This window comes from Sceloporus occidentalis, unplaced genomic scaffold, assembly GCF_023333645.1.
Source record: "Sceloporus occidentalis isolate IW3139 unplaced genomic scaffold, rSceOcc1.0.p SCAF_5, whole genome shotgun sequence".
NCBI lineage: Eukaryota > Metazoa > Chordata > Lepidosauria > Squamata > Phrynosomatidae > Sceloporus > Sceloporus occidentalis.
Window position 1 is genome coordinate 124,760,516 of NW_028316985.1, and position 144,179 is coordinate 124,904,694.

General features: G+C 41.3%; 2 protein-coding genes and 1 pseudogene across 5 annotated transcripts; all 3 read right to left on the reverse strand.

Moving 5' to 3' along the window:
* Positions 1-1,413: 1,413 nt before the first annotated feature.
* Positions 1,414-1,475, reverse strand: LOC149312779 (U6 spliceosomal RNA; annotated as a pseudogene).
* Positions 1,476-34,310: 32,835 nt separating this feature from the next.
* FAM149A (family with sequence similarity 149 member A) lies at positions 34,311-93,008 on the reverse strand. 4 transcript variants are annotated; one of them, XM_089525345.1, is made up of 14 exons: positions 92,752-93,008; positions 63,244-63,354; positions 61,812-61,944; positions 59,382-59,524; positions 58,177-58,299; positions 56,011-56,187; positions 54,710-54,900; positions 53,974-54,128; positions 49,340-49,443; positions 48,094-48,318; positions 46,076-46,196; positions 44,756-44,884; positions 42,031-42,109; positions 34,311-39,423 (listed from the first exon to the last, which is right to left on the reverse strand). In XM_089525345.1, exons 1-14 carry the CDS (start codon positions 92,994-92,996, stop codon positions 39,350-39,352), a joined length of 2,010 nt encoding a protein of 669 aa, XP_089381471.1. In that variant the 5' UTR covers positions 92,997-93,008; the 3' UTR covers positions 34,311-39,349. The 4 variants fall into 4 exon arrangements, 3 of the variants coding, with proteins under 3 accessions (XP_089381471.1, XP_089381470.1, XP_089381469.1); XM_089525344.1 differs by lacking the exon at positions 92,752-93,008 and adding an exon at positions 74,901-75,144; XM_089525343.1 differs by lacking the exon at positions 92,752-93,008 and adding an exon at positions 74,901-75,144 and having other exon boundaries at positions 49,325-49,443.
* A 6,728-nt stretch (positions 93,009-99,736) lies between these two features.
* TLR3 (toll like receptor 3) lies at positions 99,737-115,172 on the reverse strand. The gene is made up of 5 exons (XM_089526987.1): positions 115,101-115,172; positions 108,607-109,051; positions 107,145-107,336; positions 100,860-102,673; positions 99,737-100,332 (listed from the first exon to the last, which is right to left on the reverse strand). Exons 2-5 carry the CDS (start codon positions 109,039-109,041, stop codon positions 100,104-100,106), a joined length of 2,670 nt encoding a protein of 889 aa, XP_089383113.1. The 5' UTR covers positions 109,042-109,051; positions 115,101-115,172; the 3' UTR covers positions 99,737-100,103.
* Positions 115,173-144,179: the final 29,007 nt, after the last annotated feature.

Below are 144,179 nucleotides of genomic sequence, written 5' to 3' on the forward strand. Positions count from 1 at the left end.
AAATAACTTGAAGGTACACAACAACTTGTGCTGGAAGATCCCTAAGAGTACAGGGGATTCTACAGGAAGACCTGTAATAATTGATTATGTAAGCAAGTCAAGTTAGGCTGGTACTTTTGACCTAACAATTAAATTTGCATAGAGCTGGCTAAATGCTAGGTGAGTAGGTCTTTGAGCTTTATTCTTAAGCACTTGCTGAATGTATGGTTTCTGTTCCCATTCCATGCCATGTGAGTTTGTCAGTGCAATAATTATATAACGCTCCATCTATTTACGTCTTTAAAAGAATACTCATTCCTGTAAAGTCATCTGTGGCGGAATCATTATTGTTATACAAATAAATATAACATGTGCTTTATGTGAAAAAAAAGACCTTGCGTTTACTAGAATCGTTCCTGCAAAGTAAAAAAAATGTTTGACTCCTCACTGTTATACATATAGATCAGGCATGCTTTTCATTTGGAGGGGGAAAAAACTTCTTGTCTTTCTTAGGAGTGTAAATAATATGTACACATTTTCTTTTACTCAGCAATCAGAAAGGGTGGGTTGAGATCCCATTAAGAGAATTGTCAACTGCTGCAAGGTTATTCTTGAACAGCAAAAATAACAACGCTTTTTTTCCATTTTATGTGGGTTTTACATAAATCCATATTTGTACAAAAGTGTATTTATGCTAAATACAATGTTTTTACCCAAAACATCCATTGTTTACACATGAAAAACATGTCTATGAATAAATGTCCATGAATAAATTACTCACAAAAAAGTGAAAATGTAAAATAAGGAAAATTGGTTTACTTGTTGCTGCATCTGTGGGACTTCTGGAGACATCTGGAGATAACTAAGCTAATTCAGCATGCTTTTGGCAGCATGAGCCTTCGTAGACTTAAGTCTACTTCCTCAGAAGTCTATGGAAACTCATGCTGCCAACTTATTTCCTTCAGTTAGGAGCTGTAGAGACCAGCCAAAGGGGCTGACATTGGGGTGGAGTGGGGTCGTGGCACCCCAATCCTCCCTGATGGAGGTCCATCAGGCCACTCACCTGACCAGACAGTGGGCAGCATCATGCCCCTTCTTCAGCTCAGCATTTAGATGCACTGTGCTGAAGAATCAGCAAAAAACCACTGGTGCTGTGGCAAGGGCAGCTTTTTGCCGCTTTAAGAAAGAGCAGCATTTTGCCGGCCCATTTTCAGCCAGCAAAGTGCCAGATTGGGCCCACGCTCCCAGGGGTGGCATGGAGCCACTCTGTCAGGGCAGTCTATTTTACCTCCTAGTCTCAGAGGTGCTACAAGATCTCTTTATATATTGATTTTACAAACATGGCTATATCTTTGAATTCAGCATGTTTTTATAATGGATCCTTTTCATTCTGGTTTTTGCCCTTTGCACTCTACACTGAGAGCACTTTTAAAAAATAAAATGGAACACTTCACGAATTTGCATGTCATCCTTGCACAGGGGCCATGCTAATCTTAATCCCCTGGTTTCCATTCAATATTCTGCTGCTGAGATTATCTTTTTGGCCCATTGTTTTGATCATGTTAAACAACTTTTGATATTTCTTCATTAGTTACCCATTTCTTCTAGGGTTCAGTAGAAGCTTCTTATTTTAATATTTAAAGCCTTACACAACCTAGCTCTTCCCCTATCTTTCAGCCCTTATTTCTGTTTACTAGTCTTCTTGAGATTTGTGTTCTAGAAATTCTAGGTGTCTTATCCAACCAAGAGTTTCTTTCCTTGGTTCGGTTTCATCGTTTCACACTCTCAGTTCCCTATTTTTGGAATGGCCCTGTACATTTGCAGACTACTCCTTTGCTCAATATTTTAAAATCTGAATTAAAAACATTCTTGCTTTTTAAAGCATTTCAAACTTTAGTTTAATGTTGTTTTAGAATCTTGTATATTTGATTACATGTATTGGTTAGTTTCAAATATACAAGATTATATTGGTTAGTTTAGCCAGCATGTGTAGTGGTTTGAGCTATGACTCTGGAAAACAGGGTTCAAATTCTCACTCAGCCATGAAACTTACTGAGTGACTGTGGGCAAAGTACATGCTCTCAACCTCAGAGGATGGTAATAGCAACCCCCCTCTGAAAAAAACCTACAATAATAATAATAATAATAATAATAATAATAATACCCTGCTCTTCAGTCAAAAGGCTATCAGAGTGGCTTACAAACTGTTAATTAGACATTAGACATACAATGAAAACCCTGTGTTTTTCTTAGGGTCATAGAGTCTTTGCAAGTTAGAAATGACAACAACAATAACAATTGCTTAGTTTGTTTTATGTTATATTGTATTTTTTCATTTTTATTGTTGTTAGTGTAAGTAAACAACTATATACAAAACATGACATAACAATAAAGCAAAATAAAACAATTCATCTCTCAATTTTGAATTATGTTGCAGGTTTCCTTCTTGTGTAAGCAGTCATTTTTGTTGGCATATAATTTCATAGGAAAATGTTCATTGTGGGTAAAAGGTGACTGGGGTTGCTATAGGTCACTGGCAACCTTAATAACAGTACAATGCTGAGTCACAGGAAGTGTGATCACTATGTCACTATGTGCTGAAAAGTGCTGGAAAGTGCTGAAAAGTTGCTAATTTGTTCAACTACCATTATATTATATTTTCTGTATTTTCCTATCATATATATTCAACTATAAGTTGATCTCATGTATAAGTAGAGGGTAGGTTTGAGGGCCAAAATTATGGATTTTGATATGACCCATGGATAAGTCAAGGGTATCCATGGGTCATATTCTCTGAGGGAAGCCATTGCAATGGGAAAGGGCAGAGAGAGAGATACATAAAAGGGAGCCAGTTGCATGTGAACAGGAGAAGAGAAAGAAGTAGAGTGTTAGTTGCCCCCAAATTGTTTGCCATCTCAAACAACCTGGATAGCCATGGCAACAGTCTCCCTGGGTTGCAAATGCTGGTAGTGAATGCCAGGTCAATGAATGGCAAAATTGCTGCCATTCAGGACTTGATCCTGGTGTGTATCATAGAGTTAGTGTGCAACACAGAGATTTGCTTGGATGAAACTGAGGAGAGGTTAATCTCTCTTAGGACTTTTTCGCACAGTGACCTATGTGCTTCCATCCTGAAAATGGTTAAAGTGTTGGCATCCCGGAAAAGGAAGCAAATTCGCTAATATTCATCACACACAGAGCATAACAAGGGGTTAAAAGCACATTACTTAGCAAGAAAGTGGGTTGAAAGCAAATTTGGGTTTCAGACAGATGAGGACAAAACCCGTTGCTAGCTTTTTTGCGCATGCTCCTAACTGTCATTTCCACATGTGCGCACACACACATGCTCCAGAGAGGGAAGAGAAACCAGGGAGGAAAATCCTCTTTGCCCAGAAGCTGTTTCAGAAGAAGGAAGGCTGAGGTTTCCCTTTGCAAACTCCCATAAAACCACACACACACATACACACACATACACACTAGAGAGAAAGAGGACAGGGCTGATCCACAAACCTGCCTGGATTCAGCAAGGGCTGAAACTCCCAGATGCCCTCCTTTTCCAGGACATATCCTCTATTTCTCCCTTCTGTACAGAAGGAATTCCAAAATGTCCTCTCTCTGCCTTCTCCCAACAGCTGTTCCCTTTCAGAGGCTGCAGGAGGAAGGAGACCAGCAGCACGAGGGAAAGACATGTGTGTATGTGTCCCTTTAAGAACAAGTCTGCTTTCCTCTCTTTGGCACAGGAAAGAACCATGGGAAATCTGGGAACAGGGAGAATCAGGGACATGGTTTTCAGACTCCTGCAATTACGTGAAAAAAGTGAATTCGTGAATGAACTGGAAATGAGAACACAGTATTTTTGAGAAAATGCTTATTCCCTGATTCACCTCACTTTCTGTCTGGATTCTGACCGGTTTGTGCACAGCATCATCTGAAAAGCAACTGCAAAATTGTCCCTAATGCCCTGGATGACCCTGCATTGTGACTAGTTTAACCTTCCAATTTTCCCCATTTTAAAAAGTCCTTAGCTTTGTTCACCAGCAGGCAAGACCTGGGAGGTAGGGAGGTCAATCACGATTCTATCCCGCTGAGTAGATGCCCTGTCCCATGGTTTTCCGAGTTTGAATGTGTGTACCTGAAACTGGATGGCTGACACAGGTTAGGGGTATGGTTATTGTACCACCCAGCCCACTGCTCAGCATTCTCTCTTCCTGAGCTAGCCAGGGTGGTCTCGGAAGTGGTGCTGGGGTCCCCTCAGCTTGTAGTACTGGGAAGGAAATTAAACTTCCATACTAAGACTGTCCTATCAGGATTGGCTCAGGACTTCATATCTGCCATGATAACCATAGGCCTATCCCAAGTAGTATCTACCCTACTCTTGCCACTCTGGATCTCATTTTCTGCACTGTGCACTAAGAGTGGAGGAACTGTCTGCAGTTTTGTGGTCACAGACCTGGTGATTTTTAAACTTCTTGGGACTCAGAACCTTTGCAGAGGTTGAGGACCATTGAGCGGGTTTGTGTCAGGAGACTTATGAATCTGGATGGATTCCTGATAGTTCTTGGGGAGTTTCCTGATGCCTCAGTTGGCAATTCTGTGCAGTCTTAGTCAACCTCTGGAACAGAGACATGACCCATGTAGTGGAGATGATCACTTCCAAGTGCCCCATCCCATGGAGTCAAGCCAAAAACAGCCCCCTTGTTTTCTAAGGAACTGACGGCAATGAAACAAGTAAGGTGGCAGTTAGAATGATGTTGGATAAAAATTCAGAGCAGGGCCAATTTAACACAGGGCAAGGTCTGAGAACCTACGCCAGGGCAATACAGGCAGCAAAGACAAATTTCCTTTTTGCCTCCATTGCAACTACAAGGAGCCAGCCAGCCAGCCAGCCAGTGTTCAGGGGTCTTTTACAGGTGAGCCCAGGAGAGTAGAATTCAGACCACTCAACAGCCCAATGTGAACAATTTGCATGGCTCTTTGAAGATAAAATCACTCAAATCCACTCTGACTTTGATGATACAACTGATACAGATCCAGTGGACCTAACTTTGGAACTCGCTTATCAATGGATATATTTCAATATGTGTAACCCAAGGATATGGCCATTATTCTAGAAGAGACGAGACTCACCACATGTTAGCTCCTTGCCTTTCTGGCTTATTAAAAAAGCCAAAGAGGGACTGATCGAGTGAGTAGAGGGAGTGGTTAATGTCTCATTAAAACAAGGCAGAGTCCCAAGGGAGGCAGTTATAAAACTATTATTGGAAAAGGCCTCTCCATAGTTGATAATTATCAACTGGTCTACAACATTCCACTTTTGGGCAAGGTACTGAAGCATGTGCTGGCTTCCCAGTTCAGGGTTTTCTGGATGAGATCAGTTACCTAGATTCAGTTCCATCTGGTTTCAGGCCCAGTTATGGGACACAGATGGTTTTGGTTGCTTTATTGGATGACCCGTGTCAGGAAGTGGACAGAGAAAGTATGTCCTTTTTGGTTCTGCTGGACCTTTTGGCAGCTTTAGATACCATCAACATGGTATCCTTCTGTAATGCCTGGATAGGATGGGACCTGGAGGCACTGTTTTATAGTGGCTTTGTTCCTTCCTGGAGGGGTGGACCCAGAAGGCGATGCTGGGGATCTTCATCCCCCTCCCCATTGCTATATACCTGCATTTAAACAATTGTGTGCAGTGCAGAAAAAGTAGGAAAATATAGGGTTTTTTTTATCTTCCTTATATTAGAAATCAGAGTCATCTAATGAAGTTCAATAGTAGGAGGTGTATAACAGGCAAAGGAAGTATTGGTTCACAGAAAATATAATTACATATAAAACTATGTAATTCACTGCCATAAGATGTAGTATTAGCACTGATATCTTTTCCAAAGGGATTAGACAAATTAACAGAGGTTATGACAATCTGTAGCTAATAGACTATCTATTGCCTGTAAGATGAGAGGAATCATGTATCTGGCTACCAGATGTTAGGAAAGAACAGCAACAAAACACTATTGATCTCATATTGTGCTTCATAGAATCCTCTCTTGGCCAGTCTGAAATTTAGTATGCTCAGTAAGAAGAAACTCATTGGACGATTCTTTAAAAAATTAGTTGGGTTCAGATGCTTCAGAACATAACTCAGGATCAGGACAATGTAAGTCTTTCCCGATCCTCCCATCTGAATTGGGGTCCAAAAGATGCATGGAAAATAAGTAATAAGCAAGTATAATTTATGTCATTGCACAATATCACTACCAATTATAGAGCACATCTGTTAAGACATCAATAGATTGTTGTAAGTGCTACCTTTAGACTTATTCCTGCCACATGCTATATCTATTATGCAAGAGTACCAACAGGTTGAAGCCTACTATTCAGAAGATTTATTACTAGGACTTTGATAACTAGCACACAACAACATCTAAAAAGTGATCCTACTGTGTAGATTTGATTCAAGCTCAGAATGTTGTGCTGCACATTGTTGAGGTCCTAGTAGTGAAACTTTGCAACAGCTTGTTTCATGTTAAATGTACAAAAGAGATGAGAACACTGAATCTAAAACTTCAACCTGAAGTTAGCACTTAACTGACAACCACTTAATGCAGTAAGTCAAAGAACATTTTAATTTTGTGTTTCGAATAGATGAGGTATTATCAGATTGTGTCATCTGAGTATTTACTATTTAATGTACTGGCTTATATAGGTAGCATAAAATTCCTACATGCCTTTCACAAGTCAGTATTTCTGTAGATTTTTATCTTGTCGAAAGGATTAATCCTCTGGCTTCTTTCATGGGTGTTTCCAGATAAGTAGTTTGTAGACTATGGTTGCAAGAACATTTGCCTTCCATGTCTCCCTCATACCACCATTTTATGCACATTTATTCTGATGTCTGTGTTGAACTCACTGGAGTTTACTCCCAAGTACATGAGTGCCAGATTACATCTTACTATCCATTAGAAGAAATTGTGAGCTGTCCCTAAATTATGTTTATATTGTTGATTGGGTACAAAATTTTCCCTTCAAATAATTTATGAGAATTAATTATAGGAATCAGTTATCATCCTGTCACCAGCCTCTAGCCACCTCTGTTTGGCATCAACATCTTGTTTTCTGAAGCTGCAGTTGCTACCAGTTCCCTTCCCAAAACCCAGATACACCAAGTCGCTCTCTGTTAAAATCAAATGGAAAAAACACAAATATATTTGCTTTAATATTATTAAATTTTCTCATATGCATCCCCAAATTGTGAATAAAATTTGAAAGCCACTTCCTGAGCCACTTCAGTGTTCTTGTTGTGCCTTCAAGTCATTTCTGACTTATGGTGGCCCTAAGGCGAACCGATCACAAGGTTTTTTGGGGGCTGACAGTATGTGACTCAGTGGGTCACCCAATGGGTTTCCATGGCCAAGCTGGGAATCAAATTCATATCTCAAGTGGTAGTTCAGCACTCAAATCAATACTCCATGCTGGCTCTTACTAATTGTCCATTTATTAATTTATTTCATTAAAATATAATAATAATAAAGATTTATTTATATCCTACACTATAGTTTGAGATCTTGGGGAAATGTACAAGTATAATCAGTCTGAACACTATTTAAATTTTAACATGTAAAACAATAAAAATATGTTGAACATAATAAAAGAGTGTCAAAGCACTTAACACACTAAATAGGATTTTAAAATGTAAAAGAGTGTAGACATATGTGCATGGCATTTTGACAATACTGTAAGTGCTGTAGCTCCATCCTATGGAATCCTGGTATTTGTAGTTTTACAAGGTCATAAGCCTTCTCTGCCAGAGTGCTGGTGCATCACAAAACTATAAATCCCAGGATTCTGTAGGATGGAGCCATGGCAGTTAAAGTCGTGTCAAACTGCATTATTTCTACAGTGTAGATGCACCCTGAGTTCCAAACTGAAAAAGTAGTTTGTAGTCAGTTAACTCATCAGAATGACGGGTAGAATCTTACCCTTCCATTAGAATAAGTGTAAGGAAGGTATGAGAGGAGTATAAAGAACTGAATATAACAGAGAAAGAGGGAAGATAATAGATTTAAGGGCAAAGAGAGAAGGAAATAGAAAGTATTAAGGAAATAAGAAGTAAACAGATCAATAGATGGAAGGGATAAAGAAGGGTATATAAAGTTGAAGGTTAAAGTATGAATGTTAAGGAATTGAAAGAACATTGATACTGAATGTAGTTATAAGATAAGAGATGAAGAGGAATATATTAAGAATGTGTGTGCTACAAGTTAGTAAGCAATTTTTTGTATTGTCATGATGATATGACTGCATTTTAAACCTTGTGTTTGTGTTTTTATGTGTCTAAAACATTTTTTCTAAATATATATAAAAAAGAATCTTACCCTTCCCAGTAGGCACAGGCAAAGGGGAAATTGCAGATGCCTCTCCTAACTGGTGTGTTCCTCTTTTAAAATAACTTTTTGCTATCTTGACCACACTCTGATCTTCTTGGCCACATGTCTGGGGTTTCATTTGTGGCAGACATGTCTCCATATCTAATAACATGAAGAAATGGAACTGAGTGCCATCATTATACTGATGGCACTCTGCCCCCAAATTCCTAATGACCTTGTGACAGCAGTTTCAAATAAAAAACTGCATGGGGGATGAGATCAAACCTTGCAGCACTCCACTCCACTGAGGAGCGGAACAGGAATTGCTCAATGCCACTCGGGAATCAGCCCTGTAGATCAGATCAGAACTATAATGAAGCAGTGGCCCCTTTCACACCACAGTTATAACACTATGATTCCTGCCATTCCTTTATCTTATGGAATCCTGGGGTTTATAGTTTGGTGAGGCACTAGAATTCTCTAGCTAAGAATTGTAAATATTGTGTTAATTGCCTTTGAATTGATTTCAACCCATGACAACCCTGTGATGACACATCTCCAAGACTCCCTATCCTTGACTGTTTTGCTCAGGCCCTGCAGGCTCAGAACTGTGTATCCATCTGGTATGTGAGCTTCCTCTCTTCCTACTGCACTCCACCTTTCCTAGCATTATGGTTGTTGGGTGTTTTTGTTTTTGTTTTTTGGTGAGTCATGCCTTCTCATGATGTGGCCAAAGGACAACCGCCTCAATTTGATCATCTTGGCTACCAGGGAAAGCTCAGGCTTGGTCTGCTCTAGGATACTTTTTGTCTTTTTGGCTGCCCTCAGTGCTCTTCACCAGCACATTTTGAATGAGAATTGTAAGTACTCTTCCCTATAACTACGAATCCTAGGATTCCACAGGGCACAGCCATAGCAGTTAACATTGAATCACATTGCTATATTTGTTTAGTCTGAAAAGACTTGGTGCCTTTGTGAGGAACTCCAAAGCAAACAGAGGTTCTGCTATTAGATTAGAGTCATTTGGAATTGGATTTGGTTTGTATGGGAGCTGAAGGAGGGATCTGGCCGCAGAGTATCAGAGGTGAAGGAGAGAGGAGGCAAGTAGGTTAGAGTTCAGGAAGGATTAAAGTAGATACACATGAGAAAGCAAGGAGCCAGCATTTAATCCTGATGTTTTGAAAGAACCTTTTGTTCAATAAATCATCAATTATTGTTCTAACATCTACCTGATATTCCAATTAAGTGAACCAAGAGAAAATCATTAATGCACACACAAACCTGTGCCCCCAAAGACACAGTTGCTGGTCCATAATAGTAGCCACCATAGGGCCCTAAGTAGTAAAACCAAGATGTGGTTTAAAGTAAAGAGGCAAGGTGGGTGACAGGAGCCAGGATTAGAGTTTCTGTGAGTAACATGCTAGGAGCAATTGTTACTTTCCTTCTGCTCCCCTCTTACAGAGTTCTTCCAGTAAAATATTGTAATCAATGGTATCCAAATTAAGTGAGACATCCAAAAACCGAATTGGGGTGAGTAAGGGCTTGTAATTACATTTTGGAAGGGGTAACAATATTTGTATTTTGTTAAAAGCAGAAAAGTACCTTAGTTTTTTACCTACAGGCATGTGAAGCATACCAAAAGAAAAAGCTTAGAGCAACATACATCCTATAGCTCTATCAGAGGTGGGTTATAGACCGCCGCTTTGAGGCGGTCTGCTGCCGCCGCCGCTTGCTCCGTAAGGGAGCCGTCGCAGCCACACCGCGCAGCTCCCTTGCGGAGCAAAAAAGAAGCTCCAAAATGGAGCTTCTTTCTGCGGCGCCTCTGTGACATCGTGAGGTGCCGCTGGCGCATTCACGACGTCACAGGTGCCGCGACACATTCGGACACACAGCGTCCGATACGTAAAGATGGCGGCGCCCGTATGAACAGGGCGCTGCGATCTTGTACGTATTCTATATGTACTAGGGTTAGGGGGGTGCGGAAGCACCGCCCCTTCCTAACCCTAGTACGTATAGAATACGTACTAAATGGCGGTCTGTAACCTGCCAGAGATTTTCATTTGATTCTTTGCTGGGTAAAAAAAAAGAGTAGAGTGAGTGAAAGTTTGATGGATGTTGTGGTTGGCTGCAACCTGAGATGATTTGTGTGCAACACTTTGTACCTACATTTCTATTATAATTATGTGATGGCTTCAGGACACTGAGACAAATGAAACTATTAATAACTCCATACTTCTGGAAGTATTTTGGACTTTGACTCTTCCACAGGGTGTTCTGTTACATTAACTTGGAACTGAAATGTATTAAATCTGCATTGTAACACTTTGCGTTCACGAGATACTCAATATTGTGAAGATGCAAAATATTTATTAAAAATACATAATTTATTTTATATTCTGCCTTTTCCCAGAGGAATCGAGGCGGATTGCAACAGAAACGATAATAAAGCAATTAACAATATTACAACATAGAATAAAAATACAAAATACAAACAATAGTCACATTATACTGTTCCCTTACAACCCCCCCCCACCATTACATAATAATAAAACACAATAACTGTTAAAATAATTACACCATTAAAACAATTTAAACAAGCAAAATGAAGTAGGACAGCTAAGGGCAGACAGGGCTGTCCTCCTTTATCATTCTTCTCTCACCCAGTCACCGCCCAGATGCCATATGATAGTCCCACATGAAATAAGGGAGAAAGTAGCCTCCCAATGTCTCTGCCATCCCTGTCTCTGGCCCAAGTGGAGGAAAGGCTCTGCCTGGAGGGAAGGGCAGGCTCAGCATCCTTGGGGCTAGCAGCCAGGTGGCATAAAGTACTTAATGTGGCATAAAGTACGGGGGGGGGGGGGGGGAATGAAATGGAGTTAGTTGCTTATCACCTCTCCCTGGTCATTACTTCTTAGAAACACAATTAATAGCAATTACAGCAGCAAGTGTTCTTGGGCAAGTCTGACACACCTTTGGATTCCTCACTCACACACACACGCACACACGCACACACCATTTTTCACAAAATGGCTCTCTGAATGAGGACCATCATCATCATCATCATCATCATCATCATCATTGTTTGTATCCCCTTCTTTTCCCAGAGTGGCTTCACAACATTAAAAAACAGCACAATTAAAAAAACAGAAAAATACATTTAAAAGGATTTAAATTATTACAATATTAAAACAGATAGTTATTAAAAGAATAAAACACCATTTTAAAAAGACACACACACACACACACACACACACACACACAGCTAACAAATTTTTGAAATGATACAACATCCCAGCCTGACCTATATCAATTCCTTAAAAGCCTATGTGAACAGGTTGGTCTTAACTTACTGGCAGAAGGCCATCAAGGAGGGAGCCATTCTGATCTCCCTGGGCAGGGAGTTCCAGAGTCTACGGGCAGCCATAAAGAAGGCCCTCCCTCGCATCCCCACCAACCGTGTTTGTGATGGGGGTGGGACAGAGAGAAGGGCCTCTCCAGAGGATCTCACAGTCTGGGCTGGTTCATACAGGGAGATACAGTCTGCCAAATAGTGTGGACCTGGGCCATGTAGGGCTTTATAAGTAATATCCAGTACCTTGAATTCAGCCCAAAAACAAACTGGCAGCCAATGAAGCTGTTTCAGGAGGGGTGTTGTGTGGTCTCTGTAATCTGCCCGTTAGCAGCCTGGTAGCAGTTCTCTGAACCAGTTGAATTTTCTGAACTCTCTTCAAAGGCAGCCCCATGTAGAGCGCGTTACAGTAGTCCAAATGGGATGTAACCAAGGCATGTACCACCATGGCTAGATCCGGCATCTCAAGGAATGAGTGCAGCTGGCGCACACATTTTAAATGTGCAAAAGCACTCCTGGTCACAGCAGAGACCTAGGCTTCCAGGTTCAAAGCTGAGTCCAAGAGTACCCCCAAATGGCAAACCTGTTTCTTCAGGGGGTATGTGACCCCATCTAACACAGGCTGGATCCCCATTCCCTGATCTACCCTCTGACTGACCAGGAACATCTCTGTCTTATCTGGATTAAGTTTCAACTTGTTTGCCCTCATACAGTCCATTACTGATGACAGACACCGGTTTAGGGCCAGGACATTAGTGAGCAACGGCTTCCCATGTCTTGCCACAGATTCTCAGTTGAACTGAGATCTGTCTGGGCTTTAGCTGCTAGGCCATTCTAAGACATTCTGGTTCATGTTTTTAAACCAGTCCTGTGTTACCTTGAATGTGTGTTTAGAGTAAATGTCATGACCCCAGCCACCCCTAGTTGCTTGACTTCTAGAATTGCCCTATATTTGGTTCCTTCCTTTTTGCTCTCAGTTCTGACCAGTTTTCCTAGTCCCTGCTGAAGAAAAGTGCTGGCACATGATGCTGCCCTCTGTGCTACACACAGGGAGTGTTCTAAGGGCAATGAGCCCTGTTGGCTTGATGACAGACATTTTGCAGAAAAGCCAGACAGTTAAATTTTGGTTTTATGAGATTTTCCCTAACATTTGTTATGTCTTCTATGAAGGTTTGCAAACTTCAAATGGGGTTTGATAGGTCTTTGTCCTTCTTGCCCTCTTGTCCAGCTTTGTGGAGCATCTGGGGATTATTGTCCCATTGAAACTTTCTCCTATCTCACTTGTGGCTATCTCCAGCTCCTTTAGTTATGCTTGGCCTCTTAGTTCTTCTCCAATTACCTGGTCAGTGAGTTTGGGCTAATAGTCTTCTCTAGACAGTCTCATTTGAGCCATATTATTTTCATTCTGTCATAATAGATTTAACAGTGTTATAGGGATTCTATGGCATTTTCTTTTTTTTTATAATCCAGTCCTGATTTGATCAAAACATACCTGTTTTGATAACTCCTCAGGCCTCATTCCCACTACGTTTTAAACCAGTTCGCAAATCACTTTGAAGCGGTTTAAATGACCCTGGTTCACATTTGAACCAAATAGCTGAAGGATTTGGGAGAGAGGGGGCATGCACTAGATCCATTTAACCCGTGTCTATTTGATGCTGATTTTTTCCACGTCCTTTTGGATAAATCGATTTTGTGCAAGTATGAACCAGATGCAGATCGGAATCAATTTAAATTTGCCCTTTGGCCAGCTGGAGCAGGTCCATTTTGAATCAATTCATTCGTCAATGTGAACCACAAGTGGGTTATTTTATTTTACAGCAAGAAAATGCGATCTGGGCAAATGTAGTGTGAACCACGCTCTGCTGCCAAACCAATCCATCAATTCGGATTACAGAGTGATTTATTTGTAAGTGGGAATGCGTCCTCAGTCTTCATGATGCTATGTGTTAGTTATGCTCACCATCTAACAGCAGCCTTCCAGAAGCATATGTCTAAAGATAACATGGCACTGTACGTGCACCCATGTGGGCACCATTCAATAACTTACCTGACTTCTGTAGACAGTGGGTTGCAGAGCAAAGGGGATGAATAATTATATTACTAGCAAGTGTTCATTTGTTTTGTTTACTTAACATTTGTGCTGCAATAAGAATATTTTGCTGGGGGTGTCACCCACTTTGTTCTCTTTCCTGTATTACCATTTCCCACATTCATGTAGCCTTTCCCCCGGTGGAGTGGGAAGCAGAGTCAGATGATCGTGTGTGTAGACATTTATTTTTTTTAAAATTAAGCTTTCGATCGCCTAGGCACTCTGCCGGGTGTCCAAACATAGCAAATTGCTACATTAACCTCCAAATGCGGTAAACACATTACACACCCCTGCAACCTCCCCCCTGCTCCACAAAAACATGGGTCAAAATAAATCTAGTCATTTTGCAGCCTTTCCTAATGAGAATGAAGGACCAGATTCGATTACGACTCGGGGAAAAAGTTCGGGCCAGAATTGCAGCAATATACGTTGCTTTTTGTGCCCAGTGGGAATGAGGCCTAGGTCTCAGAGGAAAGTAAAGGCAAACCCTTTCTGAACAAAGAAAACCCATGATGTTCACTTTAAGTTGGAAAGACACATGTTGGAAAGACACACAACAACCACAAATCACTGTCCTCTGATCTCCAGAGTCCTATTCCAACACTCAAACCACAAAACCATGCTGATGCTTTTCTCATTTCATAACCTCATTTTACTTGCTATCATTCTCCATAGTGGACAGGTTACTCTAATCACTTCCTCTCAGGCTATAAAGCAATAATTCCCCCCAACTTGCACTAAATAGATCCATTGGATACAATTACAGCCGTCCCTCCATATCCATGGATTCTTTATCCACGGATTCAACCATCCGCAGCTTGAAAATGTTCCATATATATATATATATATATATATATATCCCCAAAAAGCAAACCCAATTTTGTTTTTCATTTTATATAAGAGATACTATTATACTATACCCTTGTGTTTAATGGGACTTGAGCATCCAAGGATTTTGGTATCTATGATGAGGTCCTGGAATAAAACCCCAGCTGATGCCCAATATATTTCTTTCTTTCTTGGAAAAGAACTAATAGCTGAGGTGCTGTCAAATGGCCATCCCTTCGAGGAACGTTGTTCTAGATCAGTGCTACTGACAATGATGGGACATGGTGGTCCTCAAGCCATTGCCTCCACATCCCTGGCACTTTGGGGGAAAACATACTTGTGGATCCCCTACTTGAGACAGATCACAGAGGATAGTTCTAGATCTAGAGCAGGATTGTTCCAGGAGGGCATGACCTGTGAAGTCGAAGGCTTTCATGGCTGGCATCCATAGGTTTTTGTGGGTTTTTTGGGCTATGTGGCCATGTTCTAGAAGAGTTTATTCCTGACTTTTTTGCTGGCATCCATGGCTTTAGCATCTTCTCTGAATAGACGGAATAGCCACATAGCCCAAAAAACCCACAAAAATCTAGGACATGATCTCTTGAGAAAGTCAACTCACCCATAAACAGGAAAGCCAAATGCAGCAATGGCAGAAGGATTCTTCCCTGCAGGAAGCTCATGTTCTCTTGCAGCTGGTATCTTTCCATCCGGTGGCTAGTAATCCTCAAATTCCCTTAATCTTCAGATTCTCTTGGTCCTCAATCCCTGGTTTTCTTGGCACAGATGACTGCTTGCTCTCGGCCAGATCTCAAGGAACTTGCATTTGTGAAGGACCTGAAGCAACTTGTTTGGAGACCGCTGAACAATGCTGATGTGGGGGTTTCTTCTTTAAAACCCTTTTCTTCTGACTCACTCCTCCCATCCTCCACCCTTACTTCCCCCTTTTTTAAAAAAGACATTATTTTAATTTCTTTCCCTACTTGGCTTTTAGTCTGGTTTAGAAGCAAGGGGGTGCTTTTGCTGGATGCATTGTTCTCCTTGTGGTTTTCCCTATAGCCAACTACCTGACTCTTGTATGGGCTGATGTAATCTGGAAAGGTTGTTTCCTAAACTCTTTTCTGTTTCCCCAGCTGGTATCTATGGCCTGTTCAGTCTGTTCAGTTTTTTTGGCATCTGAAATCCCAAAACTGATAGGGGGAGTATGTTATAGGAAAAAGGTGAACCATACTAGGATATTTCTCAAGCATTTGTCCTGCTTTATACAGTCTGCTATTTTGAACGTGGGCAAATGCATATTACACACTGATAGCAGTCTGATATCAGTGTGACTGTTGTGGCTACAGCCTATGAAATCCTGGGATTTGTAGTTTGGTGATGGACTTTAAAATTCTTTGCCTAGTTTAGAATGTATGTGGAATCCCAAACATCCCCCCTGAACTGTATCTACACTGCAGAATTACTGCAGTTTGACATTGCTTTAACTACCATGGCTCAATGCTATGGGATTTTGGGATTTGTAGTTTTGTGTGCCATTCAGCCTTCTCCGTCAGAGAGTGCTGGGGCTGCAACAAATCCCAAGATTTCATAGGATGGAGCTTTGGAAGTTAAAGTAGTGTCAAATCTAGTTTGTTTGGTAGAACTGAAGCCTCTGCAAACTCCTCTCTTCCTGAACACTTTCTTTTCCCAGGAGAGAGCAAGTGAGAGGGACAACAGTCTGAGAGCCCTATGTTTTCTAAAGTGACACAAATTTCACCTAAATGGAGGGCAAATGTTGTTCTGTCTGAACTGAACTCAAGGGCATTACCACAACTGTATGAAGAAGCAAAAGAGAAAGAAACAGAAGTATTTCCAAGGCTCCGATTTTTATTAATTTCGCATTGTGGTTTTTATGGTCTATTTGCCAGGTTTGGTTTGGCAAGTTTTGAAATTAAAAGTTTAATTTGATGCCTATGAATCTTCCCAAAGCCTAAGAGGTGGCCGCTGCCGGATGCCCAGAGGAAGGCGAAAAACCTCCAGGGTCTCCGTCCAATTTGCCCTGGAGGAAAATTCCTTCCCGGCCCCAAAAGTGGCGGCCAGTGCTACCCTGGGCATGTCGGCAAGGGCCTTCCTTTTGCAAGAAAATAGTGGGGCTCCCTCCTTCCATCTCTCCATACGGACGACATGCTGGCATCTTCCAGGGTCCATCTTCATCATCAGCGAAAAGGCATCCTGTCTGAACAGCGTGATGTTTCTTCTGAATTTTATTTTAAATTTAGTAAACAGTGCTGCTAATGATATTTTAGCAAATAAGGTTTTAAAAAAAAAAAACAGACCAGCAAATTCATACTGGAGTATCATTTTTCAGGGAGCAATATTCAACGTCTTGCTATCTTCCATTTCCAAATAGTTAGAGTTTTCTTCTGTGAATCTCTGAAGACCTTGGAGCATTTCTTCTTTCGCAAGTGGGCTTCATGTTTCAAAAATTCCGTATGAATATCTTTTATTAATTTTCTGTAAGAGGCTTGTCGTTCTCTGCCGATTTCAGCTTGGCAGGTTTTTACAACAATAATGATCACAGAGCTCTTGCATAAATTCAGTCTTGAAAACGATGACAATGGAAAAGACAAAGACCTCCCATAGCCTGGATCCATCAACGATCAGAACGGAGATTGCATTCATAGAATCAGAGGAAGACTAGGGCTGGGAAGGGCAGCTATGAAAGAACTAGACAAGGTCATCAAATGCAAAGCTATAATTCTGAACGCTAAGGAGGTGTAGCAGATACCAGATGGATAGACTCTGTTAAGGAGGCTACAGCTCAGAGCCTGAAAAAGTATGGAGAGTGGTTGAGGATGGAGGGGCTTGGAGAGTGTTTCATCCATGGGGCGAGTCAAAGTCATGCAGTTAACAACAGTATGCAGTTAACAACAGTAACAAAATACATTAATTTTCTAAATATTTCCTAACAGGTAGCTTCTGCCAGATGCCCAGAGGAAGGCGAAAAACCTCCAGGCTCTTGGGCCAATCTGCCCTGGAGGAAAATTCCTTCCCGGCCCCAAAAGTGGCGGCCAGTGCTACCCTGGGCATGTCGGCAAGGACCACCGACCTCCAACCTGCCAGCTGTTCTCAGGCCAAACTCAGTCCTTCTTACCTTAAGGCTTGCAGAGTAAGCACTTTTCCACATCCACGGGGTTCATTTCTGGACTTCACTTACTATGTGACAGTTTCCTTGAGATGTTCTCCGTCATCCTTAAGCATTCTGTATTCACCGATTTCATCCTTGGACATCACTTACCTTGTGAAACTTTCCTCTGAAATGAGCCTGAGCTCATTTGAACTCACAAATTGCAGCATTTGGGGATATGCGTCATGGTTGTCTTTGACATTTTCATGCCATCTCTCGTTTGCTAGGTGTGCAATGTTGACAAATGATGCATGGTTGTCGCATGGGGTCGATCCAACGAACAAGGCTTTAGATGTGAGGGAGGAATACTCACCTGTGTCTTAACGGCATTTCCGTTCCACTGCTTTGTTTCATTGAGTGGAGCATAGCCCTTGAACCTTACCTGTTGGAAGGTGTTTACATGGAGAAGATCCCAGAGGAAGAGATGCTCCAAAGGCTTCCCTTCTTGGCCATGGAAATCAGAGATGACACAGACTTGACCAGAGCTCTCTCTTTCCTTTCCTCAATAAGTGGGCTATGGATATGGACCTCAGGCATGGTTTCTTTTCCTGGCTGGCTTCAAATCTTCCTTCTTCAGCTCCAATTTTGCTTAGGAATGCCTTTATCCTTGCATCCTTTGGAAGATCGCACTGGATGCTGCAAAGTAAAGAAAGGAGAGACAATGAAGTTTACTTCAGTCTTACAAGCAAAAGTGACTCCAAGGGAAAGAGATGGAGAAACAGTCAGGAAGGAGGAGGTGGAAGACTACCTCAGTGGGTTTTTAAAAGGCTCTTTGTCACCTTTTGAGGCCTGGCTGCTTCTCTTTTTCCCTAGACATCTTGCTGGTGCATTTCATCCATGGAAATAAGCTGTTGCCGTATTCCTCCAGGCATTGGTCCATGGGTTTTGGCCTTTCCTCTGAGACGTTGCCATTCGTTCTTTAATGTTCGGCATCGACAGGGTTCATTTCTATCACGTTGTGATAGTGTCCTTTGAAGATGACGTCTGTTCAGGTGTTTCCGTGAATTCACAGGTTTTCACAATGACCTTGTGAATGAGAAATCAGGTACAGCTGTCGCAAGGGAGTGATCAAACGGAGGGGGCTTTAGGTGGAGGGGAAGGAATAATCACCTGTGTTTTAATGGACTAGTCTCCTTGGATGGAGCAGACTTCTTGAAAGTTACTTTTTGTTGGGCAGTTGCTTGGCAAAGAGATGAGAGGAAGAGATCCTGCTGAGGCTTCCCTTCCTGGCCCTCCCTGGGTCTCAGAGACTTGGCCAGAGCTCCTTCCTTCCTTCTATTCTTCCTTCCTTCCTTCTTTCTTTCCTTCCTTCCACAGCAAAAGACATGGGCTACAGACGTGTTCCTTGCTCCAGATGGAAATGTAGGAGGCCTGGGTTGGGGATGATGGGGCTGCTTTTTCTAGATGTCTATTTCCTTCAAGTCTTCTTTCCTCAACTACAGCTTTGCTTAGGAATGTCTCCATCCTTTCAATTCTTATGAAGATCCAACTGGATGCTGCAAAGCAAAAAAAGACAATGGAGTTTATCTCAGTCTTACAAGCAAAAGGGACCGCAAGAGAAAGAGAAGGAGATAAAGTCAAGGAGGAGGAGGTGTAAGAATACCTTGGTGGGTTTTTGAAAGGCTCTTTGACGTCTTTGAGGCTCAGCTGGCCCTGTCTTCTCCTAGACGTCTTGCTGATGATGAAAACTGAAGGCATTGCAATGTTGTTTATAAGGACTTGTGAAATGACTCACTTGGAAAAATCTGAAATTTTACAATGATAAGTCAATTATTTGATCATTGGAAAAAGAACTACATAGCTGTGCAACCACAACAATCTAACAGAGCCTTTAGCTCTTCCCATTTACCTCTTATGAAGGGAATGTCATGCAACATGGCTTGAATGGAGCCATCCTTTCTATTTGAGCAAGGCCCATCTTCTCTTTAGGGCCAGAACCAGGTGAAGGAGGCCAGCAGCCAACAAGAGCCGGTCTCTTCATTGTGGAGACCAGCAACGAAGTCCAACATCTCTCCTTCCATGATATTCAGAGGAAATTCAGAACCATTCACATGCTTGGTTTTCTTCTCTTCGTGGCAATGCATATTGGATTTCGTTGTTCCCTTTTTGTTTTCGCAAATGCTTTGAGTCGATTTAACCCGATTTAACACATGCTGTTCTTTCAGGTTAAAAATGAAGCTGCCATTTCAAATGTGCTGCCCCTGTTTACGAAACTTCTCCCTTTCTTTTTGGGATTGATACAGAGCGATGTGAATCGATCTGAAAGCTTGTTCACATTGCCAACACTGCAGAACATACTTTTTTGGAGGAAAATATATCAAATATCCTGGGTTAAGTGGGGTTTTTGCCAACCTCACATCCCAAAAAGTGCATCAAGCACATTCAGGACGTCTGTGCACAGCAAGGACTCATCCTGGATTATTTTCATAGTGTGAATGAGGCCTCAGACTTGACAGAAGTACTTAGCCTCCTCTTGTTTCTTCAGTGGCAATCTATGGTGCTATACAAAAGGACAGCTAAAAGCTGCCCATTTTTGTCCCTGGTTGGTTCCACAACAGCCGCATGGCGCAGAACTGACACGCTTCCTAAAAAGAAGCCACTCTAGGCAGCTTCTTTTTAGGGGTGTCATTATGGCGCTTGCGTGCCATGATGGCACCCCTTCTGGCAAGCTCCGTTTCAGTGCTCTGGTGTGTGTGCATGGGGGCACACCATGATGGCACACGGGCACCGATAGTAGGACTGGGTGCATGTGGACGCCCAGCCCTATCTAGCCCTAGGTTCAGGCCCAGGCTGGCACAAAGCGCCCGTCCGTACCAGCCCTAAGTTCATCACAGAAGTGGCTGATGTTCCAGAAGGCTATGGTTGGACATTGGCTGAGCAGTACCTTCACATTTCCCATCGTTTTGAAGGTTCACCTTAAGCTTGCAATCTAAATAATCAGAATTGGAAGGAGAGTGAAGTTGAAAGAGAGACAGGTCAGAATGCCTCAAAGAATTTCATTCAGTTGAGGCTGAGCTGCTCAGGTCTTCTGCTGGTTGCCTTCTTGATGTCTCCTCACTGCTAAAAAGGCAATGCAAGCGGTTACTCATGTTCCTCCACGTGTAGGTCCAAAGGATTTCGGCCTTTCTTTGAAGTATATCAGCAGCTTTTAAATGTTGAGTGTTTGCGAAGCTCATTCCTGCAAATCTCTTACCTGGAGACAATCCCTTGGATGGGCTTCTGGAACAATTTAACCCATGCCTTTCTCCTTCTTCTCAATAATAAATTCATTAGAAAAAAAACTTCGTGCGCAATATAATCCATGAAGAGAAAATGCTTGGGTTAGAAGCAGCTTTGCTCAGATGCTCCCAGCTTGCACCAATATTGGACCGAGAAGCCTATTGACATCACTCACCTTTGGCAAATAGTGAAGGTGAGAGCTTATGCAGATGATTTCGTTGTAATATTGGAGGACCTGCTAAATAATATAGAACATTTAATGAGCGACTTAAACTGGTTTAGAAAACTTATGGGATTCAAGATTAATAAAGGAAAATTGGTGATAATAACAAAAAATATGAGTAAACATGAAGGAGGATTGTTGAAACAGAAAACAGGATGTGAAGTGAGTAATAAAGTAAAATACCTAGGAATTTGGTTGTCCAATAATAATATGAATTTATTTGATAATAATTATAAGACAATGTGGAACAATGTTAGTGAAGAAATGTGCGGATGGTCAAAATTAAACCTGTCTATCCTTGATAGAATTGCCGCAATAAAAATGGCAATATTCCCCAAGATTTTATTTCTTTTTATTAATTTACCAATCAGTGTAACATCAAAGATTATGGACCAATGGAATAAAGAATTTTAAAAAATTTATCTGGAAAGGAGGCAAAGCCAGAATTAGATGGATTGCAATACTGGATTAGGTTAAATAATATTCAGACATTAAATTTGGAAGGACCAGATTTGCGTTTCGGGTGGCACGCATACCTATGGTACAATAAAGTTACCGTTAATAGAGACTTTAATAATAACCCAATTCGTAGATTGTTGTTAGAAACATGGAAGAAAATAAAAACGACCTTTTATTTTAAAATACCAGGCTGGGTTTCAACGCAAGAGGCCTTTGCTAATAGATGGGATACAGGAAAATACTGGCTTAGATATACAGATATAATAAAAGTAAATGAAAAACAAGAAATCTCTATGAAATCCAGAGAAGAATTAAATAGGGGGGGGGGGGGGGGAAGGAAATAAACTGGTATAGTTATTGCCAAATAAAAAGGAGGTTCAATGAGGATATTAGGACATTGGGAATGGAGATAAAGTTAACAGAATTAGATGACCTGATAATGAAGACTGATGAAAAGAAAATAGGTAAATACTGTACTATAAATTGTTTAGAGATAGAGAATTAGAAAAAGAACCAATAAAACAATATATGGTCGACTGGGCAAGAGATATAGGACATGAAATTCCACTGGAAGCTTGGGAAAAAGCTTGGAAAAGGACAAACTCTTTTACTAGGAAATCAAAGTTATAAAGGTTTTTCCTTTGATAAATATAATTCGGAGAATACATGTGGACATACATTCTTCCATTTGTTTTCCATTTTTAGGATAGAAATGCTACAATTTAATGAGGAGAAATAATGGATAGGATGTTTGTTAATATTTGGAATGTATGGAATATCAGCAAGAAACGGGAAAAGTACAATAAGTAACACACAAAAGATAATAGATTGCGAAGTGAAAATGAAAAGAAGACAAAAGAAGATTATGTATTTGCAATTGTATTTTTTAAATCGTTTTTGGTATGTATGGTTATAAACAAAATTGAAATACTTAATAAAGTTATATAAACAAGAATATTAAGAATTCTCACCTGTGCAGCAGCAAAGATTTTCTTCTCCCGCTGTTACAGTAGGACATCTCAGCAGCGTACATACCTGAGCGCATTTATGCAACATGGCTGGGCCGAATGGGAAAGAGTAAATCCAGGGCCCTGGTACCAGAGACCCTGCCAGGGCTAATCCAAGAGATGTTGCTTCCTGAAGCAAAATACCAAATGCCACTCCTGGAAGTGAAGGCACCCAAGCTATTGAAGGCATTTGGGCACCCGAGGCAGAAAATCCCACAAAAAGCAACCACCCTCTCTTCATCCTTCTTGCTAAGCTGCTAACTGCCTTTCCCTGCTGAAGCCTTAACTGCCATGGAACAAAAGGCGCATCACAATGGAAGTCATGGTGCATCATCCATGCCTTGTGTAGCCACACTGGGATTGGCTATGAGCATCCTTCAAGGGTCCCTTGGGATGGTGGGCATATGTTGGCATATCTTGGAAAGAGACAGACATTAGACAAGTCTTCAGTCCAGTACATAACTTTAAAACGTAGCCAGGACATCTGTGTTAGCCATGTAGCAACAACATCCCAAATCCACAAAACAGTGCACAGTGGGGGCCCTTGTTATCTTATGGGGTTTGGTTCCAGGACTCCCTGTAGGTACCAAAATCTATGGATACTCTCATTCGATACAATAGCTGGTGTCCCTTACAGAAAATGGCAAAATCAAGATTTGCTTCTGGGAATTTATACTTTTTGGAATATTTCCAAGATGTGGATGCTTGAAGTAGTGGATAAAGAGGACCAACAGTGCTTTGTGAATTTTGCTTGGCCAAAACAAGGTATCACTGTTTTGTGTATTTTGGGTGTTATTGTAAAACACAAACTTGGTTTTCAAAGCTCTCACAGGAGTAAGATCTTCATTTGTTGCCTCCTGCATTACCAGTCCTTTGTCTTCCTACTCTGGAGTAAATCAAATATTATCTCAGACCTATTATGAGCTATATTATTACTATTATTATTATTATTTACTTATATCCCACCTTTCTCCCAATATAGGGACTCATGCTGTGCAGAGGAGTACAGGAATGTAATTCATAGGTAAGATTCAGGCCCCATTCCCACTGGCTTATAAAGTGGATCAAGACTCGGATTATAGGAGCATCGTTCCCATTTGAGTGCGCACTCGATCCTCATTGCACCAATTTCGTTCCCATGGGAATTCGGATCTGATTACCATGTAATTGGTTTTTCTAGGGAAAACCTGAATCAGGGGGGCTTGAACCCGGGTTAATCTGACTGTACTTTTTCGGAGGCTTTTCCTGCACCTCCCAAGTCTGATTTGGGGCAAATGAATGGGAACAACAAGGGTGTCGGGAACTTGGGGATGGGAGGAGCAGTGCTCAAGGGGCTGGCCTGGGGGTGTCACATACTTCATTCTCTTTCCTGCATTACCAGCGCCATTTCCCCCCCATTCGCGTAGCCTCTCTCCGGTGGTGCAAGAAGCAGGGTAAAGCAATCACTTTTTGTGGCTCTTTTTTGCACCCTGCAAAGCCCAGATCAGGGCTGCAGCATGCAGTTCCTGCGGCCCCAATCCAGTGTAAATGGAGGCAATGGTAGGCTGCCCCTTAGGGGTGGTCCTCACAGCCCCCAACTCACCATTATTCTAATGCCTCTGGCTCTCTTAAGAATTTCCCATGGAAGGAAAAGGCGGTTATGTATATGCTTGTCCTGCCATGTACAATAGATTATATTGTTTAGATGAACACAAGTTCCATTAATTCTAATGCAAACTCACAAGAAAAATATCAGTATGTTTTATTAGATTTATTAGCTATGTTCTTGGAATAGTAGCACAAAGCAACAAATCCAACTTTTCAAATGAAGTTTCACCCCATTTAGTTGCTGAGGTTTAGGTGGAACATAGGGGTGTGTGTGTGTGTGTGTGTGTGTGTGTGTGACGATTAGAGACACAATGGAAGGAGCTTACGCAAACCTTTTTTTTTAATGTGTTCCAGTTGATAATGTCCAGGAAGTAGAACACAAGAATATTGAGGACAATTGCCCCAATAGCTCTTTGGAAATGCTTCTGATTAGGCAATCGCCAACCAAACAGATGGCCTAATTAATTCATGAGACACGCTCAACTTAATTTGGCATGACTATAGCACTTGGTGAGCCTTCATTTGATACTCATAATCCAACACAAACATTCTCAGTATTTTTATCAGCTGCCTTGGTTTTTTTTCAATTAAAAAGTTAAACATTGCTGATGTGAACCTGTCAGAATTGTATTTTTTTGTCACGCTGGTATCATGGTGAGGACATGAGAGAGAGACTTCTCAGTTGTTGCTCCCACCCTCTGGAACTGCTTTCCACGGCAAGCTAGGCTGGCCTTCTCCCTGCTTTCTTTTCTCCGGCAGGCAAAAACATTCTTATTTAAGCAAGCTTTTTAATGCTTATGCAGTGAAAGTATTTAATGTAGATGTATGTTTTATCTGTTTGTAACTTTTGTATGTTTTTTAAATCAGTTTTATAGTGTTTTAATGTGGTGTTTTTAAAATTGGTCCTGTACTTCTTGTCAACATTTTTTAATCTGTTATGGAAGCCATCTTGGCTCCTGGCCTGGGGAAAAGGTGACATGTAACTAAAGTAAATACATTTTAAAATAAATTTTATCTAGCTTTTTAAAAAAACATTGTAAACACACTTTAACCATTTTATAGTGCATAATAAACTCTACTTTCTAGTTTGAATATTTAAATGTTACACATTTTAGAAGTATGCAACAGTATCTTAGCAGCATTATTACTTCCTTATAATTTGTAATTTGTACCTTTTTATCCATGCTTCAAATACTTTATTTCTTGCTTCATCCATCCATTCAACATTAACAAACTAATTTCCCATCAAAACCAAGATAATCTACATAAAAGGATACATTCAAAAAGAAAAAGGGGGGAAATAGAAAAGAAAAAATAGAAAAAGAACAATACATAATGCATAAGCCACTGATTCCCCCATTCTAATTGTAATGAAACGATAACTAAAAATATATTATTCTACCATTATAGGTCCAACTAAATTATCCTACTACAGTTACTAACCATAACCACAAATTACATTGTTAGATTTCTTATTGCTCAAAAGTCCATAAATGTGAAGTCAAAGGTTTTCATGGCCGGCATCCATAGTTTTTTGTGGTTTTTTCAGGCTACGTGGCCATGTTCTAGAAGAGTTTGTTCCTGACATTTCGCCAGCATCTGTGGCATGGAAAAATTGTGTCCTTTATATAAAATATAAATAGCAAAACCAAGGTTTGTTTTTAAGAGTTTATATATATATTAAAATATTTTTCAAATTGTGGATAGTTTAATCAGTGGATATGGAAGGCTGACTGCATAAGCAAACTAATTAAGATTTTTTAAAGAACATCATAAAACAGCCATCTCCAGTATTTAACCCTTTCTTTCCTATAAAGGCTTCCTGCAGTAAGGTGGCTAATGTTATATTGGAGGTGTGGTGTGTGTGTGCGTGCGTATGTCTGCTGTTTATATTCATACCAACTCAGGAGTATATCAAGTATAATGATTTTTAAATTTAGCACATGTCGTTATTTTAGCATACCAAAGATAACTATGCCATTCAACTCTTAAATCATGACCTTTAATTCCAAGAGTGTCTCATCTCTAAGCAATATCCATTCTTTAACATGCCTCACTATACAGTTTAATATTAGGAGCTCCCACCCCTTTCTTTAGCATCATACAGTGTTTTAGATTTTATTCTGGGTTTCCTTGTCTTGCCAAACAGATATGGAAATTTCTCTGTGCCACTGCTCAAAGATTGTTCCATTACTTATAATAGGGATCTTTTGAAAAAGAGAAGAAAAAGCCTTGGGAAAACATCTGCTTTTATTACTGCAATTATTCCCAAAAGAGGTAAATGTAACTGCCCCATTTTTCTAGGTCTTTTTAAATGTCTTTTTCAGAATTTTGAAATAATAAATTATTTTTGGGGTGATTGTAACTCTCAGATATTTAATCCCTTTTCCACTAAAAAATCCAAGCAATTAGTTCATTTTCTTTTTCTGAATTCATATTTTTAGTCAGCAACTTTGGTTTATCACTGTTCACTTTAAATCCAGAGTATGTCCCAAACATCTTGATTTTTTTCCAGAACTTTCATTGAGTCCAATGGTTTTTGTGTCACTGGGCCTAAGCAGACAGTGAGGAAACCTAGCTTACCTCTAGGGTTTACCAAAATGCAGAGAGAGCCTGCTGATCGTACCAACAGTTCCCACAGAGGGCAAAACATTCATGGGCAGTCCATATCTGCCCCCTTAGTCTGCAAGGACGGACCCACCAAAATGGGGCATTTGCAAGTACAAGCTGCACTGCACCATTATTTTTGCTGTTCCACCTCAAATACATATATGAGAGAACACAGATGCATGGCCAGTGACCACCAACTGCTACCCTTGTCCCATCCACCTGCCAGCCCACTCGATGCCCCATGTGACTGGCCAATAAATCGCACAAACTATCACCTAGCTGTACAGCGCATCAGTGAAGCCAATGACACGTTGGCACAGCACAATTGGAGGCCACCTCTACATGCCCCCTTCCTGCATGCCCCGTGTTGGACTTGCCAGTTTGTTCGTGTTATTATTAAATCCACTGTATTGTTGGCAATCTGCTGTGTTGGTCTCATTTTGCTTCACAGCGTATGTGATGGGTCAATGCTGTGACGGTGTAACTGACCACTTGGGCACATGTGGGCAAGTAACGAAAAAAAATTACAGGCAGCAATAGTGCCTGTCCCTTCCCTCATTTCCACACCAGCACTCAGTTTGCACACCAGTGTGATAATTTGCACCTTCCAGCTTGAGTGAAAAGGTAACTGAAAAGTACATAGCAAAGCAGCAAACAAAGAAGAGACAAGCTCCATGTTCTCTAGGATAGTCAACTGTTTATTCAGTTTTTAAGAAGCCCACTGTTTATTCAGTGTTTAAGAAGCCCTTCTTAAACAATGAATAAACAGTTGACCATCCTAGAACACATGGATCTTGTCTCCTCTTTGTTTGGTACCTTCTAGCTTGAATCAAAACAAAACAGGGGTTATACCCCAGAGCACAGCTTCATCCCAGATTGCTTCCATGTCAGCCACATGCATTGTTTAAACAGGTAGGTTTCAATACAAGGTGAAAGCACATTTTATCACTTGTGTGGACAGCCCCACAGTCACAAGATCATTCACATAAGCCCTCAGTTAATTTTTTTTAATCCTCACAAATTCTGTCATTTTGCCTGACATCTTTCAATAGGGTCTCCAACGTCAAAATAAACCGTAATGGTGAGAGGGAACAACCCTGTCTGGTCCCCTTTTGTATTTCAATTTCAGTTGGTCTTGTTGCATTGCTGTTTACAAAACTCTGAGCTTTTTTAAGTTGAGTACATAGTCTTTATCACCCAACTAATATTTTCACCAAAGGTTTTTTTCGTTCAGTATTTGAAATAATTCCAAGCGAAACACTCTTTTTGTCATGTTGTTCCAGAAATTCAGTAGTATTAAGAACAGTTTGTACAGTATTCCTTTTGACAAAAATCCATCCCAAACCTCATGAATATTCTGGTAAATATGTTTTCTCAATCTAATAGTAGGAAATATCTTATAATCAATTTTTTAGTAATGAAATAAGTATGTAATTTTTCATTAATGTCTAATCTGTATCTTCATGAATCACTGTAATACAGGCATTTCTCCATGAGTCTAGCATCTACCTTTTCCTAGTATCTCATTACATGCTATTTTTAGTGGCTGAAGTAACTCATCTTCAAATTTCTTATAATAAACTGCAGATAATCCATAATGCCCATTAAATGCATTACCTTGCCAACTCTGTCCTTTCCACCCGACTCCAAGGAAGCTGTCTCTGTTCAGAACCAATGTCTGCTGTCAGTAATGGATTGGATGAGAGCAAACAAAATGAAGGTTAATCCAGACAAGACAGAGGTGCTCCTGGTCAGTCATACGGCAGTCGTAATTGGGTCTTTGCCAAGTTACACTTCCCCTGTAGTCTCAGGCTTGCAGCTTGGATGTGCTCCTGGATTCCACTCTGAGCCTGGATGCCAAGGTTTCAGCAGTGGCCAGGAATGCATTCGCACAGTTAAACCATCAGAGACATCAGATTCCTTGAGACATCAGATCTGGCTAAAGTGACACATGCCTTGATTACATCCTGTTTAGACTACTGCAACGCACTCTGCTTGGGGCTGCTTTTGGAAACTGTCTGGAAACTTCAGCGGGTTCAAAACACCGCAGCCAGAATACTGACCAGAGCCAGTTACAAGGAATGTATAACTCCTGTACTGAAACAGCTTCACTGGCTACCGGTTCATTTCTGAACACAATCCAAAGTGCTGGTCATGACCTATAAAGCCCAACACAGTTTAGGTCCAGACTGTTTGAGAAACCATATCTCTGCATACAAACCAGCTAGAGCTCAAGACCCTCAGAAGGCTTTCTCTTGGTCCTGCCACCATGACAGGCTCGCCTGGTGAGGATATGAGAGATAGAGAGCCTTCTCAGTGGCCGCTTTCACCCTATGGAAGTCCCTGCCACAGGAAGCTAGGCTGGCCTCCTCCCTCCTGCCTTTTGTTGGCAAGCAAAAACCTTTTGATTCAAGCAAGTTTTGATTCAAGCAAAATCTTGCAAGCCTGTTTTTATGTGAGGCTGGTTTAAATTATGTTTTTAACTTCTGTACATTTTAAATTTTAACCTTCTAGTATTTAAATTAGGTTATTTTAATTGTTTTTAAACATGTTGTTTTAATGTGTTTCATATTATGAGCCGGCTTGGGTCCCTTTTTGGGAGAAAGGTGGAATAGAAATAAAATAAATAAATAAATAATAAAGGAGTAATCGAAGAGGGGTACCTCCTTTCCTGTTCAGCATGGGTTTTCCAAGGTCCTTTAAAAATATTATAAATCCTTATTTGAAGAGATTTCTAGCTGACCTTAATGAATCTTTAGTGATTCTTCAGCTTTGCAGTGGAGAAAATTGTAATGTCCAGGGCTCTTGACTACACAGCTCCAAAATCCACTGGAGATTATGCACAAGTTATCCAGAAATCTGCCATTCTGCCCTTATGGAATACTTCCATATCTTTATGGTAATAATTAATCCTGCAAAGATAGCACAGCACACAATTGTGCTGCTAACTATCAGCCATCTTGGCCAGCTTCACCAAATATACTTGGTTATATTCTGCACCATAAATTTTATTTGCTGTTAAATACACATTAATTAGACAACACCAGACTCAGGGCATGAAAGGTTAGATAATCCCTGGATTAAGGGGCCACTTCATATTACTGATTTCCTTCACAAAGGGATCTTTAAAAAAACGTGTGTGCAAACTGGGTATGAATTGCAATGTGTGGTGGCTACATGGGTTGTGGTGAGCGATTCCCTGTTCAAATGCTGTAATGTGCTAAGAATCTTCAGAGCAGGTTTGGGGAACCTTGTGTCGCTCCTACAATATCCATGGTCCCTTACTATTGGTCATGCCAGGTGGATATACAGGGGTCATAATCCAAACTATCCGGAGAGTTTACATGAAAGAAGCTGTAAAACAAAACATCCCTTCCCTGGATTATAGGCTTCTGTTGGCTACGTTAGTTAATTTCATCTCCATGAGTCACATAATACACCTGCACAGTTGTGACAGTTTTAATTTGTACACATTCCATTATTACTCAGAACTAGAGATGACAGAGAAAATCACTGAATTTTTACTAGCCTATCCAGTTTGCTTCCTCCACAACTGAATACAATTCAGACTAAGAGGTCCTTATGTTTACAAGCCTGCTCTCCAGTGCATGTATTTGCTGAAGGCACATGGCTGATCAAATATGTATAACAAACCTAAATACATATATAAACATACACACACACACAATTTAGTACATAGAAGTGGAAAAATGTATTGTGTCCATATTAGCCTACCTGATCCTCAGGAGAGGCCTTTCTTTTAGTCCTGCTTCTTTAGGCCTTCTCAGTAGCTGCCCAAAGGCTGTGGAACTCCTTCCCTAGGGAGCCTGGAATGGCCCTCTCACTGCTGTCTTTCCATCAGCAGACAGATATTTTTTTTCTTCTGGTAGGCATTTATAATTGCAAGTTTTTAACAGGTATGGTACTGTTTTAAATTGTGCTCTTTTTAGTTGCTTTTTATCATTTTAAGGCCCAATGCAAGGGCCAAATAAAGCAGCTTCTGGCCACTTTGAGGGCATGACATTCAAATGATGCACGCCTCCAAACTAGCCGAAAGCCACCTGAGTGCTGTGACTGAGTCCTTTAGACCGGATCAAAAAGGAGCAGATTAAATCTGACTCCTGACAGCAGTGCTGATTTGGGAGTGTGATGGGAACAGGCTGTGTGGTCACCAGAGTCCCTGCACGATTGCAGCCAGAACAGCCACCGGACACTCCTTCCAGGCCATCTGTTCCTGGCCTAAGTGCATGTTTCAAATTGTTTTAATATTGTTAAAAAATTAATTCTATTTTAATGTTGGCATTTTGTATGGTTTGTAACTATACTGGAATTATTTTAATTTGCAAGCTGCCTTGAGTCCCTATCTGGGGAAGATGGGATATAAATAACATTATTATCTGTATTAAATTATGTTTGTGTGTATGTATGCAAGTGTGTGTGTAGAATTAAAATTGATACAAAAATGCATACATTTAGAAAAAATTTGCATGCAAATACATGGAACTTCCCAGGCAAAGTAGGTGAGGAATTCATTCTGATGCATACCTAAGTCAGAACAAGCTTTAAGGTGGAAATAATGTAACTTCAACAAGTTTGTGTTTTGCCCTTTTACATATCCCTACTCACAGTGAGAATGGATTTTCCTGTGTATTTTATGTTTTACTTGCACCACCCTGACACCTTGCCCTGAAGTATTTACTTCATCTTTGAAGGCTATAAAAGCAAGTGATCAGTTAACAGCCAGGGATGGAATATTCTGGATTAAGGGAGAGGGGAAATGTGAACTTCCATTGCACAAATACCATAAATAAATAAATGGGGGGGAAATCATGTGGTCTTCTGAAATTTTACAATATTGTCAATTGGGCCCACCTTTATGCTGGAAGTATGCCACCTTTATAAAAGTGCAAGATGTCAGAAACCCCTGAACTGTAATGGCTACTTTTGCACAAAACTCTCTGTATCTCTTATTCTGAAACATGGCTGGCCTGATTACTTCAGAAAAGGCAACTACTGATGGGAATTTCATAAGCATCTATGAAAAAAATTCTTTTAAAAAGTTACAGTTTCCATTCAAAAATAAGGCATGTAGTGCCCATGTAAACTATATTTCCCTAAAATTTGGTGACTATAATCCACCAGGGGCTACTGTGCCTATAACCTTCCTTTACTTCTGAAAAACAAACAACCATTTGTTGCTTTCCAATAAATGGCCCTGACAGCCGGTGTCTTCCATATTAGTGGGGTGACAAATCCAATCCAGATTTTAGTCCAAACCTTAAAGGTACTATTCAAGATGCTAAATCTGTTTTGGGGATAAGGTTCAGCACCTTGGATACCTCTTGAAGTTTACACTAGAATTTAGAGCAAATTCAACACCTCCATGACTTGAAGTCACCAGCCACGAATGGAGGATAGTGAGTTGGAACACACAGAGATGTGGCTTTCTGAATTGAGATTCAAATTTGGACTCAAGTCAAATCAAACAAGCTCTAAATTGTTCGAGCAAATCAGATGGGTTTCTATATCGGGCCAAACCACATGTTGTGGTTGATGCAACATCCTAGTATATACATGCAAATTTGCATACAGATATGAATGCAGAGATGCAATAATACCAAAGAGGAAAGCAAAGCTCTTGCAAGAGAAAACAATACCCTGTCACATGGCACAAACAATATAAAGGTCAAAACTATTTTCTTAACTTCCCATCTGGACAAGGCAGAAGACTCTTGAGCACACAAGCAAAACCAGTACCCATAAGCTACTCCTCCTTCTTGGTGCTTAAATACACATTATCTTAAAATCAAGGCTTGCGGCCAAGTAACTGCTAATTATTTCTTTCTTAGTGCTGGGGTAACAAAGGTGTAGCAAAGTCACAATTCAAATAAACTAAAAAGTGCAAACAGTATTCCTTTCAGTGTAGCAACTAACTTTTTCTACTCACCTTTTATAGTCACATCTTCAGCACATTTTAACAGAGATTTTAATTTTACACCATTCTCTTATCCTTTTTCTTAAAAAAAACCTAGAAAAGTAGCAAGTTATTTTTAAAACATTATAATGATGAAATGTAAAGGGTAATGGGAACAAATTACTTTTAAAAATCCTGAAGAGTTTGGGGGGATTCACCTGAATCAGATTTCCTCTTCCTGTGTATTGTGTTTCCAGTGGAAAGTCAGGCTGCCCATTCCATTGACTGGTGGGGAGGGAGGTCTGACCTGGCAGCAAGCTAAAAGTATTAAAATAATGTACAGCTAGGCCCTCTTTTTCGATTGGATGAATCCAGCTATCTACTTTTTCCCTTTCAGCTATGGCAGACCCTGCTAATGGAGTTTAAGCTTTTGAATAATTCTCAAAAAGGTGGGAACAGAGGGATCCTGAGACATATCATACAATGTCTTTTGAACTTATCCAGCTGTTAATGTTAATGTGTTTTCCACTGGTTCTAGCTTCTTTTGAAAATCTAGAGAAAATGATCCAACTGACTGATTGGGGAGGGCAAATCTCTTGTGTATATTTCTCTGTACACAGATTTTTCAGTGCTTCGTTAGATTATGAAAAGATAACAGAAACAGCTATGCAGTTTATAGCCCGATACGATTTATTATAATCCAGAGAGTTCGCTTTTCCTCAGTGGGAAAGGAAATTAAAAGAGTGGCAGAAAAAGAAACTCTGGGCCATTCTTGTGTGCATCAGTCAGATTTCCAGTCCATCCCACAATGCACTGCCCCATCCAAGCTGCTGTTTTGTTCAATGATATTTAATTTTATTTTTGTTTTGTTTTTCAACACAGACAGTGCCTGATTATTATGCATATCAACCGATCTGCTGTTAAAACTTGTCCTTCTTTACAAATCCAGGGATAGAATCATATTTTCACCATTTCCAATTTCTTTTCTTGGTTCATAAAACAGCTTGCAAATAGGTGCACACTGTCTTTTCACCTATGCACTGAATGCCACCTGTCCAAAATTAGCACCCTCCAAATATGTTGGACTCACTATCCCGAGCTCTTGACTATGCTGGAGGGTACCAGCTTGGGGGAATGCAAAAATAGTTCTGCAAAAAATATACATGCACTACTGTTTCAGGAGAAAGTGAATGGCACGTGGCAACACATTCAGCGTGTCTAAAATTTTCCGGTTAGGAAACCGAACTAACTTGGTCTTTATTTTCTCCTGCCTACTTTAAGTACATAGCAAGGAACACAGACTGCATTTCACAGGAAAGAGTCATAAGAAAATGGAACACTGAATTACAGACGCTTCTGAGCTAATGAATACTTGTCAAATGTAGCCCTCTCAGACCACATGAAAAAGGAAACATTCAAGAGCTCCTACCATGTCTTTTACATTTACAAGTCTAATTAAATCTTATTAGAAGAGGCAGATGAAAATATCTCATCAAACCTGACCTTCATTTTACAGTGAAACTTGCTTTCTCACAAGCAAGAATGTTATGGATGTTCTTACCAAAATCTTTATTTAAGTGTTGAAAACCATAGTGAACAAAATTTTAAACCAAATACCTACCTACTATTATAACAGATTTGAGTAAGGCACCCAGCTCTTTGAAACAAGAGCTAAAGAAAGAGACCACTAGGAAGGAAGGAAACCACCTGCCAAGAGCCCTTCCTGAAATCCAGTAACTCAGAGCACTATGGAAACCTTTCTCTCAATCATGAAGATGGCTTGAATAGATCTTGGCTGAAAATATTTGCTTGGCAGTAAAACTCCAGGTGTGAGCTTGACTTAGCCACTCTCCCTCTCTTCTTCAGCCCAATATCTCTCACAGGGACTGTTGCAAGAACTGAAGAGTATGTTTTCCGTGTTCACGATTTGAAGCACCCAGCAGTCTTGTTGTTGCTCTTGATCCCCATTCCTCTTTCCTCTCACTAACATTTTTGATACAATCACATATGTACCACATGGTGGGAACAAATGGGGCATGTACAAATGAACTGACTTCATGTTTTGAAGAAAGAGACTAGCTTTTCATGTATGTACAATTAGACTAAAAGTAATGGCTCTAGTTCTGGCTGAGTGCCTACTGAGATGACTATTGCAATAAATACAGCAAGCATTTCAAATGATTCTATACACTTTTTATGTATTTGATTGGCTTATGAAACAATTTTGAATTAGTAGGTAAAATAATTATTGTATATAAGTATGTGATGTCAAAACCCTAATAAAGAGAGGATTATTCACAACACAACAAGCAGGTTGAGTTTTTGAGGGCCTGTTTATGGTATAATTCTGCTGGATTGAGCAATTTCCTCTTAGCGAGAAGAAAAATCCACCTGGGCTGTTGACCTATTAATTACAGGTAACGTGAAGGTCAGCTCTCTGATCAGAAGTCAAGGTGTGACATGCCAAATTAATGTCAAAAAGAAACTAGGGAAAACCAGCAATGTTAAACAACAATGGGAAAATGACTTCATTAGAAACAGATGTTAAAGTGAATAAAACATTTTATCTAAGCAGCATATAAACAGTAGTATTTTGCAGAAATGTGAATGAGTACAGCTTTATGAAATTGCTCTTCATGTACCCAAATTTAGAGGTTCCTCTTTCAGAGAGGCACTGAAGCATTACAGAATTACCACCATTCCATGATTTCATTTCCATGGTTAGTTCTGACCTCCTTGCATTCTTGATTTGCCCATTTTCATTAGGTTCATCTTTGTGATTATATAGGAATACTAGTGCAGTGGTTCTTAACCACTGACACATGCAACACTGAAGTAGTCAAGATGGGGCACTGGTGTTTTATTCACAGTTATAAAAATTATTCCCAATGACACTACTGCAATATTTCATTTTTATTCTTTGTGTTTCTGTCATGATGAAACACTTTGATAGAATAATTGGTGGGGCTCCAGATATGATATGTCAATAACTGCTTCACCAGTGCTTTGTATGTGCAATGATTGGAGTTTATCAGACGCAAGTTTTTGGACCCTCAATTCTGCTAAGGCATTGAAACGAATGTTGCGAATTGACCTTATAATGCGATGTTTTACCACATTGTTTGCTTTTCCATCATTCCCCCGAAACGTGATGTTGGTGCTATACAAGGCGATTTGCGTGATGCGAAACCATGCACAGCAGATCTGTTTACTACACCAGCGCCTTCCTTTTCTGTCAAACATTTCGCATCAAAATCTTTGTGCATGCCCTTTGGAGGTTTTGGTTGTATCGTGACCTTTGTACTTCCGGGGGAGCGAGGGGGTCCCCCCCCCATCTCTAGGATCCTATTTAGCGGAGGGGAGGGGGAGAAGGAAAGCCGAAGGAGAAAGGGGGATCTTGATGCAAAGGGTGACAGAAGGCAAAAGGGGAAATCTGGGTGGCTTTATGACTGCAAAGGGCTGTCATAGGGAGGTGGGGGGGGGGAATGGAGAAAGTGATGGAGGAGGAAGAGGAGGAGGAGGAGGGAGCCGTGGGAAGAAGGGAGCCATGGAGGGCATCCTATAATGGAGCAGGAGGAGGAGGATGAAGGAGCCAGGGCAGCTTAGAGGGAGGTGAGGGTCGGAAGGAAGGAAGAGGAGGAGGAGGATTGCCCAGGGAAATAGGGCTGTGGAGAGAAGCTGGGGATGTAGGGAAATGGATGCAGCAGAAGCAGCCTCTTTTGACAATTTATGCGCATGATTCAGAAAAGAAGAAGGTGCTGGACTGAATGGCCCTTTGGCATCCCTTCCATTTCTAGGGTCCTATTTATTCCTTCAGAGAAGAAGAAGGGGCTGGACTGGATGACCCTTTGGGGTCTCTCCCATCTCTGCGATCCTATGTATTCCCTCAGGATAGAAGGGGCTGGACTGGATGGCTTTGGGGGTCCCTTCCATTTCTAGGATTCTATGTATTTCCTCAGGACAGAAGAAGGGGGCTTGAGTGGATGGCCTTGGGGGTCCCTTCTGTCTTTTGCATCCTATGTATTCCTCTGGGACAGAAGAAGGGGCTGGACTGGATGACCCTTTGGGGTCCCTTCCATCTCTCTGGCATCCTATGTATTCCTTCAGGGCAGAAAAAGGGGCTGGAGTGGATGGCCCTTGGGGGTCCCTTGCATAGATTAGATTTACCTATAGGTACAGACCCCACTCCCCTCACATATACATATACATATAGAACATATACACACACATACACACACACACCCATACACACCCACCCACACACACACACACACACACCTCTTTATAAATACAGGCAGACAAGACAGATGTACACATATATGCCAGAGACAAATACCAATAAACATCTCTGCATATTCACAGTATCCACAATAGCTGATAACACACATGCGTCTTTATATTCACATGCATTCCTTCAGGACAGAAGAAGGGGGTGGATTGGATGACCCTTTAGGGTCCCCTTAATTTATCGCATCCTATGTATTCCTCCATCACACATCAAGGCAAAACACACACACAAGCACATATATACGCATGTTTGCATTCGCGCAAAGAATGTATCTCTGCACATATTCACACAGAACACGCATTTATACACACACACACACACACACACACACTCAAAAACCCCTTCCCCGGGGTAGCCCTGAAAAAGGAAGGCCACCAGAAGGGAATGGGGTGAAAAAAGCAGCTCAGCATCATGGGAACTTTGCAATCAGTAACATTTGCGTTGCGTTGCGCTGCTGCCTACCACACCAAACCATTAAGCAACACATTCGAAAGGATAACGGGAGACAAAGGCCTGACTTTCCTTTTTTCCCGTAGTGCCCAAAAAGGGGAGGAATGACGCTAAAACTACGGAAGCTTTGCGCAATGGGCTCCCATAGAAATGAATGACGTCTGGAAGAACATCGCATTATCATGTTATTGCGCAATGTTAGTGGCGCAAAAATGACTCTTTGGGCAGGAAAAATCACCAAAAACCCGCGTCTGATAAACTCCATTAAGACACCATGCACTGAGATTTAGTCTCTGTCCATGTACACATGGATCAAATCATTGCACTAATCCTGATGCAATCACAGTAATATATCAACATTTGTTTTATATTAGGTTTTCATCACTGTGTCTATGCACCGCCTGCACACCCAAGTAACATGGCAAATGGAGAAAAAACCTGCAGAAAACTGGACACATCCCAATTCAAAAATAATTATTCTCAGTGTGTCTAAGACACAGCACAACATGGAATAGATCAGTCTGTAGAACCATAACAAAATGAAATAGTGCTACAGAGACTAGTACCATCCACTCATCCCTAGAGTAAACCCAAAGGACAACATTGTTAACATTTAGTTCACACTCCTTTGGGATGTTTCTCTTTATTTATTTATTTATTTATTTATTTATTTATTTATTTATGTAGATTTGAAAGCTTCTTCAAAACTTTATTTGTATTTCATCAGTATCATACATGCTTATCCTGGAATGAGTAAAAATGCCCCAAAGGCCAGTTTTAAAGGCTACAGGAGCAAGAACTCAAATCTGACCAACCTCAAGGAAGCTTCACAACAGAAATGTGCTAAAGTTTAGTTCAAGGTGGAGAATCTTTGACCCTCGTATGTTTCAACGTACAGTTCCCATCAACCTTTTTCAGTACAGCCAATGATAGGGAGTAGTGGGAAGTGTGGTGCAAAACACCTAGAAAGTCAGTGCTTCCCCAACTCTGGCTTAGCTAAAGGCTAAGACTTTTCCTGACAAGTATGAGATTACTGTGGACTAGTCAAGGGCTGCACAGATCCCCGAAGCTGAAAAGATCAGCTTTTTAGTCCTTTCACACAGTTGCTTTCCAACTCTGGTTAGTGAACACAAATAGGGTAAGAAGAGGGGGAAACATACTGTTTTCTTAATTCTCTGATGCAAAGTCCTATACTACAAAACAAATCAAGACAGTGTGGCTTAGAAGTTGTTACTTGTGTCCAGTAGAAAGAGATCCAAAAAAGGTACTTTTATATTAAATTTAGCATTTGTCTTAAAAAAAGAAAAACAAATGGCACCAACTCCTGAGAGAGAGCCACCATGGCATAGTAGTTTGAGTGTTGAACTAGCAAACTGGGAGACCAGGGTTGAAATCCCCACTCAACCATGGAAACCCACTGGGTGACCTTGAGCAAGTCACACTCTCAGCCTCGAAGTCAAAGGCAAACCAACTCTGAACAAATCTTGCCAAGAAAACCCTGTGATAGGTTCATGCTGGGGCTGCCATATGTCAGAAATGACTTCAAGGAACACCACCACCATCACCACCACCACCACAGCACAGATAACAACAACACAGATAGAACTCCTACTAGACGTTTTGGAAATAAGCCACTGTCTTTCTGTCTTTATCAATTATCCTTTTTCCAAACAAGTCTTCCATAAAACAAAAGCAGGCCACCCAAAGAGACACAGAATGCTGGAGTCATAAATTTCAATACTGGTACTTCATTCCTCCTGATACTAGGTGAGTACTGTCGGTTGCTTTCAAGTATAGACCAGCTCTTTTGTCTTCTAGCAAGTATTATGAGGCAACTTGAAATCTCCTCCTAGAGACAGATGAATTTCTCTGGAATGATCTGGCATGGAACTGTGCACCTGCAAGCAAAAAGATTATTCAGCAAAGCTGAGGATCTAGTGTATACATCAATTTTGGGGAGGGAATTTTGAATGTGTAACCTTTTCATCTTGTCACAATTTACCACCTGCAAAATGACAACAGCAATATCTTATATAACAGGGGGTTGAGACAAGTACGTTCAAAAAGCAGAAGTTAATAACAGTATGATACACATTATGTAGTTTCATCTAGAAGCTCAATCAATGTTCAATCGAACCCTCCACCTGTTAAATTGCCTGTTTGATCTCTATTACTTCCATGTACTCCAGTATCCAAAGTTTCCCTACTGGTTCAATTCCCTTCCTGATCTCTCCCTGACACATTTTGTCATTTTTGTTTTTAGAGCTGCCTACATTAAAGCCATTGTTTTCTCATCTCCAAGCATGCTACAATCCCCACATCTTTCAATATTCTCTCTTTTCAGGTCACTGCATTACAAGCTATTGTCTGTACCATTTTACAACCACCAAATGCTGCTCTCCTCCATTCAGTCATCAGTCTATAAATCTGTTCAGAGTGGGAAAGTTTTTTCAACCTGATGACTAAATTCAATTTCAAAGAATTTCACAAAGGCTTTGTACCAGTGGCAAATGGTGTAATGCAAACTATCTGAGTAGTTAAGAGTAACACTTACTGCCAGTAACTAAATATGAGGAAAGTCATTTCAACCTTTCAGCATGGGTAAAGAAACCATACAGAGACTGGGAAATGGCCAAATGATGGCATCATGGGAAAAGGGGGCATGACTGTCTGGGAAACCCCAGAGGGCCAGATTCTACACCAGGACATAAGGCTCCCCAATCCTGAGCTAATGCATAACCTCTAGATGAGGTCCCACACCACAAAATCAGGGGATCTCTCTCACTTTTCTCTCACACTGCTACTTCCTCATTTTGGCTGGGAGTTTGAAAGAGATTTACAGGTAGGGTCACATAGGTAGATGTAACAAGACTGTGGCAGCAGTGGTGTTCACTGGTGGGAGTAAAGGAACAATGTCTCCCACAGAGGAATCATAGCGGGGAAGGTCAAAGCCCTCACATTCGGTGCCTGAAGTATGTAAAAGTAGGTTCCCCACAGCCCAACGCATATATATGCCCTCTTCCTTCAGGACAATTATCTGGACTTCCTATCTCCTTGTATCTTACCCCACACAGCTTTCCAGTTTTCAGCCCTTCTGCCTGTCCACAGCGCCTTATATTAGACTCTGCAAGGGATTCTACCCAAACATAGCACTTTACAAGAAGAAATACCACTGGTGAAATTTTGTAATTAAGAACAGCGTTTGGAAGAGCGCCAAAATCTCTTGCATGCACCTGCAGTAACATATGTTATCTACATTGGGCAACTAGACAGACTGAACTGATGGGAGGGCAAAATGTATGCTGCTGTCCTTAAGAATTTACTTCAATATATGTCAGAATGTATGTCATCTTTCAGCACACTGACAGATAAATAAAGTTATACAAGGAATGTTCTGGTTGATTAACTTCTGAGACAGAAAAACAGTTGTTATTTTGTATACACTTCACTAACAATGGGACAACTGTGGAGGATATGCTTGGACTATAAAATATTATAACTTGCTATGAGCAGTCATGCTTCACAGACGCATGACTGAGTTTATCAGATCTTAAAATAGTAACAACCAGTCTGTGCAGAGAAATGAGAGGAGAAAAAAGTTCTTCACCATGACTTTCCATTGACAAGGGGGACCTCTATTGGTTCTTTGATAGTAATGCAAGAATATAAAGCTGCGAAAGCACTTAGGATAACAGACTTGTACAACTTAAAAATAGGAACAAAAATCTGGACAGAGCAATCCTAAGAAATTTTGTTGCGAATATCACCTAGGAAATAGAATTCATCTATTTCCCAATTTATCCCAATAAAATGGAATTAGGATTGCAAATTAAGTAGATACTGAGCTAGCCATATACAGGCAATTTATCAACAATCCTTCACAGTACTCTGTATCTCAAAATATATTCAGTGCAGATTACAAATTATTTCAAAACCAAAGAGATGTAGACAATCATCAAGTTGGTAAAGAATAAACTGTAATCTTATCTGCTACTCCACCTTTTTCACAGAGAGGAAACTCAGCATGAGATGTTTTGTCCCCCGTGTTGTTTGGGCTCACTGTAGATACTACAGCAAAATGAGGGCATGCCCCTACAAACAAGAATTCCGTGACTACAATAAAAAAATTCTTCAATTCTCAAATTTCTTGTACTACAGAGACTGAGACATTGGAAATCATTCATACCTACACTTTTGTATTTGCCTTGGTAACTTTACCTGGCCCTTTTCTTTGTTCACACTGTCTTTCTAAATGTTTAAAACTGAAGTTTTCAGTTACTGCAATGCTAGAAATTTGGGGACAGAGGGAAAATGTAATCTGAGAAGACAGATGTCTTATTTGGAGGGGAAATAACTTTTATTTTGCTCCCTCCAGAGCTATATCCCTATCCTTAGCATACCCCATTCTCCCATAAATTTCAACAAGCTGAAGCTTTATTTTATGCAAGTAAGTATTTTGCATTATAATCCTCTTTTTAATTCATTCAATAAAACAAAGGTCTCACCTGTCACTACCCCCTGGCCAGTCCACAAATGGTTAGCAAAATCCATAGATGTCAATGATCTTTTATGAGGTGTATCTGACTGAAAGAGATAAGAGATTTTTGATCAATTTCAGGCTTTGCCCCACCCTGTATGTCATCGATTACATTCACATGTTACGATAGATGTATTACAGTGGCTATGTTCACACATAGTTCTAAACCATGGTGTAGCAATACATAATACTAACTGCATATGTTGAACCTAAGAGAAGCTTCAGACTCTTGCACACAGTCCTGCCTCTTCTGGCACAGTCAGGAGCAGGATTCTGCCAATGTTAGGTTTTCACTTTCCCCCAGTCTTGAGTTGTTAATGCCAACTAGGGATGTAAACCTGAGTTTACTTTTTCTCACAAGCAAGAACAAAACAAACAAACAAACAAAACCCAACCTCACAATTCTTCCTATTGGGTGAAATTATGGGAGTGGAGTTTCATGAATTTTTCAATTATTTTTTGCACTTCAGGACTTAATTTTTTTTTTCTAAAGAGATTTTTGCACAATTTTTTTTACACAAAATCACTATGGCCCCATACAGACAGGCCAAAATAAGGCTGCTTTGGGTCACTTTGGAGGTATGCTGTTTCAATGATGCATGCATCCTAAGAGTCCGGAAGCTGTATCAAAGCCACGATCCAATCCTCTTAGGATGCATGCATCATTGAAACAGCATACCTCCAACGTGACCCGAAGCAGCTTTATTTTCGGCCTGTCTGTATGGGGCCAATATGTAGCACAAAGGTTTTTCCTTTACTCCTCAAAAACCTGAAACATGAAAAATATCCCTGTTGTTGACCTTTTTTATAGAGCACTGGCATGTTCTTTCTTGTAAAGGATGTGAAAATTCTGAATATTCTTTACAACCTAACTATCTACAGATCAGGGATCATGGCTTACTACAAATAAAAAACAAGCCAGTCCCAAACCATGCTGTGAAGAGGAGCTAGATGAGCCCAGGTAGATCCAACCTATCACAGCTGGTAGATAGGGGAAAGAATATACAACCAGACCTAAAACAGTTTTTAGTAGTGCTAGGTGGGTCAATGTGATGTAGTGGTTTGAGCACTGAACTAGGAGTCGGCAGACCAGAGTTCGAATCTTGACTCAGCCATGTAACTCCACTGGGCGACCTTGAAAGCACACAACAACAGCAAGACTAGGAATGGATTAAATTTTGAGAGGAACATTTAGAGATAGGGCCAGTTAAGGAAAAATGAACTGATAAGATCTGAATAGGGTTTCTGGTTTGATGGAAGCAGAGTGTGTGGAAAGATTTTAAGGAGTTTATGTTTTATTTACTTATTATATAATAAATATTTACTGATTTTATTTTCTACATCTCTGATTCATTTAAGAATTGATAAGGAAGACTGATGACACATTTCTACATTAAGCCCACTGATTAGCACAACTGCTGGTCCATTTGAAGTGTCTCTTTAGGGTCCATACACAAGACTCAGGAAGAGGTTTTAAGGATGAAAGCACAAGTTGAGTAAAGAGATCCAAGGTTGGAATGTGTTGCCAACTTCCATCACACCTGCAATTATGAGCCACAGCTTGTTCGAGATCACAATTTCTGACAATGGATTGAAATTAGTGTTTCTGATTTGCATGCAGTGACATGCTGAGATTCAGAAAAACTAACACTAATTCGGGCAAAATCCTTTTTTTAGCAGTGCACGACAAAATGGAAACAATGAGAAGTGTGATCCTGAAATGTTGCTTGGACTCACACTTTCCAACTCATGTGTATGGAAACCATAGTTTAGTGGTATCTTTGTGAATTGGGCCACTGGCAGGGATATGAAGAGAAGTTATGAAAACATAGTAAGGAGCACGAAGGAATGGTCAAGGCCATTCTCCTGTGACATAAACATCCAATGTGCACTTTCTGGCTTTTTTTTTTTTTTTTTTTGGTCAAAAAGCCAAGGGGAAACAGCTAGGCAATCATTTGGTGACCATAGTGGTATCAGTGGCAATCTGTAAGAATGTAACATATTGTCTCCAAACAGACTTATACGTGGGAGGTAGGACTATAATCGATTACCTTCCAAATTGTATTTTCAATATTTGGAAGAGTCAAGCAGTTTCCATGACCCTCAAACTCCCTACTTCTAAACATACCTAAATAATAATAATTTTATAAAATTTCACAGAGAAATAGCAGTGAAATTCTTCACTTTCTCCCTCCTCTTTTCCAGCAATGGAGGTGGAAACATCTTATCGTTGATTCCCTCCCATTGCTCTGGTAGGCAGGAAACAGTCACCACCAGAGGGAGCAACACCCAACATCACTTTTTCCTGCCTCGGCTCTGAGTAGGCTGTGTTTTTCCTTTTCTGCTTGTTCCTTTATTTTGTCTTAAAGACTTTAATATTTCTTCTAATATTTCTTCTATTTTTTTATATTTATGATCTGTTTTCTCCTGCCTTGGCAACTGCCTACAAAAACAACAGCATTCTTCAGCCTTTGTTCTATCTTCCTCCCCCCTCCCCTCTTTCTATCCTTTTCTGCCTAGGAAAGGCCAGGCAGGGAGAGACAGTTCAGAAGCTGTGCTCTGAGCCAACTATGCCCCACTCCAGCATTAAAGAAGACAGCCCAGGAGAATATTTTACCTCAGCCAAATCAAAGGGGCTAAAAAACCAGAAAGCCAGAGGTCTGCAATACTTAACAGAGTTTTGCAATACTTACCCGGAATGTGTGAGTAGTATTTGGTCTTGAAAACTGATCTGTGATGACAGTACGCTCTCTAAGTGGCCGCTGTTCCATACCACCAGGTACAGCACTGGATATTCTGCTATGCGGATATCTTCCTTTATGCTGGCAGGGTGGGAGGGGGTAAAAACAAACATTCAGAATGGTTTTTTGTGAATTTTTTGGGCTATAGAAGAGTTTCTTCCTGGCATTTCACCAGTATCTGTGGCTGGCATCTTCAGAGAATGCTTGCCTTTCCAGGCAAGCATTCTCTGAAGATGCCAGCCACAGATGCTGGCGAAACGTCAGGAAGAAACTCTTCTAGAACATGACCACATAGCCCGAAAAACTCACAAAAAACCATAGATGCCGGCCATGAAAGCCTTCGACTTCAAACATTCAGAACTGGAGGGAAATAACTATTCTTTCTCATTCAAGCAAGACTACTTTCATCTTTTCATTGCCCACCCCTTCAAATAATTCTCAAGTAAAGATTCTTAACAGCATTATAAGAGCTTCTACAATTGCTTAACTAAACTTTACCAAATAAGCTTGATTTTAATTAATGTGAGATATTACATATTTTAGTATGAAAAGACATAAATGTAATTGCATGAGGCCCTCTACAAGACTAGCGTTGATTTATTGGTATCACACAGCATAAGCTAGTCACACTGGGCTCATCCTGGATCTTCTGCAAACACATGAAAGCACTATATTTGCTAATGTTTCCTTGACTTCTGCAAGATTTCTGTGAGTCTGATAGTCTCATATCTACAGTGATTACAGTTGCACTGAATATTTGGCAAGATTCTAATGCAAGAGAAGGTGGGCTAACTACATGAGTTTTCTCAGAAGGAAAGGCAAACATGAAAACTGTGCAAATGCAGATGATACAGAAGTGAAACTCTTAAAAACAAAAGGGAACAGTGCTGCATGGACAAACTGTAAGCCAGAATGGAGAAGTGCCATGCAGCTGTAAATCAAAACAAGCTCCTTGACATAACACAGGAGAAGTTTTTTGCTAAAGATATTGGCCTTCCAAGGTCATTGTTTAATAAAATTTATTAATGTGTTTCCATAAATATTTTATATATTTTTAAAAATTCTATGTATTTAAGCTGCACACCAACCCTGTCATGTAGGGTAGGGTGAGAAATGGCAACTTTGATAAGACTACTCAACCTCACTGAAAGCAGAAGCAAACTAAGGTATCTCACATGCAAGCCCATTGCCGTATACATCACACCGCCCTGAATTTTTTATTTTCAACCAATAATTATAATAGTATTTTTTTAAAAAATAAATCTATCTTACAAAGCCTAGCCGGGTTCCAGGAACTGAAAGATACTGATCAACCGCATCTGTGTTTATTGGTGGCAACTTGTTCCGCATTGTAGGTGGAAGTGGAGAGGACAAATGATCTAGGGTAGTGCACCTGTAGAATAGGAATGTGGATAGATGAGATTACACAGATTTCAGTTTCTTCAGCCACTGCATGAGCTGTTCTTAATCTAACATAATGCATGGGCAATGCCAGCATTACATACAGAGATTTACAATGTCCTCCCTGCTTTCCTCTGTGTGTGTGTGTGTGGGGGGGGGACATCCTTTTAAAATCTAACATTCTTCCAATAGCTACCTGAGACTGCTCACTACACATACACATTACCCTATGGTCATATAGATAAATATAACCATTCTTTATTTATTATAAAGGTACAGTGACCACTCAGTATCTGTGGATTTGAGCAAACAGAGGATGAAATGAAGAAACATTTAATTTTTTTAACCTAAAACGGCCAGACTGAAAAGTGATCCCAGGGTACTAGAGGAAGCTGCTGTGGCAAGACACAAGCAAGCCGATGCCTTCTTCCCCATGGAGGTCAATCACACCACAAAGCCACAGTAAGAACTTAATCCTCTTCCTCACTCTTTCCCACCTTCACATCATAAAGCTGCTGCCAAAATTTAAACACTAGCCTTACTCTGTTTCCCATCCTCTCACAAAGAAACCTCTCCCAGAATTTAAACTCCTGCTTTCCCGCCTTCTCACAAGGAAGCCTCTTCCAGAATTTAAATCTCTTCCCCCCCCCCCTCAAATATCCCATTGCCCCACTCTTTCTGCAGCCCTTCCCAGAGGTAGAGCAGTAACAAAAGGGTTTAAAATGTGGCAGAGGCTTTGTGATGGGAAGGTGGAAAACAGTGCAGGAAGAATGCCTTCCTTGTCACCCAGGTAATTTTAATTGTTAAATATTGATTTCAGCATCTGCAGTTTTTGGTATCTGCAGGGGGTTCTAGAACCAAACCCTATGGATACTGACGGCCCACTGTATATATCCTACTTGAACACATCTGCAATAGAGCCCATAATACAAGGCTATTCAGGCATTTAAAAAGAATCCACACCAGGTCAAATATGTAATGCTGAGAAAGGTTGAATGCTGCAACCTAAACTGTGTTCCTTATATGATCCATGTCTGGTTTCTGAGACTTACAGGATTTATACACATAGGCAGGAAACCATGAGCCAACCCTATAGCATCCCGCCTGCAGTTCTGACCCGTTTCCACCCCCATCTAATGCAGCAATGGGCAGGTGTTCACATGTCCATCCACCACCACGTTGTGGAGCTCCTTCATGTGCCTTACCTGCTGCTGCTGGCAGGTTCCCTCTGAAGACTCCCAACACAGGCCATAAAGATAGGAATGGGATGCCTGGCTACACTGACATGGCCAGGTGCCCCCTTCAAATGTCATAGGCTGTGACTGAGGCCTTCAGAATGAATGCAGCAGGTAAAAGGGTATGATGTTTCCTGACTGTCGCAGTGGGGTTTCCAAGAAACTCTGCTGTAAACAGCTTGTGCTTTATTAGACTGCATTAAGAGCCTTTTGGGCCTGGATTGGGCCAGAACTACTGGATCAGCATCCAGTCTGGCCAGTCCCAGTTGGGGCTATTATCTGTACAGAATGACGACAGAATGAAGTGGGGATATGGTTCTTTTAGCCTGTACTGCAATTAATTTACTGCAAAGAATTTCAAAAGTCCCGCTAGGTGAAATTATGTGGGAGTTTGAATATTATCCTATGAATATTTGGATCTGGGGCTTTTTTGCAACAACAAAACAAAAAAAAACGTTTTCTTATATATGTGTTTAACACTAAATATTTGCAAAAAAAATCCTGAAATGCAAAAAAATCTTGTGATGATTGACCACATTTTTCAACTGTTTGTCTTGATACATAAAGACACATTTGCTTGCACAGGCCAAGAAATTTGCAAGTATTTTTTCTATCCTAATGTCACAGTGGCAAAGAACAGAAGCAGATTCTCACAATTTTGTCCCTCTAAGAACTTCATCACTATAAACGTTGGCAGTTTTTGAACGTAGTGGATCTGAAGCTATTGACAGCAGCCTACGATGGCCCACTATTTTCCTAGAGGATCCAGGCAACACTCGAGACAATGAAAGAATGCTGTTATCAGTAATTCGTCCCAGCCGATTTCGTGCAGAGTTAACGCTGGAACCAATACGTTGGAACTTGTCTTCCTGTTCATTCCTGAAAAATAAATACTATTTCAGCAAATGGCACAGCCAGATCCATAAGATCCATCAGCCCACCGTATGCAAATATTATTTCCATTCTTCCACAAAGAGAATTATGGAGCTCTAAATTATATTTTTACAGCAATCAACTACAGAAATGCAACATGAGAAAATATAGCACCAGAGAGTGATACCTTTAAAAAATCACTCTGAAGCAAAGGTTCTTAAACTTAGGGGGTCTGTGAAGTGGGTGCAAAAAAAATCCCCTTCAGTTTCTTTCCTGTTGTTTTAAAAATTGTCTTTGTGAAAAAATCAGTATGTTAAATTATGTTAGATCTCTAGTGCCAATTCTTACTACAATCATTTGTAAAAATGCATGTCTTTAACTGCTATGGCTCCATCCTACTGAATCCTGGGCTTTGTAATTTGTTATGGCAGCAGAGCTCTCTGACAGAGAAGGCTATATGTCTCAAAAACTAGAAATCCTAGAATTCTATAGATTGAGCCATGGCAGTTAAAGTAGTGTCAAACTGGATTATTTCTGCAGTGCAAATGCAGCCTGAGTCAGCCAAACCATAGTTCCAAATCACAGTGGAGTTTAACAGCTCTCATTGAGATGTAGTTTTAGGCAGACTGTGTGTGTGTGTGTGTGTGTGTGTGTGTGTGTGTGTGTGGATAATTTGTATTTATTTCATTTCCTTCCAGGAATTGTGTATCATCTTTTGCATGGTAGAATAAGACATTTATATAATTCTTGGTGAATAACGTTTCTCTTATCTATCTATGTAAATCAAATTCATTTCCAATGCAACCAAATAAATTGTATACTAAGTTTTGTATATAGGTATTTATGTGCAGTTTATTAAGAAGGGACTCGATAGCTTTCTTCAGATTCTCACAAGTATCTGTGATCTAAAAAAGGGTAAGGAACAATAGTCTACAGAGCTATGTGCTCAAGCAGAATTTAAAAACGAGTATAGTTTGTATTGTGATATTGAAATATAATCTCATAAATGCACCTTTGAAATACATACTGTATCCTTTCTGTCAGTCCTGAATGTCTCTGTTGTAGCGGTTTAGCTTGAATTGTCATGACACCATTTAAATCACTGTGTGAATTGGTAGGAAAACGGTGAATCTAAAGAAAGCAACAGAAGCAAACACAGACGTTCTTTCAGGGTCACTCACAAACATGTCCGAAAGCTAAAAATGAGTGGGTTAAAGCTGAAAATATAAACAAGGAGGTCCAATAGATAAGTCAAGGGAAATTTCTTCCTACAGATGTATTTTATATATTTATTTATTTGGCTAGTTACTTCCTAACATGGGGTCTTTGAGGAGCTGGTAAAATAGAAACTATTAAAATGCCATGTTAAACAGTGGTGTTTAATAGGCCCCCCCCCCCCGCCCCCAGGAAACAGTTCTGCTGGCTGATTCCCCCCTGGGAAACAGTTCTAATGGTTGGTTCTTTGAAGTTGCAATGGAAGCAGGGAACCATCTTATTTTTCTGCCACCATTGCTGTAAAGGAGACCCATAGAGGTGATCGACTCTGCTCTGGGTTTTCTGCCCACATTGTTCTAGTCACCTTCTCCCTTGTTTCATCACTATCCAATTCTGGGGAAATTCAGGGCACTGGTCTGATTCCACTCTATGAGAGAGATTGTGTCCACCACCACCACCTCCATTCCAGGTGGTCAACCAGTGCTTCAACAGAATCACTCACCAAGGCGGCAGCAAACTCCCCAAAAATGTCAGGAAACCATCTGGTTTCATAAGCCTTCTGGGGCTGATCATATTAAGCAGTCCTCCATGTCTGTGGAGGTCTGTGTCCCAGTGGGTCTAAACTGCACCAGGTAGCAAGTATGTGTGTGTGTGTGTGTGAGAGAGAGAGAGAGAGAGAGAGACAGAGAGAGAGAGAGAGAGTGTGTGTGTGTGTGTGTGGCAGGTTTATTTATTTTATTTATTTAAAGGTTGTCTTTAACTTTGTTGTCTTCTGACAGTAATGCTAAGTACAACTGCTGGGATGCTATAAATTTAATAGCTACTTCCTATCTGAGAAATACAGCTCCAGTTCCACGTTGTTTGGCAGAAGAGAGGCTTTAATCTCTGATCTCCTGCCTATGAATCTTTTCGGGGGAAAGGCACACAGGGATGGTTTCCCTCATGGGCCTTCTTTCCCTGCACTCAGTTCTTCTGGAAAGTAGGGTGCACATGGACAATCTTCCTTGTACAACTCATTTCTCACAGAATCACATCCACTAAGCTGTGAAGCAGTTATTTAGTGGGCAGACTAGACCCGATTCTGTTAGGCAGGGGTAGGCAACCTTTTGGAGCCGGGGGCCGGGTTGCTGTCCCTAAGATGAGTCGGGGGGCCGAAGCCAAGGGGTGGAGCTTCCACCCTCCGGGGGCGGGGCTGCATGCTGGGGGCGGAGCTTCCACCCTCCAGGGGCGGAGCCTCCTCCGAAGCCCCGCAAGGAGGAGGAGGCGTGTGCCCACCCTCTCCTCCTCGGTCCCTTTCTGGACAAACACCCCCAACCTGCATTCCAAAACACACACAACAGCACATTTGTGCATTTCACACTTTGGAAGGTGACACTCTTTCGGCTTCAGAAACAGTAGTTGCATGACTCTCAAGCTCACTCATCATCATCACCATCACCACACTATCATTGTCAAAGCAAGGGAGACTTGTTAGCATTAAAAGCACCCAAAACACACTTTGGAAGGTGACACTTTCTCAGCTTCAGAAACAGTAGTTGCCTGCCTCTCAAGCTCACTCATCATCATCACCATCACCACACTATCATTGTCAAAGCAAGGGAGACTTGTTAGCATTAAAAGCACCCAAAACACACTTTGGAAGGTGACACTTTCTCAGCTTCAGAAACAGTAGTTGCATGGCTCTCAAGCTCACTCATCATCATCACCATCACCACACTATCATTGTCAAAGCAAGGGAGACTTGTTAGCATTAAAAGCACCCAAAACACACTTTGGAAGGTGACACTTTCTCAGCTTCAGAAACAGTAGTTGCCTGCCTCTCAAGCTCACTCATCATCATCACCATCACCACACTATCATTGTCAAAGCAAGGGAGACTTGTTAGCATTAAAAGCACCCAAAACACACTTTGGAAGGTGACACTTTCTCAGCTTCAGAAACAGTAGTTGCATGGCTCTCAAGCTCACTCATCATCATCACCATCACCACACTATCATTGTCAAAGCAAGGGAGACTTGTTAGCATTAAAAGCACCCAAAACACACTTTGGAAGGTGACACTTTCTCAGCTTCAGAAACAGTAGTTGCATGGCTCTCAAGCTCACTCATCATCATCACCATCACCACGACCACCACCACCCCTATCATTGTTACAGCAGACCTTTTAGCATTAAATGCACTGAAAATACACAGAATGCACTCCTCCTCCTTCCTTCCTTCCTCCCTCCCCTTTCTTCCTCCTTCCTCCTCTTCTTCCTCCCTGCTTCTCTTCCTCCTTCTTTCCTTCCTCCTCCTCCCTCCTCTTCCTTCTTCCTCCCCTTCCTCCTCCTCCTCCCTCCTCTTCCTTCTTCCTCCCCTTCCTCCTCCTCCCTCCTCTTCCTCTTTCCTTCCTCCCTCCTCCTCCTCTTCCTCCTCCCCCCCCCGCCCCTTCCTTCCCTGCCTGGAGAGAGCCAGCCAGGGCCAAGGAGGCCTCGCTGCAGAGGGGCTCCTTGGCTCTGGCAGCCCTCCTGCCGGCGGAGAGAGCCAGCCAGGGCCAAGGAGACCTCGCTGCAGAGGGGCTCCTTGGCTCTGGCAGCCCTCCTGCCGGCGGGGAGAGCCGGCCAGGGCCAAGGAGGCCTCGCTACAGCGAAGCCTCCGTGGCTCTGGCAGCCCTCCTGCCGGCGGAGAGAGCCAGCCAGGGCCAAGGAGACCTCGCTGCAGAGGGGCTCCTTGGCTCTGGCAGCCCTCCTGCCGGCGGGGAGAGCCGGCCAGGGCCAAGGAGGCCTCGCTACAGCGAAGCCTCCGTGGCTCTGGCAGCCCTTTTTGAGGGCTCCGGCAGCTGCAGCAGGCCTCCCGGAGGCCGAAGTCTCGCGCGACCTTTTCTGTGGTCGCACGAGACTTCGCCTCTGGGCGCTGCCATTTTTTCGCCCAAAATGGCGGCGAAGTCTCGCGCGACCTCAGAGAAGGTCGCGCGAGACTTTGCCGCCATTTTGGACGAAAAAATGGCGGCGCCCAGAGCTGCAAAAAGCAGCGGCCGCCGCCGGTGGAGGCGGCGGCGGCAGCAGCAGTCGGGGGCCACTCCAACGGCCTCCGCGGGCCGCATCCGGCCCGCGGGCCAGAGGTTGCCGACCCCTGCTGTTAGGGAAAAGGATATGGTGGGATTGCTATCTTTATACACCGTGTCTAGAGTCACAAAGATAGCAGGAGTGGAGAGGAGGCTGTATCCACAACATGCCTCAGAGGAGCTGTGTGTTACCCACTCTTGATGTAAAATGACCAATTAAGAACAACAAACACCAGTCTGTCAAGATACTTAGCAAAGCTGATTGGGGCTATATCCATTTGATCTTTATTCAATATATGTGTAAGAGTTATACATCTGAAAAATTTCTCTACACTGAAGTTTTAGATATATTTTATTAATTTTAATATGCTGTATATGTTTAGTTAAAACAATACAGTATTTAGAAAAAGCAGCTATATTGAAATAACACCACAGAAAGTCAATATAAATCCCCACTGATTTTGGAAATTTTCTAGCTCATGTGGACTTTTGAGCAAATTAGTGTGTTTTGCGTAATGATTTAGAAATCAAGTTGAAATATTTTCATTTATTACTGGATTCAAAAACACATAATATATTTAAAGGAAGAGTTGAAACTAAATTTAACCATTATGACAAAAGCTAAATAGAAAAGTCTTTGTGTGTATGCAGTGCACAAGTTGTATGCAGAGAGGTAAAATGTAGATATTACCTGTGAGAGGCCTAAATCTGAGAGACTCAGGTCCACATTATTTGGCAGACTGTTTCTCCTGGTATGAACCTGCCCGGACTCTGAGATCCTCTGGAGAAGCCCTTCTCTCTATCCCAACACCTTCACAAACACGTTTGGTGGGGACACGAGAGAGAGCCTTCTCAGCGGCTGCCCCTAGACTCTGGAACTCCCTGCCCAGGGAGATAAGAACGGCTCTCTCCTTGATGGCTTTCCAACGGCAGGTGAAGACCTACCTGTTCAAACAGGCATTTAAGGAATCACTATAAGAACAGGCAGGAATGTTGGACTAGTTTAATCATTCTGTTTAATGCATGTCATTTATCTATTTATTTTTAAAATGTTTTAATTGTACTTTTTGTTTGTTTGTTTTTTAATTGCTGTGAAGCCGCTCTGAGTCCCAGTCCTGGGAAAAGAGCGGGATATATATATATCAAAAGGTCACACATAGAATGCTGAATATCAGTATACCTCAACACAATGTATAAGAACACCACAACTGTTGAAAGAGGATTTTCATGAGATGAATTTACACTTAAAGGGTTCAGGTATTGAAGGAATATGGAGAAGAAATATAGTAGCAAAAAAAGGAACAAGCAAATAAACCTCAGTCAGGTAAGAAAGATGGCATACTGGTGAAAAGAAGAGCTAGATTTTATATGCTACTTACGATAGCTAGTCAGAATTGATTCTACCTGTGCTGGGACAAAATGGAAGCCAAAAGATGTGCTTCGAGCCTCTGATCCTCTTGATGGGGGTACACTTGATGTATCTACTGCAACACGGGGAAATTGTAGATGTGGTAACTTCTTTCCAGTAGCTTTCAGTTTCTCTATTTGCTTGTCATGTTCTGAACCACCATAAAATAAACATAAAACAGGCATACATAAACTACTGTTTATTAATACTGTACTTACTATACACGTATGCAGAATGTTATAATATGCAAAGTTTATACGATTGTGATGTAGGCATAATGCTGATTCTCTGCTTAGTATGGTTTTGCAAATGAGAACCAGTATTGGGAATGTATGCTCTTTCCCTAACTTTCCATCCCATCTCTCTGGAGCAATTTCTCATGTCCTTTCCTTTCTATCTCCAACTATTGTTTCATGAATAAGCACAAACCATATATAATGGATATCATGTACCTCAGCATTAGGTATCAACTGGACCACAAAATGTGTGTGTGTGTGTGTGTGCGTGCGCGTATTTATGGTGACCTCATGAATTTCATATGGTTTTTGTAGGTAAGGAATAGTCAAGCAGTTGTTTGACCAATTCCTTCCTCTGAAATATAGCATCTGATATTTGTTGGCAGTCCGAATACTAACCCCAGGCTAACCCTGCTTAACTTCCAAGATCAGATAGGATCTGTTGCCTTTAGGGTATTTAGGCTACTATTAGCTTTTCTATAAATATTTCAGTTACCTGTGATAGAGGATTCCCAGTATTTTTGTATTAATTCTTCCAGTACTTGAATTACATTATTCCACACATGATCAAACACTTCAGCAACCACAGCATCTTTGATACAGGCATTGGGTGAAACAGGAGGAATGCCATGTTTAATTCTCCTCTGAGCGAGCTGATAATTCCTTTGCTCCAAACTCTCATCACCACTAATGATTGAAGCAAATTAAAATTCACCAAGCTATAGATTTATTACCAAGCTACAAAGAACAAAGCAATGATAATAATAATAACAACAACAACAACAACAACAATAAATATTTATTTGTAGCCCGCCTTTCCCAGAGGATCAAGGCAGGTAACAGCAAAATCTATTTAATCACCTCTACATCACTGTGTACTGCTGGATCAGTGGTTAGTCTGCACTTGTACAAGAGAACTGGCCGACACATTCACATACACCAGCAACCCTGGTATTTTTCTCACAGTAATTAAGAAATGGGAAACAGCTGCCTATTCCCTATCTCCAGCTGGTGGCTGATCAATGGATAAATATGGATAGAATACCTCTTAACAGAATGCATAAAAGATGGCAGCATGTGTGAGCTGTGGGTTATCCACTATATTCTACTGAACCATATGAAAACATCCCAGTTTTGCTTAACTGCTTGCCAATAATGGCAGCCACTTCATTCACATTGGCCTGTTACAGACAGCCAAAATAAAGCTGCTTCGAGTCACAGTGGAGGTATGGTGTTTCAATGATGCATGCGTCCTTAAGAGTCCAGAAGCCACACCAAAGCCACGCTCCAGTCCTTAGGGCTGGAGCGTGGCTTTGGTGCGACTTCTGGACTCTTAGGACGCATGCATCATTGAAACACCATACCTCCACTGTGACTCGAAACAGCTTTATTTTGGCTGTCTGTAACAGGCCTTTGTCAATGTGATTTGGTCTACTTGAGTCATACAGACTGGCCTCAACATCCTGTCACTTAAAAATGGTCTAACCACACATGAAAACAGGCATGAGTTTAAAGAAATGTGCTTAACCTGACTACTACTATGTCAGAAAAATATCCTCCTCATGCAGATTAGAAAACCATGCCAGGTTTCTGATGAAAATAACTTTCTCCTCACTGCTTTTTGTCGCCACTGTTGTTGTATATTGTTTATTATCAGAAGGAAATAGAAATCAATTAGAAGGCCATTTTGACAACAACAACAACAACAACAACCACCTGGCCTAGGAGTATGAACTCATACTTTCTACAATCATCATAATCACAATTTATTAAATCCCTTAGAAATTGAACATTTACAGTTCCTTGTTGTCAAATGCAAGATACTCTTCAATTTTTCCTTCTGCATCATATATTTCCTCTTCCAAAAATGAATAAGCAGATGCCTCGGATAAACCAACTCCTGGTAATTCAGAGCTGAAGGTCTTGTGCACTGGAAAAGGTGCAGGAACCAGTTTAGATCCTGAGATGCATAACCTAAAGATAGTAATTTTAACACACAAGAAAAAAGGTGCAAAATAAAATGTATACAAATATTTTACAAGGCAAAAGCAGCAAGCTGTTAAATATTCATATTACAACTAATGAAGTGATAAGACAGGTGAGAGAAAAAGCAACTCATATAGCATTTTCCAACCAAATGGAAACAAGAAAAACAATTAGGAAATTTTAAAAAAATGCTTAGAGCAGGGAGAGCTGAAGATAAATTAGGATCTATGGGCAGATTGTTAAGGTCACTTCCAATAGATCAGGAAGTGTTCTAGCTTCCAATTGCTTGACAATAGCATCAACAAAAGTATTATTGCACCTAAATAAGAACTGAAGTAGGCTACTGCTTGTATCTTGGATTTATTACCCTGTAACAAATTAAATCAAAGAAAAAAGCCACAAAACTAAAGTGCTAAGTTCTCTTCATTGTTGCATTTTAATGTTTCTAACGTGCTATATACTGTGCATAGAAGAACAGGTTGCTTATCTGTCACTGTATTTCTTTGAGTGGTCATCTGTGAAATGACACAAATGGATTATCCTGCATCTGCGCAGTATATCTTATAAAACTTCTAGGGCTGTTACATAAGCATTTTGACAGTAGATCCGCCTACTCTCAGAGCAACCTACTAGCTTGCTTCCCATCTTAGCTTCATGGATGCCAAAGCAACAGCCCAGGATCTAAGGAGAGGCAGGACACAACGAGAGGATGGGGGAGGTTGTGTGATTTTACAGATGACCACTCAAACAAATACAGTTACAGGTAAGCAACCTGTCCTCCTTCTGCATGGTCTCTGTGAATCACACAAATCGGAAACTAGCAAGCTACTAGCCATAGAAGGAGGGGGTGTTATCCTACACAGGAGAAAAACACAGCCCTCCCAAATACAGTATCCACTGTGATCCCGAGTCCAGGAGATCATGTGATACGAAAGTGAGCAGTCCAGATCATGTGGCAGTTTTGCACATCCTCTGTTTTGTCCATATGGAGCAAGATGGTACCAATGATCAGCCTTTGATATGGAAGGACCAATTTCATCTGCTTCCTCTGTATGAAGTAAAGCTATGGTATTGGCGATGGGCCCTTAATATGTCTCCTCTGACAGAAGTATCAGGACAGTCTACAGCCATTGGCTATGCCAACCTGATTTCTACCCAACACTTCTTAATTGGTGTAGGAGTAGATGCCATGTAAGACCGCCTGAGAGCCAATACGTCCGACAAGTCCGTGGGGTCGGAGCTGAAGAGGATCAAGATGGGGCAGGGAACAAGAAGCCAATGAACCATCAGATGACCATGTAGAAGAACTTAAGTTATTGGGCATTCCTTATTGCCCTAGCCACCATCACAAAAAGGACATAATGTACAGCACAAGGTTTTCTATTTCTCAGAAATAATTATACTTATTGCTAATATAGCTGCAATATTTTAATAAATACAGGTTGAGTCTCCCTTATCTGGAATTCCAAAATCTGAAATATTCCAAAAATCAAAGCTTCTTCATGGGTGGCTGTGATAGTGACACCTTTGCATTCTGATGGTTTAATGTACAAAAAACCCTGTTTTGTGGACAAAATTATTTAAAATATTGTATAAAACCTTCCAGCTAAGTGTATAAGGTGCCTATGAAACAAATGAATTCTGTGTTTACACTTGGATCCCATCTCCAGGATATCTCATTAAGTATGTATATGCAAATACAGGTATTTTGACATCTAAAATATTCTGGCCCCAAGCATTTTGGATAAGAGATATTCAACCTGTGGTAACTATTGCAATCAAATTACTTTACTCCCTTTAAAATTATTAGGGTTTTTTGTTAGAATTAATTAATTCATGCTTGCTGACACATCCTAGTTTTGTCTTAATTTGGATAGATGGGTTTGCACTGCATTTCTACAATATATAAATATTTTAAAAAACAAGACAGACAGATAATTCAATATTAAACTGATAATTCTACATTAAACTACATACTCTTTCATACTGCTGATTTCAGTCAGGCTGGGTAAGGACCTGGAATACAGAGAGCTGGGATTTCTGCTCTGATAATGCTGAAAGCCCTGATCTTTCGGGAAAAGAAGCTGTTTTCCCAAGATCCTGAAAAGAGAACAAACATAAACTGCTCAAGAAGGAATGAAAGGGAAATATACAAGTATTACAGTTGAACCAAAGGTACAAAAAGTCTGTAGCACACATGCACATAGCAAAAATGTTAGATGGGAGACAATGCTGATTACCATAACCCAATGCTGATTTATAATAATATAATAATAATATGTTTTATTTATATACCGCTATTCCAAAGATCATAGCGGTGAACAGCAAGTAAGCTAATTAGCAAGTAAGCTAATTTGCCCCCAACAGTCTAGGTACTCATTTTAGCGACCTCGGAAGGATGCAAGCCTGAGTCGAGCTTGGGAATTACAAGAAGCCTGCTGGTCAAGCCATTGCCTCAAAAGTTAATTAAATACATTTTGAATGGAAAATTGATGATGATGACGTACAGTCGCCTCGCCGTTTTCATGGACTTGAGATCTGCAGTTTTGATTATTCAGAGGGGCGACCTCCATTAAAGTTAATGGTGTACACACCTGTGACACATGCACATAGCCGCACGCCAAAGCACGTGGCCATTCAAAGCTATGGGGTTTGAACATATGCGAATTTCCAAATTCACGGGGTGTGTGTGTCCAGAATGGATCCCCCACAAATTCGGAGGGAGGACTGTACTGTATATACTCATGTATAAGTCTAAGATTTTTTAGTCAAAAAATTGACCCAAAAAACTTGAGTCGACTTATCTACAGGTCAATGTATGTACTATATTTTAAATCTTAACAAAAAAGGAACTAACCCCTGGTGAAAGGCAAGAGTGTAATCTGTCCTGGAAGCACTGATCCCCCCTCTACTTTCTCATCCAGCCAGCCTTTAGCTTGACCACAAACAGTTATAACTGCTGAAATTTTGTAGGTTCTTCAGCATTGTTTCCCTTTGCTTCATTATTTAAATCCTTTGTTGCACACCCCAAAGTTTTACCTTCGACACTGGTCATATCAAAATCCATAATTCCATCCCCCAAACCTGCCCTCGATTTATACATGAGGTCAACTTATAGTCAAGTATATACGGCAATATACAGAACACTGTGCATAAAATAATCAAGTTACATGTAGACTTGCCTTAAGTGAAGTGATCTATTGGTCCAGTCTTTGCATTCTGCCTTTAGATTCTCTATTTGTGAACTCACTTTCCCTTCAAACAACATTTCATCCACATCAGAAAACAACTGATGAACTCTTTGGGTATTAGCTTTATCAAATTCCTAAAGACATTAATATAAAGCCTTTCAAATAATATTTCTTCACATTTGAAACTGAGTAAAGCTTAAAGATGAAGACATCAAAACAGTTAAACATTTCAATACCTTTGCTTAGACATTAATCAATTAGAAATCAGAAGAAAATTAAAACTTGGAAGGATAACTATGGCGGGTTACAAACCGCCACTTGGGACATCCTCAGGACGTCCCAGTTTAAAAAAGGGGCGTCTCTTCCAGATGCCCCTCTTCCTGTTATGGACTCTGTCCATAACAAATGGCGGCGGCTGTTCCACACGGCTGCCGCCATCTTGACGTAACGGACGCTCTGCGTCCGCACGTCGCGTGGCGCTAATGATGTCGCGAGTGCGCCATTGGCGCCTCGTGGCGTCATGAGCACGATGCCAGAAGAAGCTCCATTTTGGAGCTTCTTTTTTGCTCCGTAAAGGAGCCGCGCAGTTTGGCTACGGCGGCTCCCTTACGGAGCAAACAGCAGCGCTGGGAGACCGCCACAAAGTGGCGGTTTGTAATGCCTCCCCGATGAAATTAGGCAAGATCATCAAGTGTAAACTTACATCATGGAATACTGAAGTCAGGATTGTCCACGCCATCATATTTTATAAACGTTGGACAATAAAGAAAGCTGTGGATACCATGGACTTTCAAAATTACTAATCAATGAGTCCTAGAGAAAATCAAGCTTGAACTTTCACTAGCGATCAAGATGAATAAGCTGAGACTGTAGTACTTTAAGCTATCATGCAACAACATGACTAACCAGAAAAGATAATAATGCTTAATTAAGTGGAAGATAGTAGAGAAAGAGGAAGAGTATACTACAAGTAGTTTGATTCAATCAAGGAAGCCATGGCCCTGAGTTTCTAAGACCTGAACAAGGCTGTTGTTCAGGGACTCTTAAAAGGTTTCTCATTCATAGGATCACCATAAGTCAAAGTAGACTTGACCACAAATAACAACAAAAGCATCTTAGGCGGGTTATAGACCGCCCATTTGGGGCGGGCTGCACCCGCCCCTTTCTCCGGTGTATCGGGGCCTCAGTTGCTAGAACGGCAGCCGCTGAGGCCCCGATCCGCCGCTTTTCAGGCTGCGAGGAAGCAGCAAAACGCCGCTTCCCCACAGCCTGAAAAGGGGTGTCCCTGGGGCTTCAAGCCCCAAGGACACCCCGCGGCGGCAGGGAGAAGGAGAAAGGGGCCGCTTGGCCCCTTTCTCCATTGCTCTGCTGGGCGCAGCCGTCTGAAGACTGCGCCCAGTGAAGCAAAGCTCCACCGCAAACCAGGAAGGAGCTCCGAAACGGAGCTCCTTCCTGGTCCGCGGAAAGGGCGCCCTGGTCCGGAGTGAGGACGTCACATCCGCCCTGCCCCGTGTAGAGGCGGCGCGGCTGTGACGTCCTTATGACGGCGGCCATCTGGAACGGCCGCAGTCATTTTTTACGCGCAGAGCGCGTATTAGGGTTAGGGAGGTGCAGAAGCACCGCACCTCCCTAACCCTAGTACGCGCTCCACGCGTACCTTCATGGCGGTTTGTAACCCGCCTTAGTCATTGGAGAGAAAACTTACAAAACTATTCAGTATTACTTTGTACCAGGAACAGAATTTCATTAAAATATTGGGGGGGGGGGGGGAATCTAGGCTTCAAATAGTATAACCCTATTTTGTATTGGAATACTGACACCATGTTCAATAAAACAGAGTAGATTCAGAATTAGGAGGACAAGAAACAAAGTAAACAAAGGGCAATGGGACTGCTTTTTCCCATATTTATTGATTATTAATAAAATGTATTCCACAACATACTGGCATGTTTAAACAAGAGCTTCTAATCTCAAACAGGGAGTTCTCATTTATTGTTAGTTTACTAATCTCTATGGTTCCAGATCCTAGTTAGCAAACTGAAATTAAAACAGAATTCTCCGTACAATTATAACTGAGGTCTCTGGATTAAACTAACATGTATGAGGAGAGTGCATAAATCTCATATTTATTCACAGCATGCTAAACCACAAAATAGTAAACAGAGATTGTTAACTCTAATCCAGAACAGAATTTCAAATACGTAACTGGAAAATATCACAAAGATGGAAAACTGAATCTTCATATGTAGTCAGGCCCCAAAAACTGATGCCCTTATTTGCCAATTTGTATACTACTGATTGGCCAAAAAAAAAAAAAATCAGCAAAAAGAGGATAGGCAAAAATACTGACATTTTAGATTATGAGTTTTTAGATCCTCTGAAGTGAAGATACAAAATACTTGTTTAAAAACAGTGACTTACATCATCTCTCCAGGAATAAACAGAGCTTCTTTCAGTAGATGGACCAGTGGTATAACTCCGGATCCCTGACCAAGAATTATTCAAATCTGTCGGTGTTGTTTGCCCACTGGATGAAAGTGATGAAACAGAAGCACTGCACACAGGAACAAAACAAAGATATTGTTTTACAACATGCTGGTTAATTGAATTATATATACTCCTCTGCCACTTCAAAGATCAATAGTTTTTTTGATACAAAAGGCCTATGCCTTAAGAGTTGCAATAACAGCTAGCTACAATAGCTGCTACAGGTAATGTAGGAAGCTGCTTTATACCTTGAAAGCTGCAAGGAAAAAAAATCTCTATCTTCCTCCGTCTACACAGTTGGTATATTTTAAAAAATGCAACAGTGCAGCCAAAAGGCAAGCCATTTTCCTCCAATCTGCAACTAACATAAAATGACAATGGCTATGGGGGAGAGTGACAGATTTGGTAACCTTGGGAGATATATACCGCATATGCTCAATAATAAGTTGTCCTCACATATATGTTGAGGGCAGGTTTTGGGGCCAAACTTAAGGCCATACCCAGGTGGTGATGTTGGGGGACTCCTGTTCAACCCTCAAGCATTGGCCTGTAAGGTCCCTCAGGGTTCTGTTTTGTTCCTCACACTATTTAACACATACATTAAAAAAATGAACCCCAATGACAACCCCAATGAAAGGTTGTCCAAAGATTGGGAATTCAGTGCCATCAATATGCAGATAACACCCAACTCTACTACTCCTCCCCACTCCAATTCCAGGAAGCTCTCCTGTCCTAAACTAGTGTCTGTCATCAATAATGGCAAACAAACTGAATTTTAATCCAGACAAGACAAAGGTGCTCCTGATCTGGGAGGCAGATATGGGAACTTGGATTCAGATGGGGTTAGAACCTATCACATCTTTTTCTTGGCAGATTTGTTCCAAGGAGGTTTGCCTTTACCTCCCTCCAAAGAAACTCATGTTAGATTATTTTTTTTAAAAAAAGACTTCTAAAATTTAGCTGCCTTTTCTGTTTTTCTCCATTCTGCCCAAATGAGAGAGATTGCTGCCACTGTCAGAAGAAGGAAGGAAGGAAGGAAGGAAGGTGAGGCTGGGGGAGAGAGAGAGAAAGAGAGAAAGGAAGGAAGGAAGATTGATGTGAACAAGTATGCTAGGCTCAAAAGAGGAAATTATGCAAGCTGTATAAGCTTCTGAGCTTTTCCTTTGAAAAGGTCAACTTTATGACATGCTACAAACTGCTTTCCAAATTCCACTCTGTTTCATATTGCCACACTATATTGAAGTGAACCACTTTACTACAGAATTGTTTGCTCTTCAAATTAAACAATGGCTTACTTCTACATAATCTTTCAGCCCATACTTATCTCATTGTTCAATAAATGTGATTTTTGGCAGTTAATGCATACAAAGTATAGTTGTCGATTGCCTCCTGTACGCTTTTGGTAAAAGGTGCTGGAAGGCCATCTTCATTCTTCCCCTGGAAGCAATGCTCTGAGGATCTTCTAGACAACCCTCTTCTGAAGGTAGAAGGGGAGAAAAAAGAAAACAGATGCAATTAATTCCATTATCTTCTTTGACACTCTATTTTCCTCTCCCCCCCCATCTAAATAAATACAATTTTCAAAATGTTCAAGTCACAAAGGAAAAACAGTTTTTCTTAATTTTTCATAACTCCCTCCCCACCCATAAACATAAAGCACCCATTTTTCTAATGTCAATTTCACTACCATATATACTCAACTATAAGTCGAATTCATGTATAAGTCAAGGTCAGGTTTAGAGGGCAAACTTATGGATAGGTCGAGGGTAAAACTTGGAGGCTTCTTCAGTGTGTGTATGTGTGCATGTGGAAAGAGAGCATCTCATTGAGGCTTTTTGTTTCATCATTTCAACTTTTGTTTCAGCCAGACAGGCAGGCATGCAAGGACTCTTAAACAAACAGCAATAGCAATCAGTCACCCAAGACTCTTTCTGTTTGGCTCCTGAGAGAAATAAACTCTCTCCCACTGCATGCGGAAATCTGAAGGAGCTGCTATCACATTACCATAGTGACCCTTAAATAAATTGATCTGGGATTTTGAGGTCAATTTTAGGGATTAAATTTTTAGATTTATATATGAATATATAGGGTATACAGTAGTCAGTGACCAAAATAAAAGAACATATAAATATTTTATGGAAGTGTATAGAAACAGATTGCTGTGTGTTCTGCTTACAGTAAATCCACACATAAACCAATCTTACATACTCAGCCTAAACCCAAACAAGCCCGACTCTCCTATCATGTATATGTGACACTTCCTAACATGGTTATAGCACGAAATACTAGCACATTCAACTGGGAGTCCCTGGACCAGAGGATTCTATCCTAGCTTGCCAGTGTTACATGTGCAGAGGCTGAGAGCCTGATCTAAACATGAATCTGTCCATGTGAAAAACTACAAGAGTAGTTAGCCTGCCTGGCAACATGTTTAAATTGAGATTTATACAGTAATGTCGCTGCATCAGCAACAAGTTTTTCTGAAGGAGCATTCTGAGAAGCAAGAGAGAAGTGGACAGTTAATATCCTAATTTCCATATCTGTGCATTCAGGTAGTCCTCAAACAAATTTTTGGAATTGATTATAAAACAAATACATCACTCTTCATGAAACAATAGAACAACAAACACTAATCGAATACATTTTTTAAAAAAGTACTATAAAAGTTGTAAAAGTCAATCAGATCTAGTCAGCAAAGGCATAATACATTATATAGACTACAGAACTGGTGCTCTATGGAGGCTTTAGAATACAACTGCCATAATCCCTGGCCAATGGCAATGGTGGCTGGGACTGTTATAAATAGAGGATTCAAAGGTCTCTTTAACTAGTGTAAAAAGAAAATCTAAATGGCTAAGTAAGGAGATCCTTTTAACTGGCAAAATTAAGGTGCTGAACACACGGGCAAGATATGATGGAACAATCCTGTCAAATTCTGCCCGTGGATCTTGCCCGTTCCCATCCTTAGCACTTATGGGGTCTGGTGTTGGAACAGGAAGGTGCCATTGTACTGAGGAGTTGTCACCACCAACTTGCCTATTGCTGCCCTTCTCTGTGAAGGCCCCCATCACATCCCATAAGGGCAGAAACAGGACACCTGGCCTCACCGATCTGGCCAGGAGCCCCCTTCCAACATCACAGGTTGCAACTGGGGCCTGCCCAAAACAGCAGCATGTAGCCTGCACTACCAGCTGTTGTGGCGGAGTTTTTTAAATTGGGCTAAAGGCCAGTTGAGCTGGGTCAGGCTAGATCCACTAAAATGGTGTCCAGTCTACCTGTGCCTACAGCCCCTAAATGGCTGAAGAGACCTGAGGCACCTCCAAAAGCAGTAGTTCCATTACAATGAAGCCACAACCAGGAAGGCCCTCAACTGGGCTATCACTCAGCAGGCATCAACCACAGAAAGGCCCACAAACAAGGTCCCTCCTGGAGTTCTCAAAGAGTATGTATGATTATCAAACACAGGTGGTCAAACACATGTGGTAAAACACAAGTAACCTTTGTTTGTACTAGTCAACGCAGGTGACCAAGCAGATCATTACACCTCACAATGGTGATATATAAAAAAAAATTAAAGCTGCTTTCTGCTCAGAACTCTTTATCAGTAATGCAGAGTAATAATAAACTGAGTTCTTCTACAATTTGGTAACTTTTAAATTGGCGGTACAAGCAATTCTGAGTATGGTGGCCAAAAACGAAATAAGAAAGAGCTCTCATGCCTCTATTAGTCGTGTAGAAATTGAAACTTCAGGATAGCTAGCTTGTACGATACTCATTGCAGATTTCTCTTTCACATGTTTTAGAGGCGCAGGAACCCAGCCTTCTTTTACATTTGGTTATCCTTGTAATGTGGGGCAGGGGTGCTACAGAAAAGAATAGGACATCTGCCATTGGTGCGAATGGTCTTCTGCTAATTAAAAAAACTGTTTAGGCTCTTGACTTACATGGAACTCTTAAAATCATAGAATCACAGAGTTGGAAGAAACCTCAAATGCCATCAAGTCCAACTCCTGCCATGCAAGAATGCACAATAATGGATCCTTGACAGATGGCGATGAAGCCCACTGTCAAATTGCTTTTACTGTCAGGAATTTCAGGGTAATGTTGAGGTGGAATCTCTTTTCCTGTAGTTTGAATTGCTTGCTCCAGCTCTTATTCTCTGGAGCGTCAGAAAACAAACTTGTTCCATCTTCAGTATGACATCCTTTCAAATATTTCAACAGGGCTATCATTATCACTTCTTAACCTTCTTCTCTCCAGGCTAAACATACACAGTTCCCTAAGTGACTCCTCACAGGGCATGGTTTCCAGACCTTTCACCATTTTGGTTGCCCTCTTCTGGATATGTCCCAGCTTAGCAATGTCCTTTTTTGAGTGGTGGTGCCCAGAACTGGACACAGTATTCCAGGGGAGGCCTGACCAAAGAAGAATAGAGTGGCACTGTCCTGATTCATCAAGGCTGGCTGGGAGGAAACCATCAATTGATACTGCAGGCAGAAATGTTAAATTACCAACAGTTAGAAAGTGTCTTTGCCTGTGGAAGTCCATTTGGAGAAACAGTTCATCAAGCACTCCAAATTGAGGGAAGCAACAAGAATCAAGGTCAATACAGTCCAAGTGTCAAGGAAGCCAAAAAGGCCAAGGTATGAATTGCAAGAGTCTGGAAACTGGTGTCGTGGCACAGGAATGCTGACCAGCAAACAAATTACCTCCAACACTAGCCTTTGGCAGACTCAGCTCTTTAAATGGGCTGATACCAGCTGGTCCTAAACAGAACCTCCCTGTTGCTGCTTGGCCACAGCCTAGCTGAGCATTGTTGCTCTATTAGTTTCTCCCTCCATCTTGTTTGTGGGCTTGGGACCCCAGCTGTGTCTGCCTCCTCAGCTGCAGGTGAGTTCTGCCTTTGTCCTGTTGGTTGAGGCTGCACTTCAACAGGGTGAGCTGGCTGAGGCTCTTCAGCAGAGAGGGCTCACTGGGGCTGTTCTGCAAAAGGAAGAACTGCCTGGGAGACTTGCCTGGGTCCCTTCTTCAGCTTCCTTGTCATACTCCTCCTATAGGTCCCAGTCATGCAGATCCTGGCCCATGCAAGGTACTATTACTTTCTCAATCTAGACTATACTTGTAGTCTAGTAGATGCAGCCTAGAATTGCACTGGCTTTTTAGCTGTTGCATCACACTACTGACTTCTGTTCAACTTGTGGTCTACTAAGACTCTTAGGCGCATTACAGACTGCTGAAAAGCGGCGGCCTGCACCCGCCCCTTTCCCCGCCGGATCGGGGCCTCAGTGACCAGAGCGGCAGCCGCTGAGGCCCCGATCCGCCGCTTTCCAGGTTGCGGGGAAGCAGCAAAAGGCCACTTCCCCGAGGCCTGGAAAGGGGTGTCCTTGGCACTTCAAGCCCCAAGGACACCCCACGGCGACGGGGAGGAGGAGAAAGGGGCCGCTTGGCCCCTTTCTCCTCTGCGTCGCTGGGTGCAGCTATCTAAAGGCTGCGCCAGCGACGCAAGACCAGGAAGGAGCTCCGTTTTGGAGCTCCTTCCTGCACCCACGAAAGGGCGCACTAAGTGCCCTCGCGTGGTGCGACAGCGTCACGTCCGAGCCGCCTCGTTTGGAGGTGGTGCGTTCATGATGCCATCATGGCGGCCCTCATGTAGATGGGGCATTGCCATCTTGTACGTCCTCAGGACGTATTAGGCTTGGGGGCGTCAAGAAGTGACGCCCCTTTTTAAACCTAGGACGTCCTGAGGACGTCCCTTATGGCGGTCTGTAACCCCCCTTAGATCCCTTTCACATGTACCCTTGTCAAGCCAGGTTTCCCCCATCTTGCATCTATGCATTTCAAATTTTTTGCCCAAGTGTAGTACCTTACATTTCTCCCTGCTGAAATTCATTTTATTAGTTTTGGCCCAGCTTTCTAATCTATCAAGGTCATTTTGAATTTTTATCTTGCCCTCTATGGTGTTAGCTACTCTTCCTAATTTGGTGTCAAGTACAAATGCAATAAGCATACTACAAGATTAAGAACAAATAAAAAGACATTGGATGCAATACACATAAGAATTATATAAAAGAGATGAAAAGTGAATGACACTTGGAATGAAGAACCATATGAAGATGAATCCCAAATTATAAAAAGTGAAGTGAAAGCTGCAAAGGAAGAAATTGGGGGAAATAAATCATCAGGAATATTGGAATATTGATATTTAAAAAAAAAAAATTGCTACAATCGACACAGACAGAATCATCTCTAATGTTAACTAATATACATCAACTAATATGGAAAACAAATTAGTGGCTAACATACTGGAAATGATAAATATATATCTATATCTACAAAAAAAGGAGACACAAAAGAGTGCAGCAACTATAGAATCATAACATTAATTTCCCATGCAAGCAAATAATGCTCTGAATTCTGCAGCACACAAAGTCCAATCATACATGGAGAGAGAAATCCCAGAGGTGCAAATGAAGTTCAAAAAAGAAAGAGACATTACAGACCATACTGCAAACATATTATTGCTAATGAGGCATACAAAGGAAATCCAGGAAAAAATCAGTACGTACTTTATAGACTATATCAAAGCATTTTTAATCACAAAAATATACCAATAGTTCTCAAGGACATGGGGCGCCAGTACATCTTACAGTTCTGATGATATTTTAGTATTTTAGCATTTTATAGTGTGATGCTTTATTCTTTGTTTTTTTACTGTATATGTACTGCCCTTTGGTGGAAAGGATGTTATAAACACCACCATCATCATTATGAGAAACCTGTACTTAGGACAATGGAGACAGATGATAAGAAGAAAATCAATTCATTCAAAATGTTTTGCTGCAGAAGAATGCTAAGGATATTGTGGATGGCCGAAAAGACAGCCAAATGGGTCTTTGAACAGATCAAGCCTGAAATCTCCCTGGAAGCCTAATTGAGGCTACCGTACTTTGGACACATCATGAGAAGGCACAACTCGTTAGAAAAGGCAATAAGGCTAGGAAAGGTGGAGGAAGCAGAAAGAGAAGAAGACCACATGCTAGACAGACAAGGCTGAATTAAGGAGGTCACAAGTATGAGTTTGCAGGACCTGAGTAGAACAGTGGAGGAAAGGGGAGCTTGGAGATGTCTCATCTACAGGGTCACCATGAGTCGGGGTCGACTCGAGGGCAGTTAAGGGGAAAAAAGTCACAGTCCTGTAAATGTATGGGAACTAACCTCATCCCCAGAAACTTCCCCTATGTGTTCCTCATGCAACTTTCATTTGGTACAGGAGAGTCTGTTCTGCTCTGCACAAGAAAACCTCTTGTGCCCTAATGTACACACCTGAGCCTCCAGCTGCTGGACCTTCTCTTCCAACAGGGCTACCAACTTTCATTTGGTACAGGTGTAGCTACACACATCCTCTGGCAAAATGACAAATGTACCACAGCAGTTGTAAGCGACTGCAGAAGTTTCATCACTAATGTTCAGTAGTCTTAAGTACGCACTGAAGAGAACTCTGAAGGCCTCCTCCACTAAATTCCCCCACCAAACACCCCTGTTCGCCAAGCTCCAGGGATTGGGGCTGCAGCTATTTAGACAGCTACTGGCTGCTAGCTCCACCTTCAGCCAAGTCTGTGACTTGAAAATCTGATTAATTTTTCAATATGCACAAACCCAGGAGCTAGTGTAGCATAGTGGTTTGAACATTGGACTAGGAGTCTTGAGATCAGGGTTTGAATTCCAGTTCAGCCATGGAAACCCACTTGGTGACCTGGAGCAAGTCATACTCCCTCAGCCTCAGAGGAAGGTATCAGCAAATTCCCTCTCAAGAAACTTGCCAAGAAAACCCCATGACAGGTTCACTTTAGGTTTGTCATAGGTCGGAAACCTACGCACAACAACATGTATAAACCATGCAGAGGACTTCTCTACACTATGGTATGTCTTTCTGCAGATATGGGCCCGAGAAAAATATAAAGCCCAGCTATAAGGTATAGGCTGTTTCTCAAGATTCGACTTTCATATCGTACAAGGGAAAAAACAGGTTTTACAAAAGAGAACCTCAAAACTACAGTGAAGGTTCTTCGGGAGTGAGCAGAGAAGCATCACCAACCCACAGATGATTCCTGACAAACTATGATCCTCACAGATTTCTGGCCTCTTGTGTAATGGGAATGCAAATGTTGTCCTTCAAAAAGAGAAAGGTGGAATATGTTTGTAAAGGAAAATTAATATTGAATCCTTTCCTGTATTTATTATGCTATTATTTCTTAGATTGTACGCCATGGGCAGGTTTACTTTATCCATTTTATTGTGTAAATCTACAGCACTATATAAATAAATAAACAACAACAACAACAATAATAATAATAGATCTTTCAGCATGATTCTTCTTGAAACTTGTGCTTTCATTTATTAGCAAACAACACTTCATCTCAATTTTTTCAAACAGCAAACCCACATACTTGGAGCACACACAGTCATTTAATAAGGCAGTGGGTTTTTCCTACGAATCAGTGAATATCTGTTTCAAAGGTATTATTATTTAGAATTATGAGAATGGAGAAAGCCAATATTCCATGAGGATGTTCTATAGAAAAGAAGTGTACACAGATAGGGTTGCCATATCCCGCCCCCCGGCGGGACAATCCCGGTTTGGGCGGTGCCATCCCGGTCCCGGTCCGGTTTGGCGCCCAAACCGGGACGGCCCCGCCCACCGCGGCCACCTCCGCCGCCGCCGCGGCTCCAAGGCCTTTCTGAGGCCTGGGAGTCGGGACGGAAAAGGAGGGCAGCGAGGCCTGAGGCGGAGGAGGCTGCAGGGAGGCGGCGCCTCTTGGGCGCAGCCGCGCCAACCTCCCCGCCTCCCTGCAGCCTCCTCCCTCCTTCCTGGCCTCCGCGGGGACCAAGAAGGAGGCGAGGCCGGGGCGATCGCCGCCGGCCTCCTCGCCTCCTTCCTGGTCCCTGCGGGGGCCAAGAAGGAGGCGAGGATCGGGGCGATCGCCGCTGGCCTCCTCGCCTCCTTCCTGGTCCCTGCGGGGGCCAAGAAGGAGGCGAGGCCGGGGCGATCGCCGCCGGCCTCCTCGCCTCCTTCCTGGCCTCCGCGGGGGCCAAGAAGGAGGCGAGGCCGGGGCGATCGCCGCCGGCCTCCTCGCCTCCTTCCTGGCCTCCGCGGGGGCCAAGAAGGAGGCGAGGATCGGGGCGATCGCCGCCGGCCTCCTCGCCTCCTTCCTGGCCTCCGCGGGGGCCAAGAAGGAGGCGAGGATCGGGGCGATCGCCGCCGGCCTCCTCGCCTCCTTCCTGGCCTGCGCGGGGGCCAAGAAGGAGGCGAGGATCGGGGCGATCGCCGCCGGCCTCCTCGCCTCCTTCCTGGCCTGCGCGGGGGCCAAGAAGGAGGCGAGGATCGGGGCGATCGCCGCCGGCCTCCTCGCCTCCTTCCTGGCCTCCGCGGGGGCCAAGAAGGAGGCGAGGATCGGGGCGATCGCCGCCGGCCTCCTCGCCTCCTTCCTGGCCTCCGCGGGGGCCAAGAAGGAGGCGAGGATCGGGGCGATCGCCGCCGGCCTCCTCGCCTCCTTCCTGGCCTCCGCGGGGGCCAAGAAGGAGGCGAGGCCGGGGCGATCGCCGCCGGCCTCCTCGCCTCCTTCCTGGCCTCCGCGGGGGCCAAGAAGGAGGCGAGGATCGGGGCGATCGCCGCCGGCCTCCTCGCCTCCTTCCTGGCCTCCGCGGGGGCCAAGAAGGAGGCGAGGCCGGGGCGATCGCCGCCGGCCTCCTCGCCTCCTTCCTGGCCTCCGCGGGGGCCAAGAAGGAGGCAAGGCCGGGGCGATCGCCGCCGGCCTCCTCGCCTCCTTCCTGGTCCCTGAGGGTCCCAGGAACGAGGCGAGGCCCCGATCCTGGCCTCCGATCGTGGCGGGGCCCAGGCGGGGAGGGAAAGCCTCCTTAAGTGGAGGCTTTCCCTTGCCGCTTGGCCTCCGCTGCGATCGCAGTAAAATGTAGGACAGAATTTTCAAATGTAGGACACACTTTTTGTGTGTCCTACATTTGAAAATTTTGTCCTACATTTTTCCCGGTTTCGAGGTCCGGCACTATGGCAACCCTATACACAGACAGAGTGGGCCTACAACACAGGAGTCCCTTTAAAACTCAAAACCAGCTCCAAGCTCCTCCTCCCACTGGCAGACAGACACACAAACACAAATAAGATCTATGCAGAATCTATGCAGTCTGAAGGAGACAGCAAAACAAGGAAGCTTTATCAAGCATACATTAGCAGCCTGTACTTGATTAATGAGCCTGCTATATATAGTATATATAACATGTTCAGAATCATTATTGCTATTTGGCTGTGTTTTTATTAACACTATAAAAAATCCGCTTTGGAAGAATAACAAACTGCTTACAAAAGCTTCTTATGCAAGCACACATTTTCCACAAAACCTAAGCTAATAATCAATATTGCAATACTGATTGTATGTAACACCTGGGAAATAAAGAATCAAATGAAGGAGGGAGCTGTTGCAATGAAGTAATAAACATTTGTTGTTTTTTAGATGTTCTTGACTAACCATAAGGTATTAGAATAGAATGCTGATGCTTAAAGGCTTTACACTGAGCATGTTCAGTTTTACATGCAAACTCAGTTTCCTGTTTAAAAATACTAGTGGGGTCATTAGTCTTTTCCAGAAAGGAAAAAAGAGACTGAAATCCCAAAGGGTTCCAAGCAAATAAACAAAAGACACTACAGGATGTAGGCAGCATGGCTACAAACTCCAATTTATTAAATTTGGCCAGGTAACTACAGGTAAGACAGGCCCTCTAACTCCATTCCCAAAAGGGCTGCTGTTATCCTTTAAATGTATGGACAATGTTTTCAATAAAATACTATCTGCTATAGGTTATTGTTATGCAGACAAAAGTCTAACCTGCAGTGCAGAAATAATGCAGTTTGACATCACTTTAACAGTCATGGCTCCATCCTATGCAATCCTGGGATTTGTAGTTTGTTGTGGCACCAGAGCTCGCTGACAGAGAAGGCTAAATATCTCACAAAACTACAAATCCCAGAATTCCATAACATTGAGCCATGGCAGTTAAAGCAGTGTCAAACTGGATTATTTCTGCAGTGCAGATGAGACCAAAGACAAGTAATTACACTATCTTCATTTTACTATATTTGCATATTTACATTACTATTTTTCCAAGGAAACATACTATTATGTGTGCACTTAGCCTTAAATCATTTCTCAAAAATCATGAAGTAAGACTGGAAAATGGAATACATGAAAATTTAAATGATCTTTTCCCCTTGCTTCATACATCACAATAGCCAAACACATGTATTTAAAAACAAAAACAAAAAATGAATAAAATAATAAAAAAGGTACCTGAAACCGGGGGAGCCAAGCAACCAGCATCAACAGTGGGAAAGTCTACCTCTCCAGATATTGTTGAACTATAATCCCCACCATCCTTGACCACTGACCAAGCTGATTCTGATTGATGGGCACTGGAATCCAATACTATCTACTGGTCCACAGTTTCCTCACCTATGCTTTATATCACTGCACACAATTTCCACCACAAGTATTTATCTGTCCTTTATATATTGTGTGAGCATATGAATCTCATGTGCTTTCTACTTCTGCATTAAGAAACCTTATACAGTAGGACCTTTTTATCCACTAGGGTTTGGTTCCAGAATCCCCCATGAATAACAAAATCTGTAGATGGCTGAGTCCCATTAAATATACTGGCAGAGCAAAAATGGTGTCCTTTATATAAATTATAATTCAGGTTTGCTATCAGGAATTCATACTGTACTTTTTTTGTTGCATATTTTCAAGCCATGGATGCATGAATCCGTGGATAAAAAAATCAATGTATCTGACTGTAACACTTTCCAAAAGACTGCCATTTTCTTAAACGTGGTCTTGTGAAATGTATCAAGTAAGTTATATTAACAAAATTATACTTCTTTGTGCTACCCTTCAGCTAAAAACCTAATCTGTTTTTTCTTCCGTAAAGTACAAGTTTGCTTATTCATTTACTCACAATATAGTTACTGATTAATAGGTTCTTCCAGTTGGCATTTAATGGAAAATGTAGGAGCTAATATTGGACTTCCTTATAAAAGATGCATAGTGCTAAATAACAAAACATGAAGTTAGAACTTTTAATCCTCACCATAACATAATCTCTTTTTGTAGTTCTCTATGGAGATCCTCACAGCTCTAAAGTACAAGCAAAGAATTATAGCATATCCTAAGTATTTTCAAATTCTCAATCATGATTTCTCCCATGTGGATAAGCAACCACTTAACAGAATGTTTACTTAAGGAATACTATGTTTTACTATATTACTATTTGTCTGGTGGGATGACCCTATTAAAAATGTTTCCATGTGCAGCATAGCTTTGCATTAGACATTAAAGCAACTACAAAAATGCAATTTAAAACAATGTTTGCCTTGTATGAGTAAAATCATATTTACTTTATTACTTTCAGTGTCTTCCTTCTCACATTCTACATTTATCCCCCCCCCCCCCAAACACACACACATATAGTCAGGATTTTTACTAACAGGTAGAATATTTACATAGCCACCTTGAGTCACATTTGGCGGGGGGGGGGGGGGAATAGGGTAGTGGCAACAACAACACATACCTCACATAAATGCAGGATTTTTACCAGAAGGTAAAATCATTTACAGAGATGCCTGGAGTCCCAGTTTTGGTGATCAGGCAGAATATAAAGATCATAATCATGATCATGATCATCTTCATCCATTGAGCCACAACCTCAGCATTGGTAAATGCCACATAACTATCCAGAGAAGCTTTCCCTTGACACACCCTTTCCCTCCACAAGCATAATGCATGCTGTACCTTAAAGCTGAGATTTACTGTGTACGCCAGGTGGATTTGTGAACAGTCAAAGGCCAGAAAGCTGACATGACACCCAGACACCCATATGCAAGCACTTGATGCAGTCCCAATTTGAGTTAACTGGTATAATGGCATTTTAGCCTCCCCAGCCCATCTGACTTACCCTATGATAACCAGCTCTGGTTCTGGCACTCGCTGCTGAGGCCGGGAAGGCACAGGGAGATGACAGGGGCACTGGACCCCACTACTGAAGCGCATGAAAAGCACTCCTGAGAAGGCTCCTTGCCCATTCTGTCTCACAAGCCCCCTCTTTCCCTCCCTCTCTTTCTCACATACCCTGTCATTTCATTTCAGCACATTCTCTTTCATCTCCCTCCAGGAGGGAGGCATGTCTCTGCATGCACGCATGTGTGCTTGCCTGTGCGTGTGTGAGAGAATGGCTGAATGAGAGAGAAAATGAGAGGAGGTGGAGCAGAAGGAAGGGATGGCTTCCCCCAGAGGCTGTTCTAGCTCAGCTCATGCCTCATGCTCTGTTCCTCGTGTTATTTAAAGGGCGCTGGCCAGATATAAACACATCACTGTGGAAAGCAAAACTACAAAGGAGATGCATTAAAAAATATCACCAGAGAAAGACCAGAGCCAAGCATCTGAACAGAATCTGCCAATTTCATTCCTTTTGTGTTATCTTCCCTTCCTAAAGGACTCATCTAAGATAGTAAGCTTACAGGAAAAATCACAACACACACATTACATTTAATTTATTCACACCACTTTCTTTTTAAGGCACTTAGTTACTAAGAGGGGGAGGTAGAATAATGAGCATAATAAACTGCTCGTTTAATTTTCAAAATATGTAATGTTACTTTGTGTGTTGTTTCTGTGCGAAAACAATAATCATTACTAGTAACAATCCTCTTCCTACTTGTAGTATCCTGAAAACAAATTAGTTTGTTTAAGGAAGGGTGGGTATACATTGAAATAACATACACACCAAGGTTTAACATATAAAAAATGGGACATGTGTGGCCAAAGAACATCAGAGTGTGGTCAAGATGGCAAAACATATTAATGAGAAAGAACACACGTTAGGAAAAGTGCTGCAGTTTGCTTTTACCTCGTTTTAGAAAGCAGAAAAAGATCCCCCCCCCCATCTTCTCTCTGCCCTGCTGAATAAATTGAGTTTGCTGCAACTGAAGTAAACTGAGGACACAGGAGGGGAAGCTGGAGGAGGAAAGAGAAACTAGGACATTTTTAAAGCAGCAGAAAAAGCAGGATGACAGAGGATTAATTGGGAGTATTCTATGCTAAGAATGGGAATTCTGCACTTCAAGACAAGCAAACCAACACTTGATAAGACACATTAGGTTGAATAACCCTGATGGGGTCAATTTTGGCTCCCATGGCAGGCCACAGTTATGTACTTTCAGCTGAAAACTGATGAAAATGCATTGCAGCAGTGACTCAAAAACTACTACCAGTTAATGCTTCTAAGTTAATTGGCCTGATTTCTGCAAAATGAACCACACTATGGGGAGTAATAGCAATAGCAAGTACATTTCTATACCGCTTATCAGTGAACTAAGCACTCCCTAAGCGGTTTACAATGTGTAAGAAAGGTTGGAGTTGTTTTGATGGCTAGTATTGCCTCAGATGGCATTTACTGGGCCTTCTTACCTCCAATTAATTTGGGGGTATCTAGGAGCTTGTTGGGACTTGGGTACCACAAAAAGTGGTTGGACAATATATGTGGGCTGTGGGCCACCGTTTCCTCACCAATTCAAAGACCAAATCAAATTTATTATTACGGCACACAGTCAGCATAAAACAATAAAAAGTATCCCAAGAGCTCAAAGGTATATATATGTTTATGTACACATAGCATAAATAACATATGGATACAACGTTCAACCTCTGAGAATATCTAGAGTGTAGATTATATGTATTTACTGCAAGAAGAACCTCTAGAATTCTAAAGTATAGATTTAACATGCATTTTTAACCAATAACATATTGATCTCTTGAGAGATCGTTACAAGGACCTGTAATTTTAATAACCCTTTGAGTTAGAAATTTAAAAGATTTATGCAAATTCTTATACATTTACATAAGTAGCCAAGTTATACTGTATTTATATGATACAGGTTTAAATAGTAACAAAATATCTAACAAGCTGTTTATAACAGTTTAGTCATAAAATGACAGTAACAGTTACTGCATTTGTGTTTGTTTTTTTAAATTACGACAGGCAATGGAAGCTGCAAAGAATCTAGCTACTGTAAAGGTTACATATTCACTACAGTCTGCAAGAAAATAGTCAACATAAAATTTCTCCTGTCTACCAGGTGTCCGATGAATAGTTGGGGTTATATAAGCATCACGTATTTCTGTATACAAAGAGCATCGAAAAAGAGCATGACTAATTGTCTCAGTTTCCTCTGAGCCACAAGGGGAATGTCGACATTGGTACGGGATCTTTTTAAATCTACCCTCTAAAACGGAAGATGGAAGAATGTTAAATCTGGCTAGCATAAATGCCCTTCTAAACTTTGGGGCATTCAAGTACTCAAAGTATCTAGCAGGCTTGCCAGGTCTTCCAGTTTCTCCAATGGGATACAGGGCTGACTGGCTTCTATGGGTTTGGAAATCAATATCCTTAATTCGCTGAGAGGTGACAGATTTCGCCTTGTCATAACCTAGCGAGGATATTAATGTCAAAGAAAGCCCAATAGAGGACAGTTTCAAAGTCAGGGATTTTTTCCAAGAAGAAATGAAAGGATCTGTTAGAATTAGTGGGACTAAACCAACCGGTACAAAAAGCATTTTTAGCCATTGATTACATTTACGGATCCATATACGTGCCTCGGTGGACAACAAACCTACTTCTAAACGAAGAATAGCATTGGGAACACAGTTTGGAACACCTAGGATCATTCTTAAAAATTTTGTTTGGACAATCTCAAAAGGGACAGAACTGCTGAAAGTACAAGCCTCAGAGCCGTATAGTAATTGTGCTAATATCTTGGCTACAAAAACCTGAAGGGCTGCTGGAATATATTGACCTCCCTTGTTATAGAAGAAGGAACATAAAGCCTTAATGCTTCTTTGGGTGTTCATTACCGCATTCTTTGGATGTAAATTGGAGGTTCCCTTGTCGTGAAATGTGATGCCTAAATATTTATAGGAAGATACTTGGTCGATGCGGTTATTGTCTAGAGTCCATTTATACTGTATACGACTTTTAGAAAAACCATAACTTTGGTTTTGTTATAGTTGATTTTTAATGCGTCGTTTGTGCAGTGGCTTACCAGGGTTCTCAAAAGTCTATTCAGGCCTATTCTCTTAAGTCACATCATAACCACATCATCAGCACAGGCAAGTATTGAAAGCGGTCTATTTGACAAGGTTGGAAAATGTGATGGTATCTTTGATAGGGTCTTAATCATAGAATTAATATAAAAGTTGAAAAGAGTGGGTGCTAAAACACAGCCTTGTCTTACTCCGTTTGGTGTGGGATAGATCTTGTTGTATTGCCCTGACTGTTACATCGTATTCCTGCACAAGAATTTTCATGCAGTTTCCGAATTACGGTTAATAACCGTTTGTCAATATTGGTAGTTTTGAACCTTTCCCATAGTTTATCTCTTGAGACGAGATCGAAGACAAAAATGGAAACATCACAAAGAAATTTCGGCCTGTTACAGACTGCCAAAATAAAGCTGCTTCAGGTCTCTTTGGAGATATGCTGTTTAAATGATGCATGGGTCCTAAGAGTCCGGAGGTCGCGCCAAAGCCACACTCCATTCCTAAGCACTGGAGTGCAGCTTTGGTGCAGCTTCCGGATTCTTCGGATGCATGCATCATTTAAACAGCATACCTCCAAAGAGACCCGAAGCAGCTTTATTTTGGCAGTCTGTAACAGGCCTTCATGCACCATGGCTATTTCTATATTTATTCCCTATCTGAAATATATAAGGTATGGTCTCTTGCTATAGCACAGCTTTGTATTTAAGCATGAGCTTGGTAGCTGTAAGAGTATGAATCTTAATTTTGTTTATGTGCACATGGTAAGCAAGAAAATGTACAAAAATATTTCTCTGTCACAAGAGAGAGTATTCCCCCGTCTGGTTTCAGAGAGATTTTGCACATTTTTTAGACTGTTCTGTCGTATTTCTGTACAAGTGGACTCACTAGTTTCACAAACTACTAAAATGCAATGTCATTCTTTCTGATAATCAGCCTGTGCCTTTATGTTTGCTGCATGTGTTGTGTGATTAGGAGTGACAGCTGCAAGTCCTACACAGAGGCAATTTGCTCAAATAATGGAATCCATGAGCAAGAAAAAGGACTGCAGATAAACAAAATAATCCAAGAATCACAAATTTCAAAAACTTTAAAAAAGTCACATGGGCCAAAAACAGTGTGGCAGTGGCAATACTAGGGTTCCAGACCGTGCAGCAATTGCACGGTCTGGAACCCTATTGTGTAATGGCGGCATCCCATCCACACAGACACCGCCATCCTGACATAAGGGACGTGCAGCATCTGCATGTCTCTGCGCGTTGCTTATGTCAGAAGCGCCTCTGGCGCACTCGCGATGTAACCTGGGGCGCTGCCAAAAGAACCCAGAAGAACTGGGTTCTTTTTAATCCGGAGGGATGTCGTGCGGTCTGGCGGCTGCAGCGTCCCTCCGGAGTTAAAACGGTGCCTGCAGACTGCCATTTTTGGGCAGTCTGTCCCAGGCCAACAATAACAATTAGCTTCAGTTCCTGTCTCAGAGCAAGAAATCTATAACCGGTTCAGAATCCTGACAGTGTAAATTTAGCCTTAATCCCTAAAATATCATGGCCTTTTCAGCTGCCGCTCCAAAAATCTGGAATGACCTGCCGGAGAAGGTTCATCAGATCACATCTCTTGACACTTGTAAAAAGCGATAAAAACAACCCTCTTCTGGCAGGCCTTCCCAGACTAACCTCTCCTAAAACAAATCAACTGCCCATGTTAATCAGCCCCCCCACCATTACTGCCCATTATTGTCATATTGCTGTCACTTCTTGCCAAGCTGTTTTAACTGATGTTATCCCAGTTAAATGTTTTTATTGTTATTAGTTTGTATTGATGGGAGGGAGGGTAGAAGGGTGGGGGTTTTCGGGGACTGTTTTGTTATTATTTTCGGTGACCTTTGTATTTGAATTTTTCCTTCCTGTTACCCGCCTCGATCCTCAAACAGGAGAGGCTGGATAAAAATAAATAAATAAATAAATAAATAAATAAATAAATAAATTATTATGATGTTACTAATATGGTGAAATCCAGTTTTTCTCTGTTTCTAAGTATTTTGGATACATTAAGCTTGACATAGATAGAAGGGAATCAATTAAAGCCTATAGCAGATAGTAGGACCATCAAAAGCCTACTTGCTATCTTGTGCAAAACTGTAAACGTCTCTAAGAAAGATATATTCCCATCATTTCATGACTCAGAGGCCAAACAGACAGCCTGGAAAAGCTGGCTTTTGGGAAGCTTGGGGACATGGCATTTTGACGCCACACACCACTAAGATGCCCAGAAGCCGCCCAGCCACGGTAAGTCAGAAAGACCATAGCCTTTAATTACCAATGATTTCCTCTTTTATCTTAATCAGGATGCTATGGTTATCAAGTCGAAAAACAGTGGTCCCTCAGGCATTAGTGAACCACTACTCCTTCTCCAGTCAGGTTGGTTAGGACTAATGTGAAATATAGTTCAACAGCATCTGGAAGACAACAGGCTCCCCAGTGCTGGTTACTATATCTGGAATAATGCCAGGCTCTTAAACTAAATTCAGACTGTGATTTAAGATCTTGGCTTTGTTCTGAACCCACCTGGTAATAACTGCATTTCAGTGTGGGCTATGAAAAAATAGGTCACTCTGTGCAAATAGGAATCATAGGCATGTTACAGACGCGCCAAAGGGGCGTGTTAGGGTTGAGAAGGGGCGTCACTTCCTGATGCCCCTCAACCCTAGTACGGACAAAATGGTGGTGCCCGTCCACATGGGGGGCGCCATTTTGATGTCGCGGACACACAGCGTCTGGACGTCGCACGGTGGAAGTGAAGCCGCAAGTGCGCGACTAGCGCCTCACGGCGCCACTTCCAGGGCCCAGAAAGAAGCGCCATTTCGGCACTTCTTTCTGGCTGTGCCCAGGAACTGCGTGGTTTGGTCGCTGCGGTTCCCAGATGCAGCAACCGGCGGCAGCAGCAGACCGCCCGTTTTGTGCGGTCTGTAACTCGCCCTTGATTCGAAGAGTTGGAAGAGACCACAAGGCGGTCCCTAGCTGGTATTACTACCCCAGTACCCTGACAAATTTTCTTCTTTTATTTTGCAATACAAGTATATCAAGTTTACTATGTAGAATAGAGATTGAATTCATCTAAACCGGGCTGGATATGTAACAATGAAATTAATTTATATTTACAATTTAAATACACTGTTTTAAATGACAGTAACAAATTTTATTACTCTCACAAAGCTAAACCAAAATACAGAAAGACTCATCCTTTCTTTCTGCATCCAACCGTCTTAATTGTTCATTCCTTTCAGCTGTCAACAGACTAGAAAAGCCACTGCCCAATCTTATCTCAGCAAAGAAGTTCATTTATCTGCGGTTTATTATCACTAACAACTATTCAAGAGTACATTTGCCTCCCTTCTTTTTTCACTACTAGAATAAAAACTGCTATTACTCATGTATAGGTCTAGAAATTTCAGTCAACAAATTGACCCAAAAAACCTGACACAACTTGTCCACGAGTCAATGTAAGTACTGTACTTTAGTTCTTATATTAAAAAAGGGAACCATCTCCTGGTGAAAAGCAATAGTGTAATCTATCCTGATAGCACTGACCCCCTCTCCTTTTATTCTTTCATCCATCCATCCTTTAGGATGAGCACAAACAGTTATACATGCTGGAATTTTGTCAGTTCTTTGTTTTCATTTGCTTCATCCTTTAGATTCTTTGTTACATGCCCCTAAATTTTACCCTCGACTTATCCACAGGTCACAGCAAAAATCAGTAATTTTGAGCTTAAAAATTTGCTCTCGACTTATATATGCTTGACTATGTGAAACCTACTGATCCCCAGAGTTAATAAAACCCATAAATCTTTCATTTCTTAGAGATATCTGAGATTAATCATATCACACAAGATGGAAGGAGGGGGAAGGGTAGTATTTAGAGTAGTTTTATAGGTCACTAGTTTGACATATGTACATCAAAATCTGACCACTATCATGTTGTGGTGCAGAGCCTTCAATTTCATACTTACGGCAACTCTGTCATGAGGCTTTCCTGGCAAGATTTGTTCAGAGGGGGTTTGCCACTGCCTTCCTCTAAAGCTGAAAGCATGTACCTTTCCCACAGTCACCCCAGTGTCTTTCCATGGCTAAGAAGGGATTTGAAACCTGGTCTGCAGTGTCTTAATCCAGCTATTAAACCACTACACCATGCTGGCTGTAATCACTATCAAGTAAGGAATCCAAAAGAAAACATGTTTTTAAGTTGTTTTGGTGAGATAGCACAATACCACCACCATGTGTCACTGTTTGTTTATTATGTGTGTATGTACCTTCAAGTTGCTGTTGATTTGTAACAACCCCATGAACTTCATAGTATTTCTTAGGCAAGGAATACTCAGACCTAGTTCCTTCCTCTGAAATTTTACAAAAATTCTACCCCCTCGTTATTTTATCTAATGAAACAGTCCTTTCAATAACTTCTTTGAAAGGAAAATTTAGTGAAATCTTTCATTTAACTCTGAAAGAGTTGTAAATATGCTTTAATAGGGGTTTTGATGCCCGGGGGGGGGGGGGGGGGAGACACGTTATACAACCAAGGTATATTTATGTAATGGGGTTTGCTACAGGAAAAAATAATCAGAAACATGAAGGCCTGAATCAACTGTGCAACTTTCAATGCGAGTGCCTATGTGAAAATACCTGGTACAAATTTTATGTGAACTGATGCCCCATATACTGTATATACTCATGGATAAGTTTAGACCCACACACCCTATTCTCCCATCCATCCAGCCTTTACTATGAGCACAAACAGTTATGCCTGCTGGAATTTTGTATATTTTTTGGCGTTGTTTTTCTTTGCTTCATCGTTTAGATCCTCTGTTACGTGCCCCTAAGTTTTACTCTTGATATCCATGAGTTATATCAAAATCCATAATTTTGGTCCCAAAACGTGCACTTGGCTTATGCATGAGCTTGAGTACTGTACTTCTGACTTAATTTGTTTCAACTCAAAGTCATTATTCTATGGTTTGTACTATAGTGGGTCCTCGGTATCCACGGGGGATCCCTTCCCCCACAGATACCAAAATCCACAGATGTTCAAGTCCTTACCTCCTTCCTTCCTGGCTTCCTCCGAGGCTTCTGCCCCAGTTTGGTTTTAGGGGTGGAGTCTGCCACCCAGTCAGCCAGGGCCGAGGCTGGGGCTGATGCTTGAGTCTCAGAGCCCCTGCCCCCAGGCCTAGGCCCTGGCCAATGGGGTACTGAGGGAGCCAGGGCCAAGGCCAAGCCTTGCCTTTCGAAGCCCAGAGGCTACAGTCACCACAGTCATTGTATGCTACAGTCTCAGCTGACTGTCTTCCCACATGAACTGTGACTGTCATCCTGAGACCCTGGTCTCAGTCTTTGTTCTTTCTTCTCCAAAGCCTGCTACCCCAAGCCTTTTGGCTTGCATCTTTTTACTTCCCAGCTTTCCATGGACCTTTGTCTTCAGGTCCAGGTAACCATCGCCTCATGCAACCCTAAGTTCAGCTATCCCTTTCTAGTCTCTATATTCAGTTAGCTCTGTATGTTGTACATTTGAATGAGTTATCTCTTTGTGTATGCTACTTTCTATGTTTCTTAATAAATGGATGTATAGTTCAGCTTGACTGGGTCTCCATAGTGAGCACTGGTATATCTGATGCTGGATCCTACAAAATAACTGGTATCCTCTCATGCTTTACCAAGATGAGTATTTCCCCAACCGATTAAATACAGATTGCTCCCAACCAAGGAAGCTCTACATTTAGGGCAACACTAATTGTAATTGTAAATGCAATAAGAAAATGTGAACATAAACTCTTGAATGACACTTGAAACAAAAAGTATTACTTCCAAAATGTATTATTTTTATTAAGATTAGCTATAATTCAGTTCTGACAATAGCATATGTTTATTAGAAAAGTAATGTGTCAGTGGAAAAAATTAGTGACATAAATTTCATATATAAATAATTGATAAAAGTCAAGAAAAATGCAATCAGCTTAATTAACTGTCACAAAAAGAAGACTAATTAGTGGCTTGGTAGAGGTGTTTTATTTCTTTGGGATCAGATAGGAAGCATTTTCTGCAACAGGATCAAGTATCCCTGAAACAGTAGGGATAAAAGGTTGAATAAAAATCTTGGAAATGGTCCATGTGCCTCTAAGAATGGATAAGAATACAATCTTATAACAAGGTGCAAGCTCCAGGTATCAAGAATGTCTTCATTATATTACCAATTATGCAATACCAGGGGAACATCTGGACCTTGTTTATAGTCTCTCCTTTTGCAAAGCCTGGCTTCCTTGGACTAACAGCATGTCTTTTCTACACAGGTATACCTCAGTTAATGAAGCAAAAGTGTTCCTGACATTACTTCTTTAACAGAAAGTTTGCTATCAGAGACAGAAATAACATGGAAGGAACAGGGATAGACTCCTAAACCATAAAAGAAAAAGACCAGTTCAACATGTTTCAGCACCTTTTTATTTAAAACTAACAATATGCACATGAGACAACCATGTCAGGTAATCCTTGCATAAGTAAACAAAACATTTTAATCTTCTAGAGATTATGTGAAAGTGCCCTCCAAAGTTTATTCTGGGAAGATTTCTTTTCTTTCACCAGCCTCCACTGACTGTCCTTATGATTTCCACTTTTGTGCCCAGATCTATTATTTTTTTTTAACATGCTGCAGGGAGCTGGTGAAGCAGGCTTATGTCTGTTTTGTTGTCCCACATGCTCAGTAAGAGATTCTGGAGGCAGCTGTCATCTGCCTTACCTGTGGTACACAGGCACACACAGCTAAAGCAGAACCAGCTACAGCAGAACCCCATTCTTCCCCAAACAATGCAAGCTTTATTGCATTGTTCACTGCAGAAACACTGCTGCAACCCAATAGTGAAGGTCTGTGTTTCTCCAGCCCTCCTTCATCATCCTCTCAACACTGATGGTGCTAAAACAAAAAACAAAATCTTCTACTTAAACAGAGGACAAGGAAGAAAAGAGGACTGGGCAAATGTAAAAAAGCTTTCTAAAAAGGAGCTTCTTTGTCAGAAGCTGAGTTTACTCAGGTATGCCTGTTGTTGTGTATTGATAAACAGATGGAACCAACTAAAATTCACTGTTCTTATTTCTGTGGCCCAGACTACATGCATTATAATCCTAACTTGGCAGGGATATATGCTCACATGGTAGGGATGGAGGTCAAAGGCTAGTTTCACCATTCTGGAATGCCATAGTTTGAACAGGAAAAAATGACTTAATCGTATTAAGAGAAAGGGGTAAAATCAAAGTTATTTATTAAGCACAAGTGTTCCTATCTACCATTTCCATCCCTGCAGTCATTTATGACAGAAAGAAGAATACAATTTAAATCTCACTGCTGCTGTCAAGAGAGGTCTTGCTGTATATTTTAGAATTTTATCAACACACTTTTATTTTTCAAGATTCTGGGGTCAACCTCTAAATCAGAGATGGAGGGATCTTTGCTCAAAAGCAGCCTTCCCCAAATAATTATAACCACTACTTCACAAAGACAGAATATGTCTCTGTCCTTCAGGGGACTATACAGTTCTAAACACCAAAGATGGGCAATCTGCTGCCTTCTTTCCAAACCACTCTGCAAATGTTCAGACCTCTGACAGAAACAATCTGCCTCTGCCTCAGCAGATTGGAAGGAGAAAAAGAAAAAGAAGTGTGGGTGCCAGAAAGAGACAAGGAAAAGTGGGCTAGCAGGGAGAAGTGAAAATACTGGCTCCTGTATACTTTTGGATCTGACCCAAGTCATCACAGCACCGTTAAGGACAGGATATAAATGTATGAAATAAGTGAATAAATTATGTGCATAGAAACTGTAAGTGATTAAACCCAAGTCTCACTGAAACATTATATTGAGGTACAGTTTATTGTTACATGAGATAATCTTCTTTCAGAACTGTGAGCTTGGAAACGTTATTTTGGGGACTATAATCCAATGGCTGGTTCTAACTGGACTAGTCCTACTGATTATTTGGATTTACATGGCCACTGGCATACCAGGTATACCAGCTGAGTCAATGACTTTCCTCCAGCTGATACTAGCAATTTGATTTAGACCATGGACTACAAAAGCCCCAGAATTCTTCAAACAATATGGTCAGTAAAAGCAAAAAGTAATTTAAAAGTAGCTTTTCCAAGTTCTGACTTTTTACATCAAGGCCACAGACTGGAGACTGGAAGCTCTCTCTTCCATTGTTAATTATCTGGACTTTAATGTCGATCCTAATGTGAATCTGTAGATCAGTGTTTCCCCAACTTTGGTTTCCCAGGTGTTTTGGACTTTAATTCCCAGAAGCCTTGGCCAGTTTGGCCAACAATGGGAAATTCTGGGAATGAAATCCAAAACATCTGGAGGACCAAAGTTTGGGAACCACTGCTGTAGGTAATCTTAACCAGGTTTTATTGAATCAAGCCAGTTTCAAACTACTATTTATGAAACTTGTTTTATACTGTACTGTAGATTAACCACAGTTATCCATGGTTAAGTTTAACTACAAATACTAGACTGGTGTTTCTCAGGTCATCTGATGTGGAAGACTGGTAAGTTTTTTTCTCCCAGGGACTGGCACTACATTTGTGCTCATTAATTACCATTATTGCTTTTTCTCCTGGAAATATAGCAGTGGCTGACAGTCAATGGTTCAGGGATCTGCAACATCCAACTATCACTCTCAGTAGCACTGCACTAGACCAGTATTTCTTAGTCTTTGGTCATCCAGATTTTTTGGACTTTAACTACTCATTGCTAACACATTTTTCATACAACCAGAAAGAAGGCTAAACACATGGACATCACCAGATAGTCAACACAAAAACCAAATAGATTATATAACTGGAAGTAAGAGATAGCGAAGCTCTATTCTGGTAGCCAAGACTAGAGCAGGCGCTGACTGTGGCACAGATCATGAATTACTCATATCAAAAAGAAAAGTAAAACTCAATAAGAAAACAAAACCAGTCATCATATTAAAATATAATCTAAACAGTATCTCAAGAGAATTTAGCAACAATATAAAGAACAGATTTGCACTACTTAGCATAATAGACTGAGAACCAGAAGAAGTATGGTCTGATGCCAGAGGCATAATAAAAGAAGAATGCAGACAGACACTTTCAAGAGCCAAAAAGAAAGAGAAGAAACTATGGATGACAGATAAAACTCTCAAAGCAATAAAGGAAAGAAGGGAAGAAAAACAAAAAGGAGATAGGAACAAACTAAGAACCATAAATGCAACAGTACAACAGCTAGTGTGAAAAGATAAAAAAAAAACCCCTACTACAATGACCAGTGCAGAGAAACAAAAGACAACAACAAAAAGGGAAGAGCAAGAGACCTATTCCACAAGATCTAGGAAATCAAAGGAAAATTCAAACCAAAGACTGGGATGCTCTATGACAGTTGGATGCAATACACAAAAAAGCTATATAAAAGAGAAGACAAAATGAAGGACATATGGGACGAAGAGTCATATGAAGATGAACCCCAAATTCTAAAAAGTGAGGTGGAAGTTGCAATAAGAAAAATGGCAAAAAAAACCAAAACCCAAATCACCAGTAACAGATGATGTTCCAATTGAACTGCTTCAATCCACATTGACAGAATCAACTCTAGTGCTAACCAAAATATGTCAACAGGTATGGAAAATAAAACAATGGCCAACAGATAGGAAACGATCAATATACACCCATCCACAAAAATGGAGACACAAAGGACTGGAGCTACTATAGGACCATAACACTAATCTCCAGTGCAAGCAAAATTATGCTCAAAATTCTGCAACATAGCCTCCAACCACAGATAGAGAGAGAAACCCCAGAGGTTCAAGTAGAGTTCAGGAAAGGAAGAGACACTAAAGACCACAGTGCAAACTCAGTGCATAATGGCTAAGGGAATGCACCAGGACATTTCAAAAGAAAAACAGCATGTGCTTTATAGACTATAGCAAAGCCTTTCAGTACATAGATCGTGAAAAGCTATGGAAAGCCCTTAAAGACATGGGAATGCCAACACATCTGACAGTCCTGGTGAGGGATCTGTACTCAGAACAAGAGGCCACTGTCAGAAAAGAACACAGAGAAAGAGAATGGTTCCCAGTTGGCAAAGGGGTCAGACAAGGCTGCATCTTATCACCCTACCTATTCAACTTATATGCAGAACATATTGTAAGAAAAGCAGGCTTGGACATGGAAGAGGGAGGAAGGTATATCAACTATCTAAAATATGCGGATGACACCATAACACTAGCAGAAAACCACCCAGATCTGGAACAACTACTAAGAAAGATCAAGGAAGAAAGTGCAAAGGCAAGCCTATTGCTGAACACAGAGAAAACAAAAATAATGACAACGGAGAATCTTGACAAATTCAACCTGGGCAATAAAGAAATAGACGTGGTAAAAGAATTCCCATACCTGGGGTCAAACATTGATAGAAATGGGGACTGCAGCCAGGAAAACAGAAGGTTAAGAATGGGAAGAGCAGCTATGAAAGAACTAGAAAAGATTCTAAAATGCAAAGATATAGAACTAAACACAAAAGTGAGAATCGTGCAAACCACTGTATTCCCTATTACCATGTATGGATGTGAGAGATGGACAGTGAAGAAAGCAGACAGGAAGAAAATCTATGCATTTGTGATATGGTGGTGGAGAAGAGTGCTGAGAATGCCATGGACAGCCAAAACGACAAACAAATGGGTCCTAGAGCAAATCAAGCCAGAGATCTCCCTGGAAGCCAAGATGACAAAACTGAGGCTGTCATACTTCAGGCACATCATGAGAAGGGAGAACTCACTTCAAATAATAATTTATCTATCTATCTATTTATCTATCACGTCTATCATGTTTTTGTCCCCTAAACACTTGCTGTTTGATGCCCTGATTCAAACACAGATGCATATCTCTTAAACTGGTTCCTCTATTAAATACTGTGGAAAGTCACTTGCACACTGAGGCTACAAATTGTTGTAATTACAGGGAAGAAATGTATAAGAATGAACTTGTGCTATGTCACCAACACCTACTTGGAATGGGTATCACACTTTTTATGAAAGCCATCACACATTTTCAAATTAGGTTGGACACTTATCTGTCTTGAATAGATCTAAGAATGCCTGGAGAGTTATATTGGGGCAGAGGACATTTTCTCTCATTTTTGCTTCAAAGACAATTTTTCAATTGTTACAGTGGAAAAACTGGAAACTTTAGAGAACATGGGAAGGGCCCATCTCCAATTAAGTATTTCCTCTTCAGGAATGTGTAGCAGAGCCAGCATGGCATAGTAGTTTGAGTGCTGGACTGGGATTCTGGAGACCATGGCACAAATCCCGCTCAGCCATGAAACTCACTGGGTGACCATGAGCAAGTCACACAAACCTCCTCGGAACAAATCTTGCCAAGAAAACCCAACAATAGGTTCACCTTAGAGTCACAACAAGTTGGAAACAACTTGAAGGCACACAACACACACACAACACACACACACAAATACAGAGTATGCTTTTTATGACAAAATACCATTAACTCTAGTAAGAAGGTTTTTATCTAAAAGTCGCTCAATCATCATACTGAAGAAACACACAGCACTCAGACCCAAGATGCATTTCTGCGTCTAGTAGTATGTGTTACGATATTCATGAGGGGCCTGCAGCAGCCCGTATATCATAAGTGTGTGTGATGATAACACACTATTAAACAGTTCAGTATTTTCAATGCTGAAATTAACCTTTGTATCCAAGTATGTGGCTAACCTAATCCTTGAGAGCGTGACTGTATGAGACTGTTCAAATAATACTTTATTTTGTTCATGACAAAATCTGTGGTTTCTGTTTGCACTTTTTCCTGCTTCTCAGATGATAAAAACTGACATACATGCAAGCTAGGTATCATAGGATTCAGCGGTCTGTACTGTTTTCTCTTTAGTTATAATATTGTTTTCTTTTTAATAAGGATGCATTTGAAATTTCACTTCTGTAAAACTAAAATTATCATACTTTCTAACCTCACAGTTCGTACCCAGTTCAATAAACTGCAGGAGATCTTTTAAAAGGTTTTCATACCCAGAGAAGCAGACGCATCCCACACATGACTGAATAACAACTGAAGTAAATAGTATATTTGGGAGACCAGGTAAACCTGAATTGGAATTCAGGGTAAGGAAGATTGTAATGATCAATATTTCATTAGGGCTTTTTCTTCTAAAAGCTTAAGTGGAATTGTCTAATTAAAAAAAATGCTAATGTGAAAGTATAGCCTTTCTTCTTCCAAGAGGCAGATCTTATTCCTTCTTGTGTATCTTTTGCTTTTTGAGAGGCAGACAATACAAGTTCAATACCTTTCTAATATGGATAAAAAAGACCTTGGTTTGCTTAAACACTTAAGCAAAGTGTTTGAAAGGCAGTCTTACAGACCTGAATAAGCATTCTGCAGAACGTATGTTTTCAACTTTATGTTGCGAGACTCACACTTTAAATTCTAGAATTGATTTTGAAACTACAACATGTAAATAATAAATCCCTCTCCTTATCATACCAAGTGGAGAAAATATCAGAATGAACAAAAATGTATGACTGCCATTCATACAATTCAGGAATGGTCAGAGGTCACTAATTGGAAGCCTTAAAGCCAAACTCTTTTAGTAGAGATTATAAAAGTTGTGTGAAAGGAGAGAGGAATGCTTGTGGAAACTGAACCTGCTGTAACTCAGGGTCTGAACAGGCCAAAATAAAGCTGATTCAGGTAACTTTGGAGGTATGCTGTTTAAATGAGACATGCATCTGAAAAGGCCAGAAGCTGCACCAAAGCTGTCTTCCAGTCCTTAGGACTGGAGCATGGCTTTGGTGCAGCTTCCAACCTTTTAGGATGCATGCGTCATTTAAAGAGTACACTTACACTCACAATATTAGAGGTGTGTTATAATGCATAAAGAAAACGAGAAAGAAACTACTGTAATAAATGTCTTGTTTCATATAACTGAGAAACGCAAGCAATCCCCCAAATCCAAATGCTAAGCTAAATAGTCAGTTCCTAAATAGAGAACTCTATCCTGGAACATACATGAGTCCAGATCCAGAGGATGATTTGCAAACTGGGCCGGTCCTCTTATGTTCTCTGAACCATTACAAACACTGATGGTTTAATCGTTAGTTTACCAATTTACACAACAAGACCACTTTTAATTCCTCCCAAGTAGGAAGGAAAAGGTATCCATGGTTTTTTGTGGGTTTTGGGGGCTCTGTGGCCATGTTCGAGAAGAGTTTATTCCTGACGTTTCGCCAGCATCTGTGGCTGGCATCTGCAGAGAAGAGAAACGAAGGATGCCGGCCATGAAAGCCTTCGACTTCACAAAAGCTATCCTATCACTGCATCTGAACATAAACCCAACAACATCTGAGAGGTGGCTGTTCACTACCTCTTGGTAAGACAATACACATGAAAAGTTTACCATGTAGTTACCCACAACTCAGGGTGCATCTACACCGTAAAAATAATACAGTTTGGCACCACTTTAAGTGCTGTGGCACCAATCTATGGAATCCTGGGGTTTGTAGTTTTACAAGGTCTTTGGCCTTATCTGCCAAAGAACGCTGGGGAACACGAATACTACAAATCCCAGGACTCTGAAGAATGGAGCCGCAGCAGTTAAAAGTAGTGTCTTCGGCTTCATATGGAAAGGGATCTTACAGCACCTGTGGGACTTACCTGGAAAAAACAGATAGCATAAACTTGCCTAAACTAAGTCAGTCAAAGAAAGCTAATGTTGCAACTTCTCTCTCTCAGGGTGCTTCTACACTGTAGAAATAATGCCGTGTGACATCACTTCAGCTGCCACAGCTCCATGCCACAGAAGCCTGGGATTTGTAGTTTGGTGGGGCATCGGCACTCTTTCGCAGAGGCACCTAAAGACCTTGTAAAACTACATCTCCCACCACAGGATGGAGCTGCACCACTTACAATGGCGTCAAACTGCGTTATTTCTACAGTCTAGACCAGTGGATCCCAAACTTTGGTCCTCCAGATGTTTTGGGCTTCAGCTCCCAGAATTCCTGACTGTTGGCCAAGATGGGAGCGCGAGTTCAAAAGACCTGGAGGACCAAAGTTTGGGAATGGCCGGTCTAGACGCACCCTTATTAGCCTGGAAAAATCAGTATGCAAAGGGCTCTCGTGGCACCTTTTGGGACTAACTGAAGGAAAGAAGTTGGCAGCATGAGCTTTCCTAGACATGAGCCTACTTCCTCAGATGCATCTAGAAAAGTGTGCTGACATCTAGGAAAGCTCATGCTGCCAACTTCTTTTGCTACAAGATGCCTTTGCATACCTTCAGTTAAGCAGTACCAGGAGTAAAGTATAGTGGTTCGAGTGTGGGATTGCCACTCTGGAGATCCAGGGTTCGAATCCCTGTTCAGCCATGGAAACCCACTGGGAGGCCTTGGGCAAGTCACACGCTCTCAGCCTCAGAGGAAGAAGGCAAGGGTAAGCCTCTTCTGAAGAAACTCATTTAGCTATGAAGCCCACTGGGAGGCCTTGGGCAAGTCACACGCTCTCGGCCTCAGCAACGGCAAACCTCCTCTGAAGGAACTCATTTAGCCATAAAACCCATTGGTTGACCTCTGGGCGAGGCACCCTCTCTCAGCCTCAGGGCTGGTGCTGGTGCTGGCGCCCTCCTGGGCTACTCGCCTGGGGAGCCAGGCGTCTTCGTGGGCTTCGGCCTCGGTCGCCCCTTCCTCGCCGATGTCGGGGAGGGTCAGGAAGAGCATCGCTTTGCCCGGAGGGGACGCCCAAACCCCGCCGCCATTGGCACCGCCGCCGAGGGGCTTCGCAAGAAGGGCGGCAGGGGAAGGCGGCTTCGGAGGAGGAGGAGGGGCGGCCGGCTTCAAGAGCTTGGCGAAAGCCGTGCCCAGGTCCAGCACCGACACCTTCATGGCGGGCCCCTGGGGAAAAAAGGTTAGGAAACGCCGCCGTTTCCCTCAGAAAAAAAGTATAAACGCCACCGTTTCCCTCAGATAAACTGGGGGGGGGGCGGGGCGGGGGGGGCGTTTTCCTCAGAGAAAACGGGGGAGGGGTGTTTCCCTGGCGGAAAGTTAGGAAACGCCACCGTTTTCCTCAGAAACAAAAAAAATGTGAAACACCACCGTTTCCAGAAAATAAGGAGGCGCCGTTTTCCTCAGGAAAAAATTAGGAAAGGCCATCGTTTTCGTCAGAGAAACTAAGGGGAAAAATAGGAAACGCCACCGTTTTCCTCACAGAAAATGAGGGAGTGCCGCTGCTGCCGTCGCCACTTTTCATAAAGCCCCCTTCTGCCCCGGGTCTCTCTCTGGTCGCGAGGGGAAGGAAAGCAGCTGCTCCCCGGCCGCCCTTCCTTCGGGCTCCCTCGGGCGGGAGAGGCGGTTGCTAGGCTAAACAAAAACGAAGCGGGCCGCGGGCCGTTGGGGCCGCCTCCTCCTCCTCCTCCGCCCTCGGTGTCCTTTCGGCGTTGGCCGGGCGCCGCTGAGGGGAAGCGGGAAGCAGCGCGGACGCCGCGTTTCCTCCCAAAACAACAAGCCCCAAACCTTCAGACTGTCGTCGACACTGGGCAGCTAATAACAGTTCAGGTGCCGCCATGGCTCCATTCTGGGACTTGTAGTACTTGAAATTTCACAGCCAAAAGCTCAAATCCTGTCATAAAGGAGAGTTTGGATAACGGAGAATTCAAAGCCTCTCCAAGGGCCAGGGGTCCTCCTTGGGAGGATTGTTGTCTGCCTCCAAGTCATTTAAGGAGAGATAGGTCAACCTATTATAGAAGTCTCCTCAGAGGGGGTTTGCCATGGCCATCCTCTGAGGCTGAGAGAGTGTGACTTGCCCAAGGTCACCCAATGGGTTCCCATATGCGAGCCAGGACTCGAACCCTAGTCTCCCAGTGTCCTAGACCAACGCCCCAAACCATTACACCACGCTGTCCCTCCCTTGGGATTATCCTGAGAGTTAAAACCAGTATCAAACTGGTACAAGTATGATAGGTCAGGTTTCTTTCTGGCTTTGTCATACAAGCCCTTCCAGGACATGCCCTACTTTTCAACCCTCTAGGGAAACTTCCGAGATGTCTTCCATTTTGAACATGACTGAGCAGCATGAATGCATATTTGTATTCGTGTTTCTTAGCTTTTATTTTTGTAGTGTCCTACATTTTACAGAGCCTTGTCCTCCTTTGCGGTTATGACATCTGGTCGCCCTGCTTCTAACATCATCTCCCTTTGGGTCCTGGGCCCTCTGGACATCAGTCAGTTCATCAGGAAGCCTATGACCAATGGCCCGGTTCTCACAAAAAGCGGATCAGAAAGCCAGCTGTCCACATGTACTATGTACATGTGTGTGTGTGTGTGTGTACACACACACATATATGCACATAGTACATGTGGACAGAGGGGTGTGTGTGTGTGTGTGTGTGTGTGTGTATATATGTTGGTCAAAAAGTCATGTCCACATTTACTGTATATGTGTATGTATATATATATATATATATAGAGAGAGAGAGACTGTCCATATGTACTATATATACATAGTACATGTGGATTATATATATATATATATATATACACACACACACACACACACACATATATACATACATACACACACACATAGTACATGTGGACAGTGTGTGTGTATATATACATAGTACATTTGGACAGTATATATATATATATATATATATATATATAATATGCATGTATGTACTGTATATGTATTTATATATAAAAGCTGGTCAGAAAGTCAACTGTCCACATGTACTATGTCTATAGAGAGAGAGAGAGACTGTCCACATACACACACACAGACACACACAGTACATGCGGACATATATAATTTAATTATACAGTGCCAGTGGGACCTTGATATCTGCTGGGGTTTGGTTCCAGGAATCCCTGTGGATATTATTTTTGTTGGTCCAATAAAAGTATCACTGTTTTGTGACTTTTCAATGTTACTGTATTTTGCTATATAGGCAATATAGTTACCCCTGGGTATGTTACCCGATTACCTAGTTTGCAAGTTACATGTTGCACAGAGGTATATGCTGTTGGAGATTATCACACCAACAAAAAAGATGGGAACATAGTAGTATGTTCCCATCAATATTGCGTGATAACACTATGATTATCACATGATGTCACGTGACACTGTGATTATCCCACAATTATCCTGTGATTAAAGAGGAATTCTAGCACTGCTTTTTATTCACAGGGATTTTCCGTAAATAAAAAGCGGTGCTAGAATTCCTCTGTATTCATGAGATAATTGCGATGTCACACGATGTGTGATAATCATAGCAATATTGCACAATACTGATGGGAGCATACTGCTATGCTCCCGTCTTTTTTGGCGGTGTGATAATCTGTGTCAATACAGGAATTGTATAGCATATACAATTAGAAGTCTAGACTATAGATCAAAATACATTCAGCTCTGCAATGTTGATTTTAGGTACAATAGGGTGGGGGGGAAAACAGGCAACAATTCTAAGTGGTAAGAATCCCACTTAGAAGGAAATCCCACTGAGGTCAACAGGTTTTAGGCCAATGCCTAAGAAGGAAAGATGGGAAGGGGGGGTCTAGCGGTGCCTCTGAGACGAATGGATGTATTCCAAAATAATCTTTTTCTGACTATAGTCTGATACATGGATGGGCAATGAAACAGACATCTTTCAAGACCACTTGGGGATTCTAAGGAGGTCCCTAGGATGATGCCCTCCCTCATAGTGCATCCAGCTATCAGGAAAATGAGTGATTCTTTGGAGGAGGAAAAACTGGATAAATACACTCATCCGTCCACATTCACTGGGGTTAAGGACACAGGACCACCACCCCCCCCCCCCCCGTGAATGTGGGAAAGCCACAAATAACAAAAACACTTATGTTTTTACCTGAGGGAACAGCTCTCTAGGTCCTCCAGGGTGACTGTGGTGCCAGACATTTACCATAAAATGGCACTGGAGGAGCTACAAATGCCTAGTGGGGTGTTCTCTCTATGAATCTCTTGGTCCTTCAGAGCAACTTTGGGTTCAAGTTGACCATAGAGTTGAGCTGGAGGACCAGGAGGTCCCTAGAGAAAACATATTAGTAAAATCAGTGAATAGTCAAAGGCGCAAATGTGGAGGGACAAGTGTATTCATTCTTCCCTCTGGGAAAGAGTTTAATGAAGAATCAGGTCCCTAGACAAGGTACAGAAAGTGTAGTAGCAATTTTAGTGTCTTCATCTTACTCTTTAAAGTTATGTAATTCATTTCTAGACATTATTTTGTGTGTGTTTGTGTTCTTAATATTCAGTTGCAAGCCTGCTTTTGCACTTTCTCTCTTAACTTTCATCAGTAGTTGTCCCAAGACTTTGCTGTTTTCTACTAAGTAATATGTGTTGCCCAAATATATTACATTCCTGAGGTTTCGTCCTCCAGTTTTCACATCTCTTCCTTCTGCATCTAATCCTGTTTTCCATGTATGGTCTTCATAGAAATTAAACAGATGTGGTAGCCAGTTTTCACACACATACACACTACTTCCCAGGTAGACTGCATCAACAAAGTATCAGCTCAGGGAGAAAAATGTAACCCAGAAGTTGCAATTCCTGTATATTTAGCCAGTTTTCAGTCTTATAGGGAAGAAGCCACAGAAAGGGAAACTATTGCATCTGGCAATATATTTATAACATTTCGAACCACCCGGCATGCTTTTTTCACTTAAATAAGGGGTACTGCGGGGGGGAAAAGGGGTTGAAGATTCACTTTCCCCACTTCAGTAAAGGAATGCATATTTGTAAATCTAGATAATAATTTTGCATAGTGCCCAAGGTTAAAAAACAAAAACAAATCAGAAGCTGCTCTGATAGCCTTTAAGGTATAAATACCATAAATAAATAAATTAAATAAACTGAAATTAAGTTTGTATCTTTCATTTGATTTTTACTTGTCAATTGCTATTGCAGAATTTGATTTTACACACTATGCTAATCAACATAATGTGAGAAAAATGACTTTTAAAATTGGTAATCAAATGTCTATATTGTAATGTAAACAGCTAGATGTGGCCTGCATATAGCAAAATCTCCACATTTTAATGTTCGGAATCGGCCTGGAGGTCCTTCACTACTGTGAATGATCAATTGTAACTCATTTGTTATGCAATAATTTTGACTCTGAGTAGTTGGCATTAGGGTCTGCATATCCAGCCACCGATATTCTCCACATATCCCACAAGAAGGGGGTCTACCATGGTTTTGACATAAATCAGATCTTTGGGCAAAACCAGCTATACAAATTAAGTTTAATCCTCCACTAAACAAGCTAGCTCCTCTACAAACATAATTGCACCTAGGCTATTTTGAAATTCATTATGAATTCTAAATCAGAGCATCCATAACGCATTTCACTATGGCAGCTGCATTTTTTTGACAGCTCTTTTCACCATGAATTCAGTGTGCTCTGAATTTATAGATATTATCTTCCTCCATGTTCCAACAAATAGAAAACCGTTTTTTACATTGTGATGTGATGTGTAGGGTGGACATATATGATCAGTTATTTTTTCCCCAGTGTCTGAAATTCAGAGAAGTTCCTTAAGCAAAACCAAAGCCTTGAGAATACTAGCAGAATTTTTCTGACTCTGTCTAATCATAAATAAATCTCCCCTAAGTTAATATAAAGAAGATTTGCAACAGCAGCATTCGAGAGACTTTTTTTCAAGAAACAGAAATAATGAATTTCCCTTGAGAATCCAGAATTAGTCAAATGGTTCTTTAGATAACATGCTGTTTGTTTTACTTGACTAGAGGTACATACAGGATGATCTGTTAGCTTGTCTTTAAATAGGGAAAGTGTAATTTACCTGTGGAGAAACCTGTCATTACCACCTCGAAGCCTCCTCAGCTTTCATGGCTTAAACTAGACAAGAGAATTTGTCACTTGGACTGAAAAGAAGATCAGAAAGATGAGATGAAAGCATCACAATGAAGATAATCCAATTACTGTAATTAAGGAATCATCACATACCAGTTCCTCGGTAAACAAGATCGTTTATTTTCACTTTAGATCCTTTGAAATCTTTCCATTGTAGCCTTTCACATGTACAAAAACTGACACTGTTTAGATTTTGCTCTTTTCCCCAACACTCCCCAACATTTTTTTACAAAATTACCCTACCGAAAAACTTAAAAGTTCAGTTCCACCGAAATAAACACATTTATATATGTACAGATACATGCACTTTTGCATATTTTATATACATTTGTGGAAAATGTGTACCTTCCTCTAAATCAGATCATAAACCTTGAGATGTATACACTGATGATTAACATTTCTATTCAGCACTCAGTTTGAATAAAAAGTACACAAATATACTACGAATATATAGAGAAAGGCAATGCCTTATTGTCTCAGTGAGGTTCCCAAAGTAGGAAGGTGGTTCTGCAGTCCCCCAAAATAAAATAACTACATGAAAACAATAGCCTTTACTGCGAGTTGAACATTTTCATATTTTCTTTAACATAAAGAAAAGGCCTGCATGGAAATGTCAATCCTCTGTCCTCATCTGTCTAAACTGGTATGGGTATGGATTAGTGCTGAGCATAGTACTGCTTATCCTGGAAGAAGGGGGTGAGTAGCTGCATCTCTCACATTTTAAGAAATGAGTATATGTAGGAAATGTTTGTATTCTTAAATATGGATTACATACCTGTTTGCATTCTTGCAGATGCATCATACAAAGGCAGTCTAAAACAAAAATCAATCATCTCCAGTGAAATTTTCACCAGTTTCGAAAACATCCTTAGCCCATTGAGACATTCTAGTTAAGGCTATAGCCTGCACTTGAGGGGAAACCAGTGTTCTGCATTGCATGGGGAGTCTACAAAAGTAGAAAAAGCTCAAAACTTCAAAAATTAACCTTCCAAGAAAGAGGTCAAAAAGGATAGCAATGGGAAGATACTGCACTTATTTTTATTCTCACTTTTCTCCGTGTCTTTGATTTCAGCCCTAGCTAGAACACTTGAACAAGATTTATTTTGCCATAGACAAAACAAGTGGCCTCTTGTAAAGCAAACCTCAGAAGCTGGAAACAGTATTTCTATCACTTTCTCATCATAGTTTTGGAAAGAGATGTCATGATTCTGGAAGTATGTTGCAAAACACTCTCTCATATGGTAATACTTTGATGCAGGTACTGTCAACAGTAAGGGCCCGAACAGACAGGCCAAAATAAAGCTACTTCAGGTCACTTTGGAGGTATGCTGTTTAAATGATGCATGCATCCTAACAGGCCATAAGCCGCACCAAAGCCACACTCCATTCCCAAGGACTGGAGCGCAGCTTTGATGCTGATTCTGGCCTCTTGAGATGTGTGTGTCATTTAAACAGCATACCTCCAAAGTGACCCAAAGCAGCTTTATTTTGGCCTATCTGTTCAGGCCCTGAGTCCCTGTACTGTATTATAATGTACCTTTTGTATTGATTGCAGGTGCAACTCAGCATCTTGGGCTAACAAGTGTAGTAATGATGTTGTCACTGTTGACAGCATTTAAATCTGCATATGTCCTTCTACCATAAGGATTAACTCTGAATACCTAACAGTTTAATTAGCCTAGCATATTATTTATTTTAATACAGATATGCCTTGCCTTATCAACATATTAACTATTTTTAAAAACTCAGATATTTCATTTAACTATAGCATCAAGCAATTTAATTTCTTTGCACTTACTTCTCCAAACACATACAGTACATGTGTTGCAGAACACATGATTAATGCAGAGGTAGAGAAGGAAAGTTGATTTCAACCATAATTGCCCTTGAATATGCTTTGAATGCCTGCATCTAACATATAACTGAACCTGTTTCACACCATTCACTGTTTTGGAGGTATGATTTTAACATTCAAGCCATCGTAAGAACTTGGAAGAGTGGTTTCCATTTTTCCATTCTTTTCATAACATATAGTTTGGGTAATTTCAGCCACAGAATCCAAAAGAGTTTGTTATAATATTTTAAAACAATTACAAATAATAAATCATAATATCCTGCTGCTAGACTGAAGTGCTGATTTTAACTGCTGGTAAAATGCATTCAGATGGTCCTTCTGAGCTGGCCACTCCAAAATACAGCGAGACTTGAACATTGCTCTTCTCAAACAAAGTGCATTATTCAATTTGTAATCTGGAATATCATCTCGGAAAATTAATATAATTGCATCCCGACTTTGTTCAATGGCTTGCTGTATGGCATGATGTACTTTGAACCTGAAGGAAAAACAAAGAGACTAAGATCTGTTTTGGTACATACAATATTTTGCTTACATGTAGATATTTTCAGACTCAGACATTTATGTCTCTATGCATAATCCATTGGCTCATGAGGTGGAACCCTGAAAAGAAATCACAGTTTGACACCACTTTAATTGTGATGGCTTCATCTTACAAAAACCTGAGTTTTGTAGTTTTGTGAGGCACCAGCACTCACCTTGCTAAACAACAAATCCCAGGATTCCATAGGATGGGGCTGCATCATTTAAAGTGGTATCAAACTGCCTTATTTCTACAGTGTACGTGCACCTATTTTAAGCCTTTTAAACCTGTTTTAATGTTTTGATATGATTGCTTAATGTGGGTTTTTTAAAATAATAATACCGTACCTACGACTCCTTAACAATGATCATTGGCAGTGATCAATGAACTTAAAAGGTTAAAATTAGTTTTACTTTAGCGAAGATATGCCCCTCCCCCCAAAAAACCCCCAAAAAGCAATTATTGGAATATTTTTAACTTACCTTTTGCACCAAGGATCTTTCAAGAGATGCTCAGTTACAACAAATATAATCTTCCTGCTCCTCCTTATACTATCAACAACGGCTTCAAATTCAGATGTTCCAGCTTCAAAATCCCGTTCCTCTAAACAAAACCTAATTACCGGTTCATTATTTTCTTCAAGAGAAATAAAGTTCTTAGACACCCAGTTCTTATCCTTTTTGGAATGAATGATGTAGGCATCATAATCAAACCACTGCTGTGGCCTGTCTATTTCTCTATGGCCAAGGACTCTGTTAACAGTCACACTCCAAAGAAATTGTATTCTCCATCCTTGAAAGTGGATGAGTAGGACTACCGAGATGAAGAACAATATTGAAGTAGTGCTCACAATGTAGACCAATTCAAAGGGGGCACTATCACACGGAGAGGTATCAAACTGGGCTACCAAATTACTGTGGTATTTAGAGGGGGTGTTGCATCGATAATTATTCAGTCCTGGGATAAATGTTTTGCTGCCATTAAGCCAGTTAACAAACCAAGCTATACCATCGCAAGTACAATCAAATGGGTTGAACCCCATATTTAGTTCTTTCAAATGTGTGAAAACCTTACTGAACACTTTTTCATCCACAGCTGTGATAAGGTTCTTCTCAAGGAACAGAGAGGTCAGAGAAGTCAGGTCATCAAACACAAACTCTGGAAGCACATTCAAATTATTGACTCGCAGATTCAAGCTTCTTAGCTGAGATAAGCCTTGGAAAGCCATCCTTGGAACCTCATCAAAACCATTTGATTCCAGGTCAAGCAGCCGCAGGTTTCGAAGACCTTTTAAGAAGAGAATGGGGCCCCCTGGGTTGACATGCTTCCAAAGTCGAGCGAAATTATTATGCTGCATATCAAGTATTTCAAGCTGGTGGAGTCCACCAAAAACATCATCTCTCATGTTGGCAATATTATTGTTACCAATATCCAGGATTGTCAAATTATTTAATTTACGGAATGGTGAGGGAGAGATGTTGAGATTACTGCAACCTACCTTTCTCAGCCTCAACTTTCTAAGGCTAGGAATGGAACTGAAAGATTCACTTGTCAAATTCACCTGATTATTGTAAGATAGATAGAGAGTCTCGATATTATTAAGACCTTGGAATTCCTGACCTGTGAGTTTCTGTTTAATGTAATTAAAACCTAAATCCAGAGTTTTAAGATGCCCAAGCCAAGCAAAGGCCCTAGGCTTGATAGAATAAATTCCAGTTTTCGTAAGGTTAAGAAACTGCAGTGAAGAATTGGCAAGTGATGAAAATGTTGTACTTGTTATTGAAATTATACTACATTGGCTTAAACTCAAGTTTTTCAAATTATCTAAACCTTTAAATGTATTTGGAGTAATCTCTAGAAATTTATTACCATCCATAATAAGATCCTTTAAATGTTTCAGCCATTGGAAAGCAGAGTCAATTTTTCTGATATCAGAGTATCCCAGATTCAGATAATTCACATTGGACAATCCATTGAGGGAATGAGAAAACAGGTGTGTAATATTATTATTCATTAGATTTAAATCCTCTAAATTTGAAAGATACACAAGAGAGTCATTTTCAATCACAGACAAGCCATTATTAGATAGATCTAAAATGGTGAGGTTTGTATTATGCATTCCATTGAAGGTCGAGCTGGAAATTTGTGAAAGCTGAACCTGGCTCATGGAGAGATGCTGAATTCTTGTACCAGATAATTCGGAAGCAAGTTTCTCTGTACCATCTTGACCCAGTGGAACATTGTTCATGATAAGACCATATAAATTTCCAATAGCACGGAAACAGCCTGAGTAAAACTAGAAAGACAAACAAATACATTTTTAACAATTGTTGCAAGTACTTCCTGACACTTTTGGCTAGAGACGAGAGATTTGGTGGGGAGATCTAGTAATTTTAAAGACAAGAGTATAACGGCATAGCATTGCTTCTATCAGATCATTCTTTACAGCAGCCTCCTCCAACTGAGTACTGCCCAAGTGTGTTGGTTTACAGCTCTTATCATTTCTAACCAGAAAGTCTACCAACACCATGGAAGGGGGCCACGTTGCGGTAGGCTTCCCTAAGTCATTGTAATGCCAGGCACTGGTGAATGGCAACTCAGCCACCACCTGAAGCAGTGGTGAAGCTTTGTAAAAACTGGGCAGTGGGAAGATGCCCCAGTACTACACTAATCTGCCTTATGTAGAGTAAAATGTGTTGGATCCAGACCTAAGTATACATGAGGGAGCTGGCAGAAACTAAAAAGTTCCTGTCCCTTCCTCCTCCTAGTAGAACATCCCCATAGTCCTCCAAGGATCAGGGTCTGGAGCCATGATTAATGGAATGGTCTGTAGCATAGGCGGCTTTGCAGACAGAGAATAAGAATCAGTATTATAAAATGACCACTTATGCCATTTCCTAGAGTCCGATACAAAGCCTGGTAATGATATTTTTTATCATCGTCATCTATTCATTTTATATCTCACCTTTCTCCCAGCATGGGATTCAAGGTGGCTTACAGCCATTTAAAAACACAGTACAACTAAATAACTGTTAATACAAAAGTTAAAACACAATTAAATCAGTTTTCCATTTAAAAACACAGAAACATAAGTTAAAAGCAGTTTTTAAAACTAAGGGCCGGAGCAGACCAGCCTGAAAAGCTGGCTTCTGCATGGCGTGGCCTAATTGGGCCTCATATAACAATTGTGTTCGTACTTTGGCCATAAACAGTTTAATTGCAGCAGGAATAAACTGTGCTCCTTTGGTGAAGAAATAATTTGAATAGCAATAGTTGTTCTTTGTGCATTCCGAATGACATAATTTGAATGAGCATTTCTATTTCCTGAAGCTTGGAATAAAATCCCCAAATATTTAAAGATTTTAATCTGCTCAATTGGCTGCCCTTCCAGCATCCAACCTCTCTGTTTGGGTGCTGGTTTCATGCACAGATTTGGCTGCCTGAATCCCAAAGGGCCTCACCAGAGGGTCTCCCTCCAGCGCAGCTCCCCCATAACTTGCCTTGAAGCAAAGATCCTGCCCAGAACACACACACACACCCTGCAAAGAGTGAGGAAGGGGCTAAAGGCGAAGGCTCAGCTCCCATGCTTCCCAAAGACTTTGACCTGCTGGCTGGAAATCCACCCAAAGGCACTGAGAAGAATTGCCCATCTGTCCTGGGCGGGGGTGGAGAGCAGCTTGGAGGGTGCCTTCCTGCTTGACAAAATGAGGGTCAGACTGCATGACCTTCCCTACTTGAGGGTTCTTACTGGTTGTTTACACTGTCTCTCACAGAGTATCAGCATCCACACTTAACCAAAGCTCAGCTAAATGGATAAAAAAACATCAGGTTTCTGAAAGGACTGTGTGGGGCATGACACTGTTATTGTGTTTTTCAAATTCAGTATCCAAACATTCTTTAAAAACTGCTCTAGTATTGGGGGGGGGGGGAATCCATTGCAGTCAAGTGGTTATTGTTGTTGCTATTCATTTTCAGAGACAACCTGGCATCATAGTCTGAGTTTTGGACTACAACTCTGGAGACCAGGCTTTAAATCCTGACTCTGCCAGGGAAACCTATTGAGCAACCTTGACAGAGTCACACTTTCTCAGCCCCAAAAATCTCCTGATAGGGTCCCTGAGAATCACCATAAGTCTGAAATGACCTGAAGGCACACAACAACAGTCGTTTTCCTCTGAGATGGGAAGCAAAGAGAGCTTACACATATTAAAACAAATGCAGATGAAGAGAGGGCACATCACAGCTGGAAGTTTAAAATTTCTTGTTTTGCCACAGACCAATCAGGAATCCAATGAAAGCTGTGGGGGGAAAGGACTGAAACACAATTTTCAAATCCAATCAGCATCAGATCTGCACAAGACAAAATTGATGAGTCCACCAAAGCTTATGCCAGAGACTTCTTTTTCTGCTTTGTCTTAAAAGTGCCACAAGATTCCTTTACAGTGGACCCTTGTTATACGCTGGGGTTTGGTTCCAAGATCCCCCATGTATAACAAAATCCGTGTATGCTCAAGTCCCATTAAATATAATGACATAGAAAAATGGTGTCCCTTATTTAAAAAATGGAAAATCAAGGTTTGATATTTGAAATTTATACTTTTTTTGAACATTTTCAAACCGTGGATGCTTGAATTTGTGTATAAAAAATCTGTGTATAAGAAGGGCCGACTGTATACAGGTTTAAAAGTAACAGCAACAAAATGGAAGAACTAAATCATGTATATTTTGCATCTGTTTCTCAGTCTGACATAACCATTGTTGCTATTGTTGTTGTTGCATCCATATTACAGGATTTTCTTGGCAAGATTTCTTCAGAAGTAGTTTTGCCAGTGCCTCCCTCGGAAGCTAAAAGAACGTGACCTATCTAAGATTACTCAGTGGGTTTCCAGGGTCATAGTCTAATGCTTAAACCACTACACCACACTGGCTCTTTCTTGAGGCTTTATTGTTTTTTGTGGTGTGCCTTCAGGTTCTTTCCAACTTATGGCAACCATAAGGCTGATGGGATTTTCTTAGCAAGATTTGTTTAGAGGAAGTTTGCCCTTGCCTTCTCCTGAGGCTGAGAGCAGCCAAGCCCACCCAGTGGGGTTAATGGCAGAGTGGGGAATCCAACTGTGGTCTTCAGAGTCCTACACTCAGACCACTATACCACACTGGCTCCCATTCCCAGGTGTGAAATAATTGCAGACTTTTGTTGTTGTTGTTTGTGTGTGTCTTCAAGTCATGACTGACTTATGGCAACCCTAAGGCAACCTTATCATGGGGTTTTCTTGGCAAGTTTCTTCAGAGGGGATTTGCCATCCTCCGAGGCTGGGAGTGTGTAACTTTACTTGGCTGCAAATTGTACATCCCCTGGAATATATCACCTAATATGTTTGCAGTCGCTCCCTCCCAACACTTTCTCATCCCCACCCCCCAAAAAAACATTTCGTAGCTGAGAGTTGGAAAGAAATTTTAAAGCAGCATTTAAATCTGGACTTTTTTTTTTAAGTAAATGACCCATATGCAATGTGGTGCCTTGTCCTCCATTCTGGTTATGACATCTGATCACCCTGCTCAAGGCTCCTCCGCTGCTTGGCTTTCTCCCGAGAAAGATCAGGGCAGAGGAGGATGAGGATGGAATTAATAGTAATAATATTAATCATTAATAATTATTAATAGCATTGTAGTTAAATAAATTAGTAATTAATACTTATTCATTATTAATAAATTAGTAATTTATTATCATAATTAATCAAAACCTATCCACAGCCCGAAGAAGTTCAGCAATTTTAATTTTGGCCCCTGCCTACTTCCAAATTGTGCAGGCCTGCTCCAAGACATAAGACTTTCTTTCCCCAAGATTTTTTTTAAAAATAATATTTTTAAAATCCAAATACAATGGATAATTGGCATACATTGTCAAAGCATTATCAGCATGTTTCTGCTTAGCACCCTTCCTATGTTTCTTTCATGGACAAATACATGGAAATGGGATTGCACCCACTGGGCCTGTTCCCTCAAGCACAGGTTTGTCCAAGCAAAAGGAATCCTAACTGAACAGACTCTTTCCCCCATACCTCCACCACCACCTTGCCTTTCAGAGCAGGGTGAAAGAATACTTAACAACCCCATTCCCCTTTGTTGAGAAGTAACTTTCATATATATTATATATCTATAAATTAATTTCATTGGGAGTACTTGTGAAAATTTCAGGATAGCAACCAACAACAAAGTCATTGACATGATGCACTTAAGGAATAAGAACAAAGAAAGATGAATACTGTAATTGCAGATCTTACTGCTTTGCACTCACTGTGGCAATGTTGTGAAATCTACATTAATCGAAACATTGGCCAGAAACTACTAGAAATTTACATTCATTAAGTATCTCTTGCACATCCAAATATGAAGGCAATTCTGTGAAAGCAATGTTGCCTTTAGTATAAATTGGCACTCAATCATAAAGAAAAGGACATAATGATTCCATTAATATTTCTTCATCTGAAAAGAACTTCATTAACAACACATGCCAGTATTATGGCCTGCTATACTTCTCAGTTCAAATTAAACTATAGTCCAAACCCCATAACCGTACTGTGCATAAGTCCAAACTGTTAACAGCAAACACTATTTTCCAACAGATGATGACCATAAAATTGCACTGGAGGACCTCAAGATTCCTAAAGAGACGGTGAAGTGAAACTGCACTAACCAATCCTGTGGATACGGGGGTCAGAATATACATCTATTTACCATGACTGCTAGCCTGGGTATAAACTGCTTACCTCTTTTACAGGGTTTGCTGACAAGTCCAGCTTGTTTAGTGAAGAGTTACTAAGAAAGTATAGATCTTCTTTCTTTAATTCAGTAATTTTGTTCTGAGATGCCACAAGCTCCTGCAAACTCTCTAATTGTGGCTGGGATCCCAGTTTTATAGAGCTTAGTTTATTATGAGAAACATCCAGGAACTGCAAATTCTAAATAAATAAATAAAAAGATAGGGGAAAGGTCACAAATTGCATGCATTTTAAGTTGCATTTTTAGAGTAGTTACAATGGCACACAGAGTTACTGGAATGGGCTTGCAAAACCTTTCAGATTATATCAGATTTGGTCAGTTAGTGGAATGATGTATGATATGTAGCTTCTAGTGGTTAGGCCTTCTTAAAGTCAATACAGCTAATTAGCTAATCACAAATTAGACTTTATAGCTAACATTACTAGTTGTACTACTATTATTGTTTCGATAATGCTGATGAATAACTGTACCAAATAACAAAGGGGTGGCAAAAGGAATACTTGGTAAGAATTTTGTTACCCTTTAATAAAAGTGTGGCACATTTAATAGAAATAAGTCTGTGCCAACACACACACACACACACCGTCTCCAACATCACTTCGAGATTTGGCTTTCAGGTTGAATAGCCTAATTATCCTTATCTGTCCATGAATGTGAAGTGGCAAAGGGTCTCAGATCACCTTTTGTGTATATTGGTTCAAGGTCATATTTGGGCTGAAAGAAATAATTTTTCTTAATTAAAATGGTGTGGGAGGTTTGGGATTCTTGGGGGTTGGGACTCACAAACTGAGGTTCCAGGGGTCACCTGAGGCCTGTAGGCCACATTTTCCTTAATCTTCGGGCCCATACAGACAAGCCAAAATAAAGCTGCTTCGGGTCACTTTGGAGGTATCCTGTTTAAATGATTAATGCATCCGAAGAGGCCAGAAGCCGTGCTCCAGTCATAAGGACTGGAGCAAAGCTTTGGTGCAGCTTCTGGACTCTTAAGATGTGTGTGTCATTTAAACAGCATACCTCCAAAGTGATCAGAAGCAGTTTTATTTTGGCCTGTCTGTATGAGCCCTTGATATATACTTCCCACAATGATTTGACTATGCCCATTCTTAACATTATCTGCAAACAGTGGATACTCATGCAAACAGTCAGGCAAATTAAGGTACATACAAGGGTATGAATACTATTACACGTTTCTTTCTCATTTGTTTTACAGCACCCTTTTTGGAGGCCCACACATACACCATCTTCTGATGAATCACACATTGGCAGGAAATAGAGAGCAGGGCCAAGTAGATAATCATAGACTCATATAATAATAGAGTTGTAAGTCCTCTCTGTAGATAGAGAGGAACCCTGGATCAGAACAATTGTTTTGCAATGCAAAATCTGGATCCAGCTATGCCACCAACTACACTCACCCACAAAATAGCAAGCAAAAATCACAGCACTTACCTTCAGATTTTTGAAAGGCTCGTTTTTCACATCCAGTATGTTGGATCCCAAATTAAGCTCCTTCAGATTGATACAAGAGGTAAAGACATTGCTTGGAAAGACATGCAACTGATTATGTTCCAGTTTCAAAACTTTTAACAAAGGCAAAGTCAAACACAGCTCTGGCTGCAGTTTAGAAATAGTGTTGAATCCTGCATCTAAGTAGATGAGTTGATTATACTTGGTAAGGTTTGCAGTTGGCAGTGTTCTGAGCTGGTTATGAGAAATATCCAAAGCTGTTATATTGCTCGGGAGATCAGAGGGAATCTGAGTTAACTTTAAATGACTACAGTCTGCCCTCTCCTCTATAATTTTACAAGCATTCACTGCTGATCCACAATGAACACAGATGATCAAAATGATCAAAGGCACACATATCCAGCCATGAAAAATCATCTTCACTTTCCTGGGGGGGGGGGGGGAGAGAAGGGAAATAAATGTACAAAGCTCCAGACATGAATGACAGGTATAAATAAAAACATAACTTTATAATACTGAAACCTAACTGAATGTTACAATATTAAAACAGGATTAAAGGCAGTTTTTAAAATACAATATATCAATATAATAGTAGTATTATAATAGCAGTAGTAGCAGTAGTAACAACAATAGCTTCCACAGTCCTTAACAGACAGTCAGATTCCCCAAAGCCTCTTGTACTGAAAGAAAGAGAAACAGAATAAAAATATTGACTTTGAAAAAGGACAGTGGACACTCCTTTTTGCAGATTTAACCATCTATGGATTTAACCATCTGCAGAAGGCAAGCCCTCTTATCCCAAATGGCAGCATGTGCATATGCACATTGTGCCACCTGAGGTCCCACATTTTTGGGAATACGTGGGGGGGGGGGGGGGTTCCAGAACAGATTCCTTGTGGATACCAAGGTCCAACTGTATGTACAAAAGAAAAGAAAAGAAAAAGAAAAACACAGGTTTCAGATCACATCTATGAGCATCTCTGTGAGTTCTGTTGCTCACATGTGTCAGCACTGTGAATAAAGATGGAGTTGATGATGCAGATGCATTTGAAGCATGTTCAAGACATACAGAGGTTTATCCCGGTTCATCTCGGGTCTATTTGTATTGATTATTCACACAGCCAACAATGTGAATTATTTAGGAAAATGCAGGGGGGAGGACAAGATTGATTATCCCAGGTTAAGTGAGGGAGCTGGCATCAGATGCATTCAAAATACATGTGGATGGCAAAATTCAACCCACATTCTACTGGGATTATTGTCATCATCTGAATAACCCCTTGGATATCTCTCATACATAGAGTCACCATAAATCTAAGTTGAGTTGGCAATAATTAACAATAATAAAAGTGTGTAGGTGTGAAGACAACAGGCAGATTAGTACCTTGGCAATAGCTAATGAGAGTCAAGCCAAGGAAAGGTGTGGACTGCTCCCTGGAGTGAGTATATAAGAGGGAAAAACAGGTTTGAAAATAGTTGATGTTTAGTGTGCCCTGAGTGGCCATTGCAGCTAGAATAGGCATCTGTGAGGGCAGTTAGAAAGCATTTTAGATACCCAAGAAAGGGACAAACAGTGTCCTTAATTAAATTGTTGTAGTATGTTTGGTGACTAATGGAGTCACAGATAAACAGAAGGATTATAAGATACAAAAGTTTAATAAAGATTTTGTGGGAATTTAGTCTGTGAGGAAACATATATAAAGCTATAAAGAAACAGTAACAAAGACAAGCTAAAGAAACTCTTAAACTGTGTAACTAATAAAGTATTTATACACTGTATCCATTATGAATATCATCTACTAAATCAGATACTGTATTCAGCCTGACTTGTAAATAGATTTCTGACTTTGTTTCAGCAAGCAGAAGTACATTAAAATGATACCAGCACTGAGAAAAGTATTTTGGGTTTGGTACACATTAGATAGTGGATGTGTGGCTGTCAAAGAATAGTTGGTGCCAAGCTGGAGCAAAAAAATGGAACCCACAGGGCTGGCATCTAAAGAGAGTTATAGTGCAGGAGACACTTAAGGGATTCCCAAGTTCAAGTCTCACAGTAAAGAATTGATGGGATAGTGGCGATCACCTTCATATAATTGGTGGCAGTGCTGAGATTAAAAAGACCCATTGGGCTGCCATCTGAGTAGTTGGGTGGGTGAGTCTCACTTTCACATATTGGTGGCAACGGTGGCACACAGTGAAAAGAAGTGAATGGTTTTAAGAAATGTTGGCAGTGCCACATTGTCACTGTCACAGCAGCTTCAATATGAATCAGATTGAACATGCCAGCACAGGAGGTTTAAACTATTTTTATCCACCACCATCCCCTTTGGGCCAGGCACAGGGCAAGGGAGAGCTATTCATTCGAACATCATTTGTGCACCGATTAGCACCTTCCTGCATTAACTGCTCATAACAGGAACCACTGGGATCGAAGTCTCAGTATCACTTCCCTGATTCCACATCGCCCTTTGTAGCTGATATACACTATTTGGGACTAGGAGAAGGTCAAAGAATGCAGAATATGCCACTCCAAATGGGAAGAATGACATATGTCCCTAAAGCCACACCTGCACTGCAGCAATAATTCAGTTTGATCCTGCTTTAACTGTCATGGTTCAGTGCCATGGAATCCTGGGATTTATAGGTTTTTGTGGCACCAGAGCTCTCTGATAGAGAAGGCTAAATAGCTCACAGAATTAAAGTTCCTAGCATCTCATAGCATTGAGACATGGCAGTTAAGGCAAGATCAAATTGGATTATTTTTGCAGTGTGGATGCAGACTTAAATGCAGGAAGTTAGCCAGTGCAATGAGAATATAATTATATAGGGAATTGCTGCAGATCAATACAATGGTGGTACAGAGAAGGTGGATGGGATATGCTGTCAGATCTCTGGACGATATGCATACATCTGACTAAAAACCAACCAACCAAACAAATCTGACTCCAAGTTATATAACAATGGCAGCGAGAAAACCCTACCTCCTTCAATAATATTTCTGAAAGGAAGAAAACTTGGGGTAACTGGGGAAGGGGGATTTTTGTTTGGAAGGAGTGTAAGCTCGATTCGGTTTTATTAAAGGTAAAGATAAAGATATTCCCTGTTGACAAGGTTGTCAAGTCATGCTCAACCATAGGGGACAGTGCTCATCTCCATTACTAACCTGAAGAGCCAGCGTTGTCAGAGACTTACTCTGTGATCATGTGGCCAGCATGATTGCACAGAACACTGTTTACCTTCCCACCAAACGTGGGACCTATTTATCTACTTGCATAGAATCATAGAATCGTAGAGTTGGAAGAGACCACAAGGGCCATCCAGTCCAATCCCTTGCCATGCAGGAACTCACAATCAAAGCATCCCCAACAGATGGCCATCCAGCCTCTGCTAAAAGACCTCTAAGAAAGGAGACTCCACTACACTCCGAGAAAGTGTGTTCCACTGTCAAACAGCTCTTACTGTCAGGAAGTAAGCTAATGTTAAGGTGGAATCTCTTTTGCTGTAGTTTGCATCCATTGTTACATGTTCTTGTCTCTGGAGCAGCAGAAAACAAGCTCGCTCCATCCTCAATGTGACCCCCCCCCCTTCAAGTACTTAAACAGGGCTATCATATCTTTACCTGTAGGTATCCATAGGGAGAGGCAGGATATAAATAATAATTGTTGTTGTTGTTGTTGTTGTTGTTGTTAACATACCCAGCTCCCTAAGCCTTTCCTCATAGGGCATGGTTTCCAGGCCCTTCACCATTTTGGTGGCCCTTCTTTGGACACGCTCCAATTTGTCAACATTCTTTTTAAACTGTGGTGCCCAGAACTGAACACAGTATTTCAGGTGGGGCCTGACCAAAGCAGAATAGAGTGACACTATTACTTGCCTTGATCTAGATATTATACTTCTGTTGATGCAGCCTAAAATAGCATTGGTCTTTTTAGCTGCCACATCACACTGTTGATTCATGTTCAACTTGTGGTGTACTAGGGCTCCTAGATCCCTTTCACACATAGTCTCCTTAAGCCAGGTGTCCCCCATCCTATATCTATGCATTTCATTTTTTCTACCTAAGTGTCTAGTATCTTACATTTCTCCCTGATGAAGTTCATTTTGTTAGTTTTGGCCCTGCTTTCTAATCTATTAAGGTCATTTTGAATTTTGATCCTGTCCTCTGGAGTTTTAGCTACTCCTCCTAATTTGGTGTCATCTGCAAATTTGATAAGCATGACTTCTATTACTTCAGCCAAGTAATCAATAAAGATTTTGAATAGCACTGGGCCCAGGACAGACCCCTGTGGCAACCCACTGGTCACTTCTTTCCAGGATGAAAATGAGCCATTGCTAAGCATCCTTTGGGCTCAGCCGGTCAGCGAATTATAAATCCACCTAACAGTTGCATTTCTAGCCCACATTTTACTAGCTCCTTTTTGCAAGAATATCATGGTGGACTTTGTCCAAGACCTTACTGGAAACCAGATACACTATATCTATATTTGCATGCTTTCGAACAGCTACGTTGGCAGAAGCTGGGACTAGTGACAGGAGCTCACCCCATCATGCGGTGCATCATGCGGTGCACACTTGTGTGAGAAACACAAGTGCCAACCTGCCGATCTTTCCATCAACAGAATCAGCATCTTAACCACTTGAGCTACCGCATCCCCAGTTTTATTATTCAGTTTTATTACTCAGAACAATTTTCTAGTCTTAGAATGTATTTATTCTAAGTGCACGCCTTTTGCACCAGATTCCATGGGATGGGTCTTGAGGTTCAAGTAAACAAAGAAGATTCTGCTAGCATGAAGTCTGCCAACCCCTGAAGTATAGTTTTGAAACCTGAGAAACACAAGTCCCGTGTTTCTGGAATATAAACTGGAGTATAACATTTTATTGAAACAAATCCCATATAAAATGGACCATAATATTTTGTTGCTGCCTCATTAAATCCAAGATATTTTTATCTCTCAACTAGCCCAATTTACCAAAGGCAGTTCCTACCATATGGCATCTATCCTTCTTAAATCACTGTCCCTATTTTATCTGGGAGGGAGAGTCCTTTGTCTTTGCAACAACTTGACACTCTGTAGCCTATATCCTGTTAATCCTGACTAGAGAAGGCCTACTCAATCAATGGGATTTACCTAGGAATTGGACTTGTGTGTGGGTGTTGTTGCTTTCAAGTCATTTCTGACTTATAGCAACCCTAAGGCAAACCTATCATGAGGTTTTCTTGGCAAGATTTGTTCAAAGGAGGTTTGTCACTGCCTTCCCTTGAGGCTGCGAGTATGTGGCTTGCCCAAAGTCACCCAGTGAGTTTACATGGCTGAGCAGAGTGGTAGTCCAACACTCAAACTACTATGCCACACTGGCTCTCAGTATTGTATTTTAATATTTTATCCTATTGAAATAGTTGTAAATGTTTTATTCTGTTTGGAAACACCATGTACATGGATGGCACAATATAAATAAACAACAATAATTGTAAGTCAAATTGAACATAGTCTGAAAAACCCACCAAAAAAAAAACCACCCTATGTGGCCGTGTTCTGGAACAATTTATTCCTGATGTTTCACCAGTATCTGTGGCTAGCATCCTCAGAGGATGGTGACATGGAGGTGTGTGGGCTATATACGCTGTGTGACCCTTGGTTGAGAGGAAGTGATTTGCATGTTACACAATGTATATACCCCACACACCTCCATGCCACCATTCTCTGAAGGTGCTAGCCACAAATGCTAGCAAAACATCAGGAATAAATTATTCCAGAACACGGCCACATAGCCTGAAAAAAACACAAAGAACTAAGGATGCTGGGTGTGAAAGCCATAGACTTCACGTCAAATTGAACTGTTTGGTAAAGTGGTCTGAGCACAGGACTAGGACTCTGGAGATTGGGGTTCAGTTCCCCATTCAGCCATGGAGACCCACTGGGTGACCTTGTCTGAGTCACACCATCTCAGCCTCAGAAATTCCCATGATAGGGATCACTGCAAGTTGCAAATGACCTGAAGGCACACAACAAGAAGAACAACAAATTCTAGTATGAATTAACCAACAGGATTCCAAATACAGCCAGCAAAGTTGTGCGCCACAGTTTTAATACATTTGAAAAGAAAGCACTGATTTTGCAGTACATTTCTCTTACTCAGGAATACATGGGTAAGGGATCTGAATTTGGAACAAGGGGCAAGGACTCTAGGTTTCCATAAACTTTACAAAGGAATAGAATCATAGAATAATTTTGCTGGAACCCGCAGCATTGAGCCAGGGCAGTCAAAATAGTGTCTGACAGGCTGAGTCCGCACTAGAGCAACAATCCAGTTTGACACCTCTTTAACTGCCCCTGAGGGCTGAATGCAATGGAATTCTGGGAAGTGTCCTTTTGTGAGGCAGAGAGACTGAGAGAGCTCTGGGGCCACAAACCCTCCCAGTTCCCCAGGTGTCAAGGTCTTGCAGTGGGGATGGCTGCAAGGTGAAGACTCACCTGCTTGGAAGCAGTGCTGGGCCCAAAATAGTTCAGGTAAAGTTTCCAGGGAGTTGGTGTTTCTTTGCTCCCAGCCTCTCCAAGCCTTAAAACGAGGGAAGTTGTAAGGGCTGCTCTCCTTTTGGAGCAGGAAGCAGGAGGAGAGCTGGGCTGGCCCTTGCCTTGGCAAGGCAACACAGCCCAAGGCAGCCAGCTGTCCTCCTCCTTTGCCTCCTGCCCGCCTCTTGGGCAGTCCTAGCTGACTCCAGGCAAAAGCCTTGGCTCTGGCCCACTTCCTCTTGGCCCTGAAGGCATCTGCACTGGAGAAAGAGTGCACTTGGTTGGACCCCACTTTCAGGGCTGTAGCGCCATCCTATGGCACCCTGGGGCTCTGTAGCTTTTACAAGGGACTTTAGCCTCCCCTGCCCCAAAGGGCTGGTGCCTCTCAAAGCTACCAATCCAATGCTGAGGGATGGAAAACTGGTTTTAAGGAGGAGGAGGAGGAGGAAGAAAAGAAGAGTATTGGGAAAAGTGTATAAGAATAGGCATGATTTCAGTCACTGGTCCCCCCAAACTGTGCTCTTTAAGGGATTTTTTTTCCTGGACTTCAGCTCCCAGAATCCCAGACTATTGACCAACATGGCAGAGGCATTTGGGAGCTGAAGTCCAATGAAATCTCTTAAAAGGCACAGTTTAATGAACAGTGGTCCCCAAACTGTGCCCTTTAAGAGATTTCTTTGGACTTCAGCTCCCAGAAGCCTCAGCCATGTAGGCCAGTAGTCTGGGATTCTGGGAGCTGGTCCAAAACCCCTTAAAAAGCACAGTTTGGGGACCAGTGGTTTAAGAGGAAGGAAGGAAGGAAGGAAGGAAGGAAGGAAGGAAGGAAGGAAGGTCCAAAACACACTGCAGAAATAATCCAGTTTGAGACCGCTTGAACTGCCCTGGCTCAGTGCTATGGAATCCTGGGAACTGTAGTGGCACCAGCGATATCTCTGACAGATAAGGCTCAATGCCTCACAAAACTACAGTTCCCAGAACTCCCTAGCATTGAGCCAGGGCAGTTCAAGCGGTCTCAAACTGGATTATTTCTGCAGTGTGTTTTGGACCAAAACGAAAAGAAAGCAAGATGTGAGATGAACAGAGGGGAAAGAGGATGAGTGGCCCTTTTAAGAGGGTGCAGGGATGGTTATCTAAATGTCAGTGAGTTTGAATGTGGATGGGATACATGTATGATTGGGTAAAATATGTTTCTCTATTTGTTTTGGGGACTTGGGAAGTCACACTCTCTCAGCCTCAAGTGATGGCAGTGGCAAAGCCCCTCTGAAGACACTTGCCAAGGAAACCCCCTAATAGTTTTGCCTTAGAGTTGGCATAAAGGACTTGGAAACAAGCAGCAGCGACATCGAAGAATTTGTATTTGTAAACTGTATTGAATTGGTGCTTTTAGAGTCAATAAAAATTTCTTTAAAATACAAAACAAAACTATACATCCCAGGATTCTGTAAGATGGAACTAGGGCAGTTAAAGTGGTGTCAAAAGGGCGTTGTTTCTACAGTGCAGATGCATCCAGGGAATATGAAGCCTGGGAGTCAACCCCAAGTAGAAATAAGTTTTTGGATGGTGGATGAGTCAACAGTGATGTAAATGGCTTTGATTCAAGGGGCCATATTTGGTGGAGAGTAGAAATAGGGCTAGAAATAAATACTGTACACAGATTAATACAAAACATTACTGTATAACCAGATAGTGGGGACACAAAACTATTCCATGTATTTCCTCCTCCCCTCCTGTTAAAAGTACGCATGCATACAGTTCATTTTTACTGTGAGGAGTAAAAGTAGAATAATTAATACACATACACACCACACACACAGTCACCGCAGTGACATCTAGAGTTGCCAGTTCAGGATCATCCCAGTCCTGAATCAAAACCTGAGACCTCAAAACAGTTTCTGCTCATATCATTAAGTGTTATACCTGCTTCTAGCCAAAAGGCGGGTGCAGAGTAGACCAGAGGGTGAGCCCAGGCACCACAGCAACAAATGGCAGGAGGAAACTAAACAAGGAGATACACACCTTGGAGCAACAAATCAACTCTAAACTGGATATTTGCATCCAGCCCTTTCATTTTGTCTGGAGTTGAGTCCACCAAAACAAGGATCTGCGCCATCACACTCCGTCATCTTCTGACTGGAAATTATCCATGAATACTGGAAAATCAAAACCAAGCCATGAAATCTGTCAACCCTAAACATAACTTTAAAATCCATAAAGATGTTTCAAATACCTACACACAGATGAAATATCAAAAGATTAACACATGGGATGTAAACTGCAGTTAGAATGGTGAAAACGTTTTGTGAGGAGCAGCAAGAGGAACTCGTTTTCTGAAAGGTTGCTGAGGACTGGAGAAACAAAAATAAAACAAACCTTATCCTACTTTGGTCTTCATTCAGTTAGAGAGTACTTTTCCACATGCTGCCAGCAAGTTTGACCTCACCAAAATTAGACATGTTATACATGAATCAGGTAAAAAAAATAATACAGTACATTGTTTCCCCAAACCCCTCAAACAAATCTCACAACATGTTTCTCACAATTAGGTAACCTGAGGTCCATGCCAAAAATCAAATACTATCAGAATTCTTTACAGAATCTGTGCTTTAACATACTGCTCATTTTAATTATTATATATACACACACATACACACACACACAATATATATATATATATATATATATATATATATATATATAGCTTCTTATGTGCCTTCAAGGCTGCATCTTCACTGCAGAAAAAATCCAGGTTGAGCCCACTTTAATTGTCATAGCTCAATGCTATGAAATTCTGGGATTTATAGTTTTGTGAAACATTTAGCCTTCTATGTCAGAGTGCTCTGGTGCCACAATGAACAATTCCCAGAATGCCATAGCATTGAGCAGTGGTGTCAACCTGGATTATTTCTGCAGTCTGGATGCAACCAAGCCAATTCCGATTTACAGCAATGCTATCATAGAGCTTTCTTGGGAAGATTTATCCAGAGTGAGTGACTTGCCCAAGGTGGCAATAACAGTGGGTTTCCATAGCTGAGTAAGGATTCAAACCTTGGTTTTGCTGAGTCCCTGGGCAACACTCAAACCACTGCACTGTGCAGGCTTCCCCCCCCCCCCCCCCACACACACACCCTTAAGAGCCATTAATTACAATTCTGCGTCTTAAAATGTTGAACAGAAATTATCTAAGGATAAAAGATATAAATGTTGGCGAATCAAGTAGACTTGGAATGTCAAAATGTAATTAGCTGAGGCTTTTAGCAATTTCATATACTACTGGGAAGGCATATAGGTTTGAAACACGTTAGAATTTATAGAAATGGCTAAAAGTAATATGAGATGTATTACTATACTACCGTATAATATGTGTGAGCATAAAAGATGCAATGATGGATATAAATAAATAAATAGAAATGATGTAAGGGCCCATGCACCAAAGTCAAAGGATCGATGTAATCAGAGTTTTCAAAGAATCAGGAAATCCTTAAGTGATTCTTGCCTGGGCTTTTACCTTACTGTTTAGTTGAAGGTGAACCACTTTCTCAGTCTCAGACCTATAGACAAGATGCCACTATCATCTGCAATATCAAAGTAAATGTGGTGTTGAGAAAGCAAGACCATATCCATGTGGTATTGCATTGTAAGGCTAGTATTCCATGTATATTGAATGGCCATGTGACTTCTTTTACAGTGAAAAGACTTCTATTTGAAAGAGCTGCCAGAGGACAGTCCTCTTTTTGAAAGTCTATGGCTTGTTACAGACTGCCAAAATAAAGCTGCTTCGGGTCTCTTTGGAAGTATGCTATTTAAATGATGCATGGGTCCTAAGAGTCCGGAGGTTGCGCCAAAGCCATACTCCATTCCTAAGCACTGGAGGGCAGCTTTGGTGCAGCTTCCGGATTCTTAGGATGCATGCATCATTTGAACAGCATACCTCCAAAGAGAGCTGAAGCAGGTTTATTTTGGCAGTCTGTAACAGGCCTATGTTAGATTTAAAAAGTAAAGAACTATAAGGAGAGAGATTGAGGATTTTGAAACTGCCACCCAGAATTATGGTAGTATTTAGGCTTAAATCCAATTGCTACTCCTAACCAGAGCGGACCCACAGTTTTTGAATGATAAATTAACACTTACACAAATCTCATCAATTCAGTAAGATCACTCTAGCTGGGACTTTCAAAGAATTAGGCCCTAAATGGTGGGTTCAGTAGGTTATCTTGTCACAGTCTCCTCCACGCTTTTAATTTTGCATCTCTTATACAGTCAGCCTTACGTATCCACTGATTCTTTATCTACAGATTCAACCATCCACATCTTGAAAATATTTTATATATATATATATATATATATATATATATATAAATTTCAAAACTCAAACCTTGATTTTGCCATTTTATATAAGTGACACCACTTTACTATGTCAGTATATTTAATGGGACTTGTGTGGCCATGGATTTTGCAATCCACTGGGGGTCCTGGAACCAAACCCCAGCAGATACCAAAAACCCACTATATTAATTTGTTTTTCTTATGTGCTGTCAAGTCATATTTGGCTTATTGCCACCCTATGGATGGATGGGAAAGATCCAAGAAAGGCTAAAATGACTAAACCAAGGCTCTTGTACTTTTGACATATCATGAAATGACATGATTTGTTGGAAAAGATAATAATGCTCACCAAAAGGCAATAATGAAAAAGGAAGATTGCTCTACAGACCAATTTGACACAATCAAGGAATCCATGGCCTGCATTTGCAAGAGATGAGTAGGGCTGTTAATAACATGTAACTGCGTGGGCAATTTTATGCAAACTGATTCTTTTCGAGTGGTGTTTAAGTGACTGTCCAGATTTGCAGTAGCTGAATGCCCAATTTAAAAAATAATTCAGCATGTAGAGATCAAAATGGCTAAGTTTTTCTCAGCATTCTGTTAAAATTATATTAATTAATACTAGAGAGCCTGTGGTTTGAAGCATTGAACTACAACTCTGGACATCAGAGTTTAATTCCCTGCTCGACCATAGGAACCCACTGGGTGAGTCACACTTTAAGGTTGAGTCTTGAATGAGTCACACACAAAGTAAGTAGCAGTATTTGTGAATTATTACTAATCAACAGGAATTACAAGCAATTGCATGTTGAGTCTCCCTTATCTGGAATTCTGAAATCCAAAATATTGCAAAAATCCATAATTGTCCCAATGGCTGGCTGAGAGAGTGACACTTTTGATTTCTGTGGTTCATTGTACACAGGTTTCATGCACAAAATTATTAAAAAAATAATGTGTATAAAATTATCTTCTAGTTACCATACCATAATATCAACTAAGAGTTGTAGATGGATACTAATTTGCCAGTGACGTTTTCTCTTGAGTTTAATAAACCTGAACTAAAGTGTATGTATTTCAGATGTTTCTAGATGGATTTCACGTAAATTTTACAGTCTTTACTATTATTGTCGCTTGTTAGATGTTTGCCATCAGTTCTGTACAGTTGGGGAAGCTGTTTGGATCCCATCTCCAGAGAAATGCAGGTGTAAGTTCAAGCAATAAATAAATGTTTGGGTCCTGATCCGAAGGATGTATAAATACATATTAACAAGGGGGGGAGGGGTATTAGTACTAAAGGACATTGAATGTTAGATATACCATGCCCAATATGTTCTGTCTTTTTGTTATTGTGGAACATGGTGGGTTGTGTCCCCCCCCCCGGCCTTTGTACATTATGTATTGTTAAAAATATTATTATTATTATTATTATTATTATTATTTGTATCCCGCCTCTCCCTGTATTGGATTGAGGCAGATAACAACAAACATAAGAACAATAAAAATATTGTTATGTGTTTGTTTATTGTTTTATTGTTTGTCAAAATTAAAAATTAAAAAGGAAAAAAATAGATGTTTGGGTCCTGGGATGTGAGAACAGAAGTAATACATAATGTATATTTTCTTCTCTTCAACTATCCTGATATTTGCTGGAAGTCATACTCAGCCAAAACTTTAAGGTATTGCAAATTCCTCACTTGCTTTTCCTGGCACCCAGGCCCCACAGCCTTTTTTCAGGCACCCCCCACCCCAGAAATCCCACCGGAAGTCTGGGACCAGAAGTCTCACCCCCGGAAGTCCCACCACCCGTCATGCCAGGTGTCACCTGACGTGGGGTCACAGTTTACCGAAGAAATAAGCGGTGGGAGTGGGGGGTGGAGGCCTGAGTCCTCCACATTTTTGGTGCCACTACTGCTCATTTCCTCAGCGGGCTGCACTGAGTGACACCCCCTCTGAGGTGTCAGCCAGTGCCATCTGCACCTTCCACACCCCATCAATGATGCCCCTACTTCCCAAAAGTGGGACTCAAGGCAATTCCCAAGTGGGACTCAAGGCAATACAGTTAAAATGTATGAAAGATCAGCATAAAAATGAATTAATTTACCAACAACATTTAAAAACCATAATATTTAAAATTACTTGTGTATCCTGGTACTAAAGCTTTCATGGACAGGGAAGATTGGGTAATAACAATTCCTTCAGAGATAATATATTTCCTCTAGTTTTCTTGGAATCAAAATAACAATATCAGTGAGATTATGATAATCTGATTTCAGTTACAAATGAGGACATTTAAAAGTAATAGAGAGCAATTCTTATTTTTATTATTGATAATACTGCAATTCTGAAAATAATTCAATTATTCATTTTAATCTGTTAGTAAAAATGTGGAATAAGGTCTTTCGTTTCCTTGCCTTGCTACCACAGATGAAGAAACAGAAGTCACCCTTTGTGTGTGAGGAAGTGTCTCTCCACAAAGAAACTATTTTGGTGTGGCATAGTTTGACAGTTTTCCTGTAGAGTCATAATGAACTTCAGACTTTTGTCATGATTTGTTGTTGTTGTTGTGTGCCTTCATCCTATACTAGAGGAGTCTTCCTTAAACAATGATGCTATGGAAGTGGCACTGCCAGATCAGGAGCTCTGCAACATAGCATGCCAGTGAAACTATCAGAACCTAGGTTTAGAAATTACCTTCAGGGAATTTTTCCTCAAAGGTGAGATCAGTATTGATGTTTCCCAAAGATTTACCTAACTCAGATTAAAATCCAGTTTGGAGAAGAAGTCCCATCTGCCTCCCATCCCCAAGCACTGAAGGAGGTAGGTAATATCCCATAAGAAAGCATCAGCTTTCAACATGGCTTGAACAGACTGGAATGCTGAGCCCAGACTAAGAAAAATAATTTTAGCATTATTTTTGCTAAAACAATTCAATGAAATTATTAACAGAGTAACTTCAAATATTAGAGATATGCAATTTTCCCCCAGTGGGCAGACATCTTCTCAAATGTGATCTCTCCCCCATGGGGAAAGCACATTCATTTGGACCACTTGTCCAACAGCCAATAAACAATGAAGAGCTGAAATTCAAGAGACTGCAATTTATATTAGAGGCAAAAGGTTAGCACACAAAGCAATTTGTTGAAAATAGCACTGATAATGGTTTATGCCGTTGCAACCATCAGTGTATAACCTCCCACAATTCACAAATGGAAACAGGGGCACCTTTGTACAGATCAGATGCCCCTATTTTCATAACAGTTCCTCTCTGCTGCTACACTTCATTAAAATTATGAACAGCTCTTCTGTGTTGGCTGTTCACATTGTACCCTGGTTTCTGAAATAGGTATGCTATTACTAAAGGAAAACTGTTTTCTGAGGTGATAGATAGACTGACAGATAATAGATAGGTGTATGTACTGTGTGTTGTATGTGTGCATTAAGAATGTTTAATCCCATCATGAATCTGGTCATAATCACTTTTTAAAAAAGATATAGCACATTCACAGGAATATAAGAAATTGCTTTGTGCTGAGTCAGACTGACTACATGAAGAGTTATTTTGTAAACTAGAGCTCCCAGGATCTCTAGACAACAAAGTCAGTGCCCATGCTGGATGGGGAATTCTAGTAACATTCCCAAGCTTTTCACCCAATGTTGTTTATAGTGACTGGCACCAGCAATCTAGGGTTTTAAACAAGAATCATTCTTAGGGATTTGGGCACAAGCAAAATAAACTACATATTTTAAGGTTTCAGCATGTCTTAAACCAGCCCTGCCATCTTTAGATGCCAAAAGGTGAACCTGGAAGATCCTATACAAATCCTGTACTCTACCATTGAATGATCTCTCTTTCCCAACATTTGGCCATTTAGATTCATGTCTTAATTCATCCTTCTTTTAAATCACATGGGATCCCATGTTAGAAAAAGGGCAAGCAATCAGCCTTGCAATCCTGAAGCTATTTGCTAAGAAGGAAATTTCATTAAATTTAGGGGGATTTACTTTCCAGTGCACATGTACAGGATTATATTTTCTTGATAAAATATAGAGCAGATGTAATATATAGATGCACCAATAATACATGCATGCATGTAAGAAACTGATGGAGCTTGCCTCAGTGCAAAAAGGACTTGCTAGAGATCCAGTGGGCCAGAGCAGAGAGACAAGAAAAAGCGTCTTGATTCTGGGTTTTCTGAAAGTAGATTGAAATCCCGCTGTCCATATGGCCCACTCCCAAGATGGGCCAAACACCCTTGGTCTGTCTGCACCACTCAGCATCAAGCTATGCTGCACGGTTATTATTTTTGGTTGTCTCCCCAGTGGGCATGCCAGGCTGTTTATATGCCTGTGCAATTATGCACATTTTCCATCTTGAGTCAGAGTATCCAAGCTTCTTTTTGCTTAGGATTTTAGCTCTAACTGCCATGGTTCAATGCTATGGAATGTTGGGATTTGTAGTTTGTTGTGGAACCAGAGCTCCCAGAGACAGAAGGCTTGTGGAACTATAATTCCCAGCATCCTCTAGCTTTGAGCAATGGCAATTAAAGTGGTATCAAACTGGATTATTTCTGCAGTGTGGATGCAGGCTAAAACATTATTTAGAACAGTTCCATTCCCAGTGTGAAATATAATTTCCTTTATTTTCTCCAGGAAAAGATATACCAAAAAATGAGAGACTGCTCTTCTGTCAATGACAACAAACGGAGGATGGATAAATGCAGAAGTTTTAGTTTCTAAAGTTTTGTGCAATACCTCCATCTACTGGTTTGCACAGAGTACTATGAATTTGTATGGTACCTCTGTGTGTGCATATTTGTTTTGTGTGTCCATGCCTGTGCACCTTCAAGTTGCCTATAGATTTGTGGAGACCACATGAATTTCATAGGGTAATCTTCAGCAAGAAAGATGGTTTTGCTAGTTCCTTCCTCTGAAATATAACTTACAGCATCTAGTACTCTTGAGAGGAAATAAATTCTACTCCAAGAACAAAACAATTATATTAAAAAAGCAAACTCTTTTCCATAGCAATAGACCTGAGCCAAAATTTCTTGGAAGAGATTTTTATGAGAACATTTCTGTATTTTGTTTCTTTATCTACATTTCAGAGACTAATTTTGCATAATATCCTCTAAACATCCTCCACTTGTGGTGATGACAATACGTCTTGGTCCCACCTGCAATTCCTTGGAATTAGGTAGGTCTGGGGTAGTGTGAGACATGGAAAATGATAGCTAGGCTGTTAATCACACTGGTACTGCAAAAAGAAAATAAGTTGGCGATGCTGCTCAAATTTAGGCCCAACTCAAAAAAATGATTGGATTTTTTTTTCCTCAGGGAGAATGTTTTCCAAATTGGTATTCTCCAATTTGCCAACTTGAAAATGCAAGGGGGATACTTTCAAGCTCAACTGCATTTTGCTCTTTGACCAAAACAAAGTGCAGAACAAACAGTGTTCAAATGTGCATTTAAGTTGCTCACCAAATAGGCAGCCTAGCCAAAGCAGATTATGGAGAATTCACAAGGAAGTTGACCTATCATATAGAAGGCAATGATTGGTTTGTACATGGGTTGTACAATGGTTTTCCTGATGGGATGCTTTATCTGAAGATCCTGCATTGAGCAGGAGGTTGACTTGATGGTCCAGGAGGCCATTTCCAGCTCTAAGATTCCAGGATTCTAATAGCCTCAACAGATCGGCACTAAACAACAATCTCAGGGTAGAGTGGGAGCATGGCGACCACATGCTTGTTGCCCTGACTCTGCCCCTATGACACATGCCTGACCAGGTGGCTGGCAGCATCACACTGCACCCCCCATCTTATCCTCTCTCTTACATCCCCTTTCATACATTACCGTACCATACCACTTCCTATTTGCTGGTGTAATTCTATCTCTTTTCTTCTAATTTTACTTTACCTATAATCTTCTAGCACTCTCTACTTGTCTTGGGCATACATGACAAGAATATTCCTATTAGTTAGTATAGGCTTGCCATATCCCGCCTGGGGGTGGGTCTTTCCTGGTTTGGGGCGGGTCTGCACAGTCCCGCCCTGGTTTGCCCTTTGTCCCGGGTTTCGCCCTGCCCCATTCCTGGCAGCGGGGCCCAGGCAGGGAAAGAAGCCTTGTCTCAGCGAGGGCGCCTTCCCTGCCTGGCCCCCGCTGCCAGCAATGGAGCCCAGGCAGCAAAGAAGCCTGGGCAAGGGCTCCTTCTCTGCCTGGCCCCCGCCTCCAGGGACAGAGACCAGGCAGAGAAGGAAGCCTTGCCTTGGCAAGACTCCTGCCTGGGCCCCGATGCAAGCATCAGAGACCAAGCAGGAGAAAAAGCACCTTGCCTCTTCTTTCTCCTCCTCTTCTTCTTCCTCCTCTTCTTCCTCCCCTTCTTCTTCCTCCTCCTCCTGTTCTTCTTCCCCCTTCCTTCCCTTCTTCTTCCTCTCTACTTCTTCTTCTTCCTCTTCCTCTTCCTTTTCCTCCCTCTTCCTCCTCCTCCTCCTCCTCCTCTTCTTCTTCCTCTTCTTCCTCTTCTTCCTCCTCTCCTCCTCCTCCTCCTCCTCCTCCTCCTCCTCCTCTTTGAAGCCATGTCAAATGCCCAAATGTGCTGTTGTGTGTCTTTTGGAATTGGGGCAGGGGGGTGGCCAGAAAGGGAAGTACATTTCTGCCATCTGTCTAGAAATAATGCCAAATGTCCTCCATTTTGATCATGCCTAAGAAACATGCATTTATATTAACATTTTTTAAAAACCATCAATTTTTTTTGTGTGTCCTCCATTTTTAAAAAATGTGTCCTACATTTGAAAATGGTATCCTACATTTGTCCTGGTTTGGAGGTCCTGACTTATGGCAACCCTAGGTTAGTCCCCACGGGGTGTTGGCTGGCCAGAGCTGCCCCAGGATTCCTAGAACTTGTTTCTTTGCTAGATGCTCTGTCTAGCTTGCAGGCACTTGCTCAGAAGGTCTGGACAGAAGTGGGATAACAGGTCTTTTGCTTTTGCCCAGGCTGTTAGAACTGGGTTCTTGAACTAGAGGAGACTGCAGTTTAGCTGTGTCTATAGGCTTTTTGACAGGGAAAATTCCCAGTCTCTTGGAGGTCACTAAAATAGCATGCCCAGGCAAGGTAGAAGTCTGAAGGGAAGAAGCCATTGAGAATTCAGGCCCTATGCAGACCGGCTGAAAGGGTGCAGCATCCTGATGAGGTATGCCCTGACTTCGCCCCAGGGCACCATGAAGCCACACACCACTCCAGGTGGCATGCGGCATCATGGTGTGTCTCTGGTGCTGCGTCCAGATGATGTAGCACCGAAGGGTCGCAATACCAGTGCGCCACTATGCCTATGGTGCCCTTTGGAAGGTGCAAAAAGGAGCCACTTTTTGCGGCTCCTTTTTGCACTCTTCAAAGGTTGGATTGGGGCTGCAGTGTGAGGTTGCTGCAGCCTGATCCAGCGGAAGAAGGAGTGGCTGCATGCTGCCCCTTAGGGGCTGTATGTATAGTCAGCCCTACTTATACACGGATTTTTTATACACAGATTTGAAAATTCACGGTTTGAAAATGTTCAAAAAAAGTATAAATTTCAAGTATCAAAGCTTGATTTTCCATTTTTAATAAGGGACACCATTTTGCTATATCATTTTATTTAATGGGACTTGAGCATACACTGATTTTGTTATACACGGGGGATCTTGGAACCAAACCCTAGTGCCGTGATAACGAACCTATGGCACGCGTGCCACGGGTGGAATGCGACACCATTTCGCCAGGCATAGGGCAAGGGAGAAGGCGGAATGGGCGCGTGCCCGTTCCACCTCCTCCCTGCCATTTTCAGGCCTCCCGCTGTCTCTCTGAGAGAGCGGGAAGCCAAAAAATGGCACCTGGGAGAAGGAGACAGAGGCGCGAGCATCTGACTCCTCCTCCCAGCCGTCTTGCCTCCCGGCTTCCCTTTCCTTCACGCATAGGAAAGGGCCAAAGAGAAGGGGGCTGGGACGCATGCCCAGCCTCCTTCTCCTCGGCTTCCCTTTCTTCCGCATGAAAGGGCTCCATGGAGCCCTTTCGTGCAGAGGAAAGGGCTGATGAGAAGGAGGCTGGGATGCGTGCCCAGCCTCCTTCTCCTCGGCTTCTCCTTCCCCCGCTCGCCCTCCCAGACCCAAGGCAGCACTGCCATGGGTTTGGGAAGGCGAGGAGGGAAGGAGAAACGGCCCCGTGCCGGCTTCTCCTTCCCCCGCTCGCCCTCCCAGACCCACGGCAGCGCTGCCATGGGTTTGGAAAGGTGAGGAGGGAAAGAGAAGGGGCCCCGGCTGGAGGCCAGGGAAAGGGTGGTGGGAGAAGCCCTGCCCCTGGAGAGCGGAAAGACCCACCCCCTGACACAGTGTCCCCGCCCCCGGGTGTAAGCCCCGCCCCATCACACAGTCCCTGCCCCCAGGGGAAGAAGCCCCGCCCCGGCATGTGAACCAAGAAAGGTTTGCCATCACTGCCCTAGTGTATAACAAGGGTCCAGTATACAGCCCCTTAGTCCCCAATTTTCTTGGAGTCTGCTTGTTGGAAAGCTTTTTTTTTTTGTCTCTTTGTGTTCCCAGATCTGGGCCCAGACCTGCTTGATAGCATACTGCATCCTTTTCAAGGGGGTTTGAGACTGCATTGTTGTATTGGGATCATCACCCAGTCTGAACTTCTTTTGTAGAAGTTGCGTGTGTGGCAGCACCACACTATGGTAAGCTAATGGTTTGATGAAGTAGAGCAGGGGTAGGCAACCCTTTTGAGCCGGGGGCCGGGTTGCTGGCCCTCAGACAACTGGGGGGCCGAAGCCAAAAAAATAAATAATTAAATATTTTTTAAAAAAATTAAATAAATAAATAAACCGGGACAAATGTAGGACAAAATTTTCAAATGGAGGGCTCTTTTTTTAAAAAAATGGAGGACACGGGAAAAAATTTGCTGATTTTTTAAAAAATGTTAAGATAAATGCATGTTTCTGAGACTTCTATAGACAATTGCCCCACCATGCCCCTCGCGTGAGACGCCAAAGGCCCCGGCAGCAATCGGCAGCAGGACCGGGCTGGGGCCGGTCCCAAGGCCTCGCTGGGCCACATTCGGCCCGCGGGCCGCAGGTTGCCTACCCCTGAAGTAGAGAGTCTATACAGCTTACTCTATGACACTTCAGGAGCCACTGGGTTGCATCCTTCTTTTCCCTGTGGGAACCCTGGGCAGTGCTGTCCTTTCCTGATTCATAATCTTGTGTTTTTTCTGGGCTCGCTCCTGGAATGGCAGGGAAATGACTGTCTTTGCTTTCATCTTGCAAGGAGTTCAGCAATGGTGAGTTCTGGATTTCTGGGATAATTTCTATTAAGCACCACACATGATATAATGTGCCTCTAGTTTGTTTACGTCTCCAACAGATAACATCTGAATTTTTTGACATTTTTGCTATTTTTACTGTTGTCATGTACCATCTGAAATATAACTTGTAATAATTTTCTTTCAGCATATAGATATTTGAAAATTTGAGGTATTTAATCCATACCTTTCCCCAGTCTTCTAATTTAATTGTATTTCCTATATTCTGAGCCCATTTGATCATATTATTTTATTATTTCTTGTTCCAGTTCTAATTTTAACAAAATCTTATACAGTTTGGTTATTATTTTCTTACAATTAGGTTGTATTAACCCCTCCAATTCTCTTCTCCAAATCCTTCTAATTCTAAATAAATTTTAAATCATTCTGTCAGTTGCCTAAGTGAGAACTAGTGACATACTATCCTTTCTGACAATAATCCTTCCCTTGATTTTATTTGATATTGACCCCCCCCCGCTTATAATTTAGTAATTCTGTATAAATTACCCATCTACCTCTTAATAAACTATCTTTTTTTAAAAAAGAAAAGCCTCATGAATTGAAATCCATGACGGAATCTTCCAGAATAATTTATTTTTATACTTTAACCAGGTTGATATTAAGGGTTTTCTTACAGTGATCTGAAAACTCTTTATGCCTTTTACTTTTACCATAACATAAATATGCATTGAATCCAAATCTAGCATTAAATCTCTCAAGTGCTAATACTTTTTCATTTATCAATGTTATACAATCCAATATCCATATTAGACAGCATGCCTGATAATATAATTTAAAATTTGGTAACCCTAGACCACCTCTTTCTTTTATATCCTGCATTATTTCCCACTTTATTCTAGAATTTCTCCCTGCCCAAATAAATTTTGAAAGTTCTTTATCCCAATCTTTGAATGGTTTTTCATTAATTATCTTTGGGAAATTATTGTTTCCTTCAAGAGGCAAATTAAAGAAGAATTGCATCCCTAGTTAATACTGAGTCCAACCTCTGATTCATCTAACCCAGTATTGCCAGCTCTAACTCGCACCACTTCCCCAGTGTTTCAGGCAGGATTCTTTCCTAGCCCTACCTGAGCAACCCTGTTCTTCTTCCATCTAAGTTTCAACTCAGCCAAACCCTGATTAGCTTCCCAAATCATATGAGATTAAGTGTGTTCAGGATGATAACAAACAATTGTTAGCATGAAGAGAGAGGTGACCTCCTGTCCATTTAAGCCTCACATCCCAAACGAACACCCCTAAAACCAGTAACCCAAGTCTCCTCAATTGCACCTTCACTGCCTTTATTGCTGGAGGCACAAGGACAGTGTGTGATGCAAGGAAAACTGTCAACCTAAATCTTCAAGCAGATCTGTAATCCAGAGCCCTTCAAGACTCAACTGAGCTGCAGCATGAACCCTCTGCTTGATGTAGGACAATATAGCTCCACTGGTGCAACTCCACACATAGAAGCAATATGAATCAAAAGGGACATTACCTGAACTCAAATTTTCAGGCACAGGAATAAGAATATTGTACTGGCATGGAAAACAAAACAAAGTTCATATTCATGACTGAATCTGTATTGTATCTGAGCATGCACTTCTATTTGATTTTATTGCTTTACATTTGTATCTCTCTAAATCTCAGTAGAGGTTTGCAGTTTACTCTTCTAAAATCAACCACTAGATGGCAACCTTAACTTTGAAGAAAATCTGAGCCTGTTCTAGTATAACCTCAGTTGTACAGTATAATGAATACAAATATTACAGTAGAGTTGGGGGAGAGGATTGAACAAACCCAAGGCAGGGTTTTGTTAATAGAAGAAATTTTTCAGGACCGAAACATTTCTGGTCAGACTGAATGAAAGCTTGCCACAAAGTTGATCAGAAGAAGGGTTCAGCGTGACAAACTGGCTCGACACAACTATACTGAATTGACATATTCCGACTTGGACTATATTCTAAATTTGATGAGAAGGATTGTTTATGCCTGCGGTTCCAGCCAGGATGGTTTCCAACCAATGACAGGAATTCAGGTTTAGAGCAAACACCATTTAATTCAGTATGCATTTCTTGTAAAAAAATACTTTGGGTCAGGAGGCAATTCTTCCAAGATTAAATTTCTCTCTCCCGTTCTTGGAGTCTGAGTGGTCAATGTGTCCTCCTGTGTGGCGCCTTTCTTGGAAACCAGATAGGAGCATGGAGTCAAGCAGACATTCTACCCATTCTACCCACAGAAGTCTCCCAGCAAGGGACAGGGTATATAATTATCTCCTTCCTTCCCCATGGGCAAGCATTAACAGACAGACACACACACACACACCTCTTTCCAGTAGTCCAGAGCCAAATTGTAGGTGGAAATCGCACATTTTTCCCTATCAGCACGTATGTCAGAGGTGCCAGTACATAACCCTGAACCTAACATTAAAGTCTAATGTTCCATAGCATTTCATGTTTACATAATAACGATGCTGTACTTCAGCTCTGAAGAGGCTACTCTGTTGTTTCAGTTGGCTAAATTCAAATGATTATTAACATTCCCCATCCACTGCCCATAACTGCAGAGGAGATGGCCCATTAATTTAAAACAGTAGGAGGCAAAACGGCTAGCCATGCCAGAACAAAGGAGTGCCTATGAGTCAGTGACCTTAAAATGGAGCTCTAGCTCATTTAATGGGGTTCTGCCTAAGACCAAGATATCTAGTATAATCTTCAACAGGGATGCGTGCTCTGTGGCCCTCACAGACAACAAGTGCAGTCCTCCACACATTACTGGATTATTTATTTATTACACTTACTCTAAAAATGGCATCCATTCTTCCCAACTGACCATGCTAGTTACAGCTGCTGGGATTTCCCATTCAACAACATCTGGAGGGTCATACAATTCTGCAAGACGAATTGCATGAAGAATATCCCAACAGCAACAAATATTATCTAAACCATTCCTTACTCTGACCTTACTCTGAGTGTAAGCTAGCATCCACCTAGCTTATAAAATGGTTCCAATGGGAACATGGCAAGGGAGCAAGTACTACTTGTCTAGAGAAGCAGCCGGCAACTTCAGTTGTGGCTTCCAGTTGTGATTTTAGACTTCAATGTCCATAATCCCTCATTGCTGGCTCTAGATGATGGAATTTACAGGTCCAGACCTCGGAAAGGCCACAGGTACACACCCTTCTTTAGAGTGTGTGTGTATGTGTGCATGCAAGTTACAAAAAGCACAAAGACATTTGTTAATAGATTCAATATTGGTGTAATCATTTAGGGGACCCCAAACCTTATCTATATGTTGTTCATTTCAAATATCAAGACTGTAGTCCATCCAAGTTGGCAAAAGGGCTGTGTATACAAGCAGTTCATTCTTATCCATGGATGCAGCAGCAAAATGAAATTCTGCCTTTTATTTGTGCTGTCAGACAGAATAGCTGTCAGAGCAAATTCACTTGAGAGCTTGTAGCCTTGAAGTCTCCTTTTAAACTTAGGCAATACCTGCCATTTTTGCTGACAGTCAGTATAATGATCCTCTTCCCATCTATGCCTCCATACAACAACTGCTTCTACTATCTTGTCCACATACACACACCCATATGTTTGAATTATGCTGCAATATACCAAGATCTAAGAGAGCAGGTCAAGGCGAGTGCTAGGAATATTACAATTAGAAAGCACCAATCAATCAATTCCATGGATGGGAACAACAAGGTCCGAGGCCTTTTTCGTAATTACACATGAAAACCAATTGATGGACTAACTTTTCAGATCTAGAACCATTTAAAGCTACTTGGTTTCATCTCCAGCAGATAATTGCTTTTACGCACAAATTAAAGGAAATAGGAGAACCACCTAGATTATTATTCATGGTATTTATATCCTGCCCTTCAGCCCTAAAGGCTATCAGAACCACTTAGATCACTTACCTTTTTTGAGGCACAATGTGTTCTCCCATCCCATAGCACCAAAGGACTAACATCTTTAATCTACAACTGTTTGATTGACCACTTTTGCCAAAACATCCATGGCATAGAACTAACCTGGGAAACGGATTTGAATTTTTCAATTCCCATTTCAAAATGGACTACAGTTTGGTCTTCCATTCCTTTTAAATCCAGATCAGCACTGATTACAGAAAACACCTTGAAAATTATACATAAGTGGTATTTGATGCCAGTGAAGCTAGCCAGAATGATTAAAAATGTTTCCTTGAAATGTTGGCATGCTTGTAATGATAATGGCACATTTCTACACATGTGGCTAGATCTCCCCAAAATAAACACATTTTGACAATTGGTACTTGAACAAATTTCATTGATTATCAACCAAGAAGTAAAGTTATGTCCAGAAATGCTTTTGTTAACGATATATGTGGACACAATCTCAAGTTTGAAACATAAAAACCTCATAGATTTTTTCAATACACCAGCCCAGATGCTGGAAAACAGGGGAGGTATCTTTAGATATGTCGTGGAAAAAAATATGGGACCTATGGTTACTTGAAAAACTGTCTGACAGAAAGACAAGTTATGCAGGACAACCAAAATCAGAAACTTTCATAGACAAATGGTTCCCACTCATGGACTTTGTAAACAAAGACAGAAACAAGAAAAGACAACCTCTATCTCATCTGAAACTTTGATCAGACATTCTGGATTAGATTTACACAAAGGCAGCACTGGACTTTAAAATGACCACTTACATTGAACCGCGCCTAAGAAGGAGACCTGCAACATAATTCAATGTCGTGAGATGAATTGTTTTAGTTTGCTTTATTGTTGTGACATGTTTTGTACACAGATATATATATATATATATATATATATATATATATATATATATATTTCAAAATGACAAAAAAATGTAAATTCATGCCCCTCAGTCAGGCTCAAAATGGAGGGCATTCAAGAAAAATGTGGGATGTGACAAAATAAAAGCTAAAAACCCTAAAAAATAAAATAAAATAAAATAAAAAGAAAGCACCAATCTCAGTCTTTTTCATCAATGCTATAGGAAATTCTAAGACACTAACTCACTGGGTCTTCTCTCAAGTAAGTGTGGATACCATATATTTATTTGACCATGGAGATTAGTGCATTGGCTTTAAATTGCCATATTCCCAATTGGACAAAGTTGCATTTAATTTTCAAAATAGGTGTTATCACATTCAGCAGTGGCCAGGTGAATGCATCCCGTATACAGCCCGGATGCAAGCCAGATTTATCCTACGGCTTTTCAAGAACAGGATTTTCCCATTTTCTCCTATAATACATAGGTGCGTTACAGACCGCCGTTTTGCGGCGGTCTGCCAGCGCTGCTGTTTGCTCCGCGAGGGAGCCGCAGCAGCCAAACCGTGCGACTCCCTCGCGGAGCAAAAAAGAAGCTCCAAAATGGAGCTTCTTCCTGCGGTGCAGTTATGACGCCACGAGGCGCCAATGGCGCACTCGCGATGTCATAAGTGCCGCACAACGTGCAGACGCACAGCGTCCGCTACGTCAATATGGCGGCAGCCGTGTGGAACGGCCGCCGCCATTTTGTACGTATTCACTATGTACTAGGGTTAGGGGGGTACGGAAGCACCGCCCCTTCCTAACCCTAATACGTAGTGAATACGTACAAAATGGCGGTTTGTAACCCACCATAATCTCCTATAATACATCTTTCTTCCCTGGACTAAGATTTAAGGTATCTCACAACAAAATTAAAGCAAACACAAATAATACAAGTCAAAAACAGGTACAAATATAAACAGAGAAAACAATATAATGCTGTAATAAAATTAACTTACATTGTAATGTTAAAATGCTGTTGGACCTTTTGAAAAAATAAAAGCACGTTAAAAATAGTAGCACAAAGCAATACTATATGACAATCTCTGTGCACAGCAGCCATCAATTGATAAAATCTCACCTGAATAAAAAGGTTTTTCCTTGCTGGTGGAAAGAAAGCAGGAACTCAACTTTCTAAATTAATTGTATCTGCCCTCCTCATCCCTATGTCTTAAGATTTTGGTCCTGAAATAATCCTGACCTGGCAACCCTAAATTGTCTTCTCATACTTCAGCACAAATGAGTTGAACAGGGCCTCCTTAACATCCCTCTCTGATTCACCTGCCTTCCCCACAAAACCTACATTTCCATCCAATTTACTGGTTCATTAAAGGAAAATATTATTATAAGCACTTAAATGGATGTATGTATGTACTAGTTGTGTGTACACCAATTCCCTTGCCACCACTCATGAGTAGGAAATACTAATTTTTAATTGTAATCTTTTAAATAAGTAAGCCATCTTGAGACCAAGTTTTCGAGAGTCAGCATGAAGTGATCTGGGTGCTGGACTATGACTCTGGAGACCAAGGTTTGAATCTCAGCTCAACTATGTCAACTCACTGACTGACCTTGGGCAAGCTGCACTCTCTCAGCCTCAGAGAATGGCAATGGCAAACCCCCTCTAAGGAAGCTTGCCAATAAACCCCATGATAGTTTATCTTAGGATCACCATAAGTCAAAAATAACTTGAAAGCACACAAAAAAAATCTAAGATATAAAAAGGACGATGGTGATGATGATGATAACAACTATCATTAATTAACATTATTATTCACCCTCCATATTGTTTGAAATTCTGGAAGCCATAGCCAGCATATCTAGACTATCTAGAAGTGGCTGTCAGTGCTATACATCTGTTGGTACAGTACTGTGGGAGTTGTAGGCCAAAATATCAATGGCCCAATACAGACGCTTTGCGCCGGCCTGGAGCCAAAATTAGCGAGTGTTCGCACACTCTCAAGCCCTATTGTGCATTGTGGGTGCCATCTGGTACGCCGCCATATACAAGGTGCACGCCATGCTGACATACCTCATGCGCCGCGTCCAAATGCAGCGGCGCACAAGGGAAATCATAGCACCACTTCAGGGTGCTTATGATGCCTCTGTAGTGGTGGAAAAAGAGACGCATTTTGCAGCTCCTTTTTCGAGTGGATCATTGCCGTGACATGCATTGCTGCAGCAACAATATGGGGCAGAAAGGGGCAGCCTCTGTACAGCCCCTAAAAGCGCAAACATTTGTCATAACCATTTTTTAAAAAAAGGGTGGCTGATGTGTGTGTCAACAAGGCAATAGCTTTTAGGAGTTGTGTTTTTTTTAAGTGACTATAATAAATGCCTATTAAACACTTCCCCCACCTCGGCCATCTATGTTCAGTTCTATCATGATTGAGCCACAATCCCCACAAAAAGCCAACAGTAGAACTTTCTCTGCAGAGGTCTCTATCCTTTTAGCCTAAGCTTGTACATGTTGTGATTACCCAGAAACAAGTGCTGTTTCAGTCTTGGAATATATTTAAAAAATAGGCTCAAATGCATCATTTTCCTTGTTTATGGAATCTGAAAAAATGCCACTGACAGAAAGAAAATGTTCTTTTTGCAGATGAGCTTAGGCATCTCTTTGTTTGCCAGGGGGGAAAATGAAGTGAATTTTCTCTGTGTGAACCAATAATCTCCATGTTATGGCCAAGGTCAGTGAGTCCAACAGGAGAATGGATTTGCTTAGTTAGTGCTGGTCATGCAGTTTTCAGTTGCTTGCATGGACCAATTTCCTGATGTCTCCAGTTTTTCTCTTCCAAGTTGTCAACATTTTGTTTGGGGGAAGAAGGCAAAGTGGCTGTCCACAAAATATGCTTGTTTTGATCAGACAGTCTCCTTGAATGCTTCCATTCACACAGGGAATATCTATTATGGGGAGTGGGGTGATCTTCCTCCAAGGGAACAAATACTGGAACAGCACCAATACATTTTACCACTTCAGCACAACTTCAGCAAACATATATATATATATATATATATATATATATATATATATATATATATAAAATTGATTTATATATGTGTGAATGGAGGGTGGGTGAGTGATTTTTGGGAACACAGGAGCCTACAAGCTTTCTCACGAAGTCTCTAGAGAGTTGTGTGGTTTTTTAAAATTACCCATTAGGAAAAAATGTCTATTATTCAGGTAACTTAAAATTGCACACCAGTTCTAACCAAGCAAATGTATCTCATGATATGGAGTGAATCCACAAAAAGCTTATGCTAAAAATTTATTCATCACAGTCAGTGGTATCACTAGGGGGTGCGGCGGCTATGGAATGCGCCAGGTGACACCATAAGTGGGAGTGACACCACTGCTCCTCAAACACCTATCTTTTGGAAGAAAGGCCTGTAGATTCTTTCTCCTCAACATTGCCAAGATCCATCCATTCCTCTCAGCCTCTACTGCCAAAACTCTGGTCCATGCCCTAGTGGTTTCGCGACTACATTATTGTAACCTTCTTCTGACAGGGCTTCCTCTTTCACACCTCCATTCTTTAATTCTGTCCAGCATTCATCTGCCTGTATTGTCACATCCGCTCGCCGCTTTGACCATGTTTCTCCTCTGTTCTCCTCCCTTCATTGGCTCCCCTTCCCCTTCCGCATCCGGTACAAGCTTTTGTTATTGACTTTCAAAGCCCTCCATGGATTGCCCCCCTTACTTATCTGACCTTCTTTCTCCTTACATTCCTACTTGCACCCTCCACTTGGTAGTCAAGGTCTCCTGTCCCAGTGTAGGATTACCACTGCCCCCTCCCGAATTCGTCCCTTCTCACTTGCTGCCCCTTACTCCTGGAACCTTCTTCCCCCATATGCACACCTCATGACTTCTCTACCCAGTTTCAAAACTGAGTTAAAGACTATATTGTTTAGAGAAGCGTTCCCAGGGGCAAGCCCCTCTCTGACCCAGGATGCCTCCTTTTAACCATCCATTAAGAAGTCAAGCCCTTCCTCCAGTCCATCTGCCTTGGTCCAGGCCTCTGAGGTGGAGAAAAACTGCTGGACCTGATCCCCTTCCCCACAACCATTCCTTCTCCTTTTGTGTCGTGTCTTTTTAGATTGTAAGCCTGAGGGCAGGGAACTGTCTAACTAAAAGATTGTACGTACAGTGCTGTGTAAATTTATAGCGCTTTATAAATAAAGGTTAATAATAATAATAATTAATAAATGGGCTGTGGCATTCGCCAGCTTCTCTTTAAAATGCTTTGAGAGATGGTGGGAGTAGGATGAAGCTCAGTGGGAGGAGAAAGGAAAGTCCCCAGAATTTTTATAAAATTAAAATTTCAAATTTAGAAATTTTGATTTTTTTTTAAAAAATGAATTTCCCCCCCTCTTTTACATTTTCTTTTAAAACATCACATTTTAACCAAATCCACTCTATGTATATGTAAATACATTTAGGTTGTGTGTATATTATTGTAATTTGAAGGTATAATTTTAATTTTGTGAGTAGTTTATGTCACAACTATTAGCCTTATATTCAGCGGTATATGGGAATTATGATTTACGAGTAACATTAGTGCAAAAAAGTATTACTAAGGATTCAGTATGGTGTGAAATGGGAGGAAGTCAATGGCGGGGTGATACCATGAGTGATCACACCAGGTGACAACAACCCTAGCGACGCCACTGGTCACAATTAGGCTACATCTGCACTGCAGAAATAATCTGGTTTGACACCACTTTAACTGTCATGGCTCAATGTTCTGGAATTCTGGGAATTGTAATTCCCAGAATTCCAGAGCATTGAGCCATGGCAGTTAAAGTGGTGCCAAACCAGGTTATTTCTGCAGTGTGGATGCAGCCATTATCTCAAAGATGGTACTACACTCCTTTATGTCTTTTTATTTTAAAAATTAAAAATATTAAAAAGTAGCATCCTAGTGGGGGCAAAGGTAATTGAACAGAGGGCAAAGGCATCCTGAAAATAGGAAGGGAGGGAGGGTTTAGGCATACCTGTTTTGATCATCATGTGAACACCAAATTAGGTTACCAAAAACAAAACATGCCTTTTAGGTAGGAACAAAATACTTTGGAATACTGTGGGAAAGGAAGGGAAATAACCTGAAACAATACATGACTGGCAAACCATGGCTGTTCTAAAAGCTTATATGCAATCTTTGAATTAATTGTAATATTTTAAGTGTTTAATGTTTTTACTTATAAATTGTTTGTTAAATCTTATATTTATACAGCACTTTAATTAATCTTTTGCATTGTTTCAAATATGTTGTTAGCTGCCTTGATTCCCTTTATTGGCAGAAAGGCAGGATATAAATGAATAAATTAAAATAAAATAAATAAAACACATTAGCCCCATCCAGAAGAGCCCTTACTGCTTTTGAGAAGAGGGAATGGAAAGAGTGCTTTCTTAAGCACTATAACCAGAACAATAAGTAATTAATTGCTGGAGGCCTTGGCAGTGTGCTATTAACTAATTATGTTTTAAGAATAACTTCACCTGCTTTGAAACTGCACAGGACTGCACTGTGAAAGTTGCAGGAGTGGTGTAGTTTTTATTTTAATTTTTACTACATGTGGCTTGGGTCTCCTGTTTGAGTCAAAAGAAAGCCATATGACATACAGATTTCATTTTATGACAAGAATATATATAGTCTGAATTTCAGTTCCACAGGTTGTTGGGATTACTATTTCACAAAGTGAATCTTCCATTGGACAGAAGTTAGACTTGATAACTCCTCCTGACCCCTTCTTACTGTTAGGAGCTGGGTAAAATCTAAAATGGTAAGAGCTGTCAGCAGGGTGCCACAGTCACTGGATCTTGGGATGGATCAGGTGTTTTTAACAAATATTCTGGAAGGTTTCCAGCCAGGGAAAATATCCTCATCACCTTGGGTCAAAGTGACCCAGCTGACAGGTCAGCACTAAATACTGTGAGAACTGTTTGTACATGTCTGCAGATTTGAAAAACACTTTGCAAAGACGCTTCACAGCATATATAATGTTAAATAACTAGTTTGAATAATGGTAAGGGGAGTTGAAATCATTCTAAACTATAACATTTGCTTCAAATACATAGCTATGTTAGTCTGGGTAAGTATGCAAAGCGATCTTGTAGCACCTTTGAGACTGACTTGATGTTTTAAAATACTAAGGGAAAATCCTTTTAAAATAATAATTTTTAAAAGCCTGAATGGCTACGTCATTTATAAGGATTAAAGGCCATGTAATATACAGTCTCAGTTGCCTGCAGAAGCTCAGAAGGCATGGAACCAATCTGACTTCCCTTGGAAGTGACTTGAACATCCAGGGTGCCCGTACAGTGAAAATCTTGCTATGTGTGCTCACCAACCTACCTCTCTCTCAGATTGGTGGGACATGCAACAGTGCCTCTGCTGAGGATATCAAATTTTGGGCAGGCTAATATGAGAGAAGGTGGTTTTTCAAATATCCTGTACAGAAGAGATTTAGGCCCGTTACAGACGGGCTAGAAAGTATGTGCAGAGCGCGTACTAGGGTTAGACAGGGGCGGTGCTTCCGCACTCCCCTAACCCTAGTGCGTGCTCTGCGCGCACAAAATGGCTGCAGCCGTTCCACGCGGCCGCCATGAGGACGTCACGGCCACGCCGCCTCTATATGGGGCGGCGCGGACGTGACGTCCTCGCTCCGCGCCAGGACGCTTTGTGCGCCCTTAGCGCGGAACAGGAAGGAGCTCAGTTTCGAAGCTCCTTCCTGGTTTGGTCCGCTGGGCGCAGCCTTCACACGGCTGCGCCCAGCGGACCAAAGGAGAAAGGGGCCAAGCGGCCCCTTTCTCCTCCTCCCCGCCACCGCGGGGTGTCCTAGGGACTTGAAGCCCTAGGGACACCCTTTTTCAGGCTGCGGGAAAGGGGCCTTTTGCTGCTTCCCCGCAGCCTGAAAAGTGGCGGATCGGGGCCTCAGCGGCTGCCGCTCTGGACACTGAGGCCCCGATACACCGGGGAAAGGGGCGGGTGCAGCCCGCCCCAAACAGGCGGTTTATAACCCGCCATAGGCTTAACCAAAACCAGTACCTTGAGCTTGGAAGCAATTTGGGAATGCAGTACAGTTGATGCAAGACCAGAGGAGTGTGCTCTCAAAAGCAGACACCCAGCAATAATTCTGTTACAGTATTTTGCACTGGCTGTAGCTTCTGGAAGCTTTTTAAGGGTAGCTGTGGTGTCTCATCATAGCAGTCTAATATGGAGGTACTAAAGGGTGAGCCACTGTGGCCAGACCTGCCCGCCCCGGGAAGGAATCCAGATGACAAATCAATTCATGCTGGGCAAAGGCAAGCCTACTGATGACACCCAGTCTCCAAACTCTGGTTTTCATAAAACTAGTTGGTTTGGTCAGCTTCATGCAAAAAGTCTTATAAAATGTGTTACTGCTGTTATTTATTTATTTATTTATTGACAAACAATCTCCCTACAAGAAACAGAATTGTCATCAGACCTCAGAAACATTTATGGCACTATTTTTAGTCCCAGGAGCATTTATGGCACCATTTTCACACAGTGCATATGCATTTTCTAGCCACTTCAAGTGGTGTTTAATAGTTTAAAGCAGGGGAGGGACATGCCCCCCCCCCCAGTACACACCTCTCCATCACTCACTCATTCACTCCATCCACCCGTTATTACACACACACACACACACCCATCTTTGTGTGTAGTTATCTATTGTTCATCTCTCTCTCTCTCTCTCTTACACACACACACACACACACACACACGAGAGGCAGACAGACAGACATTTGCTTTGGGGAAAGTCTATCATTTGCTCTACTGGGAGTTTTCATTCCCAGTGCAAAAATCTAGTACAGAAGCAGCAGTCTAGGTGTGGACCTTGGTTCAGGGCATTCGTTTTATGTTGTCAAATTGGTTTCAGCCTATAGTGATTCTATGAATCAAGAGATGGTTACTAAGAGCCACACTCAAGTCTTGCAAACTCAGGGCTGTGGCTTCCATTCTTGACTCTCTTTCCCTCCACTGCAATCTTCCTGGTCTAAATTCCAATCTACATACAAGTCCAAGAGCTGTAAATCAGTTGCAGAAATTGGAAACTTTACCTTTGGGGGCTAAAACTCCAGAATCACCCCCACCAGCATGGCCACAGAGTATTCCAGCTTCTCATATGTCTGTTTTGGAATCCAGCAAATTCTTCCCACACTCCTATTCTTAAAGATCTCAGGTTAAAAAGAAAAAGAAAACCAGACTTCCCAACTCATTTATGTCCTTAAATATAATATATCGAGTACAGCAACAATCTCACTGAATCATTTTTGTTATGAAAATGTTTAAATCAACTCACTGTGGTACTCTTTCCCACCTTTGGCTTTGTAGTAACTAAAGGCAACAAGGTTCACAGTGGAGGGCTTGTAAGCTGTTCGTGAGCAATGTAATCAAAATTCCTTCCTTTTGTTACAAGGTGGAACACAGAACTGTAGTGGCATAATTAAGCCATTGAACTAAGATTCATGCAGAAAGAAAGGAATTTGGGGGGCTGTCCCAGCGTTTCTGCTTTTCAGCCAACTGCAATGCCCTCCTTCCCAGGCATAACCAGGTTCCAGTGATTTACCAATGATTTTCCCTAGGATTCCTTTTCCACAAATGCATTTGCACAGACAACTGTGGAAACAAGAAGGTAATGGGCCTAACAGTTCCTTGCATTTTGCTATCCCCTTCATTCGTGAACAAAACTATCATCCATGTACATGCATGTGTCTCTCATACACAATCAATCTCTCAGGCTTATGATCAGTCTGCATCTTATCAATCTCCTTTATTCTTCACCATCTAGAAAAAAATACTTTTTTAGGACTACAACCCTGTTGGCCATGCTGGCTGGGGGATTCTGGGAATTATAGTCCAAAATTAATGATCCCAAGTTCTTTATTTTATTACGTAGACTGTAAGTATGTTAAAACCATACCCATCTTTTTAAAAACCTCCGATACTCACCAGACACCACCTCTCTTTATTCATTGCTGCCACTATAGACACCATGTATAAATCCAAGCTTTGTATTATATAGTGTTCCCAGAGGCCATAAACTTACACAGACAAAAACAATAATTTATTAACAGAAGTTGAACATAACAAAGCAGATTAATTTATATTTTTAGAACACAGCTCACACTCTTTCACACACACTCCACTCCTAACTAATACAAACTCTTAAACACTACTCATTAATTCCTAAACCTGACTGATTCACTCACTTCTTCACTGTCTCTGTAACTACTCTAACTATTCTGACTATACTAACTGTCATCCGAATTGTCATTCACCAACCTCATTCAAATCGCTTCAAATATGCCACTTGTCAGCAATCTCTCTCAAAACTCCATTCTCTCACCCTTCCAGCAGCTCCTTATGTCATACAAAGTGCATTCTTCAACAGATTGCCTTAAAATATAGTTAAATTAAATTAAACAATATTTCACACCAAACATCCATGACTTCTCAGTTGCGATATAACAAAATATCCACAGGTGAACTAATACGACGCTAGTGCTATGTATGTCCTATGCCACCATAGTTCAATTAATTTTGAACATGAATGTGCATAACTGCCATCTCATTGCACAATTTGTTATTGTTGTGTACCTTCAAATCATTTCTGACTTATGGCGACCCTCACAGAGGGTTTTCTTGGCAATATTTGCTCTGAGGAGGTTTGCCATTGCCTTCCTCCCAGTTTGAGAGAGTGTGACTTGCCCAAAGTCACCCAGTGAGTTTCATGACCAAGCTGGCGATTGAGTCAGTCCAACACTCAGACCACTACACAACCCAATGCACAAGCACAATATGCAATATACACCTTGATATGCTACTTTAGGTGCATTATTATACATCTTCAATGGTGCCAGATGTGGAATTCTCTTTCTGCCACCATCAGCTGGATATGTCCATTCTGCATTGTCCAAAGCAGTGGAACTTACACCTGTATATGTCACAAGATTTATGGTCACAGTGTGCTGGAAGGGAAGGGAAGGGAAGGGAAGGGAAGGGAAGGGAAGGGAAGGGAAGGGAAGGGAAGGGAAGGGAAGAAAAGAAAGACAAAGAGTCATTTAAAAAGTAAACTTAATGACTAGGAAGTTTGGAGTATTGTTGTTATTGCTGTGTCCTTTCAAGTTGTTTCCTACTTATGGAAACTCTAAGGCAAACCTGTCATGGGGCTTTCTTGGCATATTTGTTCAGAGGAGGTTTGCCAATGCCATCCTCTGAGGCTGAGAGAGTGTGACTTACCCAAGGTCAACCAATGGGTTTCCTTGGCTGAGCATGGATTCAAACTCTGGTCTCCTGGTGTCCCAACCCAACGCTGAAGCCATTACACCATGCTGGCCCTGGAATATAGGAGCTGATATATAAGAAATCAAAGCTAGCCATACAAATTCCTGTGTTTATCAAATTAGTTATTGATTCTCTCTCTCTGTTTCACACACACACACACAGAGTTAATTGAATCAATTTAATAATACATTAATGTTAGCACTTTCTGAGTAGCAGAGGTTATAATAAACATGGTTACAACTCAGATTTCACTGTGTAGC

Excerpts from the sequence above, each read along its gene's own strand:
- TLR3 (XM_089526987.1), bottom strand. The coding sequence starts at position 109,041 with ATGATTTTTCATGGCTGGATATGTGTGCCTTTGATCATTTTGATCATC. Across the intron at positions 107,337-108,606 it reads AGCCTTTCAAAAATCTGAAG|AATTTGCAGTTCCTGGATGT; the intron begins GTAAGTGCTGTG and ends TTATTTATTTAG. Across the intron at positions 102,674-107,144 it reads CAGCAAACCCTGTAAAAGAG|TTTTACTCAGGCTGTTTCCG; the intron begins GTAAGCAGTTTA and ends TTGTCTTTCTAG.
- FAM149A (XM_089525345.1), bottom strand. The coding sequence starts at position 92,996 with ATGAAGGTGTCGGTGCTGGACCTGGGCACGGCTTTCGCCAAGCTCTTG. Across the intron at positions 48,319-49,339 it reads GGACTGACAGAAAGGATACA|GAATGAACAGGAAGACAAGT; the intron begins GTATGTATTTCA and ends TTTATTTTTCAG. Across the intron at positions 42,110-44,755 it reads ATACTACTCACACATTCCGG|TCAGATACACCTCATAAAAG; the intron begins GTAAGTATTGCA and ends TATCTCTTTCAG.